The sequence below is a fragment of the Rhinolophus sinicus genome, linkage group LG07 (genome assembly GCF_036562045.2).
Source record: "Rhinolophus sinicus isolate RSC01 linkage group LG07, ASM3656204v1, whole genome shotgun sequence".
Lineage (NCBI taxonomy): Eukaryota > Metazoa > Chordata > Mammalia > Chiroptera > Rhinolophidae > Rhinolophus > Rhinolophus sinicus.
Genome location: NC_133757.1, coordinates 37,859,913 through 38,004,091, shown reverse-complemented (window position 1 = coordinate 38,004,091; position 144,179 = coordinate 37,859,913).

Here is a 144,179-nt window from a genome sequence, read left to right as displayed (position 1 = left end):
AACTTGAGATAAATTAAGATAGTAATTTTGATTTTACTCTAATCTCCAGGCAGCATCCCTGCCAGAGAAATTATATCAAATAAATTACCACTGAAGGGACTATATTTCTAACTTGCTATCCATAGTGTCTGGCATTAACAAGCACTTAATAAATCTTTGTTAATGGTGACAGGATTTATCTACCTATGTAAATAATAGCTGTTGGTGTCACAGGTATGTGTCAACCCTGACAGGATTTTTCTTGTTTATTTATGAGACTGAGAGTGTAAATTAAATATCCAGGTAAGAAACTCCTTTGAATGAAGTTAAGTAATCATACCTCCTCAAAGGAATATTTTCCTCCAGTAATTGACTCATCTTTTTATACAGTTTGTTTTAATTTTACTATTTAGATTGCAAAGGTGAAAAATCAAACTGAGAAAGTCACTGGACCAGACAGGCCTGGGCTGCCTGTCTTTGGTCACTTATCAATTACAGATAGTATTTTCTATGTCTCCTTTCATGGTTTCCTGCTGAACATATAACAGAAAGGACCAGAATGACAACTAAGCAAAATTACATAACATGTCCAAGGTATATGGTTTCATGTTATATATTCAGATATGAGGCCCTAAAATTCTAAAACCTAATTCCCATGACAAAGCTTGTAAAATGGAGGAGAAAAACAGAAAATCATAAATCTGGCCCTCTGCCACTAGACAGCAGGAAGAACCATACCAATTTAATCTGTTTGAGTTACAAAAAATTGAATGCGATATCTGACTCACAGTTTTATAATCAGAATTGAGTTTAGTCCGTTTAAATAAAGAATTTTACCAGGATGCTTTTTTCAGTGAAATTTGTAGGGACTGTATGTCATTATTTTAATAGTTGATGTTTTAAAAATAAACTCTGCATTTTAATATATTTTAAATATTTTTAAATATATTAAATTTGCCTATTTCCATAGGTGATTTATTATATAAACTACTGGCCATAGTCAACATTTTTAAGTTACCCCATTAATATCCTTTATAGCATTTCCCCTGGTCAAACATTACATTCAGCTGTCTTGATTCTTTAGTCTCTTTTAAACTTGGATGCTTCCTCAGTCCTTATTTGTCTTTTGTGACATTGGTATTTTTGAAGAGTCCAAGGCAATTTTTCTGTAGAATGCTCCTTTTGTTTACTGATGTTTCCTTCTGAATCAATTTTGATTATGCATTTTTGGCATTAATGTCACATAAGTAACACTGTTCTTTTTAGCAGATCACATTGGGAGGCATGTGTTATCTAATCAGATTTAGATGTTAAATATGCTCTCTTGAATTTGCTCATTCTAGAACTTCATATAAATAGAACCACGCAGTACATGTCTTTTGTGCCTGGCTTCTTTCATTCAACATAATGTTTATTAGATATATTTACATTTTCACATATTTCAATAACTTGTTATTTTTATTGCTGAGAAATTGGCCCCTCTAAATCTAAGGTCAGTATTTTTTTTTTTTTTTTTCTGTAAAAAGCCATATAGTAATTATCTTGGGCTTTGCTGCCCCCAATTGTTTTATACTCTAAAAATGTAAAGATGGTTTGTGCTTTCCAGCTACATAAGCACAAATCTCTGCCCACATTTGTCCAGTTGGCTATAATTTGCCAACCCTTAGTTTAAACAGATTAATGACTGTTTTTTTTAAATTTACTTTTTGATTGTAGTTTTGATTGTTTCTCACTTTGAGGCATTAGGAATAAAATTACCATGGAGATTTCTTTTCTTTTTTTTTTACATTTTTTTTTTTTTTAAGTTGGGGAATATTGGGGGACATTGTGTTTTTCCAGGTCCCATCAGCTCCAAGTCAAGTCGTTGTCCTTCAATCTAGGGGAGGGCACAGTTCACTGGCCCATGTGGGAATTGAACCGGTAACCCTGTTGTTTAGAGCTTGTGCTTTAACCAACTGAGCCATCCGGCTGCCCACCATGGACACTTCTGTAGAAGTCTTTCTATGGATGTTTTCTTATTGTGGTAAAATATACGTGACATAACATTTTCCATTTTAACCATTTTAATTGTACAATTCAGTTCAGTAGCATAAAGTATATTCACAAAGTTGTGTAACCATCACCACTATTTCTAAAACTTGTACATCATACTAAATAGAAACTGTGTATCATGAAACAATAACTCCCTCTTCCCCTCTGTGCTGTTTTCATTTCTCTTGCATACGTACCTAAGTGTGGAATTGCTGGGTCTGAGGGCAGGTGTGTGCTTAATTTTATAAGAAATTGCTAAGGAGCTTTTCCAAATGAGTCTACCATTATACCCTTCCATAAACAATGCATAAGAGTTGTAGTTACTCCACATTCTCACCAACACTGGATATTGTCAGTCTTTCCAAATTTTCACTCGTCTACTGGGTGTTCCATTAGTTATCCTAGGACAAGTTTTCTCATTCTCTTCCTTGACCATCCCTTAGTGTTCCCCCTGCATGCTGGTTCATCTCTGCTCTCTGGAGTGTGCAAAGGGGGAAGAGTACACGTGGGTCAAGCAGTTTCTTATTATAAGTATGTTATTCAGAAGATGCATCTGTCCTTTCCACTTCCAGTCCATTGAGCAGACTATGGTTGGTAGGCCACAAGTTGTAGTAATAGTAGCAGCAAAATGTGATTTTTATCTGAGCCACCACTTGTGGTTCTGTAATTCTGAAGTTATTTAATAAAGAACAAAAAGGGAGAAAAATGTATATCTAGAGATAATTGTCATACTCCGTTACACTTTCAAAACATGTTATAGGTAGGTTTATTTATCTTTCCTTTTCCAGTATTAACCTCAGATTCGTAGGTAGTGAACAAACTAATCTTGTCCTACTCATTTAAAAATCAAAAAGGAATGAATGATTTAATACATTTTGTACTTTTGTGTGATTCAGGATAATATAATTTCCTTACAAAAAAGAAAGGGGGGAGAGAGAGAGAGCGAGAGCGAGCGAGAGAGGGATGGAGAGAGAGAGAGAGAGAGAGAGAGAGAGAGGCAAAGAAAGAAAGAAAGAAAGGAAAGAAGGAAGGAAGAAAGGAAGGAAGGAAGGGAGGAAGGGAGGAAGGAAGGAAGGAAGAGGAAAAGAAAGAAACGAAGAAAGAAAGAAACAAAGAAAAAAGAAAAAGAGAAAGAAGAAATAAATTATCCCTCTCTATTTATTCTTGAACAATAAAATATTAGTGCTAGTGGGGAACTTCAGGGAGACCCAACAAAGTAATAGTTATCTTCTCCACAATGCTCTGTAATAAACAATTATATTATTATTTTTTAGACATTTTTAGGTATGTGGAACTGAAAATTTTAAGGCATTCATTCCAATTTCATGCAACTCCAACTGATAACCAGTGGATTTTTTTAAAAAATTGGGCCAATATTCACGATCATTTAATATTTATTATTATCAAATAAAAATTTTATCAAATTTTTTAGTTAGGGCCACTATCTCATTTGGCACTTCCCAAGTGATAGAATTTGGTGGGTTGTTTTGTACTTTGTAAAAGTTATCTTGATTAATATATTATTTTCAATTTATGTAAAATAATTGTCTTCGTTATTTTGGTTTAAATGACACTAGTGAATAAAAATATTTACTTTTGATAATGGTTTCCTAGATGCTAGTTTTTTCTATAATACATTCTAAAATATAAACTATTGTAATATACTCTAGTAAAGTTTAGTGAAAATTACAATGAAGTAAAAATTGTTGATCCGAAATTAAGTGCATAATCTTTTCCTTTAAAGTAAATCACCTTTGAATGCTGCATGAAACATTTCAGGTATCTAGGGTACTATTTGATCAATAAATGTATGATTGAAGGACTCCACAAAATACGTTGGAGGATTAAATGTGGCCTCCAAATTAGTTAATTTGCACATAGTATAAAGCGTAACCACTCCATTGAGGTCTTTGTTGGATTTGAGGATATATGTAAATTCCTGATGTCAATGAGAAGCTCTTTAATTGACTCCATAATATGCAACCTACTTTGGTGAACTACTTTAGAGGCATTAGGAAGGTGATTAAAGTAGAACACAGTTCATAGGTTTAGAAACTCCCTTCTAGAATTCCAGGATTTTTCTAGAAAACCATATGCAGTGTCCAAATGCTTTCTCTCATGAGTTTGTGTATATTTTAGCGACCAAAGTTAATTTCTGTAAACTAAAATGTTGATTCAATAACGTATAACACTATGAAAAGTAATTTCATTGTATATTTTATAGTATTTGGTAATTCCAATGATCATGAAGTTTCTATAAATAGTCTTCCCATATTCTCCATATAATGCAGTTGTGAGTAACCTGGGGACTTGCTACTTGCAATTGGCATCTGAAGCTCATGCGACTGAGCTCTTAACCTGTGGGATCTGTGTTAACTCTGGGTAGTATTAAAATGGAATTAAATTGTAGAACACCTAGATGGTGTTATAGAACTGATTGGTGTGTAAAAAACCCTACACATATGTTGTCAGAATGTTACCAGTCCAAAGTCCGTGTGCCTAGAGCTTGAAAAAAGCCAAATCTCAAAACATCAGAGTTTGGCATAGGAAAGGTTGATAGATCAAGAATGAGTCAAATTAAGAAGATGGGGGTTCCCACCCTCAAATCCATATTTAAAACACAGAATTCAGGCTTCTTTCAAGTTAAGGGAAAAGGTAATGGGAGGGGCTATTTTTCTAAAAACTCAAGCTCCAAGCAGAATTCCTCTAATGATTATCATGCCTAAAGCATTGGAAACAACCTGGGCCAAACAAGATGGAATCAGAGAGACCAAGCCTTTCACGCTGGTGTAAGACATCTTAACGAAAGTGGTAGTGGTATGAGCGTAAAGGAAAAATGCACATGAGAAGTGAGTTTTTTCTATACACCACCTTAGTCACTATATGCTTATGAATGATCAACTTTTCTATTGCTTACTTGTGTGTTTGTTTTTCTCTTATCAACTACCAACTCTTCTACATCATATTGTTTTGTTTTATCTGCTTAATTATATTAATAATCATCAGCTCCTTAATCAGTTCATTGCTTATTAACTCTTCTGCAAAATCACTCTGAAATATCCCAATGTCTATTAGAAGCTGGCCTATAGGATAAGAGTTCATTGTCAGAGTACCAGTGGTCTGAGAAGGCAGCAGGTACTGCCTTCAAAAACTGCCTTAACATTCTCAGCCTGGCTAGGGTATTTAAAGGAAAATCTGAGCATTCTTCCAGAGGCTATGTGAAGATTCTGGGGGTCTGCAGGGAGCCTTCCCTCTGACAATGTGACTCTCTGATGGCAGTGGTGTCCTTAACCCAGAAACAATGAAGGGAGCAGTCTAGAAAGAATGATTCTAGACCACTGAGATTGTGATTAATAAGCCTAAGGGTATTAAACAATGTTCAGGGTAATTTTCTAAAACAGGGAACTGGGACAGAGTCATTCCAGCTCAAGCCTCAAGGGGATGATCAATTGTTAGGTCAAGGAAAGGTAGAGGCTGGGATGTTCTGAGGTATCTACTACCCTACCGGGGACCAACAGGGCCCTGCTTCACTAACTTCTATGTCTATAGCTAGGACATTGAAAGTAAAACTGTATTGTATCTCAATTCACCTCTGTTGTCTTTTCTCTGGATAAAGTGATCAGTTATACATTGCATTTTACGATCTCAGTTTCAAAAGAATACTTTGCTAATTTAAAAATTTTCTGACTGTAAGCAGAATAATATCACATCATGCTTCTTTTATTTATGCAGAAAATCGCATTCAAACTCTTAATCATTTTATTAGTTTATTATGTTATAGCGAAGATGCTGGAGACAAAAATAATGTAGAAGGCAGCAAGTTTTAACCCTAGGGGGCACTTATCAAGTCAAACTGGAAAGTGCCTCTGCGTGTAATTTATCATCATTGTCAAGTAAATTCAGATAACTTGAGCAAAAGATAGCACAATTAAAGCGAACTTCTGTTGAGCTGATGAAATACTTCCTTGCATCTCCAGGATTCAGGTGCCCATTCTTTTGCTATTTGTTTTTTAGGGGTTGCCCTCAATACTAGAGCCTGTTCTTAGTCCTGTGCGACAATTTGCTTTCGGGACCAGCAGGAAATGTCACAGCCTTCCAATCTCTCCTTTCAAGAAGGGTCCAGTCCCTTTCATCTCAGGGTTCATTTTAGGTGAAACCCACTCTGTATAATCACACTTTGATTAACTTAACTGATTTGAAATTTTAATTATATCTGCACATAATTTCAGCTTTGTCATATAATGACACCTAATCACAGGGTTGAAATCCATTATGTTCACAGTTCTGCCCACATTTAAGAGAGAAGATTATACAGGACACTTACACCAGGGGGTGGGATTCTTGGGGAAGCCATCTCACAATTCTGCTTATTGTACATACCTTGCCTTACAATTGAATTCAGAGTCCATGAAACACCTCTAGCTTTTTATTTTCTTAGAGACTGAGAACCTTATTAAAGCTGATAGAGCCAAAGTCATTTAAATATATCTACCAATTTTACTCTTTTTCAAAAGAATTTTTAAAAGAAAAATGCTAGAAATATTTCATGGAACTCTCTATTGGAAACCTCTTTTTCAGAACAATTCAGAGCATCAAAAATCAATTATAAATTTAGTTTCTGTTAAATTTTCTATTAATATTTGTATGACTAAGGAGTACTTTTTCATCATATTTAATTATATTTTTATTTTTTAATCACAGTTGACATTAAATATTATATTAGTTTCAGGTGTAAAGCATAGTAGTTAGACACTTATATAACTAGTGAAGTGATCCCACTGATAAGTCTAATACCCACCTGACACCATGCATAGTTATTATAATTTTATTTAATGTATTTCCTGTACTGTACTTTACATCCTTATGACTATGTTGTAACTGCCAATTTGTACATCTTAAGCCCTTCACCTTTTTTCATCCATCTCCCCAACCTCCCTCATATCTGGTAACCATCAGTTCTCTGTACCTATGAGTTTGTTTCTGTTATGTTTGTTTATTTATTTTGTTTTTCAAATTCCATAGATAGGTGAAATCATATATTTGTCTTCCTCTGTCTGACTTATTCCTCAAAAAATTAGAAATAAAATTACCATATGACCCAGCAAGTCCATTTCTGGGTATTTATTTGAAGAAGTCCAAAACATTTATTTGAAATGATATATGTGTGTGCACCCCTATGATCATTGCAGCATTGTTTACAACAGCTAAGATATGGGAGCAACCTCAGCATCCATCAATAGACAATTGGATAATGAAGAAGAGGTACATATATACAATGGAATATTACTCAGACATAGAAAGAATGAAATCTTACCATTTGTGACAACATGGATGGACTGAGAGGGTAGTATGCTAAGTGAAATAAGTCAGACAGAGAAAGACAAATTGTTTTTGGTCATATAATTTAATTATAGTTTCTCATGAGTCAAACTTTTCTTCTGCCATTCAATTAACTGACTTGCATAAGGAAGTCTAGCTTACTTCTTACACCTAAAACAATAAACGTATTATAAAATAAAGCAAAAATGGATAAAGTATATTATCATACCCCCCAAAAATTAGTGATTTTTTAAAAATGAGAATATGGCACAGCAGGAATACATTAAGTTGGATTAAATGAGAATGAAACCTAGAGCATTATATAAGTATTAAATGAATAAAATATTACTGAAAGTATTATCTAAAATGATCAATACTACCATTTTAGTAATTTGTTATAATTTTATTCAAAGTACTTTATAAACCAGGAAATACTTCAGTTTGATATTTCATTATTGAGAAGACAAAGTAGTTTTGGGATATATGATAGTGTGTCTAGAAATAGGAAGAGGAAATATGAGGCGAGGTCAAAGCAATTATTATACATAAAGTCTTCCTTAATTATCATGATGAAGTAACTACAATGCCAGGATTTACCAAATAATTTTTTTATTCTCAATTAATTCTTCATATGACAATGCAATCTGATGTCATTCCTTCTTTCCATAATATTCTTGCTACAAAAGGAAAATGTCAACATTTTAATGTGTATTATATATAATATTTCACTTAATTACTGATGCTCAAGATTTATTTGGGTTTTTTTAATTAATTCCACAAACCTTTGTCTGGTACAGACGAGACACAGTGATAAATTCATAGCCCTGATGTCAATCTAGTTCTTAAATCCGTCTAATATATTGTTAGGGAGGACAGTAAAGCTGAGTTTTATAGTTATCATATAGTAGTCAAATTCCGCCCTCTTGTTCCTTGAAGAAATGTGTTATAGCAAGAGATAATAAAACCATGCGTGGGCAGTCCTGTATCAGTCTTTTATCTTAAATGCAAAGTTCATAACAATGAAATAAAGACCATTAATGAACATTAAACCCAAGATTGTGGCACATGGAGATATCAGAAACAAAAAAAGGTCAACTATATTCATTGACAGATTGGTCATTAAAAGGAAAAGGATTTAGAAAGCAATTACTTGGGAGCCTTAAAGACTTTGCATAGAGTTAAATGTTGGCTTTATTTTTGCATATTTTTAAGGCTCCATTAAAGAGAGCAATTTTAGATAAACAAAAGAGAAGAATAGTGATATATCTATCTCTATCTCTATCTCTATCTCTATCTCTAGCTCTAGCTCTAGCTCTAGCTCTATGTCTATGTCTATGTCTATGTCTATGTCTATATCTCCCTCCTTCCTTGAAAATTAGGAAGCTTTGGACTGGCAAATAAGACTCTAGTTTAATCTAGTTTTATTTTTAATCTAATTATGTCATCTATATCCTGCAACGGTAAGATGAGATCTGTCAAATGACTTACAAAGTTTAGTTTTATAATTTATATCAATAAATTTAAATAACTTAAACTGTAAAGAATATTTTCATATTGATAATAAAGGAAATGTGTATGCAGCTACATGAGGAAGACACTCAAACATATTATATTGTTCTAAAACCTACCATCATGGCTTCTTCATGTTGCAGATCTACTGTCCTTACAATTGTGATTTTAATTCATTGCTTAAGCAGCCAGGCAGAGAATTTTCATTCAGACATGAAAACATGTATGTTGTGAATTGCCATAATTGTCACATTACTTTAACTGCATTTGAACTGAATTTCTACATGTGTATTTTGATGCAGTTCATTTTGAAGATCTGTTTTTGACAAACTCAATATGAAGGCATCTGGCTAGGGATTTTAGAGTATTATTTTTCTCAATAAAAACATCAGTGGTATGTTGTTGGCAAGCATTTCTTCCAACACATGATCTATGTATTTCTGAGGAGATGTTAATGCAACTGATGGATAGGCAAGAAAAGTAGGAGACCATTTTTAATCTTCTAATTTAGTTTACAAGCACTTTCTCTGCTTTCCTTAAGATTCCTGTGATGTAACATGAGTATATTGCAACTGCTTCTGTGATGTCACTATACTAGCATACAACAATTGGAAGCACTAAAGTGAAAATATACAGGAGCCAAAGGACAGTTAGAGTTCGCATGATGACTTGGCAGTGGCCTTCTAGGTAGATATTCTTCCATAAGGAATAAAAGTGATATTATGCTGAGGATTGGGGATATCCATGTGGGAAGTTTAAATTTCAGTTGAAAACTATTTAGTTTAAATACAACACACCATCCAGGTCCAAACTGTAAGAACTAACTCATGAAACCCAACTTCACTCATCCATGCAGCAGCTATCAGAGCTAGTGGCAGAACTTTCCTTTGGTGATGCTCATTTCAGAACATCTCAAAACATTTTACTCTGCTATAGATTTTAAGGCATATTCTTTACAATAAAATATCCCAATAAGTTATATATACTCAGATAATACCATGTGTGTAGACTATGAATTGAAATCCTTGAATTCAATTACCATGTGCGTAGACAATTTACTTGAATTCCTGGATTGACTGCTCCGTAAGGAACTCAAATTTGCCATGAGCTAGGTACCTGTTATACAGTTTTTTTGGAATGGAAACAAATTTCATAATGAAAACAAGTTAGAAGAAACCTTTTAATTTGTAGGATAAGAAGAAAACAGATTAGAGATTGGTTAATGAACTTTAAAAAAGTTGAGTAAACAACATATGTAATTACTCTGCAAGGAAATGCTACTTAATTAAAACACAGACTCAGTTTATTAGCATATACACCTGCTGTTTATAGGACTCACTTCTTCCTAAAATAAGTTAATTCCTGAAAATTTTCTCCCTGTAGTTCATTTCCTTGAGGAATTTCCATCTCAATGTTCTGCTGTGTTGATACCACTCATGGTAATTATGATAGAATATTAGAGGGTGAGCAAGATTTTATAATGAAATGTCCCTGTGGACTTTATAGCCCTGTGTTTCACTTTGGAAGATAGGGAAATAAAAATATTTTCTTTTCAAAATATTCTAAATCCTGTCATAGCAGGCCAGAAATCACAGTATTATTTAAGAACTCAAAGCACATTCTCAATGTCATAGTCACAACCAGAGGAATGTCATTCACACAAGCTGATCCTTCTAGAACAATATTACCAAGGAATTTAATTCAAAGACTTTTTAAACTATATTCTGGAAACTTTTATAAAATAGGTTATTTTTATTAACTTCATATTTATTTACAGAAATTATTTTCTCCAAATATATCCAATAATCTGTCTATCCACTGTTAAACAAACATCGTAGAGGCTGAAAGTTTTCCTGAAAGAAAGGGTTTAGAGTCATGTAAGCCAGAAAAAGGAGCAGGTCCTGGGACATATATTCTAAACCACCAGCAGCAGGGCTAGGTGGAAAAGACAAACATGTCTGCTGTCCTCGAGCTGATGAGACTGTTTTATATAATGAGTGTGCAGAAGAAAAATGTAAATTGCTTTGAAATAATTTACATTGGCTTTAGATAATGGGGGCAGGAAAAGGTGAAGTGGGGCCAGCTCTAACATAGGTGCATAGTCCATAATGAAGACATTTTTACTACTTCTTAATTGGTTGTGGGTTATAGTCTGGAAAGTTCATACATAAGCAGGATGTAGCCTCTGGTGATCAGCAAATTTTTTTTTTTTTTTTTTTTTTTTGGACAGCAGCCTGGAAGTTGATTTAAAGTTTCAACATACATTTAGGAATGTGAGTAGTCTTTTGTAAGTTTTGGCCCATTGCTATTAACTTATTACTTCAGTTATCTCTATCTCCCGGCTCTTAGGCCTGCTGTATTTTAATTTAGGTGATCTCAGAACTTTCCTCATCACCTCTCCTATTCAAAAATAAGCAATTGTTCAATTAGGTAAGTTAAAAATAATGAAGATAGCAATAACAATAAATAATACAGAGAGAACATTTATTATATGCCAGATACTACAATGTTGTATATATTTAACTCTGATATGATTGCACTGTGTCTGTGTGTGTGGGGGGGAGGGTTGTTTATCTGTCAATATGATCCAAATTATTTTAAATTTCCACAGGAGTGTCAAAATCTCTCTTCCATTTTTGGCCAATTAAAGCTAACTCAAATAGCACTGCTATTAACAAATTCCTTCTGTTTATATATTTAAAAGGAATAGTTAATATTTTCATATAGTGAAAAATAAATAAACAAAAATGATATATAAGTTTATTAAATAGATATTGTTGGTGACTTGAGAAATAACAATAAATGTAAGTTATTAGATATGTGGAACATTTGTGTTTTTAGATGTGGTAGAACACGCCAACAGTGATAAGAAGTTCAAAGTAAAATAATGAGAGCATTCCGACATTTCATAACCCTGAAGTTACCATCATTAATAAGATTGTACGTGTATGATTCTGTCTTGAAAAAAGATATATGTCCATAAATATTAATTATTTGATATAGTCTTATGTTTTTTCAAATAGCAGATCTATGCCTATGCCACTCATTTAATACTAGACTGCATCATAGACATATACTATTACTTAAATAGTTTCCTATTAATGGGAAGTTTGGTTGTCATCTGCATTTTAACTATGACAAAAAATGCAGTGGTGTATTTGTGGTGGGGAAATTATGTCTGTTTCACGACATAAGAAAAATTTTGTTAATGTATTTTTAGGGTCACTTCATACTTAGCGAACTTAGTGTGTCAAACAGGAATGTAAAATTCAAATTTCATACATATTGCTTAATTTTATGCTCCAAAGAAACTGAACCAGTGTGCCTTTCCAACAACAGTGTATGAAAGGGGCTATTTTCTTGTATTTTTACCAGTACTAGGTATCATCTCACATATTACAATTTTTGTGTGCTTGTTCAAAAATGGCATTTTCCTTTGATTTAACAAGTATTTTTTTGGTACTTTTTAAAGTATCTTAAACGGTTACTTTTAAATGCTTATCATTTATACTTTTATTGACAGCTTCTAATAATTTTAGCTCACATATAATTGGTTGTTTATTATAATTCATGCATTGTACTAACCATGCTTTAAGTTCATTTAATCCTCAAAATCAATCTAAGAAACAAATATTACCCTTATTCCAATTTTACAGATGAAGCAATTAAGGCATAGAGATTGAGTGACTTGCTTACATTCACACAGCAAGTCATTAATACAGTCAGCATAAAAATTAGGCATCATGTCTCCAGAGACCATGCTCTTCACCTCTGTTCAATGGATTGCTTTTCCGAAGGCAAGAATGACTCTAAACTGGTACATTTATTTTCCAGTAAATAACTACGAGGTTAGCTCTGAAGATTGTCATAAAAATCTAGTTTTCTTTCTAAGTAAAATTACATGTAATAAGCATGTACCAATCATGGAATACATATCATGTATTCTTTGATTACTTAGAATAAAAAAGATTGATAAGACAGAATCAGACACACATCAAGAAATTCCTTTTTTTTAAAAGAAATTTCATAAATGTGGTAGATGCTATGATAAAAATATGTAAATGGAATGCAGAGGAGCATAATTTAATTCAGCTGTGAATTTCAGAGGAAACTTTCTGGGGGAGATGGTGCTTTTGAAAAATCTTCGTATGTGAGTGGATCATTAATGAAGCCATAAAGTAAAAAGAGTAAAGGAAATGGACATGAAATTTCATGGTGTACAGGTAGCATGGTACGTTTGGTGCCAATTAGGAATATGCTTCAAGATGAGAAATAAGGGGAGATAAACTTAGACAGGTCAGGAGTGAGTGCATGGATTGTATAGCAGGGAATGTTACTGCTCATGAGTATTCATGTGCTGCTTTACATCCCATCTCCTTCCAGGATGACCATGTGGGGCACGTGGCTCACAGTGAACTCAGCCGTTGTTCATGTTGCTATCGCCATGTTCTCTTTAAGTTCATGAATGTTCCAAGACTTTGTTTACTACGGACTACTCTATTCTGAGTTAGACTTTTAATCCTCTCCCCTAGTTTTCCATCTATCTGACTTACTTGATCAAATTGCTCCAGCTCAGAGGCCTTACCATGATAACTCTATCTAAAATGGCTTTTCTCTCTTACTGTCTATTTTTCCTCTTATTTCCTTCAAAGAAAATATTGCAATACAAAATATAGTTTTAATGTCTTTATTTGTTGCCACTAAAAACTGATTTCAATGAAGCACAAACATTATCTAGACCAGTCCTGATACAGATAAGTGAATCAATATTTGTTGAATGAATGAATACATTAAACTTCAAAACAACCCAATGCAGAAGGCATTGATACTACATGTTTAATGAGTAAAACCAAAGTTTAGAATGTTTACTTTTAAAACAGATTTATCGAAGTATAATTGATATACAAAAACTGAATATATTTATTCTGAAAATACACAATTTGATGAGTGTGGATATATGCATACACATGTGAAACCATCACCACAATTAAGGTAATAGATATATCCATCACTTTCAAAAGCATCTTTGTGTCCCTTTTTTTGTGTATGTAGTAAGAAAATTTGCAAGAGATCTAGCTTCACAAATTTTTAAGAACACAGTACATTATTGATAGCTATAGGCACTATGTGCTATAGCAATCTCCAGGACTTACTCATCTTGCATAACTGAAACTTTATACCAATTGAAAAACATCTCCTTATTTCCATCTCTCCCAGCCCATAGGAGCCACTCTTCTATTCTCTGCTTAGATAGATGATTGAATAAAGAAAATGTGATAGCTATTAGAAACAATCAACGAATACAGTAAAGTTGCCGGCTACAAAATCAACGCACAAAAGTCCATTGCCTTCCTATATACTAACAATGAAATCTCAGAAAAAGAAATACAAAAAACAATTCCTTTTGCAATTGCAGCAAAAAGAATAAAATACCTAGGAATAAACTTAACCAAGGATGTGAAAGACCTATATGCTGAAAACTATAAGACATTTTTGAAAGAAATTGAAGAAGACACAAAGAAATGGAAAGACATTCCGTGCTCATGGATTGGAAGAATCAACATAATTAAAATGGCCATATTACCCAAAGCAATATACAGATTCAATGCAATCCCCATCAAAATCCCAATGGCATATTTTAAAGAAATAGAACAAAAAATCATCAGATTTGTTTGGAACCACAAAAGACCCCGAATAGCCAAAGCAATCTTAAGAAAAAAGAACCATAATGGAGGTATCACACTTCCTGACTTTGGCTTGTACTACAGGGCTACAATAATCAAAACAGCATGGTATTGGCAGAAAAACAGACACATAGACCAATGGAATAGAATTGAGAACCCAGAAATAAAACCACATAAATATGGACAGATAATTTTTGACAAAGAAGCTAAAAACATACAATGGAGCAATGACAGCCTCTTCAATAAATGGTGCTGGGAGAATTGGATAGCTACGTGCAGAAGAATGAAACTGGACTGCTGTTTGTCACCATGTACCAAAGTTAATTCAAAATGGATCAAAGACTTAAGCATAAGACCTGACACAATAAACTGCATAGAAGAAAACATAGGTACTAAACTTATGGACCTTGGGTTCAAAGAGCATTTTATGAACTTGACTCCAAAGGCAATGGAAGTAAAAGCTAAAATAAACGAATGGGACTATATGAAACTTAAAAGCTTCTGCACAGCAAAAGAAACCATTGACAAAATAAAGAGGCCACCAACTGAATGGGAGAAGATTTTTGCAAACAGTGCCTCCGATAAGGGGCTAGTATCCAGAATATACAAGGAACTCATGCAACTCAACAACAAAAAACAAACAACCCAATTGAAAAATGGGCAGAGGACTTGAAGAGACATTTCTCCAAAGAGGACACACAAATGGCAAATAGACATATGAAAAAATGCTCAACATCACTAATCATCAGAGAAATGCAAATCAAAACCACAATGAGATATCACCTCACCCCAGTCAGAATGGCGATCATCAACCAGAGAAATAGTAACAAATGTTGGAGAGGCTGTGGAGAAAAAGGAACTCTCATACACTGTTGGTGGGAATGCAGACTGGTGCAGCCGTTATGGAAGGCAGTGTGGAGGTTCCTCAAAGAATTACGAATAGAATTGCCATATGACCCAGCAATCCCTCTCCTGGGTATCTACCCAAAAAATCTGAAAACATTTAGAGATAAAGGCACGTGTGCTCCAATGTTCATTGCAGCTTTGTTTACGGTGGCCAAGACATGGAAACAACCAAAATGTCCTTCGATAGATGAATGGATAAAGAAGTTGTGGTATATATACACAATGGAATACTATTCGTCGGTAAGAAAAGATGATATAGGAACATTTGTGACAACATGGATGGATCTTGAGAGAGTAATGCTGAGCGAAATAAGTCAGACAGAAAAAGCAGAGAACCATGTGATTTCACTGATATGTGGTATATAAACCAAAAACAACAAAAGAACAAGACAAACAAATGAGAAACAGAAACTCATAGACACAGATAATAGTTTAGTGGTTGCCAGAGGGTAAGGGGGGTGGGGGGTGGGAGATGAGGGTAAGGGGGATTGAATATATGGTGATGGAAGGAGAACTGACTCTGGGTGATGAACACACAATTGGATTTATAGATGATGTAATACAGAATTGTACACCTGAAATCTATGTAATTTTACTAACAATTGTCACCCCAATAAATTTAATAAAATAAAATTAAAAAAAAAAAAGAAAATGTGATAAATAAACAAATACAATGGAATATTACTCCGCCTTAAAAAAAATCCTGCCATTTGCAACAACATGGGTAAACCTGGAGGACGTTATGCTAAAGTGAAATAAGCTAGTCACAGAAGGACAAATATTACATGATTCCACTTAGGTAAGGTATCTAAAATGGTCAAACTAGGATATTTCTAGAACTTACTCAAGTTCATAAAGCTAGCGACTGGCTAAGATGTAATTCAAAAACAGACGTGTGACTTAAAATCCCAAGCATTAATCAGGACAGCCTCATGTATTGGATAAAATTAGCCTTCTCTAGGAACAAAGACTGAAATGTCATTTATCAGAAACTTGTGATGTGGGTTTACACCTAATCTGGAAATTGATTGTGGATGTAAGGACATTATGCCCACCTAGTTAAGTAAACTCATGAAATTCAGTACCTATTCTCTTGAGTGCCAATTTGAATTGAGAATGTACTTGTGATGACACCACCTGTCCTGTTGAGCAGTGAATTCTCAGTGACCAATTTATTTCCCAGGTCATTCATTATTAACCTGGGCCCCCTGAATCCGCAGGTAGCTCTCGTAGATATGGTTGTCACAATAATGAACCACCTTTTATAATGACATGGATTGGGAGAAAAAGTATTTTTCCACTGAAACTCTAGTGAATTTTTTTTTTTAGAACATTTAATAATATTATTTCAGGTTGTAAATCACATAATGCCATAAAATCTGACCAAATCTATTTAAATACTATAATAGTTTTGGTAGCTACAGAAACATATTTCCCCAACATATTAGGCAGAAGGAATTGCCAAATACACACCCAAAACAGTTTCCATTGGTCTGTATGTACCTAACTTATCAGATCATCAGGCAAATTTATGAATGTTAGATGAAATTATTCATTCTTTGTAAATCATCCATTTGATTATTTTTTTCTATTTGTTTCTTAAAATGTTTATTGGGTGTGTAGTAATTTGGTAAAAGTAAAAAAGAAATTAATAAGGGAAAATGAGTGAGAATAATTGATCTTAATATTTTTAAAGTCAAATAATACTGTTTCACAAAGGAGGTGTCCATAGAGGCAGTATTGCTAATGGATTACACACTAGGGTGAGTTAAGAGTCCTGAATTTTATTCTCAGCTCTAATGGTAATTATTATTATTTTTTTGTTCCTTTGTAAATGATATAGCATTTTTTTCCAGTTGAAACTCTTATAGTGGTTTCTTTATTTGGTACTTTGAAATTTCATGCTGAGATGTCTAAGAAATGGTCTTTTTTTTTTTTTAATTAAAGTTTATTGGGGTGACAATGGTTAGTAAAGTTACATAGGTTTCAGGTGTACAATTTTGTAATATATCATCTCTATATCACATTGTGTGTTCACCACCCAGAGTCAGTTCTCCTTCTATCACCATATATTTGATGCCGTTTACCCTCCTCTTCTACCCGCCTCCCTCCTTGCCCTCCGGTAACCACTAAACTATTGTCTGTGTCTATGAGTTTTTGTCTCTTTATTTGTTTGTCTTGTTCCATTCACTTTCTGGGCAGTTGGTGAGCCCTTCCTGGAAGTCTCCTGGAAGTCCATAGATTTGTAGCCCATGCATGTGCCACTCACTCACTGCACCCTCAGGACTAGGGCAGGCCCTCTGCCTTTGAGCGGGAGACTAGTCCTCAACCCCTGGCCAGGTCCTCAGGGTAGGCACTGCTGCACTGTGACTCTGAGTGGTGGGAGGGGAAGTTAAGGCATCCTGGAGCATTGGGGTTTGCCTGACAGGTGGTGTGAACCAGACGGTTTATGGAGGATCTGGTCAGGGGCCTCCAGCACCCTGAACACCCATAGGTTTCTCCTGGAATTATTTTCCTAATATTGGAGAATAAATGACCATTGTGTGTTCCAGATTCCTCGGTTATAAAATGAATGTATATAAACTTACTGACTCTTTTAGAGTAGAATCAGTATCATGTAATTTTTTCCAATGTTATTGATGACCACAGATTTCATGGGGTCTCCACTTAGGTGTCCCTGTACTTATACCCAGTGTAGATCTTGATATATTACATTCTGAATACTTATTTTCTCATCTGTGTTCTTTATTAGAAGCTATATTCCTTAAAAGCTGTGTCCTGTTCAGTAATTTTTTTATCTTAGTTTACTGTCTAATCTATGGTATTTGCAAACAAAATTAACAATTGTTTATTTCATATCATGCTGCAGTAATCTAATACAATTTTTATGTAAAAGATTAACAAAGTACAGGGGCACATGTTTTAGTTACAGAATCAAATAATTTGTTGTTTTTTCCTTCTAGTTAATAAAATAGGTAAAATGGTGCTTACTGACTGCTTCTAACTAACGATGATCATTGGCCCAGACATATGCCAGTCAATGATTCATAAAGTTTCTTCTAATCACCTCTCATCATCTCCTTTCTGCCTCCATTTATTCACCAAATACCAAAACAATTTTTTCAAAGCAAGTATCCAATGAATTATAGAAAACATTTTTTCTCATATGCTATCTTCCAAATGTTTGGAAGCACTTCCAGAAGAGCTTATCTACAAGTATGTATTTACAATCATATGGAGCCAATGAAACACACAGAATTGAGTTGTGAAAGTCTCAGATAACTCAATAGCAGAGGGTCTGTCTTAGTTTCCTGCAGCTGCTGCAACAAACTTAGTGGCATAAACCAACACACATTTATCATATTATAGTTATAGAGGTGAGAGGTCCAAAATAAGTCTTGCTGGGCTAAAACTCCTTTGCATTTTCAATGCCTGCAATCACTATTTCAATTTTCCTCCCTTAACATCTCTCTGACACTGAACTTTTCTCCCTCTTCTTCCACATTTAATGGCCCTTATGATTACATTGTACCCATCTAGATAATTCAGGATAAGTTTCCCTCTTTTAAAGTTAGATGATTGGTTGTCAGTTAATTTCTCTGCAGAGACTTTGCAGGCCAGAATGGATTGTCCCAAAATATTCAAAGTGATAAAAAGCAAGTAGTACAATCAAAATTACTCTACCCAGTAAAGCTATCATATAGTATCAAAGGACAGATAAAGAGCTTCCCAGACACCAAAGCCGTATTACAAGAAATATTTGAGGGACTTCTTGAAGAAGGAGAAGGGATCAAATATATAAATAATAAAATGGCAATAACTACATATCTATCAACAATTACTTTAAATGTAAATGGATTAACTGTTCCAATCAAAAGGTAGGGTGGCTGAATGGATAAGAAAACACCCATACATATGCTGCCTGCAAGAGACTCACTTCAGGTCAAAAGACACACAGACTGAAAGTAAAGGGATGAAAAAGATATTTTATGAAAATGGAAACAAACAAACAAATAATAATCTGGGGTAGCAATACTTACACCAGACAAAATAGGCTTTAAAACAAACACTATAACAAGAGACAAATGAAGGACCCAGTAATCCCACTTGTAGCTATTTTACTAAAGAAAGCCAAAACACTATTTCAAAGGAATACGTGCATCCATGTGTCCATTACAGCATTATTTACAATACCCAAGATATGGAGGCAACATGGGGGTCAATCACAGACGAATGGATAAAGAAGAGCTGATAAGTATGTACAATGCAATATTACTCAGCCATAAAAAAATGAAATCTTGCCATTTTCAATAACATTGATGGATGTGGAGGATATTATGCTGAGTGGAGTAAGTCAGAGAAAAACAAATGCCATGTGATTTCACGTATATGTGGAATCTAAAGAACAAAATAAACAAACAAAACAGAAACAAACTCACAGATACAGAGAACATTTTCATGGTTGCCAACTGGGAGAGGGATTTGGGGGTTGGGTGAGAAAGGGGAAGGGATTAAGAAGTACACATTGGTAGTTACAAAATAGTGATGGGGATGTAAAGTACAACATAAGGAATGTAGTCAGTAATATTGTGATATCTATGTATAGTGTCAAGTGGGTACTAGATATAGCAAGGTGATGACTTCGTTAAGTTATATAAATGTGTAATCACTATGTGGTACACCTGAAACTAATACAATATCATTGTCAACTGTAATTGAAAAATAAAACAATTATTTAAAAAAATAAAGTGAGATGATTAGCAACCTTCATTCTGTCTGCAACATTAATTTTCTTTTATCATGAAACATATATTCACAAATCCTGGGATTAGGATGCAGGTGTCTTCGGGAGGCCATTATTCTGCTTTCCAAAGAGTCACTTAGTTTTATTTTTACTAAGTATTTTGTCATCATTAAAATAAGTATTTTCTGGAATGCCATTTTTAGGGGTAAATCAGCATGACTAGTTCATTTAGTCGGTGGCACTTTTAGAAGAGTATATGTTTAGGTGAAAATCATCTTGGCAATTGACTTTAACGTCATCTTCCTATAAATATCAAATGTTGAAGACCTGGGTGTTTTAAAGGTAGTTAGCTCAAACATAAAAAGGTAGCTAAACTGTAGAAAACAGAAATGGGAAATTTAAACCGCATTCATATTAGGAAGGACCCTTTATATATAGTAGAAATACGTGACAGAAAGTTCAAGTGGTTAATTTACTATTGGGAAAAGGCACTAAAATCTGTATTTTGTTTTTTCACATCAAAGAGATAAAATATTAAAAAATAGCAAAATGTAGCATAATTAGCAGGCAACGTATACATCTAAATGACATTTCAAAATATTGCATATTTTTAAAAATATGTTTTTGATATGTTCATGTAAAGTGATGGGGATAACCAGATATTTTCCATCTTTGGGGAAGGGATATTAAACCTGTTATTTTTTCTTTTATTTCCCTTATCCAAGGAGATATGTAAAAAAATTTTACTAAGAACAATGTCAGAGAGTTTACTGTGGGTTGGGCGGGGGTTGTGGGGGGAAGTGTCAAAAAGGCAAAGGGATTAAAAAGTACAAATTGGTAGTTACAAAATACTCACCAGAATGTAAAGTACAACATAGAAAATATAGTCAATAATATTGTAATAACTATGCATAGTGCCAGGTGAGTACTAGACTAATGGGGGGGATCACTGCATAAATTATATAAATGACTAACTACTATGCATTACACATGAAATTAATATAAAATAATATTGAATGCCAAATGTAATTGAAAAATAATAATTAAAAAAACTAAATCGGGGCTATTACAAGCATAGTATGAGAAATCTCACCATATGAATGCTTGCTCTAGAATTCATGTTATTGATGATCTTCACCACACTCAAAAGTATGCTTCCGTTTGGGAGAAAAGAGAGCAAATGTATGTGATATAAGTCCCTTTCCTAGATAACATCATATTGCTGAAGATGCCATATATGAAAATTAAGGTGACTGGCATTCTGGCTGGTGCTGACATAACAGAAAAAGGAGTAGCAGTGAGACTGGCATCTGCATAACTGCTGACTAACTTGGTCCTTCAATAGTCAAAAAGATTACTGAGTTTTTCAGTGATGAGATCTTAAAGATTTTTCGAGATACCCAATTCAGCGGCACAAGATTCCATCATTTGAATCCCTGAAACATTTTCTATTTAAGACTAAAATTAGTTTATTACCTCATTTGGAGACCAGGAAATTAAATTCCAGAATGATCAAGAAGACAAAGTTACACAGAGGCAGAGGCCAGGATTCATACCAGAGTTGGTACAGAATCTCTGTCTCTTAATGCAAACTATACCAATGATGAAACCACTATCCCGATATGAGACCAAAGGAGGCCCAGGCAATCATAAGTCAGTAAAGGCTTGTAGGCAAGTCCCCAGCTGTCTTTCCCTTTGATCTACATTTATCCAATTCAAATTAATCACCCCATAGAGTTAAACAAACAAACAAGCAAATAAAGTATACTGATTAAAAAACATCAAGCTAACAAAACTATAATTTTCCACCCTGTAGAATGAACTCTGCAGTGTTTCATTGAGGATTTCTGCCATGAAGACAAATTTATCTAAATTCTACAAGCACAAAATCTGTTCCCACAATGTACATTTTTAATTAGCTCTGAGTACAACTGCAACTTGGGCCAACATACAGAAGATCTGGGGCATGCTGTTAATGGAGAAATTGTTTCTGACTAGCAGCACATCCAATATAGAAGCATTTATGTCTTTTCTGCAGAAAATTCTTGCATTCAGCTGCGCAGAATAGTTTTGTTAAAGAATGCCTAATGCTGGAAAAATATTCAATTGAATCTTTAATAGCAATATTTTAAATGAGTCAAAATTATAAAAATAATTTCTTCTGCTTAATTACTTTTCTAGAACTGTAAGGTACTTAGATATTTTCACTCTAAATGCAACTGTGTGCATTTACTTTCAGCATTTCTGTGAAGTCTTACTCCAATGTCATTTTCCAGTATTTTTAGGTGATGCAAGCAATTACATCATTCCATTGTCCATTTGAGTAAGTTTTGTATAATCTCTATAACATTCAAATACACAGATTCTTCTTTTGCTTTTTTGATCTAATATTTTCTTTTTTTTAATTTAAATTTATTTGTGTTGATTTTTAATGTTTAGAGAAATGAATAACATTTGGAAACTATTCTTCATGGATATTTCCTTTTTCTATGATTGTTTTCTTAATTACTGCTTATTTTTTCCTAAGCAATACATTTTTAATGTTTTGCTTATATAATTCATATTACATAACATATCAAGAATTCCCTCATGGTCTTTACACAGAAACACCACTTTTAAGTATTTTTCCTATTTGAGTTATTATACATATTGTTTAATAAACATTGAGAGAAACTTGCAGTCATTCCAGTCCTCTACCCATAAATACTTCAGGGCATATTTTCTAAGAAAGTTACTTTCTCATAAGAAATCACAGTACAATTAGCAAAATAAAAATACATTGTCGTGACTATTTTTTAAACCATAATCTATATCCAAATTCATCAATTTTTCCAATAATATTTTTCATTTTTATTTTCTATTCAAGATACAGGTCATTATCATACATTGCATTTATTTGTCCCCTTAATCTCTTTAATTTAGAGCAATTCCTTGGTATATTATTATCTTTCTAAGTTACTTTGTAGAATGGTCTCACTGTGGGTTTGTCTAAAAGCTCCTCCTGATGAAACTTAGTTAATGCATATTTAAGAGATTCTCTGTTGTATAGTTACCATTTTGCTCTTTGTGATTAATAAGTAATTTTTGAGGAGATGCTGTGTATTTATGCAAAATATTTTATTCATCAAACTTTAATTCTCTAATTTCAGCTTTATTGATGATTCTTGCCTGACTTAATTATTAATGTGATGTCAAATAGTGTTTTCTAAGTCAGTTATTTCTTCTACTTTTATTAGTTGGCATTTTACTAAAAGCAAGAATGTTCTCTTCTTTTTGAATTATTTATTTTAAATTATTTATTAGCATATCACTATAGATTCATGATTATAATTTTATTTAATGGGTTATAATCTATTAATATTATTATGGATTTTGATGCTCAATTTTTATTAAACTTAGATGGTGAGATACCTTTCAGCTTACTCCTGTGCTCCTCTCTCATGTCCCCACATTTCCCTTACCACTAGTTAAATTTATGGTGCAAGAAAATACTCCTTTCAGTGGGAAATGGTATTGGGAGCTAAGATCTAAGATCAGAATTATTAACATAGTTAAAATGTCCATACTACCCAAAACCATCTATAGATTCAATGCAGGCCTTATGAAAATTCCAGTGATGTTTTTCACAGATATAGAAAAACCAATCCTAAATTAAGTATGGAAAAACAAAAGACTCCATATAGCCAAAGCAATCTTATTGAAGATCAAACCTGGAGGCTTCACATTTCCTGATTTCACACTATATTACAAAGCTATAGCAAGCAAAACTCTCTGGTACTCACATAAAAACAGACCTATAGACCAATGGAACTGTAGGGGAGGAAAACTAATTTTCCTTCTGCCCTTCTAAGTTCTTCTGGCTGGTCTAATAATCAAATTGACATAAGAGAGATTAACAGAAGAAATCACCAAATTTATTATGCATGTACATATGGGGGTTCCATAAGATTATGGAGCCTGAGGACAAATTAGGCAGTTGACACTTATCTTCTATCTTGAGTTAAGGAGAAAGGGGAGTGGGAGTGGATAATGGTTTGAGACTTTAAAGGGCAGGAAGGCAATTCACAAGGAGATGGAAAAGCAAAGGTTTTGTAAATAAATGTTTGCTAGACCATCTTTAGCATCGGGACACAGAGAGGACTTTGATTAAACAGGCCTTGTTAGCTTCCTCCCTGTCTATCACATACAAGTTCATGTTAAATTATAGTTATCTATGATGATATCTCCCTTCCAGGAATAGCTCTTCTATCGAAATTCTTGTAGGCAGTTAAGGGAAAGGTCAAAAGTTTTTCCTGAGTCTTTCACTTCTGAACTTAACCAGCTTAAAAATAATCAATATCCCCCAAATCATACTATTTTTGGGTGGCAAATTCTCAGAATAGACTCCCCCTCAGAATAGACTTGAGGGCCCAGTGATAAATGCGTCTTTATAGGGTCATCTAATACTTGACAAGCAAGCCAAAATTAGTCAATAAGGAAAAGATAGTCTCTTCCCCAAATGGTGTTGGACAAATTGGATAAGCACATGCAAAAAAATGAAACTGGACCCTATTTTGTATGAACTAACAAAATTAACTAGAAATGGATTAAAAACAAACATAAGACCTGAAACCATAAAGCCCCATGACATTCATCTGGCATTGATTTTTTTGGATGTGACAACAAATGCATAAACCACAAAATAATGAACAAGTGGGACTACATCAAACTAAAAAGCTTCTGCACAGCAAAACAACAAAAACAAAACAATGATAATCAACAAAATGAAAAGGCAACCTGCAGAATGGGAAAATATTGCAAAATGTCTGTTTGATAAGAGGTTAATATCCAAAACAATAAAAGAACTCATTCAACTCAGCAGCAAGAAACTAAATAATCCAATTGAAAAATAGGTAAAAGATCTGAATAGACATTTTCCAAAGATAAACAAATGGCCAACAGGTACATGAAGAGGTGCTCGACCAATCATCAGGGAAATGCAAATCAAAACTACAATAAACTTTCACCTCACATCTGTTAGAGTGGCTGTTACCAAAAAGACAGGAGGTAACAAGAGCTAGAAGCAAGGATGTGGAGAAAAGGCAGCCTTTTTATTCTATTAATAGGTATGTAAATTAGTACAGCCACTTAGAAAAATTAAAAATATACCTACCATATGATCCAGCAATTCCACTTTGGTATATGTCTGAAGAAATGAAATCACTATCTTGAAGAGATATCTTCACTGCCATATTCATTACAACATTATTTACAATAGCCAACAAAGGGAAAGAATCTGTACCCATCAAAGGATGAATGAATAAAGAAAATGTGGTATATGTTTTAAATGGAATATTATTCAGCCATAAAAAGAAGGAAATCCTTCCATTTTCAAATGGCATCAATATGTTGAGGAACCTTGAGGATATTGTGCTTAGTGCCTAAGTCTGACATAGAAAGACAAATACTCTATGATCTAACTTATATGTGGAATCTAAAAAAAAAATGCACCCAGAAACAGAGTTGATTGATAGTTGTGAGGGGCAGGGATGGAGGGTGGGGGCAAAATGGGTAAAGGTGGTCAAAGGATACAAACATACAATTATAAGATTAATAAGTTCAGGGGACTCAATGTAGAACATGGTGACCATATTTACCAGTACTGTATTGTATATTTGAAAGTTGTTTAGAGAGTAAATCTTAAATGTTCTCTACAAATAAAGTAATCAGTTTGCAATATATACATATATCAAATCATCACGTTATATACCTTATATTTGCACAATGGGGCAAATGTATGTCAATTATATATCAGCCAAACTGGAAAAAACAAACAAACACAAAAAAACACCTGGCTCTTCTATTTTTTTCTCACAATAATGACTCACTTGAAATATATAGTATTTTTAGATTTGCTAATCTATACCTATTGTGAACATTTTATGTTTAAACTGAGGATATGTATATATTTATGTATATATAAGATCAACTTTTTAAATATAAAATCTATAACTACTAGTCAAACACAACTTTACCATATTAGGTATTACTTGACTAATTGAAGGTGACACCAGGAAAATAGATTATAAAGTAATTAAAAGAAAGGCTTTTTAAGAATGGAGACTCTTTCATCCTCTGATCAGCATTCTAATAGAGGCAAGAGACAACTTTATTAGTGACTAATCTGTCCATTTAAAGTTCAGTGAATCTGGTGAATAGTGTTTGCACAAGAATTAAGGTATCAATCCATAGGCTCTGCAGCTCTCTTACCTAACTGTAGGGATAAATAATTTTTTTTTTCGGTTATGAGCTTTAACGTCAATTGTTAATCTGTTGTTTCCCTCACTCTTTACAACAGGGCAGCTGTAGCTACCAGTGAGTTCTCTAGGCCACCTTTGGGGCCTTTTAATGCACTTCATAGATGACTTGTTGTTTTCACAAGAACTCTTATTTTCATATTCCAATTTGCAAGTATTGAGATCTAGAGGAAGTTCCATAGAGGCCTCATCAGTCACTCTGTGCTTGACAGTCTTCAGAGAGAAATTTTCGAATAGAAAACAGGTAGTGTCTGTCACACAATATTTCATCCTGCACTCTCAGTATCTTTCAATTTTTGTGGTTGGTTATATCAGTGGCATGCTGAGCTTAAGCTAATGTGTTTTCCATCCCAAATGGCACAGCTGCTTTTTTCCTCCTGCATTAAGCACTGAGCAGGTGGTGTTTTCTAATCATTTATGTTCATTCCGTCTGCGGTCGTGAGCAATATAGATCATAGATGTGCTCAGCGGCTCTTGTAGTTAAATGGTGATGAATAGAACAGTGAGAGTCTGTTTTGACCATGGAAGCATCTAATTTGAAAACCATGGCAACAGAGTGTGGAGGTGGGACTGGACTCTGTCTTCTGTTATCCAGAAATAAGTCAGTATCATCTAGCAGCCATTTGTCTTGGCTCTGTTTATTGTTGAGAAATGATGAATTGGAGTACAGAATTATAATAGTAATAGAAGTGACAGGATATTTTCTCTGGCTAAAAAAAAAAAGTTTTGTCAATAATAATTTAAAAACACTTTATTATTATTTTTTTACATTTATTTGAACTGTAAAACAGTGAAAATACACAGGCAAGAGAGCAAGCTCTCTGGTGTCTCTTTTTGTAACAACACTAATCCCATCATTGAGGGATCTGCCCTCATGACCTCATTTAACCCTAATTACCTCCCAAAGGCCTGATCTCCAAATGTCACCACATTGGGAGTTAGGACTTCAACATATGAATTTGGGGTGGGGACGGGGGTGGGGGTGGTGGTGGGGGTCACAAACACTCATTCCATAACAGTTAGCTTGTGAATGGGATGATCCAGTAGAGGTGATAACTGAATATAGTGTAGCCGAGGCCCTTGTGATTTTAATGCCCCTAGTATTTTGGCAGATAGAATTAAATAATTTAATTATTTTTTATTAAAGTTTATTGGGGTGACAATGGTTAGAAAATTTACATAGATTTCAAGTGTACAATACTGTAATACATCACCTATATATTACACTGTATGTTCACCACCCAAAGTCAGTTCTTCCAACACAATATATTTGATCCCATTTACCCTATTTACCACCCTTCTCCCTCCTCATCCTCTGGTAACCACAGGGAGATGGTGGCCACCTACAAGCCAAGAGAATAGTCCTCGAATTAAAGATACCTTACTGGCACCTTGATTTTGGACTTCCCAGCCTCCAGAATTGAGAGCAATAAATCTAAGCCACCCAATCTATGGCATTTTGTTATGGCAGCTGAAACACACTAAGACACCAACAGTCTGTAACTTTGCTCATTAAAAAAAGAAATAAATCTATCAAGCCCACATTAAAAAAAAAGTGAAAATAATGATGATAATACTTTCATGTTCACTATGTTAAGCAAAAGTGTCTCAATTTGTGGCCTGATTTATGCATAAGCAAGATATTGGCTTTCTCATCCAATCGTAATGGCTAAAATTTGCTTTTTTCCCCCTTATTACCATTTCAAAAACAAATTAGAAACGAAAAGACATCATACTTAATGAAAAGAGTATTGAGTTCCAGATATTATCAGCCTTTTAAAAATGTAATTAGGGTGAATATAAGCTTATTTCAGTTTGATTTTTGACTCTTTATTGTAGGCTGATGTCTATGTACAAAGAAAAATATGCATGAAAGTCACTCTGAATGAAATCAAGCTTGGGAAATAAATTTATAAAAATGCAAAAGCTTATCACCTTTTTGGTTTTCTTCATTTTCTGTCTTATACTCTGCCATACTTAATGAGCCATTTTAAAATAGTCTTTTTTTTCTATTGAAGGGGAGCAAACTATGCCATCCCCAAAATATGCCTGTTAGGCATATTGATTATTTTGACCTGGTTAATTTTAAGAAACAGCAGACATAAGTGAAGCTCTGAAAGCTGAGCAGAAGTCCTCCCATTTGTAAGAAATATTTACATTTATATAGGAACTCTTCATTTGTTAGCATGTCTCCCTCTCCATACCATGAAGAGAAGGATAATTTTAAATCTCTAGAAACTCCTATCAGTGGAGGAGGAGAGGACATACATACCTTGTTTGCTGTACATTTCCTGGTAAGTTCCCATAACTGACTCCTTCTTCATGCGCCACATCTTTTTTCTTTAGCTGGAAATGTTACTTAAGGTGGTGGCTTCGGCCGCTTGGGAGAGCTACTCAGATTTCCTGGGTATGTCCCATGTGTATAGGAGGTATCATGCTATCCAACTTCTGTTTTTCTCCTGTTAATCTGTCTTTTATTACAGTGGGGTCTCAGCCAAGAACCTAGAAGCATAGGGGTAAAAATATTTTTCCTCCTCTAAGCTGTCAAAGCTTTGCTGAAGGTGAACTATTATAGGTAACACCTTCTAGGAGACTGTCTGGTCCAGGGATTCTGAGGACAGCATAATCTGAATAAGAGTTCAATGATGGGCCAGGTAAGAGGAAAAAGTATAAGCTATAGAAGTCGTATGGAAATAAAGGAATGGGTAAGTCCAAAAAAGGAAAGGTGAGTGGGAAAATGTAAGGGCGTACCTTACAAGAGGAGAGAGGTAAAGGACTTTAGAGAGCCGGATGTGTGGCACTGCCTAGAGAAAGTTCTAAGAGAATAAAGGAACTAAAAGGATCAGGGAGCAGTGAATCTTTGTGATAGTCGGGTTTCATTTATTCTTTCATCATTCATTCTGTAAAAGGATAAATTTTTTAATGTTTCAAAGTCCTAAATTTACATACGGTAATTGTAACTCTATTGATAACTAGTATTAAAATGGAATTGGGATGAATTCTACTAAAGAGGAAAGGCTTTTAAGTTTACATCTTTATCTATTTTTTAATACTTACCAGGAATCCACACTGAGTTACATTTTCCTGAAGGCTGTGGAGTCAATCTTATCTATATAATCATCCATTTCAACTTTCCTATTTAAATGCTTTTTATTGGTAGAGGGCCTTAATCTTACAGCCACAGGACAGAGAAGGAACAAGTTAAGAGTGAATGTATCTCATGTCTCATAAATCATAGCCAGTTTAAGATTTTCAAAGAAAGTTCATGCTATGAAGCCTCGTTTTTAACAGCTTGATCTCAAAACTGAGTCACTTACAGGCTGGTTAATATTAGACAAGTCAGAACTCAAATTTTTCATCTCTACAAATGGTCTAATAATACCACATGCTTCATAGAATTATTGTAAAGGAAGAATGATTTCCTAGTAGAGCTTATAATGTGGTGCCTGAACCACTGTACTTTTTAAACACCAATTAGGTATTAGCATTACATTATTATTCTGGACACTGGAAATTGAAGGACATTTAGGAAATTAACATATTATTAACAATGGAGATGTGAAGGGGTTGGACAAGTAACAGTTTTTATATTCTAAACTGGTATCATCTCACATCCTTTTGAGTTAAAATAATAAAACGAGCACAGACCAACCTGTATAATTCATTTATTTGCAAATTATACACTAATATCATTGTACTAGTATATTTTTGTATATTAAAAGAATGATTTAAAAGGATGAGACACAAATAATTATGTTAAGTACTTATGAATAAAATCATTATGGAAATTTCCTTCTAGAAGGCAGATTGATGCCCATGACACTTTGTTTGATTCAGAGTGAGATTACTTCTCTTGGTTTCCTCAGAGCTACTGTTTTCAAGGAGAATACTGACAGCCGTGTATGTTGGGTAAATATTTTTTGAGCAAAAGTCCATAAAATCTTTGACTTTTGGAATTAAGAGAACCTATTAAAGGGAACAGAAACTCATAAGTGTAGCTTGGGGAATTTTCCTTCTAATTGAGAAATGTTTCCTCAGCTTCATGATGAGACTTTGTTCTTCTTTTAATCATGTTCTCATCATTATTATAGCACATGTTTCCATTCATTTGCCTCCCTTCTAGACTATAAGCTCCTTGAAGGATAAATCATTTCCTTTGTTTCCTCAGTACCTGGCACAGCATTTGGAAAATAGTAGTCAAAAAATATGTGCTGTTGAATATAATATATATGAACACAAAGAGACAGTTACTACACTGTTGTGATTTACTGAGGAATGTCAAACCTCTCAAAACCTTTGAATGTAATATCCCCATTCATTTCAATTATTTTTAATGTCTACCTTTATTGGAGGAGGTGGGTAAATAAAACCCTCTAACATAGCTGTAATTTCATATTCATTAATTCAACAAGGTAAAGCTGATGATATAAGCTCTAAACATACAAGTTGTGATTAACTTATTTCGAGAGCTGAGTGATAGGTAAAAAAGAAAGATTTTTATTTGGGAGTGTAGGTTCTTTATCCTCCACTGCTCTTATAAATACTTTTGCTGTAACATTGACCATGTTCAGAATAAATCTGATTAGAGGCATGCAAAGGTATTAACAATGAGAATGAGATGTTAGGGGAATTAGGTATCAACTGGAAAGCCATTCAGGCTTCATCAAGGGGACAATTTATATAAAAGAAGCTTCCTGAAATGTAAATGATGTTTTCTAGCAACCTGAAGGACATATGAGATCCAATATAAGCAATTCACTAAACCAGGTTTAATTTACTTTAATTTCTGACAGGATGTCCATTTATTTGTAGAGTATGAATTGATGGGTGATAGAGAAAATAGACCTGAAAATTATGGAAGCAAAGTTCATCTTGCAGTTAGTTCTGAGATGAGCTCTGGAACATAAACCACCATATTATTAGGACAAAGAGCCTCTTTGTGGTTTCTAATCCTAACTATAAAATCAAATATATAACATTTCTGTGTACTTTTCAACGTTCAATTATTTTTTTTTGCCCCATTGCTAGAGAAAGACAATTAGAAATGCTAATGAAAAAGACACCATTTTCAAAAGGCAATTGTGATATCAATAAAGAAAATCTAAACATTGTAGATAGCATTTTCATGCATGCAATGCAAAGGCATCTCATATGAGAAATTACTAAGTTCCCATCATATGTTTTTATGCACTTACCATCTTTAAGAGATGCTTAAAAGGATAGAAGAATGTAAATAAATGAGTTTGTTCTTTCAATGATAGAAAATGTAACTGAAGAAGCCAAAAAGAGTATAAATACACACAGTTCAAATGTTGACAGGAGCTGGGTCAGAGGGAGAGAATTGGGAAAGGCTTTCTTGAAAAGGGGATTATTTTAAAAGAGTAATAAGAGCACATCACAGGGTGGAGGAGAAAAGGGGATTTGAGAATAAATTTAAAGGCATGTATAAAAGCAAGAGAACACATGAGTCAATTTTATTTAGAGGTCAATGAGTTTCAGTGGCTGGCATGAGCCACTTGAAGATGTGAAAACTTGACATAAGTGGAACCATTTTAAAATAGAGCCAGAGTAGTCATTCCAGAGGAACTGCCTTGTATGACTTATTCCTTGAAACTTTGGAATGTTTGAACTGGGCAAACTAACTTTTGGACTGGGCCAAACCAACACTGTCTTACAAACAATTGTTTGTAAAGCTAACAGAAAAGCATATATCCCGACCACAAGGATGGATGATTATGGACATTCTTTAGAATCATAACCAGTATGTATAACTAAAGAGCTTGCTAACACCAGTGGAAATTCCTTCTGTTCGTGTAATTATTTCCCTTCCTTTTTCTGGTAAATACTCCTTGTCTTCACCCTGAAATGGGACATAATTTGGGTTTCTGCTTGAAATCAGTGCTCCTGGTTTCAATTATTTGATCTTAAATAAATGCTTGTCGCCTCTCACTTTGGCTTTTTATTTTCAGGTTAACACAGCACTAAGTTAAATTGATAATAATGGAATATAACTCCTGAAGAGGGTTGGATTGAACTTTGAGCTGTATATTTTAGGTAGATTATTAAAATAAAGAAGGAAATTTTCTGAGATAATATTAATAGCTAACTTTTATTGCATGCATGCTATATTAACTGTATGTATCTATCATTTCATTGAATCCTCACAACAAACATATAAGATACATGCTATGATTATTTCCATTTTGTGTAAGAGGAAACGGAAGCAAGAGGGGTTGAATGTCTTGCTCAGATAGTTATAGAGTTAGGATCTGTATTGGTTCCAGGACACATTCTCATAACAATTAAGCTATTTGGCCTCTCAAAAGAATTATTTCAGTACTCTGTTTGATTTTACAGGGAATAGGTCATATCCCAATAAAGTTAAATCAACTTACAAAGCTAAAAGCAAGACATTGTCAGTGGAAACAGCCTCTGGCAGTAAGAAATGCTATCTTCACTCAGATCACCACTGCTAAATTGCTCTGACTCTTGGCATAATAGTAGAATATTCACTCATATTCAGAGCTAATGAATTGAAAATAAGCCTTGGTTTAGTTCAAGTAAGACAAAAAGTGAAGTCTTTATCTCACCCAGAAATTTTCTTCCAAGTAGTATTATTCTCTCCTAATACTCAGACATGTATAATAAACTTAGAAGTGGTGATAAACTACAACCCATAAAAGGATAATTCTCTAAAAGAAAGCCTGGATTTATACAAAAGAATGAGAATATGAGGTTCTAAGTGGAGGAGAGTTCAGGAAGGAGAAGCTTTTGTTTTCCCGTGCCATAAAATATAAACTATTAAACAAGTAAGAGCCCCCTGATATCTACTTTAAGATATACAAAGTAATCAGAAGAAAAAGACTTCCATTCCTGTGTGAATTCTGACTTTACTGGACCCAATGGAGCTTTGTAGGTTCACGCGGTCATTTGGAGATGTCAAGAAATGTTAAGCTCTATTACTTAAAGGCTTGTGCCAAAAGAGTTTGGAGTCTTTTCAGAGCCAACAACATCTCCCATACACCCACTGAATGACACTTTTTATAAAAGACTATCTCATTTAATCATCATAACCGTAATATTTCCATTGCATGGGTAAAAACAGTGAGATTTATCCATTTTTTCATAGTAGGCAAATGATGTAGACAGAGCTGAAATCCAGGGACTATTATACTATGTCGAAAATACTTTCTCTTATACCATTCCACTGCTCCATAAAAACTGATTTACTTTACCTTTTATATAATCTTTATATAACCTCAAATTTTAGTCTTCATTGCTATATCAGCTTTGCTCATTTTTTGGAAAGGGAATTTTACACTGTATGTATTCATTGAACAAATGTTTGTTGTAAGTCTATTATGTGACAGGCATTTTTCTACTTTCTGAGCATATGGCTGTAAAAAAACAAAAAAAAAGAAAGAAATCCTCCTTATGAAGGATATTACATTCAGGTACAGAAGGTAGATTACATGCAAATAAATGAATATACAAAAATGAGTTTATATTTATTTATTGATTTTTTTATTTACATGTATACTATATATTATTTATTATATAAATATATATGTTTTTATAATGTGTGATGTAGACGTGTGTGTGTGAGAGAGAGAGAGATACAGAGTCAGAGAGAGAAAAGTTCTATAGAAAAAAATAAAGCAAAATAGAGTCACAGGAGTACCACTTTAGATAGAAATTCCTCTCTGAGGATGTGATAATTGAGTATAAACCTGAATGGTATCAAGGAAATGTACCCGGGGGAAGAGCTCTCCAGGTGTAGGAAATAGAAATTGAAAATGGCCTGAGATGAATGACAGCTTTCCTTTTTTTTGAGCCAGTCTTCTCAAAGTGGGGTCCTTGAATTAGCAGCATCACCATCGTCTAAGAACCTGTTAGGCAGTCACAATTTTGGCCTCTACCTCAAACCTGCTAAATCAGAAACTCTGGAATGGGGGCCCAGCAATCTGTGGTCTAGGTGATGCTGATGTTACTTAATGTGTGAGGAGTGCTGTGTTTGAAGAACAACAGAAAACTAGTGGGTTGAAGCACAATGGGTGAGGGGAAAGTTTTAAGAAATGAAGCCTAACTAAACAATGGAGGACATTGCAAGGCTCTTGTAAGGACTTTGGATTTTATAAATCACTTTTCAATCATGCTACAATAGTGTATCCATTATATAAAGATAACATAAACACATTCATAAATGGCTACACACACACACACACACACACACACACACACACAGAAACATTATAACTATTTGCATAATTTGCAAGTAAGTTATGACTGCTGAGTTTATGATAAATGCTGATGATAAAAATTCAATATAACAGGGTTTATTCTAAGGAAAATATTGGCGCTGTTCCTTGATTAAAATTTTTTTAGATTCCACATATGAGTGAAATCATACAGTGATTTGTCTTTCTCCATCTTATTTATTCACTTAGTATAGCACTCTCAAGGTTCATCCATGTTGTTGCAAATCGCAAGATTTCATTCTTTTTTATAGCTTAATATTGTCTATTAATACTACACCTTCTTTATCCATTCTCGCATCCATCGATGGACATTTAGGTTATTTCCACATTTTGGCTATGGTCAATATGCTACAATGAACATAGAGGTGCATATATGTTTTCAAATTAGTGTTTTCATATTTGTTGGATAAGTGAAATAGCTGGATCATGTGGTAGTTCTAGTCTTAATTTTTGAGGAATCTCCATGCTGTTTTCCATAATGGCTGCACCAATTTACACTCCCCCCAACAGTGTAGGAGGGGGTTCCCTTTTCTCCACTTCCTCTCCAACACGTGTCTCTTGTCTTTTGATAATAGCCATTCTAACAAATGTGGGGTAATATTTGTAGCTTCGATTTTCATTACCCTAATAATTAATGATGTTGAATATCTTTTTATGTGCCCGATGGCCATCTGTATGTCTTTTTTAGGAAAATGCCTATTTATATCCTCTGCCCATTTTTTAGTTGGATGTTTGGTTTTCTTTTTGTTATTGAGTTGTATGAGTTCTTTATATATTTTTGCATATTAACCTCTTGTCAGATATATGAGTTGCAAGTATCAGTAGGTTGCCTTTTTGTATTGGTGATGGTTTCCTTTGCTGTATAGTACTCTATAATTTTATACAGCAGGTTCATTTCCTAAAGTATGTCAACAATGAGAATTTCCAGGCAGAAAGTAAAAGAGCACTGGAGCCACCTGATGGTATTATTGAGAAATGATTGAACCAAGTTCTATGACAGTCAAGTGATTTTTCAGTTTTGTTGGTTTTGAACCAAGTGCTAAAATGGTAATATAGCTGCTCTTCAAATCATGTCTCAGTGTCCATCCTCTCATATCATTTATTCCTGCAAGCATATAGATGTCCTATTCTGTCAAAGGAAGTCATGTCCATTAACAACTTATGATCCTCTTTGGACCAACCTAAACTGCGTCTTTTCAAATGGTTTTCCCCAAACAACCTCAATTGTCTTTTCTACCATTAGTTGATTTGTATTTATATAATTAATATATTATATATATTATTAATATATACTATGCACACACACACTGGCTTGATCAAAAATTATTTTGTAAAAAAAATCTACTATAGAGATGTTTACAAGGAAAACTAATGCAAATAGTCAATATTTTAGAATATCAATCACCCTATCTTTCTATTAACAAAGTAATACTAATTTAACAGCTATAGGAAGACTTAGTAACTCACTTTCAATAATAGCTGAAAAATAAAAAAAGAAGACAAACAAAAACACTTCTTCCAATGAATGGAAAGGGACCAGAAACCAATTTTCATGGATGGACTAGCACTAGATACTATTTTTTAAATTTGTATAGAACACATTACATTCTGTATCAGTTCTGATTTACATATGTTCCTTAAGAAATAGTTACTTTGCATTTTATTTTCCAAATAAACAGTTCCTAATACACTAATATAACTTTTTTACTGTGCAAATGCATCTCTTAAAGGGGATCCTCAATCAACCAGAATTTCTTTTAAAGGAAAAAGAAGAATGAAATGGAAGGAGGAAGTACATGTAGCAACAGAGGAGCTACAGTAATACCTACAGTGAAACAAAGCATAAAAAATATAAAAAAAAGCTAAATAAGGAAGGAAGAGTTGTAATAAGGGAGGACAAGGAAATCAATGAAATGAGAACAATTAATAGATCAATACAAATTCCAATAAGCCAGAAAAAAAATCTCCATTGCCCACCTCTTGCCAAAATTTCAAGTTACAGCCATTGCTCTGGCGCTTATTTTTATATAAGTTGTACCGGTGCTGAGTAGATACAGCCTGATTGTTCCTTGTCTATGCCTCTTCCCTCAGGCTCTGGTGCTTCCTGATGCCTCCCCATGGGACACCCATAGGAACGAACTTAGCACTGACATATAAGCAACCTGAAAATACGGGAACTCGAGGTCCAATGGAGAAATTATTGGTCAATAAAGACAACAAGAAACTCACTTTAAATATAAAGATACATACAAAGTCTGCCAATTAAGTTCACGAACTTATTGCAAAGGTATTGCTAACATTTTTTGATATCAGAGGGATCATTCATTATCAATTGGTACCAACTGGACAAACAGTTAACCATGTTTACTATTTGGAAGTGCTGAAAAGGCTGCACTGTGAAAAAGTTAGCCAACCTGAACTTTTCACCAACAATTCATGGCTCTTGCATCACGACAATTCACCAGCTCACATGGCACTGTCTGTGAGGGAGGTTTTAGCCAGTAAACAAATAAATGTATTGAAACACCCTCCCTACTCACCTGATCTGGCCCCCAATGACTTCTTTCTTTATCCCAAAATAAAGGAAAGATTGAAAGAAAGACATTTGGATGACATTCAGCACATCAAGGGTAATACAATAACAGCTCTGATGGCCATTCCAGAAAAAGAGTTCCAAAATTGCTTTGAAGGGTGGTCTAGGTGCTGTTGTCAGTACATAGCTTCCCAAGGGGAGTACTTCGAAGGTGACCATAATAATGATATTCAGCCATGAGATATGTAGCACTTTGTCCAGGATGAGTTCGCGAACTTAATTGTCCTACCTTGTATAGATGAAAAGTTAATGTATGGAGAAAAATATGCCACGCTAACACTAATAAAAAAACTAGGAGTAACTGTATTAATTTCAGACAGAGTAGACCTCAAAGCAAAAAAAAAAAAAAAAAAGTTATACGGATAAATAAGTGCATTTACATACTAATAAGGGGGTCAGTTCTCCAAGAAGACAATTCTTACTCTGTATGCACCTCACATCAGAGCATCAAACTACACGAGGCAGAATCTTATAGAAATACAAGAAGAGAGATGTGAATCCATTATCATGAATAGAGACTTTGGTACCACTCTCAGAAGTGGACATGTCCAGCAGGCAGAAGATCACTGAGGACATAGTTGAACTCAACACTACCATCAAACAACTGGGTATAATTGACGTCTATAGACTCTCCAACAACAGTAGAATACACATTCTTCTCAAGCTGCCATGTAACACTCACCATGATACACCATGTTTTGGGTCATAGAACATGCCTTAATGAAATTTAAAAAAATAGAAATCACACAATATCTGATCTCTGACCACCATGGAATTAAACTAGAAATAAATAACAGAAAGATAACTGGAAAAATCCCCAAATACATGGATTTTAAACAACACTCTTCTAAATGACACACGGGACAAAGAAGAAATCTCGAGAAAGGAAAATATATTTTGAACCTGATAAAAATGAAAACTAACTTATTACATTTCCTGGGACACAGTCAAAATAATGCTTAAAGGAAATTGTTTTAACTCAATGTTTTTTTTTAAAATAAATTATTTATCACATTTTCTTTAAAGTTATTTTTCATGGTTAAAATTTAACGCACCCATATCATATTTGAGTTTAATATTCCCCTTGTGAATAGCAAGTCTAATTATTTGTTATTTGCATTTAAAATAATTATTTTAATATGTGCTCTTGCCTAAGCACTTTGAAAACAAAATCCTCTAAAGACTTCTGTTTTACATAAGTTTCTCTCCTGTGTTTTGGATAAATATTATTATATAGTTTTATGAATTAAAGCGAAAATACGCAATTAGCCCACATGACTTATTAAAAACTGGCACTATAAGATACATTTTATTCCTATGCCAATTGGATGGGGGATAGAGACTTGAAATGAACCAACACTTTCACTTTCCATATTTTTCCTCAAGGTAATAGGGATGATTCAGATTTTTCAGATATTGACATTTATTAAGGTATCTTTTATTAATGCATAGAGTTGTGCCTTGATGACATAAAACTTTGTTCCTGACTCCTCTTTGCTCTGTTGTTCTGACTCATCAGACTCTCTTCTTGTTTCTGTCATCAGGGAAGAATACATTATAGTGTGAAGGTTCTTTCTCTCGCTCTCTTTCTCATTCTCCCCCTCTACTGTCTCTCCTCTGCTTATAAGCAAAAGGTTGAGTTAGCTTCTAGTGTAAATTATGCCCCAATTCAAGATGAAAGAGTAAAAGATTCTGTTTTGACTCCACAAATCTGACCCATGTCCTCCAACGCAGTCTTTACCAGAAAAAAAAATCTCATTTAAATTTATAGTTTTTTATAAACCAAATATTCATTTTCTCATTTGCTTTCGGTTCTTTGTGCATATGATTTCATTTGTAACAATCTCAATGGGAATATGAGAAAATCCTAAATCTTTAACAAAGTATGGTAAATCAAGTATAATCCTTAATATGGACAAATGATTGACCTACTTAATTAAGGAGAAAAGTGAAATTTTTTGCTGTGCCTTACACTATGCTGTCTATCGGATATACAAAGTCTGACAATTAAGATTGTGAACTCATTGCAACAATGTTGCTAACCTTTTTTGATATCAGAGGGATTATTCATTATGAATTTGTACCAACTGGACAAACAGTTAACCAAGTTTACTATTTGAAAGTACTGAAAAGGCTGCATGAAAAAGATAACCTAAACTTTTCTCCAAGTCATGGCCCTTGCATCACGAAAATGTACCAGCTGACACAGCACTGTCTGTGAGGGAATTTTTAGCCAGTAAACAAAGAACTGTATTGGAACACCCTCCCTACTCACCTGATCTGGCTCCCAATTACTTCTTTCTTTATCTGAAGTAAAGGAGATATTGAAAGGAAGACATTTTGATGACATTCAGGACATCAAGGGTAATACGATGACAGTTCTGATGACCATTCCAGAAAAAGAGTTCCAAAATTGCTTTGAAGGGTGGACTAGGTGCTCGTGTTGGTGCATAGCTTCCCAAAGGGAGTACTTCGAAGGTGACCATAGTGATATTCAGCAATGAGACATGTAGCATGTTTCCTAGGATGAGTTCGCTAACTTAATTGTCTGAAATTGTATGCTGGATTTTATTTCATCAGCTTTGTTATGCTGATAAATATGTCTTTTTACAGAATCCTCTTCTCAGTATTGTTCCAGGTAAGAGCTAGCCAAAAAAGGGATTTGTACACGATTTTAAAGAGATAATTAAGCAGCACTTAATCATTATGTGAGGGCCTTCATGGTCAGACAGTGGAGGACTGACGTAAGCGTGCTAGCAGGTTCCAGCTTACTCTAGCTTTCTTTCTGACACCCACCTCTTCTTTCTGATGGCTTGCCCTGCAGGTCTACCACCCAGCTACCTGACTGACGATGCTCAGAGATGCAGATGGAATTGCCACATAAAAGCAATAGCTTCCAATAAATCTCTTCACAACCTCCCCATTCAGGATCCCACCTCTGCAGCCAGAAGTGCATGGCTGTCAGATTTTCCTGCAAACATTAACTTGTGTCCACCCAAACCAATGGTTTAATGCTGATTTGTCTCCTCTGATCTTCCAATTCCCGCTTTCTAGACCTTTACTTGTCTAGCTTCTTTCACAGTTCCTTAAAATCTAAGCCCTATAACAAAATCTCTTATCTCATATCCCAGGTATCAGTTACTGCATATAGATACTAAGACTCAGTATTTTGACACAGCAACAATGATTTCTTTGCTTAAAATTTTGATTTCATTGGGACAACTCATCATTGTGCCACAAAAACTACCTGGGCCCTCAATCAGAATAAGTCAGATATCTTATAAAGGCCCTGGAATAGTTGGGGACTGGGCAGGCTTCTCTCTCCTGTAATCTTAGATCTCTCCAGGTATCTTCAACTACTAGTTGAGTCTCCAAGAGTGAGTTTTTCAAGTAAGAGGAAATGGATGCCTTCAGTCTCTTAAGGCCTGGACCCCCAAACTAGAACAACATCACTCCTGCCATGTTCTAGCGATCAAAGCCATTCAAAGCAGATCCACATTCAGGAGGAGAGACATAAATCCAAACTCTCCAAAGAGACATGTCTAACAATTTGTGGCCAGTTTTAACCTGTCCCATCTCACAACGATAGCTCTATTTAAGTAGAGTTGACAGGAGAATTAATAAAACAGTCAAAATTCAAACCATCTCTGCCCAGAATCAGGAACCCACTTTGAGAAACATGCAAAATGTGTGCCAGCAACATGCTGTGTATGTTTACATATGTTCTCATTTTATGCATGTCATTGAAATCTACACATAAATATTTTCAGAAATGAAAATATTAAGGGTCAAAAACAACTTGCTCATAGTCATACAATTAATCAATAGAAAAGCTAGACTCAAATCCAGCCCCATCAGCCAACAAAACTCTTGTGCATTCAGTCATTCAGCGCTGACTTTCCCATCTGCAGTATCTACTGCTTGGCAGACATCATTTCCTGAATAATCAGAAAGCTTTATCCTTTACAGAACAGGAGGATATTTTATGTTTGTAGGATAACCCCTGAAAAAAAATGTCTGTCTGTGGCTTCCCCAGGAGAAGATTAGGCAGAGGTCATTTCTCTCAGTTTCAGCCAAAGATTTTTCCATGCCCTTGGGACGGGTAGATGCCTTTGGGAAGTCTATACTGCCTTAACTTCTCCCAAGTCCTGTGGTGCCAGCTGCCTCCCCACTCCCTTTCCATCCACATGCCAGAATTGGCTTCCCACAGGAGGAAACTGAGGGTTTGTGCAAGAGGTAGGACAGTCAATTCAAAACATGAAGTTCAATGGATTTGGTACCTGCCTTTATCATTTAGTAGAAAAGAACTATATTAATCTTTTACGTTTCACTTAGTAAGAGAAAGATCATGAAAGAACTCACTCGATAGCATTGCTGTAGTATTCATTTATATCAGTTAAGATTCTTATCTACTACTTTGAATGTAAGGGCAGAGAGATGGATTCCCTGACCTTTTCTTAACAATCGCTGGTAAGGGGGGAATAGATTACCATGATTGACTTTCTCTAAACTCTGGAATGGATATAAGGAAAGACATTTACAGTGACAACTCTACCTGCCGCTGCTTCAGTGTACTAAGCTGAATGCAAGGTACCAGTACATTGAAGGGTCTTTGATTAAAGTCTGAAATGTTATTAAGCAGTAGGCATTGTAAAAATGCATCATATTGATGGAATAGAGCTCAAGAGAATACAATTCATTCTTTTTAAAGAATGGATACATTGAGTAGGATGGAACTCATTGTTTGTTTTTTAATTAAAGTTTGTTGGGGTGAAAATTGTTGGTAAAGTTACATAGACTTCAGGTGTACAATTCTGTAATACATCATCTATATATATCACATTGTGTGTTCATCACCCAGAGTCAGTTCTCTTTCTATCACCATATATTTGATCCGCTTTACCCTCATCTACCCCCCCTCTCACCCCTTACCCTCTGGTAACCACTAAACTATTGTCTGTGTCTATGAATTTTTATCTCTTCAGTTGTTTGTCTTGTTCTTTTGTTGTTTTCAGTTTTATATACCACATGTCAGTGAAATCATATGGTTCTCGACTTTTTCTGTCTGACTTATTTTGCTCAGCATAACAATCACTATGGAAGGCAAATGTGGAGCTTCCTCAAAAAATTATGAATGGAATTACCATATGACCCAGCAATCCCTCTCCTGGGTATCTACCCAAAAAAATCTGAAAACATTTATCTGTAAAGATATATGTGCTCCAGTGTTCATTGCAGCTTTATTTATGGTGGCCAAGACATGGAAACAACCAAAGTGTCCTTCGATAGATGATTGAATAAAAAAGTTGTGGTATATATACACAATGGAATACTATTCTGCCATAAGAAAAGATGAAATAGTACCATTTGCAACAACATGGATGGATCTTGATATTATTATGCTGAGCGAAATAAGTCAGACAGAAAAAGTTGAGAACCATATGATTTCACTGATATGTGGTATATAAACTTTTTATTTTCATTAAATAATTTTACTATTCTGGCTAGAGATCTTTTCTAGTCTGTAGATAGGAAATGTTTAGTTATTTATGTTTGTCATGCAAAGAGAATGTTGAATTTTTTTGATTGTTTATTTTTCTTACATGTATCTATAAAGTGTTAAAATACCATCCTGTCTTTTTTGTTTGTTTGTTTTAAACTTCCTTTTTATCTATTTCTGGTTTGCCAAATAGCATTTTAATTCAAAGCAAACAGCTATTGAAGAGAAAAAAAAATGCTATGTTTTTCTTGAATTCTTCATTGAATAAATTATAATTGGGGCTAATTTTCAAGAGCATGGTGCTTGCCCTTGAACAGGCAGAAGCTGAAACATTAAATCATGTGTAAAACAGCTTACTACAAATGAGTACAAAGGGATTTGTGCCAAATGATTCATTTTGAATTGGAATCTTTGAAGCCTTCCTGCTGGTGTTGGAGTTATTCTTACAGGAAGATACTGTCTGACCTTGGTCTACCTTTTCCATGTCCTGGAATTAGTTCTGTGAAACAATGACATTTGCAGCAAGAATTGCTAAAATTGAGAGTAAACCCTGAATACTCTATGCCAAGGTAATTTCACATAATTTGTAATTGCAGTATAGCGAAGGAAGATTTTCCTTCATAGTTTTTTTCTTCTTAATTTTTTCAGCATAAAACAACCATGTGCTTCCATTATCACTAACTGGCAAATACTGAGTATGGACTTTGTTTTGTTTTGTTTTGTTTTTATTTCCGGTGTACAAAACAATGTAATAGACATGTATACACCTCACAAAGTGATAAACCCCTCCTCCAGAGTATAGACATTTTAAGGCAGGTTGATTTTAGTTTATTATTAATGAGACCAAAGAGCCACCTATATTTTTATACTTTTAGTGAGTTTGCTTCACTTGGTGAAATTGAGGTTTATATAACTTTGTACCTAAGCTTGACCAGTTCTTTCATTGGCTATAAGGGAGCTCAGAGAATATTAATTGATTTACACACACATTATCTTGGTCCTATAATAACATCTGAATGCATAAGGGCAAACAATATACAGATCAATGTCAGTTTCACTAATTTTTGTATTTGCATGGGCTTCCCCCCAGGTGATATTTAGAAACATAACAGCATATCATAATTCTTAGTTATTTAGATCATGTACTCCAGAATCAGAAATTGATACTTAAATTCCTCCTATTTACTCTTACATTTAAAATTTTGCAATGATTATGTTCAAAGCTGTCAAAAGTACTTTTGTTTATGTTTCTTTAAATATGCTATCAAGCTTTTGTACAAGGAGATAATAAATCAGAATAGACACCTGAAGAGAAGGTAAAATGTCTTTTTTTCTCTCTCTTTAATAGCAGTTAGTAGAAAAAGACAAAACAAAAGAATGATGCTAGTAATTTACAACTTAAGTAAAACATATGTGAAATAACACTCTTCCCCAAACACAGGTTTTGTGATTGAAGTAATTCTTTTAAGTTAAAGGATATATTTTAGATGTAACTATAGATGTTTAATGATGAAGACTTTATGTTTTGCACTGGAAGTTTTTTGCAACTGTAGAAAAAAGCCACTGAAGAAATGTACCATATCTAGAAGTGTTGCGGAAAAGCGGGGAGGACCGAGAGACCCAAGCGGCACGCAGAGATCAGGGAGAACACAGCTTTATTACGCCAGCGGGCCCAGTGGGATTGTTCCCAAAGAACTGAGCATTGACTGGGGTCAGGCGCTTTGTTTTATATGTTTAGGCCTCAGGGTTGTGGGGGAAATCTGGCTGGGGTGGCAGGGAGATCCGTCCCTAGCAGCTGTGATCCCTAAACTTTGTTTTGACAGGGAGGCCTCTAACTATGGTGCCTGCAGGAGACATCTGCTATAAGGAGGGAGGAGGAGGGGGATTGAGCTCTTAGGGGGGACCTGCAGGAAAAACCGTCCCAACAGAAGAATCAAATTAGTTTTGTCTATTCTCAGTCTATCAGTCTATTCTGATTAGTTAGCAGGTAGGTTCATTGTTTAACAACCTGAGTCATAAATGTTAGGTGTCACTAACTTATCAACAGAGAGAAGTGCTTTATAAAACATAGTCTGAACAACGATGTATTTTAGATACTAGTGACTTGTTTTATATTTTCATTAATTAATACTGAATCTCTGCTTAAAGGGAGAGTCATGATTCCGATTTTATGTTATCTTTCCTTGAACAAAGAGAGAAGTTGTACACTTTTGTTTTCTATTTTCTATAGAGAAAGAAAGACATTTTTAAAAATCTACAACCCTTTTCTAGCTGCATAGGAAAAATCCTTAATCACTTTGAATCTCATGATGAATAACTATAAATTGAGGATAATAACAGCATATTCCTCTAGGGTTTATTGGCTAAATAAGATGAAATATGTCCAGAGAGAAAGTTTAGAACAGTTTCTGGAACAATGGAAACAACAAATAATGGTTAATTAACAATTATTATTTTTATTACGTTATACATTATATTCTTATTTGAAAATTTAAGGAGAATTTCCACTGGTTTTAGTACCATATACAGAAAATGTTCTCCTGAGCAATCTGTGGCTTTTATCACAAAGCCCTTGAATTTTGTACTAATGACATTTGCCTGACTACCAGAAATTTGAGTTGGATTGATGCCCTTATCCCCCAAACATATGAGTACTTGTACAAATCAAAATAGGTAAGGCTATTTTACGATAGCAAAACATCATTTTAGTTATTTAATGAGACAATAATTTATCTCTTATTCCTGCAATGAACACTGCAGGTTCATACTTTGTCTCCAGCCAATTGTTAGCATCTCTTCCCAACTTTAAGTTCAGTGGCATAATGTTGGTAGCTTGGAATCAGGAGTCTTTCACACTTTGGAAATCTAGGGCTTTTCTTCCTCGTTTCAGATAGCCAGTTGCTAAACATTTACCAGAATTTTTCATTAATAAACACCATCATGAGCATCCTTCCAAAATAAGAAAATGGACATTCTCACGCTGGCTTTTAAGTACTTCCAACTAGAATTTAAGTAATTCAAAGTAAGTAGAGATAGTTATGGATGTACTGCTTTAGATAAGGTGAATAGGAAGGCCTCTCTGAAAGGGATTTATTTAAATAAAATAAGGAAGCAAGCCATGTAGCCAAAGGGAAAAGAGCAAATGCAAGGGCTCTGAGCAATGCCTGAGAAATAGCAACGAGGCAGCATGATTAGACTGGAGAGAACTGGAGAATGGTATGAGAGGATGTGAGCGAAGTAGCCAGGAGCTAGTTCATGTAGAGCTTTGTATATCCAAGTAAGAAATCTGGACCTCATTCTAAGTGAAATGAAGATTTGTTTGACAGTGTTGAGAAGGTGAATGACACTACATGACTTCAAACTTTGGCAGAGTCATTTATAGCTGTCCTTTCAAAGAATGATATCTGTATTTCTGGATGGAGCAGGAGGAGGATAAATATAATTTCCTGAGTAACAAACACTGGAGGAAGATCAGGGTTTGGAGGGCAGAAGTGTAGGAAATTCACAAGCCCAGTTCTTTGTAACTGGCAGACTAGGATCTGACTATTGTGCAGACGTAGGAAACTAGACATGTTGATATATTTTATTCATATATATTGGCCTACTTTGATTTCAGCAATATACTGTGATGAAAATAGAAGCTAGAAAGATGTTGAACATTTGTGCAAGGGGAAGATTTGTATGCAGTATATTTAAGACAATTTCCTACAATGACCTTCACAAAAAAGGAAAAAATTGAAACCAGTAAGCTGGGAAACTCAGTGACTCTGAGGCCATTCAATCAGGAAAACAGACTATTTCAAATATGTCCCTGAATAAGTATGCAGAATGAGTAACCATGTTAAAGGATGCATCCATGCCTGAAATCCAGTTTGGGCTCTGACTAGTATGCTTTCAATGATCCTCCACAAAGAACTTCTTTCAATTTTTTATTTCTTCCAGGTGCCATGAAATATTCTCTTCATTCATCTGAATTTGATTTATGAAAGTCTTTTAAAACATTGGCTACAGGTCATTTTATTATTTCAGTGTATTAATGGGCAAAATATTACCTACAGTCCTTGTGCATGCCAAAATAATATACTATATTCTCTTTCCCCAAATAACTAAACATGTTTGATGTTTGGTAGTCAAACAACTTACTTGACTGTTATAAATTGTTAGCTTATTTGCCCAGACACTACTGGAGATATTCTCAGGCTTTGTTTTAGTTTGTTATATTTGGTTATGATAGACAGATCCAAGACTATTATCTACGGTTATGCACCTTAATCAAATACAATTTGGAATAATTATTTCAGTCATCATTCTCTTTGTGGAAGGAAGATAACACACCGTCTCTCTTTCATGTAGCCCAGCCTCTCTCTCTGCGTGCAGATGGAATCCAAGCTGGCTGGCTATATTTCTGTAGAGGTCACAGCCCTCATTGTCATTTTCCAGAGTAGGGAAACTTGTGAGTGTGAGGGTCATTTGGATGTTGTTAGAGGCTTATCTTAGTTTTTCTGTTTTGCGCTTCATCCTTTCTATTTGATTTAAATACTATCTCTCTTCTCTCTATGATTCTTTGTTTTGCAGCATATGTTAACAGGAAAAATGAATATTGGAGTTTCTTTTTTTATTAGTAAATGCGAACATAATCAAAGAGATAATAATATAAGCTAACATTAATTAATATAACTGCCTTTAATGCTATATTATTCTTGAAATCAACCCTATGAAGTGGTTAGTGTTGATATTACCATATTATAAATAATACAATACAGGCATAAAATTAAACTTATTACAGATCACACAGGTAGTATGTGGGAGAGTCCTAATTTGAACCCAGGAATATGACACTCATTTTTTAAACATTTCTTAAAACTCATTTCTTAAACATTAGTATGTAGTGGTTTACATCAGAGACAAATAGTAAATTAGTTAAGTATCATATCTTATGAAAATATCTAGCAACATAAAAAAAAGACAAGTAAGTCATGTTTTCTCAAGTTTCTAAATCCACAAACTGCCACCCAAGCATTCTGATGGCAGAGTATATTCCCTGATATCAAAATCAGTAAAATAGCTGATTATTCTAAACTCTCTTCGCTTTTCTTGACTTTCAATAAACTTAGCAAGCATACTCATTTCTATACCTCTGTCCATGGTGAACTTTACTCACTTCCTAAAATTCACGTTGTCCTTTTATATGCTTGTTATCTTTCCTTAGTTTGAGAAACAGAACAGCAACCCTGATAGCCTGAAAATATCTTGGTACTATCAGTTATATCTTGTGGTTGCCAGAGCTGGTCTCACAGCTAGGCCTTGCTATTCCGTTGAACATAGCAATTTCACAGAACACCAACTCAGAGAAGACCACTCCATGACTATGATGGATCAAGAAAATATAAACATACTCTCTAATCATAAAATTAAGAACATTTCCCAAAGCATAAAAATAAGCAAACATTTCTATATAATGGCTCCTTCACCTATTTCAACTTTAGCCTAGTTGTAGTCCACCAATCAATTTAGTTCAGATGTATTCAAGATCCAGTCATAATCCCCACATCCAGACAGCATCCAATCCAAATCAAAGACACACTGCCTTAACCCGTTTCCTAAAAATTACCTAATTCCAAATCATAAAATAAGTACTTTCTAATATTCTCTTAACGATGCACCCCTGGGCTCCCTATATTGTATATCCTCCATAATTGCAATGAGTCAATAAACTCAACTATGGTCAGTTACAGGTGTACTACTGGTGATCTTCAACTTGTGGGCATTAATGAGCTTCTAGTATGCTTGTAATTTTGCTAGTTTATCTAGAGCAGCATCTGGAATACTTAAATCTTCTTGAAATCTACAATGTCCATACAGGACATACAACCGTGCAGTATAAGTTACCACCCATTCATATAAATGCGTGCACACAGTCCTTGCACTCATTCCTTAGTACAGTTATCCAGTTTCTACCAAAGCCATTTCTGAACTCAACTGGTGATTTACCTCGTTTCTCTTTTCAATGTTAAGCCTGATTTGAACTTCCCCAACATCCTTTTCCCTCTCTGTTTAGCGCAAGCCTTCAGTAATATATGAAAAATCTGTTAACAGTAACTTCCCACTAAGTCAAGCTCCACTGCATTTTATCCATTTCTTATAGCTTTACTTTTTTTCCTGTCAGGACATTTACTTCAAGTCTTATTACTCCCTTCTTTAAGCACAAGGCCCGAAGATGAATCAAACTAAAATCCACTTATGTGAGCGACCTCTGCTATCTGTGGTGCACATTGACCAACAAAATAGTAGAATGCGTTTGAAAAAAACCCTTTTTTTTGGTTACTGGTTTGCCAACAGCCAGAAGAATTCTGCTGAAACCATCACTATTATCCTATATTCAAATTCTTATTAAATGTGTTACCATTAATTCATTATTTTTATGATAAAACAAAGAAAAAATAGCAAGGTTAATCATCATTAAAATTGTAAGACATTATGCATGTTATTACATTTAACAATATCTCTTTTGTAACATTTTAGTGCAATTTGGTCAGCCATTACAGCTTACATAGTAATTGCATCCAGCTATATGGCTGTATTAATAACACCATCACCAAATTTAACACTGATTCCTATGGGATTGACTGTTGAACACTGGGAATATATATGTAGATGTCTAAGAAATAAACCTTAAATTTCTTTAAATCACGTATTACAGAATATTAAGCTTAAAAAGAGAAAAAAAATTAGAGTAAAATCTTATATCTTTATCATTAAAATATAAGTATCTTTTCTCCCTAATGACATAACTTCAAAGCAAACTTGTAAATCTTATATTAATTAAACAGCATGACATCACACAATATATTTATTGTTCATGGCAAATTCCAGCTGGGTAGAATGTTAGAAATTGTCAGGCATGCTAGCAATGTATATGATTGCTTAGTTTTCAGTACAGCAGACCTGTCAGTTTATGCATACTCTATTTTACATATTTCTGAAAACTTGTTCTAAAAAAACTCTCCTATTAATTTTTACTTTGTTTCAAAATATAGATAATTATTTTTTGGTCATGCAAGTATTCTAAGAAAAAGAATCAGGAAAACTTATTTTACTAAATCTCATCAAATTTGGATAATATTAGGTGTGGAATTTCAGATGTCTAATTTGGATATAAAATTTTTACATTTATAAAATAGAGCCTTTTGTTTTTATTATTTAATTAGTGAGAATTATTTTGAATATTAATAAATTATATTGTAATTTTCTATGTATATTTTTTGAGAGCTTTATACTTTGAAACATTTTTTTTCCCAAAGAGGTTCAATATAATTCTGACACTAACTACCCAAGGTTAGTGTAGACTTCACAGGGCACAATTCACATAAGCCTGCCCTTTCAGATACCAGTTGTTAAGACTCAGCTATGGCAGTACCTGTGCCTGAACACCAGGAGTAGGGAGGGCTCAACAAAGAAGCAATAGTGTCTGCCAGCTCCTCTATCTGGGAGAAAATTCCCCTCCAGCCCTTGCCTTGAAGCCAGACAAGTCAGTTCCACCCTGTATGTCCCTGGTGCTTTTCAAGCTGCTACCCCACTGCTGGAGCTCAGATCAAGTGAGTCCATCTTTGAGTAAGTCCATGTGCGGGCCCTTTAAGAGGATTGCTTGGGACTGCAGCCACCCTCTGTCTCATTCAGCCACAATCTCTGCTTGTTTTCACAGCCAGAAGTTGTGGGGACTTCTTTTCTTGCACTGGAACCCTGGGCTGGGGAGCCTGGTATGGGACTGCGACCCCTTGTTTCTCAGGGGCAAACTCCACAGCTAAGATATCCCTCCCAATTTTTAGCTGACACAGGAGTGCGGGACAAGCCCATTCCACATTTTCCCTCCTATCAGTTTCAAGGTAGCTTCTTCTGTATGTCTTTAATTGTAGGACTTCTGTTCAGCTATACTTCAGGCAATTTTTGATGAAGGTTGTTTTGTAGTTTAGTTGCGTTGGGAAGAATTCATAAAAGCCGTCTATGTCTCATAAAGTTTATTCTATTCTCTACATACGAAACATACTTCTGGTGTCCTTGTGGTATTTTAAGATTCTCAGTGGACTCTGAATATAACTGAAATATTTATAGCAATTGTCTATAATAGTTATATATTCTAACTGCATTATTTATCTACAAGGTGCCAGGCATTGTGTTAAAGCTTTCATATGTAATTCATATATTTCTTGTAAGAAAAACTTATCAGGTAAGTCATATTAGACTTTATTAACAGATAATTAAGTTGAAGCTAAAAAAAATTCTGTGCAAAATGAAAACACACAGTTTCTTATTACAAAGCAAATCTTTTTTGGAATCTGCATAGAAAAGAAAAGTGCTAAATATACAAAACCATTTCAAGAAAAAGTGTAAAAGTAAAAATATTTCCCACATTAAAGATGTTCTCATTTCATTGCTTTTACTTTATTTTACCTTTTCTTCTGCAGCTGTAATTTGAATGAGAGTAGAAAGTAGGACAGCAGTATAAGAAAGGGAAGAGGCAGTTAAAATAACACTTTCTCGATACTTTAGGCGACACAAATTCTCTGAATTTTAAACCAGTTTCAGGCTAGTCATTAAGCATATCCTTTTAACTACTCACCTCTCAGCTAATTAAATGTACAAATATTTTCATAAATGAAGTGCCCTGGATGTAGAAACAGATGTACTCTGTCATTGTATAGTTCACCTATGTTACTGGAGTCCATGATGGGAGTCAAGCATGCCATTGATATGTCAGCCACGGCCAGCTGTCACAGGATGGGGAAACAGATTTTGCTAGATCAGTGCCCTTCTTACTCAGTACTTGAATTATTCAAGAATATTTAAACCGAATAGTACCTATGATCCAACATTTAATTAAAATGTTTTTACCCATCTCATTGTCTTGGTTCTTCAACCATATTCAGTATCACTGATGCCACAGCCTAATCCAGGGGTAGGAAGCAGAGTTCATGCTTAGATGAGCTGAACCTTGTCTATGCTCACAGCTTCGGAGCTTCAGAAATAGCTGATATAACCTCAATTCTATTCTCAGCTTTGGTTTAATCTTTCACCTAAGTGGTTCTGATATGGAGTTTGATCCTAGCACATTAATCACAGGTTTATTTCACTACAGGTGATGGCAGTAGATCTGTAAGAATATCCAGAGAGGGAAATCCCCAATGATTTAACTGTTCTGTTTTTTAAAATCTCCTGGGCAACATAGTTAATGGCCTTGATCTAGAGCACATTTCTCTTGTTTTATCTTTTCTGAGACCTTCGGATGAAAGTAATAGAAATCCTCTCAAATTAATTTATGTAAAGGTATCATTTATTATTTGGATGGAGATGACTTGAAATGCAAGAACAAGAAATGCAATTGGATCTGAGAAATGGGAATCTGTCAAGGAAAATGGAAGGCACTTTATGCATTTCTCCTACATTAGGACAGTGTTTTTCTCTCATATCTGCTTTATTTATCTTCTTTTTTTCAGTGTGCATTTTCTGCTGATATTAGCCCAATAATGTCACTAGCCCTAAAACAAAATAATTTTATATATGTAGCTTATTATTTGCTTCCTTTTGAGTTAGATATCCATTTTGGTCCAGTCGTTTGTGGCTAAGAGGTGTTAAATCACATAGTACAGACATACTTCACAGAAGGTGATTGTGAGTGAGTTCTCTGCCTTCCAAAGCATCTTTAAAAGTTTAATACTATAAAATAGCAGTGCCTTCCATGGAGAATTAGTGACACTATGGAGATTAGTTCAGGCCCAAGTGGGAATACCAAGTAGTATAAAGCAATTTTGCTTCCAAATGTTCAACTTTATTTCAATCAAAGAAATCTATCACTTTTATTTGTTTTATAAGATTTTCTCATGATATTTTATTTGAAAGATGGTTTTAGCTATAAAACAGTAAAATCACTACTCTAAGGCAAGGTGATATGTCTTTCCCCTTATCTCATTCTATTTTGTGCAATATATAAACCATGTTGATAGATTAAAGTACACTTGAAAATAATATATTCATAAAAATCTTTTAATTCAGAATTATAAAGTGAAGCCTTAATCACTCAAGTACAAAAGTCAATGTACTTGCTGATGAAATTTTCCTGGAAAGACAAATACATTTCCCATTATAAGTGGTGAACGCAACAGGACCATTTTTTATATCCAGTACTATAAAAGCACATGTTAAATTTAGGGGAATGCAGAAAAGCATACACTTGGCTATCTGCATACAGGACCATTAAGTTAGCGAACTCATCCGAGAAAAAGTGCTACCTACCTACCTCATTGCTGAATATCACTATGGTCCCTTCGAAGTACTCCCCTTGGGAAGCTATGCACCGACACCAGCGTCTAGTCCATCCTTCAAAGCAATTTTGGAACTCTTTTTCTGGAATGGCCATCAGAGCTGTTGTCCTACTACCTTTGATGTCCTGAATGTCATCAATGATATTTCCTTTATTTTGGGGTAAAGAAAGAAGTCATTGGGGGCCAAATCAAGTGAGTAGGGAGGGTGTTCCAATACAGTTATTTGTTTACTGGCTAAAAACTCCCTCACAGACAGTGCCGTGTGAACTGGTGCATCTTTGTGATGCAAGATCCATGATTTGTTGGCAGAAAGTTCAGGTCATCTGAATTTTTACGCAGTCTTTTCAGCAATTCTAAATAGTAAGCTTTGTTAACTCTTTGTCCAGTTGGTACTAATTCACAATGAATAATCCCTCTGATACCAAAAATGGTTAGCAACAAGTTCGCAAACTTAATTGTCAGAGCTTGTATACATGATTTATTAGCAAATGGTCATGTTATTCTTTTATATTACTATAAATTTTATCCAAATATTGCCAAAGTCAAATCCGATTAAATGTAAACCTAATAAGCCCCATGCTATTTCAGTGTAAACAATCTGATTCACATAAAATCAGGAGAAATAAATTCAAGAAAGCAGAGAAAAGCAGATGAAATACAGGCATGGTTACCTTGAAAACAATTTCACTGCTTTATTCCTTTCATTACCTGGAGTATTATTGGGCACATAGGAAAATGGCAGAGGCCAACTTACAGACAAAACTAATGTATACATCAGAGAGAAAATGTGTGATAGTTTTTCCGATTGACCACAGAACCCAGAATAATGCTGTATAGATGATAATCACATAAGAATTAGGTGTTGAAAGAATGAATAAATATTAAAATATATATAAAGATGAATTTTAGGAATGTATGTATACTTCTTAAATATGTGTTATTACATGATTTAATAAGCTTCAAGAAATTAATCTGCATTTCATTATATGGCTTTTCATGGTACACTCAAAAAAACAAGATAGGTGATAGACACATACATAGATACAGAGGTTTGTTAGATAATAATTTGCTTTTACATGTATATGCTTACAAATAGATGTGTAAAAATCCTTTAAACTCCTTCAACCCTTCAATGTATGTATATGTATTACACATCACATATATTTTTCATGTATTATATATACTAAAAGACATACACAAAAATGTTCCTAATAGCACTATTCATAATAGTCCCAACTTAGAAGCAGGCCTAAGGTTTGTAACAGTGGTATATTCAGAAAATACAATACTTTACAGAAATGAGAATGAACTGCAATACTAGTAATGCAATAACATGAATGATTCTTAGATATGCAATATAGCACAAGAAAGAAAACATAAAAAGAAGATGTACTATGTATTTCCCTTTTTGCAATGGTCAATAACAGGCAATGCTGATTGATGGCGATAGAAGTCAGCTTCAAGAATATCTTGGGTGCAATAACTGAGGGGCAAGAGGGTGAATTCTCAGGGGTCAGAAATGTTCTCTTTCTTGATTTTTGTTGTAGTTCCCTGGTTTGAGAAATGCATACAGTAGTGTTCTTATGCTTTGTTGCATACTTTTCTGTATGGATGTTATGTTTCTAAAATTATTAAAGTAGTTTAAATTTGTATTTACCTAAATAGCTAATGCTGTCAAACATCTTTTTACGTGATTATTTAACATGCATATACCTTCTTTGGTGAACTATCTCTTTATATCTTTTCCCCATATTCAATTTGGATTGTTTACTTGTATATTATTTAGTTTTGAGAGCACTTCATTATATTTTCTAAGTCCTAGACATTCCCCAGATATGTGGTTGAAAGTCTTTTCTTATATCCAGTAGTTTGTCTTTTTCTCTTCTTAATGGTGTCTTTCAGAGAGCAAAAATTATTAATTTTGATAAAGTCCAATTTTCAAGTTTTTCTTTTATGGATTGTGCTTTTGGTGTCAAGTCTAAAGATTTTCTCCTATTCTTTTATTTTCTGAAAGTTTTCTAGTTTTCACCTTTCCCATTTAAGTCTGTGATTCATTTTGAATCAAGTTGTGAGACTTGTTTGCCTATGGATGTCCAATAGCTCCAGTATAATTTGTTGAAAAGACTATCTTTCCTTCATTGCACATTTGTCAAAAATCAATTGGGAATATTTGTATGGGTCTATTTCTGGGTTCTCTGTTCCATTGATTTTTGGGTTTATCCTCTGCCAAAACCCACAGTCTTGATTAATACGACCATTATGACCAGTCTTAAAATTTGGTAGACTAATTTTTCCTTCTTATTCCCCTTTTCCAAAATTGTTTTATCAATTCTAGTTCCTTTGTATTTCAATGTAAATTTTAGAATTATGTTGTCTATACATACAAAAATATTGCTGTGTTTTTTATAAGAATTACATTTAATGTGTATATCCATTTAGAGAGTTGGCATCTTTCCTATGTTGAGTCTTCTAATCAATAAGCACTGTACATCTCTCTATTTATTTAGATATTTGATTTTTTTTCCATCAGTATTCTGTAGTTTTCAACATTCAACTCCTGTTCATGTTTCGTTAGATTTACATCTAAGTATTTCACTATACACCAATTGTATCACTAAAAATAAAAACCATAAAAATACCTTATGCTGGCAAGAATGCAGAGAAACTGAATCACTCATAAATTGTTGGGAGGGTAGAATTTTATAGCCCCTCTGGAAAAATCACTTGCCAATTTCTTAAGAAAACTAACACTCAATAACCATTACAACCTAGCAATTGTATTTCTGAGCATTTATTCCTGAGAAAAATGACATATGTACCCACAAAAAACTGTATATGAATAGTTATAGCATATTTATTTATAATAATCAAAATGTAGAATCAACCTAGTTATCCTTCAATAGTAAACAAACAGCAGTGGATTACAACTGAGCAATTAAACATAAACAAACAACAAAAATGAACTATTAATGCACCCAGCAAACTAGAAGAATTTTCTGAGAATTACACTGAATGAAAAAGCCAATCATAAAGGATAATATAGTGCATTTTCCCATTTATATAACATTTTTGAAATAACCAAATTATAGAAATGGAGAAGAGATTATTTTTTGCTAGCAGTTAAGGTAAGTTTGTGGGTGATAGAAGTCAGTGTGACTATAAAAGAAAAACATGAGGGATGCCTGTGGTGATAAAAACATTTATATCTTGACTGTATCAATATCAACAACCTGGTTGTGATATTTTACTGCAGTATTGCAAGGTACTATTACTATTGGGAGAAAATGGGTAAATGGTACATGAAACGTCTCTTTTCTTTTTCTTAAAATGGCATGTGAATCTACAGTTTCTTTAAATAAAAGATTTAATTAAATAAAATATGCCAAACAAACGAGAGAGAGATAGAGAGAGGGAGAGACAGAGAGAGAGAGAGAGAGAGAGAGAGAGAGAGAGAGAGAGAGAGAGAATGTAGAATGTGAATAGATAATGAATATGAGTATATTACAAGATTCAAAAGAAGAGTTTCAAGAAGTATGGGGACACCAGTTGTGCCAGGCTGCATTGTATTTACTATTTTATTACTAGTTGTAGCCCAATAATCAACACCAAGTATACCCTGTAGAAATATTACTTTTAATCATTTCATTGCTAGTCATTTCTTCCTTCCTTAATTGTGGCAAAATCATTTATCTTACTTAATTCTACATTAAAGATCACAATATACTTTTTAGATGATCATTATATTTCTATGACCCTTCAGCTTTGACTCCATCCCAGGACTGGACCCATGAAGGCAAGGTTGAGAGTTTCCTGAAGTGATATATATGTACCATATACAGTGGTAAAAAAACCTAGTATTGTTTCCTTCCTGGCTATCAAGCATGCCCTTTTGTGAGACAACTATGACATTTCCCTACATACTTTCAACTGTGGGCTGTAGTCTTGTAATCCCTTTAATATAATAATATGATATCCTAACATATTATCCTTAACTAATTCCTAACATCAAAACCTTCCTAATTTGCCAGCCTCTGACCTACTATTTACCTCTTATGGAAGAAGTTCTCTTGAGTATATAAAGAATAATTCATCCTCAGATGCAAAGTTAAAGTTATTTCTCATAAAAAGTGAAATGTAAACTAATGAAGTTGATAATGAAATTTGGAACTACCAAGGGTTTATACTTTTCATAATTTGAATTAAATGACTTTGATGATACTAATGTGATTTAGGCATATTTATTCTAAACGTGACTTATAGTCTGCATGATTAGTTTGTCTTACCAACTAAGCAATTATATTGGAATTTTATTTATTTTGATTATTATAATTTGTTAAAATGCTCTGAAAAATAACAGAAAACAGATTTATTTCTAAAACTAAAATGCATCAATATAACAATATGTCTAAGTCTCTTCATTGTTTTCTTATGTTTCTTTGTCTATTTACTTAAGAGGTTACATTATGCATTATTATTATTTTTTTTGATGTTTCTATTTCCTCATTTATACTGTGAGCTACTTGATGGCAGCTTTGCGTATTGTTCTTTTTTGACTTTCCAGATTTTTTTCTCAGACTGAGACTAAGTTGGGTGCTCCTTACGCATTTTCTCAATGAATACACAAGTAAATTAATGAATAGAATAGAAAATGTACATCTTGCTGCAGTCTCTCTGTTCTCTGCCTCACTCATTGTCCTGGGTGTCAAAAAAGACACAATAGTCACCTGTTGTTAATCAGTAATGCAATCTAATTTTTAAGAATAAAATAACAGGCTGATGTAGAAATCAAAGCATCATAGGATGTATCCTGTTATCACTAATTACTGATAAATAATAAGATAATTTTAATGAATTCTCCAATATGTAATCCTAGATTTTGAAAGAACAGAAACTGGTTTGTTTTATCTACAAGTATAGGCTGCAGTCTATAAGAAATAATTTATTTATTAACTTAATGCAATTATGAAATCTTGGAAAGAGTAACAGCAGAATAGTTCAGACATTTGTTTGTTTGTTTTGTTTTTGGTTATAATGTGACTGGGATTACATTGTCCATTAATAACATTGGTTTGATATTGTTTGATCTACACTTGGCATTGTGGTGAGTAGTGTGAGGAGAAGGACTCAAGGGAACTTAGACTTCCTTTATTTTAAGATTTAGAAACAAGGTCATGAGAGATCAAATGGTTTTATGAAGATCAGAGTCTTTTAGTAAAAGAGACATTACACAAGCCCAGTCCTATTTCTTATTTTCTTTCTTCCATGCCATTCTTCACTATTTTATCACCAAATTTCTCCAAAGTTATGGTTAAAAAAATATTTTTAAACTTCTTTTGATGTATAAACTATACAGTGTAGTGTACTAATCTTAAGCATATGACACAATTTTTACACACACACACACACACACACACACACACACACACACACACATATATATATATATATATATATATATATATATATATATATGTAACCAACACATACCAAGCTATTGAATGATTCTAGCACTTACACGTCTTCAAACAAATAAAATACAACCCTGACATAATGTGGTATGTGGAACCAAAATTCCAACAGTGCAAAATGAAAGGTTTAGTTATTTTTAGAGTTAACGAAATGATGGATGGCCCTGCATTTATCGCTAACTGGCCCGGAGTTTAGGGATGCACTTGCAGAACCAAATTCTGCCTGGGACATATTGCAAATTGGCACTGCTTACTGATGATCATCTAGGGCCCCTTAAATATTAATGAGCATAATTCTTGGTCTGGTGACTAGTTGGCATTTCCAGAAGAGTGGCTGAGATTTCAAGAGCTTTCTAATTAGTTGGTGCCCATGGGACTATTCTGAGAGACTGAACCAGAAGAACAAGGGTCTGTGAAGATCCATCCCCAAACTCTTTGTTTTCAGTGTTGGAGTTGCTTGCCATTGCATTCTATTTCCCTTACGCCCTCCCCTATTTTCACATCCTTCAACCTCACCTCACACAACAAGCCCTTATTTGAGAAAATAAAAGGGCTGGGCAGAGGCTGGCATCCCCATTCCTAATCACATTATAAATTTACTGGGCATCAAGCAGGTAATGTCATTGTAAGGTTTCCTATTTTCTACCTTAGTATGCACAAAAACGGGAGAGATTCTGATTTTATCACCAGTCAACTTTAATGAGAATATTTGCTTTTGAGTTTTTTCCCCAAAAATATTTTTTTCCAGACTGCAAGGATTATTATTCACACACACACACACACACACACACACAGGATTATTATTCACACACACACACACTCACACACAGTACTCACGCTTTGTCTCTTTTTCTCTCAATTTATAAATCTATATTTATCTATCAATTTATATATATACACACACACACATATATATATATATATATATATATATCCATATGTATACATATGTACATATATAGATATAAATATACATATAGGTAAAATATCATATATATAATATTAATTGCTAGAGTGATAAAGGAATTTAATTGTGTCTGGTTAGTAACAGCAGGGACTGGAAATCAGTTCTTGGCTACTAATATCTTTGTCCCTGCCACTGATGTTACTCCCTTTAGCTTATAGATGTTGGTATCTAATACTAATGCAGGTTGTCCTGTGATACCAGTCATTAGGTCAGCCTAATTTAGGCTTTACAAGTTCTCATCTCCATGGCATATGGTATGACCTTGGTGCAACCTTCCTTTTATGGTTAGTTTGGCTTTCAACCCATAGTTTTGTATCTATAGTAAGTATGCATGTTCATAGGTTTACAAATATAATAAATATGGTAATATAAGTTCACAGCTCTAGTGGCCCATGCGGGAATCAAACAGGCAACCTTGGTGTTATTAGCACGATGCTCTAACCAACTGAGTTAACTGGCCACCTCTGGTAATACAAGTTTTGACACATGGGAAGTAATGATAGGCTGTCTTCTGCCCAAATCTCTTATCTGTTCTGGGAGTAAGGCGGTGGATAACAGGAGCCGTTAGCAAATGACTGGCACCCAAAAACTTATGAAATTCTATTTCATTGTATGGCTTGTTGATTATCTTCAACTTTGTGCTTTTCAGTGACGGGGTATTCTGCTAGCAGATCCTTGGTTTTGCTAAGCTTATGCTATTGTGACCTTGAAACAATGGCAGTGTTTTTCAAAATCTACTTATTGGGATACATTTTCCAAGTGGACAAAGACTTCAAGCAAAGCTGATCTTACCTGTTGTAGCTCTCGCAATCTAATCATCCACTGAAGGAGGAAAGGATTAGACTAATCTAAACAAGGTGCAAAGTCCATAAGTATCATGACCATGTAGCCACATGGCTGGGGGCAATATGTACGTGCCAGGAAAATATGAAAGCCTGACAGGGAGGACCGCGGATACCTGTGAGATGGCAGTAGGTAAGGAGAACAGAAGAGTACTTGAGGGAAAGAAGTCCTGCTACAAAGTGCATATTTTCCAGAATTTTTAAGTTCTAATATTGAAGACATAGTTTTCTGTACTAGTGCGATTCATTGAGAATGCATCACAAACATATTTATATCCTTACATCTATTGACTTCATGTTCTAAAATGTGTTGTTATTTTCTGTGTTTACCTACATATCACTTTAATTTAAACACATATTTAAAGAATCCCTGGAGTAATGAAAGTATAAACAATCATCCTCACTCAAGCAGGGGATTTTAGTGGCTGGATTTTTATTCTTTGTTTACTTCTTTAGCATTTAAAATCATGTGAAAAAATGCGAATAAATCAACAACACCGCAGTTATTCTAAATGTCAAATTGACTGCTGTTATTGAAATCTGAAGCTGGTTTTGTATTGCCCTTTCCAGTAATTTGTGATTTTCACTCAGGAACGCACTCATGCATATGTACTACCAGAGAAGTAGAGGCTGCAAACCAATCTGTCTATTACTCTCCAAATCACAACACAGTAAAAGGAAGTGATGAATGCAACCATAGTCCATTCAAAGTATTGACAAATGCCTTACAGATATAACTGTCTAAAATAGGGACAGTTACAAATTCAGTGATTATATTTTCTATACATCTGATTGGTAGCTTTTGACACCCTTTTTAGCCCAAATGAATTCTTCTCAAAATTCCTGCATCCGTTTCAGTCCCATTATTTGAAAAATATTTAAGAATATGCAATGTCTTAAACAAATATGGGTAGAAAAGAGATTCTGCAGTCTATTTGCTTATTATTGGGATAAGGTACTAAAGATTGAAATCTCAAACCAGTCTTTCCATCTCAGCTGTTAACTCACTAGTACATAGGCATATATTATGACCAAGTAAAGCCGCAGAATAAAATGGAAGAGTTAGATAACAGAACCTCATATTTAAGCCTTCAAAATACGTGGCTATATTACATGCATTTGAGTTCCTAAATAAACCTAAGATATGGGAGGGATTGGTTTTATTCTTATTTTGTCAAAGGAATTTCAGTTCTACTCTCTTTTCTCAAAATGATAAGGCACCTAACATAAGAGACAAGGGTTTGAATATTTGACACTCAGAGTCTTAATTTCTTTCTGATATCATTCAAATTACTAGGCTTATCTGCCTATTTCCATACAAATCTAACATAATGCTCAAGGATTCCAAGTCAAAAACCTTGAAGTAGGAGTTTCAATCCCTTATATGAGGAAAAACTGGATATAGGAGAAATAGCCTAGAGCAATTCAGTGAACCACAAATGAAAATACAATGCTTTTATGTAAGCACAGAGTTGTCTACTTGTGAAATAGAATATTCAGTCTTAGGAAAAATAGAAAGGAATTTTTTTTCAAAATATGTGTACCCTTTAGCTGCCAGTTGATTTTAGTTCTGATCAAGTATCTTCTAGAAGTTTCTTTAAAATGGTTTCTACCTCCCCAATTCTTTCCCCCTATCATTTAACAAGTCATGACAATGCTTCTTTAGTAAATGCTCTATATAATCAACCATGGTCAAGAATTTGTCACATCACTCTTAGGTTTTGGTAATGGTCCCCAAATTCAGCTTTTTGCTATTGCTTGCTCCTTTTTGAAGTGTATTTTGCTTCCACTGCTAGATTAATCTTCCTAATATATGACCTTCAGAGTATTACTGCTCATTCAAAGAAATTACCTTGATTATTTAGAAGATAAAAGAAAACATGTTTATTCTAAAATCTTCTATAGTCTGACACCTTAACTTTCCAAATTAACTTTCCTTATTTATTGCTAGATATTCCCCCAAACATCTCTTTTACTTTGGCAGTTTAGTGCACTACATTTCTTTGTAATTAGTATAGGCTGTTTTGTGCCTTTACAAGATGCCTTCTTCTCTTATTCTGGTAAATGAAACCATCTTCCCATAAACAACACACTTCATAAAATTCAGGTGGGATCTTCTTCCATCACCACTTGAGAGATGGGTCTATAACCCAGTCTCAACCATAATATTTTATTACTCAGATCACATTAATTAGCTCAGTGATAGTGAGGTGATAGAATCAATCAAATTTTCCAAGTGATTAATACTATATGAATGTTGTATACATGTTTATATCTGGGTTTTCTCCTGGTACTTAGGCAGAGCATATCTAAAAATGAAGCCGGTGAAGGGAAGGAATTTCGTAGCACAGATGGAAAGAGAGACAGAGACTAACCGTATTTTGAATGCCCCTGGATTCACAGATACCTTAACAGTCATAGTTATGGGAGCCAATAAATTTCTTTTTTGATTAAGTTAGTTTAGGTTGGGTGTTGGTCATTTGTAACCAAAATGTTTTAGTTTAATGTTTCTTGCAAACTCACCTTGAGCATTCATGTGTTTCACCTTTACTCATACTCTTCCCTTTTGCTAGGAAATCGTCCTCCATTCTTTCCACTAAAAAAATCACAAGTTATCCTGGAAGACTCGGACAATCCCTTTGCATTGCATAAAGATTTCCCTGACCATCTCTAGCCCAAAGAAACATCTGTATCCTTTGATCTATCAGTTTAAATTCACTTATTCTTGAAATACTTTACATGTTAAATAGCTTTATTTTACAATGTATAGTTTATATTTACAACTGTATTTCAATCTTTTTGATGGAACAAATAGTGTCATACACACACACACACACACACACACACATGCGAGGTCTGACAATTAAGTTTGTGAACTTGTTGCAATGATGTTGCTAAACTTTTTCGACATCAGGGGGATTATTCATTATGAATTTGTACCAACTGGACAAACAGTGAACCAAGTTTACTATTTGGAAGTGCTGCAAAGGCTGAGTGAAAAGTTAGACGACCTGAACTTTTCGCTAACAATTCATGGCTCTTGCATCATGACAGTGCACCAGCTCACACAGCACTGTCTGTGAGGGAGTTTTTAGCCAGTAAACAAATAACTGTATTGGAACACCCTCCCCACTCTGATCTGGCCCTCAATGACTTCTTTCTTTACCAGAAGATAAAAGAAATATTGAAAGGAAGACATTTTGATGACATTCAGGACATCAAGGGTAATACGGCGACAGCTCTGATGGCCATTCCAGAAAAAGAGTTCCAAAATTGCTTTGAAGGATGGACTAGACACTAGCATCAGTGCATAGCTTCCCAAGGGGAGTACTTCGAAGGGACCATAGTGATATTCAGCAATGAGGTATGTAGCACTTTTTCTTGGATGAGTTCATGAACTTAATTGTCTGACCTTGTATATGTATTTCAATACAGTGTCTAAAAGTGTACCTCGAAACAATATCTATCATTCTTTGAGAGACTAATGTCTAACTACCCATTACAAAAGAAGAATGGTTTTATTTGATGTGTTATTTTTGAACATTATCATTACTCTATTAAAATATGACCACTTATTTCTATAATCTTAAGCTTTCATAGTCATGAAAGCCTATTGGCTACAGATAATATGTTTAACATTGGAAATGTGTAACTTCCATACAATTATTTTATAGAATATCATTATAGTTATACAGTTTTCATTATTCATTTCTCTCAAGGTCATTCTAATTAATGGCTAGGAAGATTTAGTTGGATATGAGTACATTAAAAACAAAACGTTGTGATAATTGTAATTATTAATTACATTGTGATATTTGTGATAAATCTAATTACATTGAAAAATGAAACCTTATCTTAGTGGTTGCACTAACTTGTTTACTTGTATACTCTCTATTATGAAGCAAACACTTTCTCCAAATTATAGTGATGCATGTGATAAGTAAATAAAAGCGACATTGGCAATATTTAATTCAATACTTAATATTGTGATTGTTAAACACCACATTTAAAATATAGTAGAAAATAATTATGCTTAAAAGTTCAAAAGAATAAAATGGCTTGCTAAAACCATAGAGCTTGAGAAAATTATTAGGGCCCTAGAATGAGCATGTGAGCGTATAAATGACAGTGTGTCAACATTATTGACAACCTGAATAAATACAAGGGTAGAGAGCCTTGGAGACTTAACCAACTCCCTCTTCTAATCGTATCAGACTCCTCATTCATCATTTCATTCCAAATAGTGATGGAATCTAATAAAACAATGGAATTACACTATATAATGCTTTAAGTAAAGTCTCCTAGCTCCCCTTCTAACCACACTGCCACTTCTAAACTCTTCCTGTACTGAACTTGCTGCATTGCCAATAATTAATTGCTTGCTAGATATTTGTGGAATTCCATGCTAATAAGAGCATACCGGAATTAAGGAAGGAATGATGGAAGGAAAAAGGATGACAGCAGGAGTATATTGCAAAGAAAATATAAAACTAACAGAATCAAATGTGGGGAAATGCCTAATTTTTTGTAACGTTTGTATTTCATTTTGTGACAGATTGTTCATCAAACCTCATTTCCTCTTACTTCTTGGAATACTGAAAGACTGCATTTCTCAGCATTCTTTGATGTTAGATGTTACCATGTGACTGATTTATAGACAGTTAAATGTGAGTAGAAATAATATGTGCTTCTTCGAGGTTTGGCCTAGTAAAATAAAAAATAACAACAACAACAACAAAAACAACTCCTAATCATAATTCATCACTTTTTCCTCCATTTTGTCTGCATAACGCAGAAGAGTATGGTACACATGAAAGCTACAGGACAAAAGAAAATTGAAAATAAAATAATTTCTTTGATTCTATGATTGTCTTTTAGTATTCTAGGCCAAATTAAAGTCTCCTTTATTTAAGTTAGTATAAAACTGATCAGGAAATAACATGTTAACATATTGTAAAAAGAAAATATCTTAGATTCTTCTGAGATCATAGAAAACAAACTAGCAATCAGCAAGACTCATTATTCCTTCTACCTTCTTGCTTTCTTAGTGAAAAACTAGTTCCCTGAAATGTTCATTTGAAACTGCAGGAATATCCTGAGTTGAATAGACAGAATCTTTCTCTGACATCTTTAACTGAATATATTATAGTACATTATATTACATTATATTACATTATATTATATTATATTATATTATATTATATTATATTATGTTATGTTATGTTATGTTATGTTATGTTATGTTATGTTATATTATACACATGTATGTATATTTACTTTCAAAGCCAAGTGACATATTATATATTATTTTATACACATATGTATATTTACTTTCTCACTAAGTTAACATAGTGGATGTGATATCAGAGTTTCAGTTGTACCTGTGAGGACTTATAACAGAGCCCCTGTGTAATGAGAGAAATCTGAATCTTACTTTGGAGTTTATACCTACTTTTATCATCAGAAAAAAAATGCATGAATTTAGTGAAGACTTCTTTGAATTTGTTTATTCATTTAGGAAATATTCATTGCACACAATCTGTATGATAGACCATCTTTGAAGTGCTGGAGATACAGCAGTGAACTAAAGTATGGCATGATCCTATTCTCATAGACTTTATATTTTGGTTTAGGATGTGGCAAGTTGTAAATAGCCATGCCTGAAAATGAAGTGTGAGCTTTCAGGCAGCTATGAACATTACATTGCTACTTGAAAGTCATTACGGATTCTCTCCTAAAGGGACTTTTGTTATTTTTTCCTCCAAATAGCCAGTTCTCTTCAAGGCAGTGTTAGGATGGAGAGATAGACTTTGTAATTGAAGTAGATTATGTTTTATCGAGTTTGAATCTGTGTGCAGTAGAAGCCCCAGTTTATGACAAAAGCTGTGCTGGAAATGTTTCATTTCGTGGAGCAATAGTATTGTCAGGTTTCTGGAGAGAAGCTTTCAGTTGCAAGTCTTCAGTTAGTTAAGAGAGTTGTTCAGCACATTTTTCAGAAATAATCATGAGTACTGGGTTATCAGATGGGTCAGTGAAGTGGAAGTCATTTAAGATAGCTTATACCAGATGTCTCTATTTCATGCCATACTTTGAGCTATGATGAAGATAAAATATAGTGCATCAGAAACTACATGGTGTTTGTAATCAGAAATACAATACCAAGTCTGGGTACCAAACCGCAAGGATCTGTGTGATCTTGAGACCTGTGTGGGAACCATTTGCCCTGACTTACGTATCATCACAACATTGTGCTTAGAGTTTGTAAATCACATCAACATCCAATTTCCTCTCTCAAGATACAAGCAATTCAGTGTTATTGCTCAGCACATGACAATGCCTGGTGAGCTCCTTGGTACTATCTCCTACCAGTTGAACTGTTCTAAACAAATGGCTTACAACTTCTAAGTGTCATTTTCCTCATCATAAAAGGAAGTATGAATCTAGTTTCCTTTAAAAAGATTTATAAGGATCAAATTAAATAAACAAGAAAGCAGCATGTTTCAAGTGCTCAAAAATATGTGCTATGATAATTATTCATTTTTGGGGTTGTTAGCAGGGAATTAATGAACATGTATGGAAAAATACACTTCAAAATTGCAGTCACTTTATAAATGCCATGTATTATTATGTAATTTGGTATAGAAAACCAAAGTGCAAAAGTATTGTCACATTTGATTTTCTTAGGCACACCTATATTACTTAAAGTGGTTTTTGAATTGGAATTCTTTAGTCCCTAGAAATTCTTTTATTCTCTAGTATCTGGGTTCATAAAACTTCCCTTAATGATTTATTTATGAATGGGACTCCAGCATTTTTCAAGTTATTTATTATTTCTCTTTAGATTTACAGGTAGCATTAGAGTAGTTTGCTGATTAGAGAAAGTAATGAATTTCAGTTTGCTTCAAATGAATCTTGAAAGCTCAGTGATTACAACTGTCTGACTATAATTGCTTTTATTTCAGAGGATAAGGTAGATGATTAAAGATCAAACTTGCCCAAACTCCTTAACAACAACCTAGTGATTTACAGTGGGCTGGGGAACTAAATATGCAGTCCTTTAGTATTCTTTATATTCAGTGTCCCTTGGAATTGTAGAACTGTAGCTATGGAAAGACCTTAAGGGAACTGTTTAGAAGCCTACATTTTAGCTTATGGGCCAGAAAGCCAGGAGAGGCTGTGTGAGTTGATCTGGGCCACAAAAATAGTATGAAAAAAGCTGAGGTGAGAACCAAGATGAGACATCTTATCACTGAATTATGCAAAAGAAGAAATTAAATCAGAGAGAGGAACTAGGGTCACTGAGACAAACATAACTGAATTTCAGAAAATGGAGGCTATGAAAGAAAAAATAGAGGAAGAAAACCAGTAATTTTACAAACGGTACAAATAATAGAAATTGAATCACTGAGTTAATATTTATTAATAGTAAATATATTACATTTTATTTTTTATCTATTTTATAATTTGTTGTCTTATCAAATGTTTTACAACTCATTACCAAAAGTCCATTAGTGAAAACCAAATTAGAGATGTATGATATAACAGTATTACCACCGTAGTGAAAAAGGAAGTTACCAAGTCCAAATGGATAGAAATAAGAAAATTCATCCAGAGTGAGATAATGTCTTTTCCCAGAAGTGTGATATACTCATAAAGGACAGTAGCATAATACTTATCAATAAGACTTCTTAAGAACTTATGCATGAGTTCTTTGTGAGCAGAAGTGATTTGTGTCACTTCCTGGATGAAATGTTTATGAAGGTAATGTACATTCCCCACTTCCTCTCTGTTTAAAAAGGTCTCTGAGGACCTATAAAAGGGTGGAATCCACCTATAAAAGAATGTGGGTCCCTGATTGGTTAATGAAATAAATAAACATTCATTTTTGTAATCTATTTAGAATTTGTGGATAACCTATTTAAAAAGCTAGAATGAACTTAAGTAATATAGTTTTAAATCTAATTATCCCATAATCTAATATCAAGCATTAGTTTTTGATAATGTCATTCCCCAGTTAGCTAGAATATTATATTACGCATTTGGGCTTAAACCTGCTTAATTCCTAAGTCTATTTCTTGTTCATTTTCTTTCCCTTATTTACAATTTTCAAAATATTTTCCATCATATATAGAATCACATTCTTGGGATTGCAGGATTATACATATGCAAAGCAATTCACAATCAAGAAGAAAATAGTTAAGAATACTATTGATTTACAAATTTTGTTTGCTTCTTTGAGCCCTGCATCCTTTTAGGTACCAGTTAACTTTCACTGTCAGAAACCTTATAACTTTATGAACCCATGAGAGCCAGTCTTCATCTAAGACGACCAGTAGAGAGCCTCAGGAACCAGAGACGTCAGGTTATGAAATGCAGGGCTTAAAACAAGAGGGTTAAATAGAATAATACATTCACCAGTGAATCCCCTCCGCCAGCCTCTATTTGTTATCCTGTGCTTACATTGTCAAAAGCCAATCATGTGCCTCTGCTCAGAAGAACAGAATATCCATCCCTGAAGAAAGTGAATAGCTCCAGAGGAAAGATCTCCAGATGCTGACATGGGAGTGTCTGAGAATGAAATATTCATTACCTACCAAATCATTCTACCAGCTTAAACCATATAAAACAATTACAAATCAACATTTTAGTGCCTCATTCTTAAAAATGATTGAGCAGTGAACTATCCTATAGGAATCAGATGATACAATGATAATAAAGGGAATGAACATAACTTCAAAATATACCTATTATTATAACCTCCTGGGAGATAATCAAAGAAGTTGCATGTTTATCATGAGAAAATGATGCTAGGAAAGGAACAATTAGAAAACAAAAAAAATTGGAAATTAAAAAAAAACACTATACCAGTTAAATGTAAAATAATAATAATAATAATAATAACAATAATAATAACAGTAATAATATAAGGTAGAAATCTTCCAAAAGGAGAAGAAAAGTAGAGGTAAAAAGTAAAAGGAGAATAAGAATAGAGATACCCAACATCTGATGAATAAGAATTTACAGAAACGTGAAAAGAGAAAGCAGAGAGGATAAAATCAGCAAAGACATATCACAAGAAAATGCCGCAGAACTAAAGCATAATAGAATGAATTTGACAGTACCCTGCATGATTAATGACACAAACAAACAAACAAACAAACTAGATTGAAGGATATAAACGAGCAATATATTTACATAATCGCAAGAGTAATGCATTAGAGATTAATTATAATGGGAATTACACTTTTAAAATGGAGAAATCTGATGGTTAGCAACGTAAACAAAATTAGCATTACTAACAGTGAGGTCACTTGATATTGCATGCTTTCTGATATGGTAAAATATGAAGTTTACAGATTACCTATTTAATATTCTTGTGAAAATTATTTAACCCAAATAAGAAAGCATTCAGGAACATTCTGCAGGGCATCCTTCAAAACAATCAAACAAACAAACAAGCCAATTATATGAAAACACACACACACACACACACACACAGAACTGTGTTAGGTTTAAGAGAGACAGAGAGAGAGAGAGAGAGAGAGAGAGAGAGAGAGAGAGAGAGAGAGAACAAAAAAAAAATATAATGGCCAAATGCAGTGCAGTATTTCATTTTGTACTGGAAACAAACAACAGCAACAAAAATAAATAAATTATGTACACTTTCGGGACAATTAGGGAAGTCTGGAAATGGACTCTATATTAGGAAATACCATGAAATCTTTTTTGATTATATTAAATGTGAAAGTGGTGTGATTATGGAGGACAATGCCCTGATTCTTAGGGGATACTGGAAAAATACCTGGAGGAAAGTGTCATGATGTCTGCAACTTACTTTTAAATGGTTTACATAAAAAAAAAAAAAAAAAGAGTTTCTATACACAACGAAGTCACCTATGCACAAAGTAAAAAGGACCATTGGTTAGTTACACCAACAAATAAAAACTAAGGTTATGTTCAAATGAAGTGCCAAAATGTTTATTACATATTTTTAGATTTTCCTGGTCAGGCAATAGTACTGGGAGATGAATGTAAAAACCCTGATAAATCCCAGCCTCTACTATCCTCAAATATACTACCACTCCGTATAGTTCATCTGTAATATCGTACATATTCAGAAATGGTTTTTATGTTATGCTTTTCTTTTTCATTTTTTTAAACTTCAGTTAATAGAGGAAATTTGCTGTAGAGAGATAAACTGTTAGATTAACTGGATTAATTTCCTAGGACTACCATAAATAACAAAGTTATTCTCTCACAGTTGTGGTGGCTGGAAGTCTGAAATTAAGTTGTTGCCAAAGTCGCATCCTCCTGGGGGCTCTGAGGGAGAATCTGTTCCAAGCTTCTTTTCTAGTTTCTGGTGACGGGCATCAGTCCTTGGCATTCCTTGGCTTGTAAGTATCATCCCAATCACTGTCTCCATCTTTAAGTAGAGTTCTCTCTCTTTCTCTGTCTTCACAATGCCATCTTCTTATAAGGACACCAGTCATATTGTATTAGGACCCTACCCTACTAAGATAGGGCCTCATCTTAACTAATCAAACCTACAACTATCCTATTTCCAAATAAGGGCCCATTCTGAGATACTGGAGGTTAGGACTTCAACATATGTTTTCTTGAGAGACACAATTCAACCCATAATAGTAACAAATGTAATTTTTCTGAGTAGGCTGACCGTAATATTATATGCATACTTCTCTACCTTCTGCCTTACAATTCTAAATGTTGAAATTATAAATGTTTTCACAATTGAAAAACATTCATGAGCACATGTGGACTTTTGTGCCTGGCAATGAATGTAGTTATAGAATATATATAGAAAAAAAAATAATAATTAAAAAAAAAAAAAAATATATATATATATATATATGGATGTAGATAGATACAGACACAGGTATTCAGTAAGAAAAAATACCATTGAAAACCTAGCTCATAATAAGTAAAAATTGCAAATTAGTGGTATATTTCATCATGATTCAGAAATTAAAAGATTATATTCTAGTGACTTTCTCAGTAATAAGTCTGTTACCTTTGTGACTTACATAGTTATTTTCAGTGAGAACTGGCAGCTTAGTGAAGACTGATAAAATAGAAAACAAATTTGATCTCCCATGGCCAAGATGGGAATGAAAATCAAGATATATGACCTAAAATTTCCCTTTGTACCTTATCCACCACAGAGCTAATATGGCTTCTCTGAAATCTTGTATTACCTAAAATAGATAAAATTCTTCCAATTAACTTTGATAATTCATATCAGGATATTATTGGATCTAAGTTTTGCAATTCCTCCTCAGAGAGGGATCCTAATGTCTTAGGAAATATGAATCAATCCAGGAAATGATAATGAAAGAGTGAAGTCTGATACATGAGAAAAGTAAAACAGTATGCTTTCATGAGCCCTAGGATATTTGACCCCCTTTCTTTAAATTTTCTATCCCTGCCCCTAAAAATAAGATTATATGAGTAAGAGTAAGATCTGTACTTCTATCTTTTCCTTTTTTTTAGATTTTTTACATGTTAACATAAATATTTTAATTAAAATTAGCATAAAAGTACCTTGCTTTTTATTTTAGCTAATGTAAAACACTCCTGTTTGCTTTATCATCCAATGTGTTGTGCTATCACATTATAGCTTCTGGAAACTTTATTGTACACTTGAGAGAATATGAGAAAAAAGAGCATATGACATTTCAGTAGTATTATAAAAAATTGTTTTTACCTGAAAGCCCTGCAGAAAGGGTCCTAAGTTGTTTAGAACTCATTAGTACTGTTAACCTTGGCTTGTCTGTCTGTTTGTTTGTTTGTTTGAGTGTTTCTAGGACATCGATTCCCTCTTCCTGTCCCATCCCTGCACTAGGAAAAAGAAAATATTGCAGGGAAACCAAGAACACTGAAAATTTTCTAGCTAATTTAAATTTAAATTTTAATGATTTAGAGCTTTACTGGTCTAATTATTAGTGGTTTTTTTTTTTTTTTCAAAACAAAATTTCCTAAGTTTTCAATAAGTGTATAGATAATGTCATAGGTGGTTGTTCCAATTTAACCAAATAATACATTTGTTTCCTACAGTTTCTATAATGTGTTGCTATTATTGTTTTGTTTTTCAAGTTTGTTGTCTAGATAATGAATATGTTTAACATACTTGTGAAAGAGAGCTAGGTAGTTGCTTCAATCTAAAACTTTAACTCATAAATTATTCTTGTTTCTGTAAAAGTATTATTAGCTTTTCCAGATCTATGGGTGCTACCAAGGAGCCTGATTTATTATCTCACTCTGTCTGAGACCACATGAAGACAGACATTGTGACTAACAGTATTTATCCTAGAACTATCAGAGAGCTATCATATAGCTGGTGGCAGGCAATGTTTTGGTATGCAGGACATTTTATTTGTCAGATTATCTTCTATCCCTTCTGAGTGAGTTGAAAAGACAATAAGCTACCTTAAAGGATTTTTGAAAGCATATTACTTTACAATCTCATCTGGTTCTGCACAGAACCGTAAATGAGGTTCCACAGAAGAAGCATTTAGTGTTATAATGATCATTAATGTAGAGTTATATTTGTGTTCTCTTTTGATTTAGTGCAGAGAGATAGCTAATTGCATATAAAGTGTCAATATTGAAAAGAAGATTTCCTTCAAATTAGAATATTTTGGCAACAGTTTAGAAATAATGAGCCGATTAAGGATAAGGGTGGGGTGAAATGGTAGTGGAGTGGAGGGGTAGAGGCAGTGTTTGAAAGGTCAACCTGAGGGATGCATGTGATTATGGAATGGTCTGTATCTTTATTTTTAAAGATAACAAATTTAATATTCTATGCTATTTGTTTATCCATGTTAATGAAAAAATGCAAAATGGGGCCTAAACACATCCATGTGTCATAATTTCTTTTGTAGTTTTGTTACAGACTACAGAAATACAGTAACTCAAGCAATTATAGCTTCTAAGAATTTAAGAGTCTTCACATTTTAAGTTTTCTAAAACAAACACTACAGATTCTAAAATGATTTTGACATTTTTCATTGTTTTTTTAAGTGGTTACTGTATTTTATTTTAGCTACCTGGAGAGTTTCTAAACCTTGAGAAATGCTTAATTTGTAGACAACACATTTAATTATTGCTTTTTATAAAATTGAAATCTTTCTTTGAACTACACTCATAAAAGTTCACAAAGCCCTAGAGACTGGGGTTGTTGATACTGTAAGCTCTTCATTTATTTCTAGCCAATATAACTGTATAGGAATGTTTCTTAGAATAGACTACAAAGATTTTGGCCTAGCTTCAGTTTTTATTAACGCTCAGGGACAGGGATATTTAGCTAGTTATCTCATGAGATCACAGATTAGTCTAAATGTGAAATCAAGCTTACAATCCCATTGCAAGTTATTTTATATATAATTCTTTGTCTCAGGCCAGCATGTTGGTCACCATTATTAGAGTTACTGAGTTCAATACAAGTTCCTATTAGAATGTTAACACTATATAATATACAATATTGTATTCCCCAAGACACTATTCTTGGGTCCCTCAAGTACAAACTTGAGAAAATGCTCAGAAATATATGAAGGAGGGTTCAAAATCAAAGTCCTGTTCATGAAATAATAATTCTCTATGGATCCAGCAACACATTATTAGTACCTTTAAAAATGGTCAAACAAAATAAAACACAATTTAAAAAGAAAAAGAGGTTTTTGGTGAATTAAGGGTTTTGTTTATATTGTTTGTTTCTTTTATCCTGGTACAGCTGAATGTTGAGAAGACATTAATCACCTGCATCATCTATATGGGCTGTGAGGAAATTGTATAACACCAGGGTAACATTTAAGCTTTGAAGCCCTTAATACAAAATAACAGGCTACTTTTAGATGTTTAAATTGTCTTCTGGGGGAGTGCCTCTTAATAACTTTGTTATTTGAGGTCTACCGGAAGAAATCATGCTAAAACTTACAGCATTCCCATATATTGCTTTGCTATCCCCTCATACATTTATCCCTTTGTTTCTTATTTCCTGCAACCCAGATTGGCTATAGAGACAAGGTGTTTCATATTTTACCCTATCATCAATTGATAAGTAAGGTTAGAAACTACATCTGCCCATTCCTGTAGCAGGGTGCTTTTCAAAGCATTTTTTAATCTAAAACTATTCCCTCCCTTGAATTTTTGATGCCTGGCGTTACAATAGAAATAAGTGGAACATTTCATTATATATTATGATGTCATATGTAATACTAACACATATAATTGTGTAGATTCTTTCATAATGGGGACAATTTCTATTTGATCCCTGTCCATTTCTTTAATTTACAAATGTATGCTGATCACATACATGGCATAAATGTACTTTTGTATAAATATTAAGTGTGATTAAAATTCAATACTTTAATAATTACATTTCGTTTGACTTTCCGAAATAAACCCTTTTTTCCTTCTCTTCAAAGTCAACCAAGTACATTAGTGTTTATGCTTCAATTTATTATTTATACTTATTAAATACTATTTATGAAGCTATTCTACATTTCTTTGCATATAGGTAAGAATTTGTTTAAGCCATCTAGTTTGTGGTACTATGTTACAGCAGCCGTAACAAACTAATATACTGGGAAAGCACACTAATGTTTTACCCCTTAACTCCTGCTGCATTGTATTGGCCTAAACTGTCACAAGACTTCTTCCTTCAAGGTATATTGGATACATTGTCATGCAGTATTTAGCTACTTAAGTCATTGTCGAGTTTTTGTGGATACAATGATTTCATGATAAGCACACAAATAAATATGATAAGAAATATTTCTAAATGTCTATTATTATTCTCTTTGCATAATTTGTTAGAGTAGAATCAAATTGCTTGATTAAAAGCCATGCACACTACAGCCTTTATATATACATTTTGTGAAATAGTCCTCTAAAACCATTACATAGATTTAAACTCTCATTGGAAGTTGGAAGAGAATCAGTCTTTCTCTGTTCTTTCCTCTGCATGGGCTATCTCATTAAAAATACAACAAATGTTTTTACCACCATGTGAGCAAAAGTAAAATCTCATTGTTTGAATCTATGTTAACTTTTTGCACATTTACTTCTTTTGTGAATTGTGGTGAATGTTCTTGTTCTGTTTATAAATCAAGGCAATTGTCTTTCATTTAATGATTTGTCTGACATCAATTTATAAAATTTCCTGCTAATAATTTGTCTTTAGTTTTGTGTGCATATATATGTATTCCTTTTATCTTTAGTCTTTTGTTCATTTGTCTTCCTTATTTTGTAAATTGTTCACTGTCTTTAAATAGTTTCTATAATGTGTTATAAAATCTCCTTGTATATTAAGGATGTTAATCTGTTTCTACTCTTTTTAGTATTTGGGATGCTATTGATATTAACATAGTCCATATTAATGTAGATTTCCTGTTTAATGGTAATTCGGTTTCTAATGGTTTTTCCATTAATTATTACAGATTTTTTTATGTTTAATATATCATTTTTAAATAGTAATAATTAAAATTTCTGTTTTTCTAATATTTATATCTCTTAATTCGTTTTTTTTTTTTTTTTTTTTTTACTTAGCTCCTGGCCTATAACATCTTGAACCATATTATGAAATAGTGATAGTAGCCACTCCTTAACGTGTTATGTTATAATTAAGAATACTGATGACTTTAGGTTTCTGATAATATTTTTATAATGCTAATTTTTGCCATGTTATTTCCCAGACAATTTTGGTAATAATAATGATTGTAAATTTTAACCTTTATTGATAAGTTTCTATGTGGCAGGTAATACTAAAAGATATAAATTCAAATATGTTATTACAATTCCTGTCAATATTTTAAGAGAGACCAACAGAGAAATACCAATCCAAGTATTATAATAATTTGATTTCTAGAAAAACAGGGAAGAAAATATGGAGTAGAAACAATATTTGGAGATATATGACAGGGAATTTTTGAAACCTGATGAGCTATATCAGCAATCAGAAATTCATGATCAGCAAGCTCTGAGCGGGACATATACAAAGAAAATGAGGCGAAGCATATGTTAGCTGAACAGCTGAAAATAAAAGTAAAAAATTTTGAAATACCCAGAGAGGAAGACACATTGCCTTTAATAAAACACTACAATAAAACTTATAGCTGTCGTCATAATAATAGAAGTGAAGACTGAACAAAATGTAATGACTTCTTTAAAGGACTAAGGAAAATAATCGACCATCTAGAATTATATACCCAATGAAAATAGCATTCAAAAATAACGGTGAAATGAAGATGGTTTCTTAGAAATGAAATTTAAAGAGCTTTATCACCATCAAGCTTCAAAAAGGACATATTAAAATGGGGTCTATAGGCAGAAGGAAAATATTTCCAGATAGAAATAGGGAAATGCAGGAGGGAGCAAACCACCAGAAAGGCTGAATATGTGGATTTAATATTGACGGAAAAAAAAAATACTGAGAGTCTTGTGGAATTTACAATGTAGAGAAAACTAAAATCCCTGAAGAAAATATTAATTAGACTTAGGGAGAAGGGAGCCATAAGCGTCCTGTAAGAGTGTCTTATTTCCTGCCCTGGGTCTTGGGTATGTGAGTGTTTTCAGTTTGTGAAAATTTATCAGATTGCACACATGTCAATTATGTACTTTATGCATATATGTTTTATGCATATTAGAGATCATTTTTTTACATAAAACTCAATATTACTCTAACATCAAATCAACTCACCTTCTCCAATTCAGGTTGACTTTAGTATGGGAACTCTAAGGCTACAAAAGTAGAAAATTCACTTTCTTTACTGCTTCATCACTTGATTTTCTACTCCTCTTTTTCCACTCGTTATGTTGCTTACAGCATTTCCAAGGAAGGTGGGAGTAGAAGAGGTGAAGTACAGTAGTTTCACTTGATTGGTGCAGTTGTAACTGTGTTGTTATTCTCTTGTTGCATGTTCAAACAGCTTCACTAGCCAGATGTTTTTCTGGGTTCTTCAGAGACTTGCAATTTCCTGGGCTGTCCAAAAATTCCTCTGTCATACTTAACTCTCCAATCTTCTACCGACGGTTTCTCACTGACTCCTGTCACTTCAGGTTGTACTCTTGGATAAGTTTTTATTTTGTTTTGAATTGTGTGTATTTTTACCAAGATCAACCAAGCCCAGGACCCTTCCTTGGAATATCTATCTTTTGAAAGGGAAATGTGCAACTGCCCCAACAAACTCTGGAAACAGTTCCTTCCAAGTGCAGCCTTATCTCTTTCTTTGCCTCCAGAAGCCTCCTTACCAGCCTCCATCTTTTAGAATTTTTCAAGTATGAATCTGATGAACACTCCCATTTCCCTTAAATTCCAGAGTACACCTGCCAAATTCTTTAAGGGTTTCTGTAGTCCCTTTCACTTGGATAGAGGTAGGGAATGAGGAAACACCAATGTGTTTCAGAGATAGCATATTAGTAATGTGTACTTCGGGAGAAGGGAGATCCTCTCAAGCATTAGCTTGTGCTTTTGAATATGTTTACAGAGCGTGGAAAGCAACAGAGGGAAAACATGCAAGGGCTAAAGACTGCTGGTTTTACAGTCTGGTTTAAATTCACCCGCTCACCCTTCCTACTCTTCTGGGAATAAGGAACACAGAAATCTGTTATAATTACATAGCCCACTGTTTGAGAGTGAGGGGAAAGGAATAAAGGACAGAATTATCAAAGCCTCCCAGTCTGTTGGCCCCTGTGTCCATTTCCAATCCTAGCTAATCCTAAGTGTTGTCTAAGTATGTCTCCTTTCAGTTCATTATATGTGGGCACTTCTGCTTTTATGGTCCAAGGTCGTGTTGAGGAAATCACTCAGAAGAGAGTATAATTGAGAAAACAACACACATAGAAAGTTCTGTGACAACTGGCTCTCTCCTTTTATTGTCTGCCATTTGCCTCCAACACCAGGATCCAAACCACCATGTGTGGCCTCAAGGTTTTCTCACTTTTTCACTTCTGTAACTTGTTCAGCATGGTCAAAGTAGTGGTCATTACCATCTTGTCCTGATTACATTTGAATTAATTTTGACTCAATTCATTCAGTACATATATTTTCAAATTAAAGGGGAAAAATAACATAGTCCAATAAATATAGTCAGTTTAGACTTGGCATATTTTCCAAATAATTTATTCAGATTTTACAACGTTGGGCAGTGTGTTCATTGACGATTATGAAAAAGAATGTAGCAATTGTCATTGCAAACTTTTCTATGAATTACAAGTGGTTAGAAAAAATTGTGTGGACAAACTTATATTACAGATGACTGATAAAAAATACTGGTCTACTAGACTCTTCAAAAGGAAATAAGGCAAATAATTTTTAGAGAGTTATTCTTTTAATTTAGACTATGAAAAGTATTGCTGCCTCATGCAACAGTGAATTTGTGTATATTCACTGACTGTCAGAATAGAAATAATGATGCCATATATGTACAAAACATCTTAAAGCATTTACACATATTTTTTCAGTTTGATGTTTATAACAATATGTTAAGTAGGTAAGATCGGTATTTTTAAGTTCTTTTTTCTGCTGAGGAAACCAAACTGCAAAATAATTAAGTTACTTGCCTATAAGCTCAATAGTGACCACATAGAATTTAAACTCAGTTTTTTGACCACTATCCATTTTTCTTCTACCACATGTCCTCTCTTAGAGAGCATTATGATCATAAATGAAGTGTTTTCACTCTCCTTTTCCCATCTCTAACACATAACATATCATTTTAATACTAAATGGTATCTTTGAGAAGCCTTCTGTATCACTAGCAATCCTAGAGTTGCATTTTTCTGAGGATGTTTTTACAAGGTTTAACTATCCTCCTCTTTTCAGATGAAGGATTGCAAATAATATGTTATTGACTAAATATTGACATAAATTAAAATCATCCTAATGTGTACATCTCTTATCTGATTTTTAAAACTAAGCATTCTATCACAGAAATTTCTGGAGCCCATGTGTTTGGTTTCCTGTTGTGAGTTCAAAATTTTATATAAAATGTTTGTGCTTTAGACAGCTTAGTTGTTATTAAAATGCAAGATGATATTTTGAGTTTATGGAGATCAGTGCCGTGTGGGAAAAGTGACGCATATTTTGTTGAATTTCTGGCACATACCATGTTTCCCTGAAAATAAGACCTAAGCAGAAAATAAGCCCTAGCATGATTTTTCATTTGACATCCCCTGAACTTAAGCCCTAGTGAGTCTTTTGGAACAAAAAATAATATAAGAGCTGGTCTTATTTTCGGGGAAGCATGGTAATAGGATAAAAATATGTTTAATCTGTCAGAGTTGTTTGCTCAGTTTTGGTAGAGCCATAAATATGTCTTGGTCAGGTAACAACTTGTGAAATTACAAAGTAATGAACAGGCATCACAAAAGCAAATTTTCCAATAAGGTAATTACTTCTAGGCTAATATGTATCAAGTATGCCTATATTTATTTGGTATGAAATTTTATGGACCAGTTTTCTCCTTTTATCTGTAAAGGAAATATCCAATTATGTGTAATATTTGTCTATAGATAAAAGGAGGTGTTTTCAATGTACGGATTTCCTATCAGAAGTAGCCCACACCCTGTCAAGTAAATCTGTTTGTCCGCTAAAAAACGGGCTGAAGAGCATGTACCTTAATTGCAGGAACATGAAAATGATCAGATAGGAGATTAAACAAAAAGTCCAAAAGCAAAAGACTGAAACAATAAGATTAGTTGATTTCAAAATTCACTTTGCTTTGTGAGATAAGAGTTTTGAGGCAAAAATATTTACTAGAATACGGTAATAATTCAAAGGGGAATATTTAAAATATTGATAGCTTTTTAGTTAATAATTTATTTTATTCAAAAATTGTTTGTTGAACAACTATTATGTTTAAGCAAAACCTGGCTTAAGGTATATAGGAGGAAATAAAAAAAAATGACACAGGTAAAGAATGATGTGCAGTTGATTATAATTGTTCAACTATTAAATATAATCCTAGGTAGAATGTCCTTTGGGTATCACATTTTAGTTCAACTCACTAATTGTGTGATTTTGATGAACAGATTTAGCTCTTATTGAGTTGTAATTAACATACAAAATTACATATATTTAAAGCATACAATTTAATATGTTTTGACATATGTGCATACCCATGAAACCATCATTACAATAAATATAAAAATAAAATACTATCACCCAAAATGTTTTCTCATACTGCTTGGTAATCCCTTTCTCTCAACCCTCCTTCTCCCCTCACCACCCACGTTGTGCCCTAGCAAGAATATCTGCTTTCTTTCATGATAGATAAGTTTGCGTTTTCTAGAATTTTATATAAACAAAATCATATGGACTTTTTTTCCTGACTTTTTTCACTCAGTGTAATTTTTTGAGATTCATCTACACTGTTGCCTGTATCATTAGCTCATCCCCTTTACTTGTATGTATATTATTTTATTATATGTATATTTTTCTGTGTTTCTTTGTGTGTGACCAAATTGCCTGGCTCATGCTAGCAATATATAAATATCTTTTTTTTCCCCTCTTTTCCCACACAAAGTTTCGATTTCTAAATCATCTCCAAGAAGAGTTAAGCAGTAGACTAATGTTTAAAATTTGTGAAAACTCCATTTCATGTCTATAATATTTCACGGATATAATAATTCTCTTACGTTTAATTGAATCCTTTATACAGAATCTGATTTCTTCCCGGTGTATTTACAGTAGTCAAAATGAGAAGCATTCAGTAATTCTATAAGGCTCTATATAAACCTTTCAGTTTATTTATTTATTAATTATTTAAATTGGTTAGTCTTTTTCAGTGGTTGTTTGAACCACTGCATGGTTCTTGTGGTCAAGAAGCAACATAAATGAGAGAAGCAAGTTAGGAAGCCCACCAATCGAACCTGTAGGGAATTGCCATGCAAAAATGAAGGCCGATGTTATTTCAAGAGAAACTGTATTTCAGGTTTCCATGTGGAAACTTCAGATCATGCTAGCAAGAAATTTAATCACCTAATAGTCGTGTGTGTGTATGTGTGTGTGTGTGTGTTGCAGTTTTGTAATTGAACTATATATATAGAGATAATATATGAAATATATGTAGTAAAAATATATATTCCCCAGTATAGCTGTTTTATCTGACCTACTCATTGGCCAATGAATCACATTCAGATCATGAGATGTGACAATGCTTGTATGAGCCATAAAACTCATTAATGTTTATTCAACTCTTAAACAAATTTGTATTAATTGTATTCATGTAAGTAATAGCCTTTGAATGATTTTTGTCTTATGAAAAATACCAATAATTTATGAGTTTATTTATCTTTTACTTATTCTAAACCCAAACATAATATGTGAGGTTTGTGTTAGTATGCAGATATTAGATGGTAGCAAGTTATTAATGGGGAAGAACATCATGGGCTCACTCATTGGGATAGTTAAACTTGGAATGGCAAATATACATAATGTTAAATTTATCCATGAACTTTATCTGTTATCAAAAGTGAATACTTAAATGTCACAATTAATTTGCAAGGCTTGTATAATATCTTAAATTTAGAACTTAAGCTGAGTTATAGTACATCTTCTTTAAATGTTAATTTTCTTACTTCCCTGAATCCATAGTCTTAGAGTTATTCTCACTAAAGAAAATTGTTAATATTCTATCATTAGGGGATAAAAAAATGAGCTACTATGAATTATTTATCATAAAGATAAGAATCGCTAATTTACTGATTAGATGACAGTACAGAGCTAGTGCGTTCAGCAACTCTACCTGCAAGAGTAGGTTTCATTCTACATAGAACACAATTTGACCTAGTGAATAAATTGCTTCCTATGCAACTCAAAGTGTTTTTATTAAAGTAATTAATTAGCACACTGAATACCTTCCATTTGCCCTTACAGCTCCATTTTCTACCTTCGTCCACCCTGTTAGAGGCTGACCTGCAATGGATAACATCTCTAGCCTTCCACTTTCCTATTGGATTGTTCCAGTGAAAGAAATACATCAGGAAATCTGGGTAGGCAAATCACTGGAAAAAACAAAAAATGAACTATAAGTGAACAGTTTATACAATTTTAAATTGTAATCCAAGATTGTGTATAATTATATATACGTATATAATTAATAACACAGTAACGGTGATTTGCAGTTATTTGTTAATATAAAGATTGGAAAAGTCATTCAATCCATAGTTAGTGTCCATTATATGGATAATACATGAACATAATTTACATAATTTGAAATAGCTGGGTCATGCTGAGTCCTAAAATACTGTATCATGGTGAGAAATGTATTTTTACCTATATTCTTAATATTACAATATAAAATTAAGATATCCAATATGCATGATATCCAATATACAGTTGTAAATGACTAGATATAAGAAAAGGCAATGTGACCTATAATCAAGAAAAAAATAAGTTAAAATAAATACATTTTAATATGACTAAAATATTGGGATTAGTAGAGAGGACTTTAGTATAGTTACTATAACGTTTATGTTTAACCTTAAAATAAATTATTCTTAATGAGTGAAATGAAAACCACAAAAAGTATTAAATAGAATTATGGCAATTTATAGTACAATATCTGCCATAAAAAATTGGCTGGTAATCTGAGCAGCAAATTGGAGATGAAGGAGAAAGGGACAGTGAATGGGAAGGCAGATACACAGAAAATATCCGATTTGAAGAATAAATAACAATAACAAAAAAATTAAGTGTACAGACTTGTTGACTTTAGGATACTATCAAGTGACCAAACTAATTGAAGTTCTGGAATGAGATGTATGTTAAATGTAAATTACAAATAAGTTGAAAGTACTAGGATAGAAAAAGATATATTTTCAAAATATATGAATAAAAAATTGCTTGGCAATATTGATATTAGAAAAAGTAGAACTCAAGAAAAAGGCAATCACCAAAGGTACAAGGGGACATTAGTAATAATAAAAGGGTTAATTTAACAGTAAAACATAATATATAATTACAGAGCTTCAATATATATGGTGCAAAAACTGAGAGTACTAAAGCAAGAAAAACACAACAATCTTAGTTGAAAAATTTAATGCCTCTGTATCAGAAATTGAAAGAAAAGGTAGAAAAATATGTAAGGAAATAGACAATCTAAACAAATTATCAATCAACATCTACCGAATGCAACATTCAGCAACTGCAAAATATACTTTGCTTTCAGGTGTTCATTGTACATTTCCCAAAATAGACCTTAAGTTGGGCCACAATATAACTGTCATTAAAAGTCAAAAGACTGAAATTTTATAGATTAGCATTTCTCCATATAGCAGTATTAAATTAGAAACTAATGACATGCTTTTTAGAAAATTTCAAAATGTTCTATAAACAAGCTAATAAAACTCAATAAAAATTTAAAAGGAAAATTAGAAATAATTTTAGTCACTAATAATAAACATATCAATAGATATTTCTGTGCAGGTAAGGCAAAATTGAGGGAAATCTAAATGTTTACATTAGAATAAAGTTATAAAATCAGTGTTCAAAGTTTTCAATGAAAGAAGCTAGAAAAACATGGCAAATTAAACCTCTAGTTACTAGGAGTGATAAAGGTAAGGCCACGGGGAAATAGAAAACAGAAAACCAGTAGTGAAAATTATTCAGCTAAAATTGCTTCTTTGAAAAGATTAAGTTGAGAAATACCTATTGAGACTGATCATAAAAAGTGAGAGAAAACACAATCATATACATCAAAAATAAAAAAAGGGCTACAACTAGAGATCTTACAGAATAAAGGGATCATGAGGGAATATTATAAACAACCTTTACTATTAAGTCTAAAAACCTAGATGAAATAGACACATCCCATGAAAAACAAGAAGAAACAGAAAGTCTGAATAAATTTTAAGGAAGGTGAATTTAGTTAAAAATATTACAACACAGAACACTTTATTTAGTCCCTAATGGTTTCTCTTTCAGACATATAACAAATAAATAAAACTAGACTTATACAAACTCCTTTGAAAACTATAAAAGAGAAAGTAAATAGAACCGCATCTGTCTTGGGCTACATCTATGGTTTGTGCAGAGATATAAGCCCATGGAGCTTGTATGGTCGACCAAAATGAGGAGTTTTATGGAGAAGAAGAAAGAGGAGAGTATGTGTTGATTTGGAAAGTAAAATGCCAGCTATGTCATCTAATTCATTACTTCATTAACAATAATACTGGTTTAGTAAGGATTATAGTACAACCCTCTCTCACACAGAAAGTGTAAGGGGAGGATTCCAGGAATGTTTAATGTATTTTTCCAATATTTTATTTTTGTTTGTTTATTAGATTATATTTTTCATTTTGCATTATTCAACCCCACAGACAGCCAAAGACAGGTTACAGGTGTTCAACATAAGAATTGAACGTGGTAAGTTAAAACATTTGAAACTTTTAATTCTTTCTGGGACAGCATAGTCTCGTGCTTCTCTGGCTCTGAAAATTTAGTCCAATGTTCTGCATTTCTTTATGGTCAAATTTCCTGTATATGTTAGTTTACATTGGGCAAGAATGATGAGCAGTTCTGAATCCATTGACTCTTGTAGTTCAAATATCTCTATCGGTCTGATTCCATCGCAGTGAATTATAATTTTAATTTTTTTAAAAATGAGTGGATTTTATATTGATGTGTTTCTCTCATTTCATCCTGCTCCAACTAACACTGTTGATGGTTGAGGATGGAGTAAATACACAGCAGGAGAGGGTCTGTGTAAGAGATTTCATTTCTATAAAACTGTAGTGGTGGGAAATAATGGTTAGCAACACATGCACATCGAGTCAGTGGGAAAGTGTTGACTTCAAAGCAAATCAATCATAAACATCACATTAAGTTTATTAAAAAGGATAACTGTGCTGTCATTTAAAATAATGAGGTAATTCATTCAATTACTTCTAGAAAGGTTATCTGGATGTAGTATTAAGTAGTTCAACAAAATAAAAAAAATAGCATGCATCAAATTATCATCTTTATTTAAATTTTTAAATACAATAAAAAATGAAGTTATCTGGAATGATATACACCAAATTTTAATAATATTGTTCCTGATGTGGCAGAGGCAATGTATGTGTTCATCATAACAGTTTCTCTTCCTGGACACACATTTCTCAGACACATTTCATGGACTCCATTTCTCAGAATCTCTTTAGGTTATATTGGGGCCTTATAACTCAGTTCTGACCAGTGGGATAGGGCAGAAATGATAGAAGAAAAGTTTGGCCCTATGCATCTATGCAGAAATAATTTGAGATTATGTATTCTGATAGCATAACTATAAGATGGAGAAGAACTTTCCATCACCATATATTTGATCACTTTTACCCTCCTCTACCACCCCCCGCCCCCTTACCCTCTGGTAACCACTAAACTATTGTGTGTGTCTATGAGTTTTGTTTCTTCATTTGTTTGTCTTGTTCTTTTGTTGTTTTCAGTTTTATATACCACATATCAGTGAAATCATATGGTTCTCAACTTTTTCTGTCTGACTTGTTTTGCTTAGCATAATAATCTCAAGATCCATCCTTGTTGTCGCAAATGGTACTATTTCATCTTTTTTTTTTTTTTTTTTTTTGGCAAAATAGTATTCCATTGTGTATATATACCGCAACTTCTTTATCCATTCATCTGTCGAAGTACACTTTGGTTGTTTCCATGTCTTGGCCACTGTAAATAAATCTTCTTATAAAGTGATAGAAAGAGAACTGACTCTGCATGGTGAACACACAATGTGATTTATAGATGATGTAATACAGAATTGTACACCTGAAATCTATGTAACTTTACTAACAATTGTCACCCCAAGAAACTTTAATTTAAAAAAAAATGGAGAAGGGCTGCCTAGTTAGTATAAGGCCTTATTCAAACAAAAAGTAGTTTTCTATGACACTGAAGCACAGCATATACTTTCCTGATTAATATTTGAGAGACGGGAGGTGGTGGAGGAGGAGGATATCCACTTATTAATTTAAATGTTACTAAATTTCATGTAGTAAAAAGTAGTAGGTACACATTCTGGAATGTGTATATTTAATTCATCTGGACACCGGTATGTTCAAGTTCGCTGATATAATATATACATAATTGAACATCCTTCTCTTTAAGCATATTCTTATAGCCTTATTCCTTATCTTTATATCAGAACCTACACTTAAAGCAGAAGTTCCAGGCCATCATTTAATTCTCCAACCTATGAAACTTCCATAAAGCACTTAAAAAATATCTAGATTCGACCTCTATCATTTTCAGGTAAAGGTTCAGGTAAAATGATCAATAAATCATTTCACCTGAACCTTTTTTTCCCTTTGCCTTATTTGCCACTTTTTTTTTTTTTTTAGATCCTAATAGTCTATTTCCTGGACTTGTGGAATAAGCATTATAACTAGCCTCCTTGCTCCCTAAGCAAATAAGACATCCATGATTGACCCAAAAGAACTCATGGTACAATGAAAATGTTGTTACATCATGTACTTTCTTAGGAAAGTTAATTGATACTTGATATTTTATACCATGTGCAAAAAGACCTTTATAATCCAATCCCAATCTATATTTCTATCATTATGTTAACTCCACCACACTTTCTTAGTAATGTACCAATAAGAAAAGACAATCTCATTCTAATAGTATATAAGACAAGCTGAATCACAGTAGTTATCATATTGTTTGTAATTATTTGCCTGACTGCCTCTCACTAAGCAGAAGCAGCACTAGCTACAGTCTGAGGAATGCATGACTTGTTAGGCACTTAATAATTGTGTGTTGAATTAATTAATGAATTATTCATTCACTCTTAGATGCTGCTTGAAGCTCTTGAAATATATGAAAGAAATTCCAAGTATTTCTCAACCTAGTAATATTATAAATAAGCATTAACATTATGATAGCTATGTCATATTATTTACCTGGTTTGATTAAATCATTTAATTAGATGTCTCTCATTTATTGAAGCAAGTATACTGGATACTTCAACGGTACTGTTCAAGGACATTCATCATTGACAATATGTCTTCAAGAATTATATAATTAAAATAATAAATCTGATTGTATTTTCTTAGCAAACAACAATCCTGAACTGTACTACCCAATACAGTAGGCCCTGGCTACCTATGGCTATTTACATTGAATTAATTAAAATTAAATGAAATTAAAAATTAGTTCCTCAGTCACACTCACTACTGTGTTTCCTTGAAAATAAGACCTAGCCAGACAATCAGCTTTAATGCATCTGTTGGAGTAAAAATTAATATAAGAACCGGTCTTATTTTACTATCCTATTAGACTGGGTCTTATATAATACAATATAATGTAATATAATGTAATATAATACCCTGTCTTATATTAATTTTTGCTCCAAAAGACGCATTAGAGCTGATTGTCTGGCTAGGTCTTATTTTCGGGGAAACAGGGTAGCAGCATTTCAAGTGCTCATTAGTTCCATAAGGCTAGTGGCTACTATATTGGGCAGTGCAGATATAGAAACTTCTTATTACAAAAAGTTCTATAGTGCAGAAGTGATCTAGAAAGGAAAAAATACACAAGTATAATGTAAAACTGGTATAGTAAGCTTGAGAAATTAAGATACTGCATTTCCTATAAGCAATGAAATAAATTTATCGCATTTTTACCAGTCATTCCTTCACCTTGCAACTTTTTATTTCACAACCTCTTTATGCCATTTACCTGCCTGTACTTTCTACACTTGTCTTTATAATCATAACTGTGGTAAAGATTAAAGTGTCTTTCTACATAAAGCTAAAATTTCTGCTTTCTTGTTCTATGTAATCTCATGGTAAAGGCCAATTTAAGTTATCACTTCCATGCTGATGATTGTTACATCAAGATCTATCAGAGCACAGAAGGAAAACTTTCTTTTGTAAAGGTCACAATGATTTTATATGTCATTCAGAACATTCTTTTCAGATTTTAAAATAAGAGAACTATTCTATTGCAGTGAAAGCAAAATTTAATAACTTTGAAGATTGGCTGTATCTTGAGCCACTGGGGTGATAGTTTGACTGTCTAACTATTATGGAAATTTGAGGAGCATCTCTTTCTTTGAAATTAAACACATCACAAGGAAATCTCATTATAGTCACTCTTACTTTATGCTTTTAGTTTTCATTAACTAAGAAAATTTTATTAACTTTTAAAATGAGCACTTCTATTGTATATTTAGGTAAAAATATTACATACACATTAAAAAAATGTTCTAGAAGATATATTTTAGAATTACACAAGAAAAATCTATCAGCTCTTTTTTTTAATTTAAAGTTATATTAGAAACAAAAATGAATAATAAATGAATGTGGACATGTGACATAAAAAAAGGTGGAAATTGTCTCTAACTAGAAAATAAAGGTTGATAACAAAAACAGTTGATATCAGATGATGGTAATTTGGAGAAAAATTCAGTCAACAATTTTATATTTGCCTAAAATCTTTGTTATTGATTAAAGAATCTTTGTCTATTTCTGCAAAAAGTAAGTTTAGCATGAGACCAAAAAATTGGTATAACTCCTAATGATATTCAGTAGTAATATATTTTATATATTCAATAAATCAAATATATAATGAAGCCTCTCACATATATAGATGAAAACTGAAAATGAAATACTTGACAATTGTTATATACCATCTCCATATTCTAAACTTCACCATACTGCATGTTTAAAATCCAGTTGTATTTCTTCTACATATCCAAATTATTGGGACAGAAACTTTATTCAGTACAACTGCAGAAAATTAAGATTTTCATGGTTATGTTTTCTCAATTATATTCACAAGTCTATCCTGTTTGCGCCACTGCCCCCCTTCGATCAGCCACGTATATCTATTTTTCTGTGATTCATCTTTTGTTAAGTCAGAACTGGTTTCCTTCCAGTTTCTAATGCTGCTGGTGAAATTTCTAATTGTTTAGGGAGTATAATTCTATTCCTGGTGATCATAACTGATTGTTTCTTTCGGTCCTTAATTATGCAGTCCATTGGATATTATGCTTGGCCCAATACCTTCTACAAATGTGTTTATTAAAACCTACATAACTGGACTCAATTTGAAAGCCCTTTGCCAGGCTCCAGAGCTGGCTCCAGGAGTCCCACCAGGTGTCAGGAACCAACTTCTTACAATCAGGAATAATCGGGAAATTTCTTGCATCAGGAACAGATCCAAATGATCCTCTGGCTCCTGAAAACTAAGTTCTTTCTGAAGGAACAAGGACTTGGTGCTTTCTTTATTAAATGCAGTGCCAGCAAGGTCTGCCAAAGTGGTCACTCCTTCCAGGACCAAAGAAGGCTCAAAATGATGCTTCTTCAATTCTGAGCTTTTAATACTTTATTGCATGTTTATCATCCTGTAAAAACAAATACAGAACACATAATTAAGGCACCTTGATAGTGAAGGGATGTTTCAAGGAGATACATCAAATAAGGCTACTTTGAAGTAATGTTTTTGTATCAGTGATATAGGCACATTCACAAACTTTTTGAAACATCTGGTCATGTATACTTCTACCATTATCACTCCCCAGCCCCATCCTGTGCATAGCATGGTGACACTTGGGTGCATATCATTCACTTCTTCTGCAGATTGTTTTCTTCTACTGCCTTGGAACTGGTTCTCATTTCCAAGTTTTAACATTCTCTCTCAGTCTAGTTTTCTAGCTTCTTTTTCTCTGATCCTTTCTTAAATGTAGGTGTGGCAAAATTTTTAATATTAACTCTCTCCTATTTTCACTTTGGAAATTTTCTCTTAGTGTCATTATCTTCTCCCACAGCCCCATGTGAGTAACTTCCATTATTTATGTCTTTATATTTGAATATCCACAGGAGTACCATACTTCTAATTTAAGTTGACTTATAGAGCTTTATGTCTCAGATACTTCAAATTCATTGTGTCTTAAACTAATACACTTTCGTGTCTTCTTCTACCATATATTCATGTGGTGGTAATTTGGTTAATACGCTACCATAAATTTTGTAGCAAATGATTTACAATTCAGAATTACTCAATGTATGCTCTTTTCCCTTATCCTCTGTATTAAAATGATTATAAAATTCTGCCAATTTTAAGTTCTAAAAATTCTTATATTAAATGTCCTCTTTACATCAATATACCTCAATTATAGCTGCTTGTGTTTTAAATTAATACTGAGATATTATAATTTACTTTAGTTATTATAGTAAAAATGATACAGCACTTACAAAACTTAAAAAATAGAACATTAGGATTAATAGGAAACTCCTAATAGATATAATTGAATAGGAAAACTAAGCATTTGAGAAAGATGCTATTTCAATTAAACAGAAAAAGGAATTCTGAAAAACATGGTATTGTCAAAATTAGCTAGGTTATTTTCTCGTAAACCACAACATATGCATACATTAAAGACTTGAAACATTAATGTAATATAGTATATACATTAAAGACTTGAATCAAATTCTAGTATTCTAAAATATTAGAATAAATATTATGAATATCTGTATAATATTAAATATATCATAAATTAAAAAAAACAAATTGTTGCTTGAACAAATATTTATAAAATAAAATAATTTAAAAAAGGATGAGTATCCTTAACATGAAGGGAAATGAAAACCAAAATAAAATGGGCAAAACATAAAATCAGAAATTTAGGGACCAATACTTAATGAACTATATTCTACATACCTAGGGTGCCAAAAAAATGTATGGACATTTTAAGAAAGGAAAATCAATTAAAATTGTAATACTCAATATACACCAGTAACAAAAGATGAATACAAGTCACGTTTGACTTCTGCATTTACAAGAGGTGCTCAAAGTGGTTATGATCACTGTCTAGACATTTCTGATTACAACGAACTACTGCGTGAGCAATGTTGACCAAAATGTCCACTTGTATACATTTTTTGCCCCCACCCCGATACATTACTCAGTACAACTTTTCAAGGTACTCATAATCTTTTTAATTAATTTTGGTTTAGACAGCTATAGTATTTTTAATTTCAGTATCGATATTTTGCACAGCCAAGAATTCAACTATACGTATGTATCTGCCATCATTTCATTTCTATGTTTTATAATTATTTGATTTTTTATTAATAATTGATAATTTTGAGGAACTTATAATGATTTTTTTAAATTAGTGACTATTATAAAATTTTCCAGTTCTATGTTTAAATTTAATTTCATCAGAGTTAATTAATATTGACTTCTTCTTTTGTGAAGTGTCTTTCATCAGAATTTGGGTTTACAGACTCCTGTTTCGTGCATTGGCTTTTGTTTTCTTCCTCCCCCTGGGTTTAGCTTTCTATATCTAAGGATTTTTTAAAGTGTTTTCACCCATCCTAGTCTAGGACAAGCCCACTGCTTGGTATATGCAGATGTCTCAGATGATTCTTGACAGTAGTTCTGTTGTAAGTACTTACAAAACTTAAAAAATAGAGCATTTTTATGAGCAGCTTCTACATTCTATTGCTGATCCTCCTTCTGATTTCTTATTTTAAGTGAAACACTTTTGTTCTGTGTTAACCCATAGTGGCTGCATTTCTGACTGTGACCACCCATCCTAATTCACTATTTTGTATTTCTCTGCTGTTTCTATTTCATCGGAATATTTATCATTATTTTGAAGGTCTTCCATGTCTTTGTGATTTTTCTTCTTCTGGTTTCTCTAGTATTGCTATTGATTTAATCATGGGTTATATATGAGATAATTTTGCTGCACAAAATTCCCTGGAACTCTTTTTCCATATAGTTTAAAATAGTTTGAAAAATGTATAACAACCATAAAGGAAAAAAAAAATGTGATCAATAAATAAAATAAATAATTCATTAGAAAAAGAAGTAAAGGCAAGTTTATCCTATGGTAAACTGGTTGTTAACTCAAACAATGCTCTGGCTATTTTTTCAATATAAATTATGATTCTACTGTGAAATCATCTATTAGAGCTGTAAATCTCTACTAGTTTTAGGGTTTTTATCATATGTTAATAATAAAAGCAATCCATTATAGCTGGCTTGTTTTTCTGTTCTGTGCATGAAATGTTTTCATTCAATGTTTGGATTTATTAAGTTGTGGAAATATGCTTGTGAATATAAGTGCCTAGTTTGACTGAAATGATAGCAGCTCTGAATCTAGCATGCTTATTCCCAAACACAGATTATATTTTTTGAATGTTTCTAATTGCACCATGACTTTGAAAGGCAGGTTGTTTTAATCCTGACTGTTCTCTTCAAGACAAAACATAATTCTCATCTCCATGTATAACACTCTTCCAAATATACACACACACACATTAAATATTAAATATTTCTACTCAATTCAAGCTAAAACATTATATTTAAACTCTAACTTTTTAAGCTTACTCTTTCAGCAACACTGCTTTCATCCATTCCACTTCATTTTTCACAATGTGGCTTTTAATTCAGGCAACAATTTTGTTTGTGTTTAAAAACTAGTTTATAAAATGACAAAATATTTTTTGTAATTTATGAAGTTGAAACACTACTGGAACAATTTTTCAAAGTTTTATGCATAAGAGTAAGTAGCTTGATACTGTTGAAAAAGGCACTAAATAGGAAAAAAATAATTGTTAGTACACAAACTAATAAATCTTGTATCCTTGAGCAAATTCCTCTTCATTTATAAATTTAAGGAATTAACCAAGGGTTTTATATTTATTGGTGGTTCATAATCTTTTTTGATAACCTAACCATAATGCTGCTCATCTTTTAGGAAAATACACTTTATTTTTAACCAAAAGTTATAACATTTTGTATTAAATTTAAGGGATTTTAGAGATCAAGTGGAACGCTTATCCATGGATCTTGTTTGAAATCTTAGGACTCCAGGTTAACAACTTTTGGTATGGTTGTTATTTCATGCCCCTTTCTTCCTCAGTATTTACGTTTACTTTTTGAGGTATGTTTTACATAGAATAAAATGCATAGATTTTCAAGCACACAGTATGTGCAATTTTGGCAAATGTACAAACTGGGGTAACCACCCTGCCAAAGAAGACAAAAAACATTTCCCTAAGTCCAGAAAGTTCCCAGGTTCTAGTTTCAAATGTGTCTCCTCCTCCCCACAGGCAATGACTGTTACTTTCTTTTTCTACTACCATAAACTAGTTACGGGATCATACAATATATACTATTCTATGTTGGGCTCCTTGCATTAACATAATGTTATTGAAATCCACTCATGTTGTTGCACTATCAGTAGTTTGTCCCTTATTATTGCTGTGAAGTAATCAGTATGTTTGGTAAGAAGGATCAAGGATAATGATTCATGGGATAAAGTAATTTTGAGACATAAATAGTGAAACCAGGAGGTTAAGTAGTAATTCTGGAGCAATGTATGTTTTTAGAACAGTACATAGTTTTACCATAAAAATAAGTAAAGTTGTGCATTTACCAGCACATGAAAATTAGTAGTTTAAGTTTTCAAAAATGTTTATTTATTATTTAATATTTTATTAAGAGCTAAACACACACACACACACACACACACACACACACACACTACTGGTTTGGTGTTTACTCCCATGTTTCTTAACTTTTGGCATTTTAATTATGATGTGTCTTGGTGTGGGCCTCTTTGGGCTCATCTTGTTTGGGACTCTCTGGGCTTGTGTATCTATTTCCTTAACGAGGTTAGGAAAGTTTTTCATCATTATTTCTTCAAATAGGTTTTCAATTAATTGTTCTCTCTCTTCTCCTTCTGGTACCCTATGATGCAAATATTGGTACACTCTTTGTTGTCCCAGAGGCCCCTTAAACTCTTTTTTTTTGTTTTTGTACTTGGATATTTTTTTTCTGTTCTGATTGAGTGTTCTACTTCTCATTGCTGATTTGATCCTGTGCTTCATCTTATCTACTGTTGATTCCCTGTAATGTATTCTTCATTTCCGTTATTGTATTCTTTATCTCTGACTGTTTCTTTTTTATGTTTTCTATCTCCATTTTTTATGTTTCCTATCTCTTTGTTGAAGTTCTCCCTGAGATCACTGTGCCATCCTTATAACCAGTGTTTGGAACTCTGCATCTGGTAGATTGCTTGTCTCCATTTTGTTTAGTTCATTTTCTGGAGCTTTGTTCTGTTCCTTTTTGGGGACATGTTTCTTTGTCTCCCCATTTTAGCTGTCACCCTATGGTGTTTTTTTTGTTTTGTTTTGTTTTGTTTTGTTTTTTTATGTATTATGCATGGCTATTATGTCTCCTGGTCTTAGTAAAGTGGCCTTATATATTAGGTGTCCTGCAGGGCCGAGTGGCTCAGTCTCTCTGGTCACCTAAGCTGGGTGCTCCAGGTGTGTCCATTGTGTGGATTGTGTGTGCCTCCTTTGCAGTTGAATCTTGGTTGCTGTTCTCACATCGGTGAGAGGGATTGACCCTCAGACTCATTAGCTGTGAGGACTAGCTATGACTACTACAGTGTTGGAGTTGTGGTGCAGGGGCTAACTCTACAGAGCAGGATCTGCTTGAGCAGTGCTCTGGAGCCTACCCAATCCACCCCTTGGGTGTGTCATCCTTGGAGGCAGCTCCGTCATGCTCCAGTGCATTTCAAAGCTGGCCACAGGGCATGCTAGTCCCAGGGTCACCTGGGAGGGTCAAGTTCCGTCTCAGCCTGTGCCCCTTCCGGGGCCACCTGGCAGGAGCCACAAAGCAATCTGCAAATGGCCACCACCTGCACCATGCTAGAAAATGCCTGGAGAGGCCAAGCTGCAAATCAAGACCAGCTGCTGCTAGTGCTGGGCTTAATAAGGCCGCTCATCCAGTGGTACGGGTTACACTGAAGTCTGATGCTGCTTGTCTGGGTTTTGTGAAGCTTTGAGAGACCCTAGGAAATTCTGCAGCATTAGCCAAGGCAGGCAGTTTGTATGAAAAAACGACTGGAAGTGGCTTAGATGTGCCCAAAAGTTGGGTGGAACAGAGTCTCAGAATCACCAGGGTGTGGCGAATAAACAGCTTCATGGAGACTCAGATATGGCGGACGCCTGCATCTGCACACAGGAGGAGGGAGGGCTCAATAAAGAAATGATGGCTTCTGCCAGCTCCTTTGTCCAGGAGAAAGCTGCCCTTCTTGACCTTGGCCTGAACCAGACAACTCAGTTCTCCACTGAATGTCCCTGTTGCCTCTCCAACTGCTGCCCCAGAGCTGGAGCTCAGAACCAGTGATTTCGTTACTGAGTAAGTACATGGGGCCTCATAAGAGGCGTGCCTGGGACCCCAGCCACCCTCCCTCTCACTCAGCCACAATCTCTGCTAGTTTTCACAGCCAAAAGCTATGGGGACTTCTTTCCCCGGCACTGGGACCCTGTGTTCCTTTGGGAGGACCTCTGCAGCTGAGATCTCTCTCCTGGATTTTAATGGTCACACTGTGTGTGGGACCAGCCTGTTCTGCTTCTCTGCCTCGCCTACCAGTCTCAAAGTGACTTTCATATGTCCTCAGTTTGGGGGCTTTGATTCAGCAATATTTCATGTGATGCTCAATGATGGTTGTTTTATAGTTTAGTTTTAATTTTGATGCGGGTGTGAGAGAAGGTAAACACAGTGTTTACCTACTCTACTATCTTGACTGGAACTCTCAACTCTTACTTAGGAGTTTCTGTCCCTGGATTATTCTTTATACCACGCTCTTTAATATTTGGTCTTATTTGTGGAACATGGCTCTCTGTTACCTTGAGTTTCTAGATTTTCACTGCATCTTAGATAATGATATTTTTTTCATGTTATTGAGATTGTTCTTCTTGTAAGTGTAATATCGCATAGTAATATGGACTTTGGATCACTTTAGATCCTTACTCTATGGTTGTCTCTAAAGTGTACAGGTAATGATACATGTTAATGTCCAGACATCTTATTTAAACTTTTCTTTTTGGATGCATTAATTGTATATGATGGGGTGGTCTACTCACTCATAAAAAATGATCATTACTTTGTACACCATGCTACATATTTTCATTGGTGGTATATGTATTTCTAAAGGCTTTGCAAATTATTACTGTCATTTAGATTAAGGTGCAACTGAATATTTGAAGTAAATGACCTTATGGCCATCAGTAAATAATTAAGTGCTTTGCAGAATATCCAGTGACCATTCTGCACTATTTAGCAGAGACTGTGACCTCTTCATTTCTGATACCTTTTTTATCACTATCCATATATAACAACAACAACTAGGGTTGGCCACATTTTCTGGTCACTTTACCTCTTCCTGTTTCAAAAGACCTCACAGACCTCAGGATTATGTAAATAATTATAGTAACTGTAGATCTCTGTAAAGGATTTAGCCACCTTCCACCTTCTGACTAGAAAAAGCATAAAGCCTCTCCTTCTTAGCAAACCTCCAAGTGGAATACTTACTGCACCCCAATAGCAACATTGACTGAATTTTACAGCTCATCTATTGAACAATGGATATGAGAAGTGGATGCATAATTTTAAGCACTGAACTTTTCCCATTTAACTTCTCAGCTTCAGGATTTTTTTTTTTTTTAACAAATTAGCTTAATAGTGTTCTAAGTTTATAAATATGATTCTTTTAAAGTTTCTTTCAGATTGTTCACTATTTAAAACTATTTTATTGTTTGCTTGATGACAAGATTGTTACAAATGTTATTGATTAATAGGGATTCAATTCCATTATGATTTAATAAATAATTACTATATTAAAATTTTTTTCCTAGACTTGCCTTTAAGTCTTTGTCTTCGATAAAGTTATTGAAATTTGTATTCCAAAAGAATATAAATTATTATACTAACTTTACTAAAGTGTAGTAAAGTAAAGTAAGTTTAGTATTTCACTAAAGTAAAGTAAGACTAAAATAACTACCAGGGATATGTTTGTTCAACTACTTTTATATTTGTTTAGTGCTTATTTCATATCCCCTTGCTTATAACCAGATAGATACAGTGTGTCGAACACTGCTAGTTTCTTTTTAAAGGCCTATGTTTTATATATGTATATTTTACATATATTATGCATATTTTAATCTCCCTTAGTTCATTTTAATACATGTAGGAAACACAATATTTTGAAGATGTAATTAAGCCCAAATTACTGAGACAATTTTGCTTTTAATTCTTTGTTCTTTAGTGTTGTCACTCTCAATCCCATGCTTAATGAAGAGAATGATTCTGTCTTTTAATTCTGTTTGTAGTGATTGATATTTAGTTATCAGGTATAAATGCCCAAATCTATTTTATGATGACATTAACTATATCCAAAAAAAGATAAAATTTTGCTATTTTATTAATTGCTTCAGATAGTAATTTTTCTCTGCTACCTACAAACCCTCCTCTTGTGAATTAATTACCTAGAAGTTTCCCTCATTTATTCATAATATAACTGATTAAATAATCATACTAATGATAATATTCCATTAAATTCACATACAGTTATTATGTACACAGAGGAAAAATATAGGAAGCTTAAACTGGAAAAAAACAACCAATGTGTTTTTTTCACAGTATTATTTCACCAGTCAGTATTTCTGTTCCCTGTATCTTTGACTTTGTCTTAATACATCTATAGGTCTAGGTCAGTCCATATAGTTTAATTCCCATTTCTCCAGGCAGCATATGGAGAGAGTGATTACTTTGGTATGTTTGATATGTGGAAGCTTATTTTGAATTATTTACCTTCACGAATACCAAATTTGGTATCTTTGTTTTTGAGACCAAGTTATTTCTTCCCAAATTTGGTGAAATCTTGCTTTATTTATTTAATAACTGACTAGGGGTAACTTTATTTGAAATATTTGGCAAGAGCAATAATTAGTTTGACCCCATCTTCACTCAGTTGTGCCCCTTTCTTTGCTTGCTATATCGGCAGGTACAGGACCCTGCATCTGCAGTTTAAAGCTGCCCAGTTCTTTCTAGTACTAGGGGGGACGGACAAGTGACGGGTATCCTATAGGGAACTATCAGTGACTGAATTAGCTGGAGATTTTCCTCTCACTGAAGGAAACCTCTAATTTACCAAGTGCAAATATATGAGACAACCACAAGCTCCAGCGGTTCTTTCGGCACAGCAATCTGACCAGAGCACTTGACCTTTTTACTTGGCAGGTGATTCACTGGAAAAGCAGGTTACCCTGAAACCTCTACTACCCTGAGCCTCTCCCAAGGCACCCGCAGAGCTAAGTCTGGCTTCCCCGAGAGAGGCAAATTCCTTTCCTAAACCTGGATTCTTAGACCTGCCCAAGACAAAAATGCTCTGAATCTACACCTTTCATTCTAAACCTTCAAGGTCTCATCTCAGGTGCATATTTATTCTCTAACAATGAGAATCATTTAGTGGTTGGGTTGCAGCAGAAATTTGAGAAAAGAAGGATCCTTTACTCAAGCTGTTATATTCTCAGAATCTACGTTATTTTTTCCTGTTTGGCTGGGGTCAGGCTGTAGTCACCAAAAGACATACTGTACAATATTTATAGCAATACAATTCCAAATTGTACTGGAATTGTATTGCTATAAATATTGCACAGTATGTCTTTTGGTGACTACATATGCATTTTGGTGTATAAACTTTGAAATTGAATTGGTCTATCATAATAGTAAAATGAAATAATTTTCCAAAGTGGTTGTACCAATGTTGACTCTCATGAGCAACGTATGAGAATTTTTAGCACTTGGTGTTTTCCTTCTTTTCCCTATAGCCATTTTAATGGTAGGGGGTATAGTGGTATTGCATTATTGTTTTAAGTTTTATTTTCCTAAGTCTTATTTTTAATAGAAATACCCACAAGCCCTTCACTTAATCAACCAATGATCCACTTTAAAAAACTCCCTAGATGGTGTGTATGTGTGTGTATGTGTGTGTGTGTGTGTGTGTGTGTGAGAGAGAGAGAGAGAATCCGCACATGCATATCAAAAAGAACAACAAATTATTGTTCATCACCTAAAATATAGTTATATTATTACAATATCTTTGAAAATTATTAAACAGTATTTTGTTTTGTTTTTATAATTTTATTTACCATGAAGTAAACCAAAATTGAAAAGTCACCAGAGTTGTGTATTTCAGAAAGAATCCTTTTGAATTGACTGGCAGACATTTTTGAAAGACTTTTGGAGATACATGCTACCACTTAATGACCTTTAGCTATTTTATCCAGGGATATCTGACCTCAACTGTTTTCATTATGAATTTGACTCTAGTTGAATCAGTATTATGGATCAAGTTCCTGTCTTTCTGGATTTTGAAGCAGGAATCTTCGAGTTCACATTTTATCAGAACTAACATTCTAATCTTGAAAGATACAGCTAATCCTTAAACTATGTGAGCTGACTCTTCTACTAAAATTTCCATTTTGTGAATCATTGCCTTACTGATGTTTCACAAAAGATTAAGGCAAAAGCCTCTAAGTTTTGGCTTGAACTCAGGGGGAGAAACGGTTAGGTCCCAAAATTATCCCTTATATAATATTTGTTCTATGAATTTTAATTTTTCTCTATACCAAGAGTTGGAATGATAGTCAAATAAATAATTTTTAATAACTCATATTAAATACACTGTTAACTACATAGTAGATATTTGTGAATTGGTATTTGGCTATCAAGTTCATGTTTCATCAGGATTTGCAAACTATCATGGAAAGCTCACTCAGACTTTAAAACTCATGAATCAGCTCTCTTATTGAGTTATCTATTTCTGAATCTCTCATGAGACAAGTACTCTCAGTTCAAATAATTTTGACTAGTATTTAATAAATGTTAATTAAATGAAAGAATAAATGAATACATGAAGGTAATACAATACTCTGCATCTTGAATTACTTATCTTCAGACTAGTACTATTGAATTTAAGAAGACAGATGCAGATGCATGTAGTTTGAAATAACTGGGTAAATTTTTTTTTTTAAGTTACCTGAATTGGGCTCTGAGTAAAAGGAAATATTTGAAAATAGAAGAATTCAGGCCATATTCCTAGTCCTATAAAATGCACTATGGAGAACTCCTCAGATGGAGAAGGAGAAGAGGGAAAAGCAATTCATATCTAGACTTTGATTTATGCCTCACCACACAGGGATCTTCTGTTCTTGTTTCCACCATTATTTCTGCTACCTTTTATTGAACTGCATTGAAGTCTATAGAAATCAGATTACTCACAACTTGAAATAATTCCCTTTCTTGAATACTTAGTGAATAACTGAAAATATAATAATGAATTCTGAGATAGTTTATACAATGGCAAACAGTGAACTCATTTTTGAATCTTAATCTCTAGGAAGAGTCAAATCCTAATATATCAATTTTACTGATATTTTGGGGGAATTAAAGTCACATAAAAAGTTTACTTAAAAAAAATTACCAAAGTAAGTGGTTTGTCATAATGACAAAATAATATATATATATATATATATATATATATATATATATATATATGCAAAAAACAAATTTGAGTATTTTTTCTAATACAATTAATTGCACTTAAACTGTTATATCTGAGTTGATTCAAAATAATTATTATGAGAAATTAAAAAAAATAAAAGCTACATAATTTAGACATTCCTTGAGTCTCTAACTTATTCCTTGTCTCCCTTTTGTATGAGACAGAAATGTTTAGCAGATGAATTACCCGAAAGTAATACAGTGATAACAAGGAAACTGTTTTTTTCCCCTAACTTTTACATATCATCCTTTGTATTTGTTAGTTAAAGTTACTGAAATCATGTGTTAGTTTTCCCCAAAGAAAAAGTTTTAGAAATATTCTTTTAATTTACATTGAAGATCTTTCCATGTCCGCTTTCCCCTTCCTCAATTCGTAAATCATATAAGAATATGGGCTAGATAGTCATTATCACCCATCAATTACTGAGATTTTTTTCTGTTTTAAGAAGAAAATAAGAGATTGAAAGTAGAATGAATAATATAAGGAGATTGTTGTTTTGGCGTACATAGCAGTGAAGGCTATTAGAGGAAAGCAATTCTTCTGGTTATCTCCTTGATAATAAAAGGGCCCAAAATGAATAAAATGTTTGATTCTTTCAATTTAGATATAACGGTATTATATAACTGCCTGCAGTGTGAAAACAAATGAACAAATGGAAAACCATCTTGTCAGTCAATTATATCTTTCTTAATGTTAAAAAAAGAGAAAATATTATACCCTTACTTATATATGATCTGACTTTTCTCTCAATACTTAAAACCTGGGAATAGAACTATTTCAATGTAAAACTAGGATAGCAGTTGCTTTTTTTGTTTGTTTTGGACAGGTAAAAAGCATAACTGATATACGTAATGCAATGGAATAGAAATCATAAAGATTTCTTAATGCAGATTTTCCACAGCTGGAGATAAACAGGATTCCTGCTGCATTTCTTTCCTTTGTATTATCCATTGCAGAGGATGTTGGGGGAACCACTAATGCAAGCTAGTAGTTACATACAGGCAGACTCTCCTTGACCATTGATAGTCTGATATGGTGCATAATTCATACTTTAGTGTCTCATCTATGCCTGCCTTTTGTTGTTGTTGTTGTTGTTTGTTTGTTTGTTTTTCTTCCTGACTTGGCTTTATTGTATAGAGGGATGACTCTTCTTAACTAATCATGTTTTCCTAAGTTAAGTTGCTTTCCGGAAAAGTTCGAGTCAAATTTGTGGCCAACTCCTCATAAAACCATGCAGTCTTTATGGCATGCCTTCACCCTTAGAAGAATTGTGCATGATACAATGAAACATTTTCAAATAGATGGTACTTTTTAGTAGTAACACTGATCAGTTTTGAAGAAGATACCTAAAGAGTAGAGGGCTTCAAAGCAACAATTATTACTTGCAGCCAACACAGTACAAATGATCTTTGTCTTGCCTCGTCAGAATGAATGAATGAGTGAATGAACGAACAAATGAATGAATAAGGGATTTTGAAAGGCTGCTTTTTGATCATAGAGCACAATCACAGTAAGTTGAATCTTTTGGAGGTATTCAGGGGTAAGTTGTGTTTTGTTTTGTTTTTTCACTCTTTTGGAAAAGTAATCCCACAGACCTTGGATGTATGGAGACCACACGCCCACTACGACTATTCTGACTATTCCAGTGCGGGTCTGGTTGTGCTACTTTCTTTAGGGTCTCCAGTTACCCAGGGCACGGGTACAGGTGACTGCAGGTAGGAATAGATCATAAAACTAAGCAGAAACCCTAGAGCTGGTTCTGATGCGGAGTGTAGGTCTACAGGGAGGAAATGGGGGCAGGGAGGACCTTGGACTTCTAGTGTACTTGCCCCTTTTGCTCCCCACTCTGGATCTCTCCACCGGCTCCAGGGTGAGCCGCAGGCCCTACAAAAGAGTAGGGAGGCAGCCCTGGCGGCAGCGGTCCAGGGACGGAGGTGTAGTGTCCGCGCACCCGGCAATGCGGGGGTTGCCCTCCTCCAGCGCTTGGCCTCCCCTCCCACCTTGCTCGCTGGTCTCGCTCTTTGGGGGCAAACCAGAGTCTCCCAACGCCGTCTGATTGGGTCTGCTTGAGAAGCTGTGAGCATTTGCTTCCTGATGCCCAAGCCTGCAGCCCGGGTCCCCGCCGGCTCCAGCCGCGCGCAGGCACAGTGTGCATGAGGCTGGGGGCTCTGAGGCTCCGTCCCCGCAGCTGCGGGCATTTGGCTTCTCCCGGGCGAGTTGTAATGGGCCGCCGAGGGGATGCCCTTTCCGCGTCGTTTTGAATCAGAGCCACTGTAGGAGTGTGGGGTAGAGGGCAACAATACTGGCTAGAAAATCTTCCACCAGCGTTGTGGCTTTTGCAAATGTCGTTCCTCCTTTGGGAAAGTGGCTCAACGGCTTAGCGGGGAACCGGGTTTCCTACCCAGAGGCTGGACGTGCGGTGGGCGCGGAGCTGACACTGTGGGTAAAGGGGGGCGTCTGCTCCACTAACAGGGCCCTTCTCTGCCCACCTTGCAAAGGGCAGCACTGGGGTTTGTTTTTGGGGTTTATGTGGATCCATCCCTAAGGGACCAAGGTACTGCTTTCCTCGGGATGGCCGAATAATCCCGATGACCATACGACCGACCAGTCTCCTGAGTCCCACCTGGCACTCTGAGGCATCTGACCTGAAGCAGGTTTAGCCACAAGCTTTCCCTGGATGTTGTGTTCCCGCTGGAGGCATAGGTACTCCCATGTCACCACGCTGGGTCTTGTACCTGGATTCTGAGTCATTGATTTTTGTTCCGGAAAGGCACCCACACCAAGAAAGGAAGAAAAAAGGCATGCAGATGGGAGAAAGCTGGGAGGCCTTCAGGGACAGTGACCCTCAGGCATCGACCTTCACTGCTCTTGCTGTTGAGTAGTGCTGGAGGCATAAACGACCCCTCCCAGGAGATAACCTAAGGATAGACTGTGTAGGGCTAGGAGAAGGGTGAGGTGAGGAAGGCGATTGCCTCAGGCCCAAATATTAAAGGCAAAAAAAAAAAAAAAAAAGTGGTCGTAATTAAGATTCATAATATTGTAATGCATTATTCAAAGTCAAAATTAATGCAGAAAATCATGATGCACAAAATACCAAAATTGTATGTAAAGACTTGATAGGCATCATTGGTTTTTCCATTTGCCTTAGGCTCCAATATGGCAGGGCACCGTTACTGACCCAGGCAAAGCGGTGCTTTGTATGTAGAAAACAAAGGCAAACTGTTCTGTTCTTTGCCTTCTTTCCACTCTTTCATGGAAATGTGTTTATTCAAAGAAATGGTAAATATGTATGCTGTTGACGCTTTTTAATCCAGAGCCCTTCAATGCTCTGCTTTCCACCCCCATCTGCCCTAGTCTTTCTTTGGGTGGTAAGGCAGCATATATGTGTGTACACCATGAAGAGGGAAAAAGTTTCACTGTTGCCAAATTTTACATCCTGACACAAAGTTTATGACACCTTTACTACAATTGCCTCTCATCAAGTTTAGTCAGACTCCATATATTGCTTCTGTCTATTGCTGTACAAATTACCTCCAAAACTCAGCTGCTTAAAACAACAAACCTTTATTATCTCGGGGTTTATGTTTCGAGATCCCAGGTGCCGTTTAATTGAGTGCCTCTGGCTCAGGTTCTCTCACAAGGCTGCAATCAAGGTGGCCGCCCAGATCTGCAGTCGTTTCAAGACTACACTTGGAAGAGGATCTCCTTCCAAGCTTACTCATGAGACTTCTGGCCCCAGAGGTCACTTCCTGGCCTGGGCCTTTCACAGGGTACATCCCAGCCTGACAGCTGGCTTTCCTCAGAGTGAGCAAGCAAAGGAGCCAAAGAACGAGCCTAAGAAGGAAGTCAGAGATAGCCTACTCATTACCTAATCTTGGAGGTGGAATTTCATCCCTTCTCCTATATTCTGTTAATTAGAAGAGAATCAATAATTCCGACCCACACTCAAGGGAAGAAGATAACACATGGGTGTGAATATCAGAAGACAGGGATCAGTGTGTGTGTATGTGGCGGGATGGAGATTACAGACAATGCTTAACCATACTTACCCATCTCAGGGCCAAGGATGGAGAAATAAGAAATTCTAAACAGATTTTCTAATATTACAGTAAAGGAACTTTTTCTTCAAATTCAAGTTTTTATTTAAAAACTGCAATAAATATAAATTACTAGAATAAATAAAAAAATATGCAAAATACAAGCCCATTTTAAATATAGATTAAACAAATATGGAATATGTTTCAGTAAATATAAGCAAAACGATCAATTAGAAAAAAAGAAAATAATTCCAAATTAATGCACACTGTTCATTGAAAGTGTGTATCAGTGATTAATATAGAAAATTACTATTTTTCAATGGCTTATGAATTAGTACATTTTTAAATTTTTAAATGGTTGGAAGGTATCAAAAATATTTTGTGACATGAAATTTATATTAAATTAGAATTTCAAGGTCCATAAATAAAGATTTATTGGAACACAGCCATACTCATTGATTTATGTGTTGTCTCTGGTTGCTTTCATACTGCAACAGCAGAGCTGAGAGATGCAACAGAGACTGTGCATGGCCCTTGAAGACTAGAATATTTACTGTCTGGCTCTTTACAGAAAAAGCTTTCTGTCCCTGTGCCAGACTATGGAATCATGAAAGACCATTTCCTTGGTTTTGGTTCTGTTTTTCACTGCCGCCTGGACTAAATTATCTTGGCCTCCTGATTTTTATTTCTTAATGATAGAATGGGGGCATCATTTCCTTAATTTCATTCTTAAGTTGTCATGTTAACTGCTTGTTACTATTTGTTATATGATTGGAAGATGTAAAATGATGAAATCCCAAGGCTAAGAAGTTATAGCATTACATTCTCAGAAGATTGCCTCTGATGAATCTTCAAAGATATATTTCTGATGTGCCTGGAGCATCTAGCTGGCACAATTTCATTCTTATTATTATTTAGCATTATCATAGTGTAAAGAAGCATCAGCATTTCCCTAATTCAGTAGTGTTATCACGAGCTTGTTTGATTTTAGATTTCCATAGCTTTCCAGAAAGACAAAAAAACAAACCGATTATTTTCTTACTGTGTCTGCATAGCACTTATCATGTATTATATTTATTTACTGCCATGTGTTTGGTGAAGATTTCTTCTTGCTCCCAAATCCCAGCCTTCCTTTTTTCCATAATGATATAACCCCCAAGTTTTAGCTGGACAGAATAAAGACTACATATCTCAGTCTCTTACAGCTAGATGTGGCCTGTGACTCAGTTAAGGCCAATAAGATGCAACTGGAAGTTATATATGCAGCGTCCAAAAGACACCTATAAAAGGGGGGAGCTTCTACAAGTTCATAGTTCCCACTGCCTGTTAGATAGAATGTGGTGTGATGTCTGTAGTTCTAGTAGTTAATTATCTTGGATCATGTTAAACTCTTGGGAATAAAACCCATGTTTCAGCAACAGGAGGCATGAGCCTAGTTGTCTTATACCATGGTGTATCTTATCACTTGGGGGCTGATTACATCTAAGATTTGACTGAGAGAGAGAAATAAACTCGTGTTATTTTGAGTTATTCTTATTGCCACTTTTTAACGTAATCTTAACTAATGCATCCTATAGTGTTTTTTTTAAATTGCTCAGCATACATTTTGTATTCTTCAGAAAATGCTACTTTAATTATACTATTTTTAATCTAAATGTTTTATGTAAGGCTGACTCTAGTCCCTAAATTCTAGGATGAGCCCGTGACCTTGGGCCGATCAGTGAGAACATTCCTTCCTTTAGGCGAGTGATAGCTTCATGGATGGTTACACTATCTAATTAAGAGTAATGGTTCAGATTCCTGGAGCTTTCGCAGAACTTTTTGGGAAACAATGGCTCTCTTCATAATTGTTCAACAAGGAGAATGTGAATCTGGATCTAGCTAATGGTTAATAGCACAGCAAAAGGGGATCACAATGATAATAAAGTCAACACAAAAGAAACCCAGGTAAAACAGAGATAGCACAGAGAGAAACAGGTAAAGCCTCTGGATTGGATCTAGCTAGGACTAAAACAATACTCCTTGACTTCAATTCCTTGAAAGAAGGAATTGTGTTTTCCTGTTCTGCCCCCTCTCACCTTTAAGCTAGTGGATTATAATAACCCCATGAATTTGTGTGTGTGTGTGGGGGAGGTGTCAATCTTACTAAATTTTGCAGTCCCTATTCAGCTCAGCACTTTATTCTGATGACAGCAGTTGCTTAACAAATGTTTACAGAATTAAATTGAAGTAAAATACCAGACATGATTGACTATTATCTGATATAGCATTAATTTAATGCAAACAAGCCAAAATTCATATAATATAATGCCTGTTGTCTTCATAATTTTTAAATAAATAATGCTTCCATTGCTCAATATATTTGAGAGCTGCTGTTTTGAAATTATCTTCAGAATCAGTGCCATTTTGGTATTATACTTTTAACTGATACGTTTTGCTCTATGAAACATGATGTAATTTTTGCAAATAGCCAAAATGCATTTGGAGTTAGGCCTATTAATTAATGAAAGAGGTTAAAAGTTATTGGGTAGCAATTGTGCAAGAGAGAGAATAACATTTTTGTTTTGTTGTGTTTTTAAGTGCTTACTATGCACTATGTCTTTTGCTAAACACTGCATATATACCTACTAATATTAGTTGAGTACATACTTGAGCCCAGTCATGGTGCTAACTTCTTTACATGAATTTCTTTATTTAATTCTTATATGAACTTGCATGAACACATTGTTATTGCAATTTATATCTGAGAAATTAATAAATTGCTTGAGGCATGTCAGTCAATAAGGCATGTAAAATAAGGGTCAAGTCAAATGGCTAAGCATACCTCAATGTTTATCAGAGAAGACTTCCAAGCAGAGAGTCAGCGGAATGCACCCATTCATTCAGCCCACTGTTAAACTCAACTCACTGCTTCACACATCTCCATTTCCTATACAAAAACATTATTTCTGCCCTTTGATACCCACTGCTTCTAGGGCTCTTACTGTCCAGTAAAGATAGGTGCTTAAGTATAACTGAATGTACCATGGAATGTTCTCCCAGAGAGGTACTTCACTCCGGTGCTACTTGACATATTTATTAAGGGTATGGAAGGAGCTCAAAACATGTGGCTAAGCCTATGGCAACAGAAGCTTTCTGCATATAAAAAATAACCTTTCTGGGAAAATGGAGTTTTCAAAGCCCATACGTCAATAACTTAGGGAGTTTCTCTACCAGCATTAGTATGGGCTGGAGAATTTGTAGCGCTTCAGCTCCTGCCTGCTGACCTAACTCATTGCTGGACAATGTAATGGGTGAGGGTGAGAGATGTGTAGGGTCATTCAGCAAATAAGCATAAGTGATTTGACCCTTTTCTCAATAAATATATAGCTTCCTGAAGTGACTACATTATTTGCATAAATGTGTTTTTCTTCATTGACTCATTCTTTCACAGTTTTACCTTTTCTATTACCTCACTATTTATAGAACATTCTTAAGTGTGCCCCCCCAAAGGTAACAGATGCAGCTTTCTTTTTAAGGTAGCCTTCATAAGAGTGCCTTAAACATATACTCTTCCAGGACTCTCAATTTCCTGGATATTCCAGAGAAAGTCTCCCATGAATTTCAACTAAGAAAATGAGCAAGTATCTCCTTGTTATCTTGAGCATCAATGGTGATAATCAGTAGCCAGAACATCCCATTGTAACAAAAAGACACAGGGTTCTCTGATAGCAGCATCACATTTTCTTTATTTACTTCTCTGACTAATCCAGAGACTTGAACAGAGGCCATGAGTCAGGTGTCCTGAGGGATGCAGATGCCGTTCTCTGCAAAAGGAGGTTGATGTTGTTGTTTAAAAGGGCAGCTAACACTTTTGGCAGGAGGCTTTCATTTTACCTGCTTCTTCTCTATCACTCGATGAAATTGGTCTCCCAGTGGTGCACTCCCAGTGGTTGCACTCTGTCTATAGACAGCACCCCTGTCACATCTGTAACTCTGTGTGTCTGCCTGTTCAGGAAGTGGCTAGAAATTTTAAGTGATTGCAGCATCATTAGCTTGTAAACGACAGTTCTGCTGTGGGGCTGTAGAGATGGGCTAAGCTGCTTCTAGATTTTAATGTGGACCCCGTAAGGCAATACCAGGGGCACAGTGAGGGGAGGGGTCTAGGAGCAGATAATTGGAACATAAAAGGAGGTCAGTCAGGATATGCTAATGGGCATTACTACTGTTGATCTTTGATGAGGTGTCTAATCTCCCGCTTCATGTCTTCGTTTGTAAACTTGGAATATAATAATACTAATATCGTAAAATTGTTGGGAGGATTAAGTGATTTGAATGAGTATCTCTGTAGTGTCTCTGTGTGCATTCACAATGTAATCAATCAACATATTAGCTTTTATGATGATGATGATGGTGATGGTGAAGATTATGATTAAGTGCAACCATGGGAGGGTGTGGGTATTTTGAAAGCAAATTACCTGACAGAAATTGATCATATTCCTCTTCAATTCTCATTTAAAATGGAACAACTATAAAAATACTATTTTATTCACTTTTCTGTCTGTGAAGCTGTCAGTCATGCATTATCCCATGTGCAGTTGAGGAACATGAATCTTGCAGAAGAAAATATGACTTCCATTGCTCACAAAATTTGTTAGTGGAGGAGTCAGAATGTTCATCTCAGATCATGTGAGTATGAGCGCTATTTACAGAGGTCCCAAGACAATGTGAAAGAGGGACTTATTTTTTCACTGTGGAGGGTGGTCTTGGAGTGACATGGGGAAATGCAGTATTTCCCAGGAAAGGAAAGCTAGGATGAGGCACTGAAACAGGCATGTCCTTTGGAGTGTGGGAAATGCAGGGACTGGACACCTGAGGGTGAGAAGGCAGTCGCCTGGCTAATTCTTGCTTATCCTTCAAGCTTCAGCAGCTGACGTGTCAGTTCTTATGATAAGTCTTTCTGATCCTTCAGACCAAGTTTTGGCCACCTTCTTTTCACAGCAGCCCGTGCTTCTCCTTGCAGCATTTCCTTGCGTATTTTTGGTCTTTCCAATGGATTTTCAACTCTAAGAAAGCCAATGTTTTCATAACTGTACCCCAGGCTGAGCCCTGTTCCAAGCTCACAGCAGGGGTTCAATTGCTGAATGAATAAACAAGAGGGAGTCAAGGGCTGCCAAAAAGTGAGGTTGTGCCCCATCATCTCTCAGGTCCTGTCCTTCTCTGGTCTTTGGTGAGGCCTCCAGATTGAAAGAATGAGCTTGATTGTAGAACGAGGTGTCCAGATGAGGTATTCAGTCCCCAAACACACTGGGATTGTCATGGGTGGCCAGAAGGTGAGGGGGAAGTGGCAGATTTCTTATATCACCTAGACACTGTCATTGGGGACTTCAGAATTCAGGCCAGGAGATGGATAACAATGGTTGGTAGTTTGGAAATAACAAGGTAACCCCAATTTCTCACAAGTTGAGATGCAGGAAATGTTTAGAAGAGCTCACCCTGCAGATCACAGAGCAGAACCAGAATAAATTATTTCAGGGAAAGCTTCAGGGCTGAGCAAGTCGAGAAGCATCACATGCCAGGCAGATAGTTCTGCAGTCAGGATAGACCCTTCCCTGGACAGAAGCAAGTCCTTTCAAGGCTCCTGTTCTGAGTCATCACACAGAAGCGCTGAGTAGCCTGTCCTGTTTGCCCCTCAGATCCAAATGGAAGTTTGTAGGTTTATTTTATTTTTCACTGGACAACAAAGTTCAGATTTGGAGAACTTATATTCTTTATGAAGCTTTCCCAAAACCACACTACCCACAATTCACCCCATTTTTCTCCTTTACTACATCTTGCTCTCATCCCCTCCATATAATACTGCATTTTCTTAATCTGACATCTTGTTAATATCCAGTAATTCAATTAATACAAGTTTTTTTTGTGTATGTGTTTTTTTATGTTTGCACTGTCGTGTAACTTGTTCTTATGCCTTTGAAATGACCCATTTGGTATTTTTACTACTTGAAGTTATACTTCAAGTTCCTTATGGGTCATTTTAATTTTGCTTCTGCTCCCCCGTTTCTTCAGAACTCCTTTAAATTTGAATGTGATATTTGTGCATAATCAACATTCTATAAACACATATTAAATAAGGAATTTGATGCATTTATCACCCATGTCAATTACCTCCTGTCTCTTTCTCAAAAGAGCTGACTTAGAGAATGATATAAATGCAAATGAATATAGTAAATGAAAGAGGCTCCTTGCACCTGGAGATTATTGGCCTGAGGTTCTTGGTGCATTGGCTCCATTTAGTTGCCCCGAGTGCTCAGGTTATAAATATTTTAAACATATATCTGACTCATGGCTAGGATCCTCCATGCCTCTGCACATGGTGGGGAAGCTCTGATTTATGGGAACTGTCAAAGAAAAATTGCACTGGACAGAGCTGAATAAGGAAAGAAGACTTTTTTCAAGACTATTTCAATAGGAGAGAGATATTGACCTTGACTCCACTGAAACAAAAGGTGGGAAAGTTTCTAAGCACATCGTGATCAAGTGAAAAGTACTGAAAAACAGAGGGGAGGTTAGTCGATGTAATTAGGCCATCTATGTTTGCTAATCTGTGCTTATCAAAGTTAGGATTTTACCCTCCCACATATCAAAGGGATGGCTCCCTAAATACTTGAGAAAGACATTTCTGGGTTTTAAAGCAGAAAGAGATTGGGAGAAGAATTACATCTGAAAAGGGGCAGAGAAAGAATCTACAATTTCAAGTTTTCTGAAGTAAATGATCTAAGAAAAGGAAGATCATAGGGCTATACTCAGGAAAAACTGGTCTAAACTTGATTAATCAAGTTGACGGGAGGGTCATTCAGGTCAAAACCCAGTGAAGCAGACAGAGTTCTGATGGGCAGAATGTGTTCTTGCCCTGTGCTCACCTTGAAGCAGGACCCAGCATGATACAAACCTCAAATGGATCCAAATTACTCTGACGTTAACAAGAATCAAATAATTTACTAATGATATATGGACAAGGATTTATGGATGCTCCTCAATTTATCATGGGATTAAATCCTGATAAACGCATTAAAAGTTGAAAATACTGTGAGCCGAAATTCATTTAATGCTATACTGTAAAGTATCGGTTGTTTACCCCCGTGATCCAGTGGCTGAAGGGGAACTGCAGTCTCTTGCCTCTGCCCACCATCTTGGGAGTATCATACAGTGTATCGGCAGCCCAGGAAAAGATCAAAATTCAACATCCAAAGTACGGTTTCTGCTGAATATCACTTTTATACTATTGGAAAGTTGAAAAATTGTAAGTCAAACCAAACCATCGTAAGTCAGATCCTATGTGTATGTACATAATAGAAACACAACATCCACTCAATGAAATACAGCATTTTAATCTCTGTCTTTGTCCTGTTCTTTGTGCTCCAACGTTCTTTTTCCCCTATCCCTTTATAGGCCATCAGAAGCTGCTGTGTTGTCTGGGACAATTCACTTTTTCTTCACTACATGAATAACCCCTTCAACAACACAGAAATCCTTCTAGTTAGCCTGTCAGTCACCATCTATTACCATACAAACGATGACTTTCCTCATCCCAGGTCATCTACAGATGGACCTCCTGGCTTTCTTCTATTCTTAGTGCCATGTTTCTAAGGTTGACTTAGCTAAGACTCTATATGTTATTATCTTCTTTGTCCCTGTACATATCAATAATGTTAGGTGGTATGTGCCTTCTGTTTGTGTTAGCTGGCTGACATAAGAGTAATTTTAATATTTGACTAGGTTGAAAGTCAGAATACTTATACTATTACTATTTTGTGATTTAAAGCAAGCCACTTATCCTCTGTGATGGTCAGTTTTATGTGTCAATTTGGCTAGGCTGTAGTCCCCAGGAATTCAATTAAACATTAATCTAGGTATTGCTGGGGAAGTATTTTATAGATGTGATTAATGTTCATAATCATTTGACTTTGAGTAAAGTTTATCCTAGATAATCTCCATGGGCCTAATTCATTCAGTTAAAAGGCTTTAAAAACAGAACTGAGATTTCCTGGAGTAAGAAGAAATTCTCCCTGTGGGCTACAGCCTTAGCTTATACCCAAGAGTTCCCAGCTGTTCTTTCTGATGGCCTACACTGTGTTTGTTTTCTAGGGCTGCTGTGAAGAAAAAAAAAAAAAAAAAAATTGCAAATTCACTGATTTGAAACAACAGAAATTAAGCTCTGATAATTCTGGGGACCATAAATCTGAAGTAAAGATGATTGTGGAAGGGAAATCCAAGGGCTGGGAAAGAGTCCTTCCTGGACTCTTTTAGCTTCTGATGACTCTAAGTATTTCTTGGCATGGGGCTGCATGACTCTACTCTGTGCCTCCATCATCATATGTCCTTTTCTTCTTTTTCCTGTGTGTCTCTTATGTGGACATTTGTCATTGGATTTAGGGTATACCTGGATTAGCCAGGATGATCTCATTTCCAGATTCTTAAATTAATTACATCTACAAAGATCTTCCAAATAAGGTCTCATTCACAGGTGCTAGGGGTTAGGAATTCATCTTTTGGGGAGGTTCACAATTCAATCCATAAGGCCCCTTAGTATGCTTATCTTCCTCATTGTGTTTTCCCGGCTGAACCCTGACTGACACTCCCTGGACATTGTTTCCTCAGCTGTATAATAATGGAATCAGTGGACCAAAAAGGTCATCTTTAAGGTTCATCTGAAGTAAATAATTTTAAAAATTACTTTGTATTAAAGACAGCACAGGTTTCTCAATTCTTTAATTGTTGCTTTAAAAAAGAATCCTGAAAGAAGTGCAAAATGGAAGCTCATTAGTGATAGGAAGGATGCTGATCGTATTTCTTTCACTCATTAACAAAGTAGAGTGTCTCTGCACATGATACTACAGCATTAGTCACAATCAAGTTTCTAGAATTTACCTTGCATGCTTTTCTACCAAAATCATGCAGAGAAAATATAAACAGAAAATAAGTTTTCCTTGTCACTGTAGTCAGAATTGGCATTCCCCCTAGGAAGAGAGATTTAACAAAGATCAGAACTTATTCAGAAAATTCCCCTTCCAAACACTTTCATAAGAATATAACAAATTAGTCAAATTCCCTGCCTCCTGATGTGACTGAATATTCCTGGTGGAATGCAGTCCATTTTTTATTACAAGGATATTGAAGTAAGCACATTTCCTGCTGTCTCATAAAGGCATCTAGCAATAAATTATTTGTGCCAAAATGGAAAACACTCAGAAAAATCAATTTTTGATGCAAGAAAAGAATAATTTTGCATCTTGGTGAAAGAATATGAGTTTCAAATGTTTGAAATTATACTAGAAAACTGACCCAAGGGGGAAAACTAGAGATTCCTGCGACTAAACAACAGTAGTGATGTCCCATCCATATGGTCAAATCAATATTCTTGCAGGTGACAATGCATTTTCTTTTCCAGTTACTGTTTGTTTCTCATCACCTATATGTAAAATGAATATTTCCAGATGCACATTAAGTCATTCCTTAATTGAAACATGCCTTGCCAAGAATATCGATATTTTAAAAGGAAGGTATATGGGAAAATGGCAGGATCACATATTTTTTATGATGCTAAATAGATATCATTCATATTTACATACACATGTGTGTTTTTTTGAGTATTTTAGACTAAAATTTAAAATACTAGGGGTGAAGAATATATAATCATTCTTAGTAAAAAGAAATGTGGAAGAACCCATTCATAATATGTCTCCTTATTGCAAAGCATTTTCTAGAGAGTCAGCGAATACCATGATGCAAAATTCAAATCCATTTCCTCATGTCACTAATTAAGATTAATGGAAACAATACAAATTAGAAGAAAATCTTGAGTAAGAGAATATTTGAGGAAAAATTGGATTTTTATAAATTTATCTCTCATGCATACAAACCTTCCTCTAAGGCTTCTATTAATGAATACATAGAAATAGTTGATAACCTGTACATGAAAACACAAGTCTAAGAATGCTGTTGTCATATTACTTATGAGTAAACAGACATTTTAAGAAGTGAAAGTAGACAGATTTTACAACTGTGTGCTAATCTTCACCAGTCCCAGACAATGTCCATACCATCAGTTGATTTTCTCTGTTGTCAGAGTCATACATCCTTTCAGATGAGCCCTGCCCCTCAGCCATTCAGAGAGAATAGGAATGAAAGAGAGCACATCCACCATGGCTGTAGAAAGTATTTTGATGCTGTGTCTGTATGGTCCTCATTTTCTATTAAAGCAAACAAAATACAAAATGAGACAGTCACGTTTGTTTCTTAAATGAAGATCATTCTTCACAAAAAATTCCAAAAAATGATTGAGCACTTCTTAAAAATACAAAAATCAGCAACAAAGAAACCTCCCCTACAACACGTGGGAATGCTCTCGATTTTCTCAATAAACTTTTGTTTTCTCTCGCCAAGAAAAAGTAAAGCAACTACTTTTATCAGTTTCAATTTGGCTTCTATGCTTTGGTATCACTGTTTTCCTGTGTGAAATTCTTCTTTCTTCTTCTCTCATTGCTACTCCAGGAATATACTCTGAAACTCTCCATGGGGAAGGAGATATTAAAAGACGCAGACTGACCAGTTTTGAAAGGTGCATTTACTTCTTCGTTACTACTTTACCTTGTTCTATTTAAAAAGTGATTCTCTTTAAACAGAAAAAAACCTGAGAAGTTTTAAAAAGTGAAAACAGAACTATCTTTCCATTTCTACCTGCAGTGTAAATGGAGTTAACATAAAGAAGACTGACGTGAAACAGGAGTTTGAACGTTCCTTAACCATCATTGTGAAAAAGCTTGGCATTGATTTTTTGTATAATAATCCCATACAAAAGCCACACTGAGGCACATTGGGTAAAGCAGTATGTGTAGATCATGTGTCTTTGCAGGATAAAGGTAACTAGCCACAAAGTTGTTTTTTAAAAGTTTGGATATAGGAGCACTCAACAATGGAAGCAATTGAAAGGGTGGAGGAAGACAAAGAAGGGAACGCGTATGAGAGTTAGGAGACCTAGCCCTAAAGTCCTAGCACACAGGTAGAAATTACAATGCAGAATTTACTTTGTTGCAAATGAAGCCAGGTTGGGCTGTGCAACTGGGTCTGTAGAGCAGATGCTTTCCCACCCAGACATTTGAAGGATCCCGCTTTGTTCATTTAGTGGTATGAGAATAGTCCTTCATTTCTGTTACAAGTTCAAATATAAGCCTAAAGTTTAAACTTTAAGGCTTTTGTTGGTATTGTTCCTATTGGGCTGAAAATATCAAACAGACTATGGGGGCAGGCCATCAAGTTGTGAGAGACAACACAGTGACCCCTGGGCATCCTTAGACAGGTCCTCTCTCATTTATTTCTGTTTTGTTTCCTTCAGCTGAGGAATGAAAATATTATCTCACATTGTAGTGAGTATTAAATGAATCATATATATTAAAAGTTTAAAAGTCTTTCACACAGTAATTGATAAATATGTATTGACAGGTTATGCTCATTTTTAAGAGACCAGGAGTTTATGAAGTGTCTGGTTCACTGTGTTTAGAATACAGTTTGTTTTACAAATTTGTGTTACTTTGATGGTTAAGTGATTGCAATTATTGATGTAGTTCTTGATAACTAGTGAAGCTGAACCGAATTACTCTGAAGATAAGAAGTGTGCTTATACATTTTGTATCTCCAGTGCCTGGCAAAGTGCTTAGTCCATAGTATGCCCCAAATATTTGTTGAATGAGTGAGCTGTTGAAACTTGAGGATGGATAGTATTCTTGGCTTATCAGGCCCAATAGGGTCAGAGGCAATATGGCAGTCTGGCCATTGTAACCTGTTTCCTTGAATCATGATGTTTGACTATGATGTATACTATGGACTGAATTGTGTATCCTCAAATTCACAGGTTGAGGCCCTACCCCCCAATATGATTGTATTTGGGAATCTGGCTTTTAGGAGGGAATTAAGGTTAAATAAAATCATAACAAGGGGGTCCCAATCCAATAGGATTGGCTTTATAAGAAGAGAAAGATCTCTCTCTCTCTCTCTCTCTCTCTCTCTCTCTCTCTCTCTCTCTCTCTCTCTCTCTCTCTCCCTCTCCCCATACGCTGAAGAAAGGACATGAGAGGAAATGGTGAGAAGGCAGCCACCTGCAAGTTAGAAAGAGGGGTCTCACCAGGAACCAAATCAACTAATACCTGGATTTTGGACTTTCCAGCCTCCAGAAATGTGAGAAATACATTTCTGTTGCTTAGGACACCCAGTCTATGATTTTTTTTTTTTTTCCATGGCAGCCCAAGCTGAATAATACAATGTACTTGGAAGCCAGATCAAACTGTGAGTGGAGCCTTAGGGTTTGAATTGGATTTTTATCTGTAGGTGAATTTTCCACCCTAGAATCCTGGATCTGGTCTCAGCATTACCACTTCCTGGCTGTGAGACATTGGACGAGTAAGCTCATGTCTCTGGCCTTCATCTAGAGAACCAGAGCTTTGATTAAGTTTCCTTCTATGAAAAATAAATGTATGGAATCTAAACTTAATAAAGGGAAACTTAGTGTTGACGAAGCAGTTAAAACATATTCTGATTTAGTGTCTGAATATGTATTGGGTATGTATGCAATCTTAAATCTCAATAAACATACATGAGAATTAATTGGCATTTATGTATTTAACAGTTATTAGTGTATACAGTTCATCTCAATAATATGTAAATCAGGAATTATCGGTAGCACTTCAAAACATGATCCTAAAACTGCTTCACTTGATTTTATGAATAATAGTTGCCAAAATCAAAACTTTTTTAATGTGTTCCCTTATTTATCTTATTTATTTATTCAAAATTGTTAAAACTTTTTAAAGAAACACATTTAGAGTATTGCATATTTTCTCATTGGTCTTTTGATTGCTTCAAGCATTGTTGAATGGACCATTGCTATAGAAAATAAAAACTTAATTCTGCCTCAGCAAGAGTAACTACTTCTCTCTCAAGAATGACAAATTTTTGTATCAGCTTTGAACAGTGGATGGCAGAGTGCTGTTGTTAAGATTCGGTAGGTGGCCAGGAAAGTAACTTTGCCCTGACAGAAATAATGTGTTCTTAATTCAATAATCATACACACACACAAAGACCAGACAGCATATTGTCATCAAAAATGATATCAAATCTACATCCACAGAGAACTTTCTTTTACATTATTGATGGCTTAGACCTGGTGCTTTCTTGAAAACTGTCACTTCATGTCAGTAATGGAGTAGAGCCTCCACAGGGTTTCAATCACCAAGTCACCAATGATGAGTGTTAGAAGAAAAGTAAAATCTGGATTTAAAAACTTGACAGCATTTCTGGTGTTGAAATTCATGTTTTGTTTGTTTGTTTGTTTTAATTTTTATTAAATTTATTGAGATGACTGTTAATAGAATTATATAGGTCTCAAGTGTACAATTCTGTAATACATCATCTATATATCACATTGTGTGTTCACCACCAAGAGTCAGTTCTTCTTCCATCACCATATATTTGACCCCCTTTATCCTCTTCTACCAGCCCCTCCCTGTTTTACACTCCGCTAACCACTAAACTGTTGTCTGTATCTTAGAGTTGTTGTTTGTTTGTCTTATTAGTTTGTTGTTTTCAGTTTTATATCCCACATATGAGTGAAGATATGGTTCTTGACTTTTTCTGTCTTAGTTATGTCACTTAGTGTGATAATCTCAAGATCCATCCACATTGTCACAAACGGCGGTATTTCATCTTTCCATGTAACTCTGATGATTTTTTTGTTCTTTAAAAAATGCCATTGGGATTTTGATGAGGATTGCATTAAACATGTATATTGCTTTGGGTGATATGGCCATTTTAACTATTTTGATTCTTGCAATCCATGAACATGAGATGTTTTTCCATTTCTTGTGTCTTCTTCAATTTCTTTTGATAATGTCTGATAGTTTTCAATGTATAAGTCCTTCACATCCTTTGTTAAGTTTATGCCTAGGTATTTAATTCTCTTTGTTGCAATTGCAGAAGGAATTGTTTCTTTCATTTCTTTTCCTGAAATTTTATTGCAATTTTTTATAAGTTCTCAGTCCCAAAACGAGTGATGCAGAGTGACGTAGTTTTTTCTCACAGTTGTGTGCGCTCCAACCAACTGAGCCATCCAGGAAGCAGCTCAACTCAAGGTGCCATGTTCAATCTTAGTTGCAGGAGGCAGAGCCCACCATCCCTTACAGGACTCGAGGAATTGAACTGGCAACCTTGTGGTTGAGAGCCCACTGGCCCAGGTGGGAATTGAACTGGCAGCCTTCGGAGTTAGGAGCATGGCGCTCTAAACACCTGAGCCACTGGGGCGGCCCCTGTTTTACAATAATTTTATTGAGATATAACTAACACACCATAAAATTCACCCCTTTAATGTACAGCAGTCAATGGTTTTTAGTATGTGCAATATAGAAATATGTGTAAACATCCCACAGTCAATTTTGGGATATTTTCATCACCTCAAAAAGAAACTCGGTGCCATTTAATTGTCACCAACCTATTCCCCATTTCCTGTTCCCCTCCGTCCCTAGAAACTACTAATCTACTGTCCATCTTTGTAAATTTGACTATTCTAGACATTTCATATAAATGGAATCAAATAATATGTGGTCTTTTGTGACTGGCTTCTTTTATTTACATAATCTTATTGAGGTTCCAGGTAATCATCTATAGACCAGAATCTAGTCATATGGCATTCAACCTTGGCTGTGCCTCAGACTTACTTGTGTGACTTCCAAGAAATAAAGGTTCCTGGATCTAGCACAGATATACTGTGTTTCCCCCAAAATAAGCCCTAACTGGAAAATGAGACCTAGCATGATTTTTCAGGATGACATCTCCTGAACATAAGCCCTAATGTGTCTCTTGGAGCAAAAATTAATATAAAGCCCAGTCTTATTTTCGGGGAAACATGGTAGTGAGTCAGAATCCCTGGAGGTGGTTAGTAGCCATGAACCTCTCAAATTTGTAAAATTGCAGCATTCTGTCCTTGGAGTGACAGTTGTAACTTCTTAAGCATAAAGTAAGTGATGTCTTCATGATTAGCTTACATGTGCAAACACTTTACGACCTGCCATTGTAGGAATACTGCAAGCCACTGTTGCCAAATCGTTTGCCCCCTTCACCTTAAGGGGTGTTCTGAGAGTCTCCTCACCCACTATTCTGTGCCAAAGTCTCCTAAGCTTTGCAACAGTTGCATGGAATGTAATTTATTAGCAGCCTTTAGCTTTTATGATCCTCAAGCAGTTTACCACATTATGAAAAGCCATCAGTAAAGCACTAGGATTGAAGCTGAGGAGATCTTGAAAAGTTAAGAATTCTTGGGAGACATAGGTTTGAGTTGGTGTGCACAGAAGTTGACAGGTTATCCAGAGAATGTTGGGAGATTGTGAGAATGGTAGAAATTTTATCAAGAAGCAAAAAATCCTTTGATTAGGGGATTTGGAGCATCCCCAAAGCAGACTTAATTTTATTATTTTGCCTCGGGCTGGCCAAGCTCACTGCTTAGTATGGAGGAGGCAAATGTAATAATATTAATTCCCCAAAGGCCAAAATGGAAAGGTTAAAATTTAATGATGGAGAATGAGGTCGTGTGGTTTCCTATGTAGGTTTAAGATTTGACAGAATTGCTGCTGAGCTGAGGTTGTTTATGTCTAACACAGAAATTGTGGGTTACAAGGTGGAACGTTTTATCAATCAGTTAAATTTGTGTGAACCCAATCTGCTTTTTTATTATTTTGTTTCCCTCTGGGTTGATCTGTTATTTTAGTATTATATAGGCATAGGTTAAATTACCATTCAGTTTAAGACAATTGTGTCTAGCAATTAGTTCAATGAAAAAAGTCTATTGAACTTGTCATTCGGTGATGGGAAGCATCAAAACCTTCCAGTTAAATGTAACTTAAGTACATGCATTATGATTTCATAGCCCGCCAGCACTTGTTGGCCGCAACTACCGAAAAATACCCAGAGACAGCATTTTTTTCCATTTTGAGTAAAACTCTTTTCTATTAGCTTTAAATTAGCTACCTACACCTCTCTGCTTTTTCATTAAACTTTACCAGAACCTTTGTCTGTAAAAGTCTCTCTAGTAGATGCATTCTTTATTATGTACCCTAGGGAAGCACTAACCAAAATCATTTCTGTGCTACACTTGTTATTCTCTGCTTGTCCATCTGGTTCATCAATCTCAAAAAACATCACTTGGAGGAGTGGCTGGTTGGCTCAGTTGGTTAGAGCGTGGTGCAAATAGCATTAGGCTTGCTGGTTGGATGCCCGCATGGGTAACTGTGACCTGCGCCCTCCTTAAAAAACAAACAAAAAACCCAGAAAGGTTTCTCTAACTTGTGTCTTGGATCTGGATTTTGAAGGAAGGGCATTCCAAGTAGAGGGGACTGCACATGCAAAAGGCCTGACTCAGGAAGTGCTTCTTCAGAGGTCAGAGGCACCTTGCACTTGGCAGTTTGGGGGCATGTGCTCACTTAGGGCTGTAGGACCTGGGTCCTGAGACAGACCTCATGCGTCTCATGGCAGCCAAAGCTTCTGGAATCTTTATTTCGTGGGTTTTGAAGAAACTGAGGCTCTGTTATTAAGTAAAAACGAGGATCCAGAGCCTCTGCGCCGCACTGCCTCTCAGCCAATAAGAACACTGAGGGCAGATGCTGGGCAGACGCTGGGGGAGTGGGGTGGGGGCGTGAGCCAGAAGGGAGTAGTGGAGTTGCCTGCAGAGGCCTCTGCGAACCCAGAACCCTCCACCTGGGATCCCGGGAGCAGCAGCGGACAATCATGGCCTAGGCCCAAGCAGGCACCGGGGAAGCGCGGGCAGGCGGAGGGAGCTAGGGACAAGACACCGCAGAAAAACAAACAAACAAACAAACAAACAAACAAACAACTCACAAAAAAACACATCACTTGGAAAAACAGCCGCGTTTGACTTTCCAGTGTTTACCATACCTCCAACTTGTTTCTAATGAATGATAACATTTTAGCATTACCTTCAATATAAAAGTAAGATTTGTGGGTAACGTCTTCATCTAAGACAGATCAACACGGTGTTGAGGGTTGTCAGAATCTTTGCCTGGCATTCTTCTCAGGGTACATGTCTGAAGAGAGAAACTCTTAGAGCTCTTCCATTGCTGATTGATATTCTGTCATTTGAGAGTTATGTGAAATCAGAAAAACAAAACAAATAAAAACAACTTATATTTCCCAACCTGACTTTTTCGTACAGATATTTATGGAGAGTGCAATTACTTTTCAGGGCAAAATGTCATAAATATTCCATGAGGCCAAAATATTTTCTGGAGGCTTAACTCAGAGATAAGAATTTTGACAACATAATTTTTTTTGTTTGCATTTTACGTTGAATGCTTTTATTTCTTACACTCACAAGGAACAAGACTCAAGATTCCTACTATTCTCTATGGAAAGAGAATATCATTCAAACGTTCACTGGGTGGCACAGGAATCACAAAATGTGCTGATTTGAAAGACTGGCCTCTTTTAATTTCAACAGTCTCAGTTCCGTGCTCATTGGTGGAACATAATAAATAAAATTCTAAAACCATCACAGGGCTAGCAGTCATTGGTTAATGAAGTAATATGCTATATATATATATATATATATATATATATATATATATATATATATATAAATTTAAAATCAAACCATTAGATTACTTAAGAAAAAAGTCAGATTTCTCTTGTTTTCAGTGACTACTCAGTTATAATAATATGGGAATTACTTAATAATTGATTGGATAAAGAGTTTTGCTTTGCTTGGAGCTTTCACAGTCAGACTCCTCTGATAACTGAAAGGTTCTTTCAAAGATTAGCTGAAATGCTACAGTTGATGTTAGAAAAAAAAAAGAAAAAAGAAAAAAAAAAAAGAAAGAAAGCCGTAGAGGTATTTGCATATTGCCTGTATGGTTCTGACTGCTAAGTATGAACAGTCTTTATCTGGTTTACCAATACATTTATTTGCCTACTTTGAAATGAATATGTCAATAGAGTTTCCTGATATCCAGTTGCATCTATTGTTTATCTTTTTTGAGCTGTAGGGATCAGTCCAACTGACACTTTGGGAAAAAGAAAATCACTAATATTTTGACTAGCAACTAGAAAAGTTGATGACAGGTAATGAATAGATCACTTTCTCTTCATTCTCCATTAAGTCATCAGGTAAATATGTTTTGAGAATCTGTGATTCATTTTTGAAATGAAACAAGGGTGTATGTTTCTGATCATTTTAATTATCTTGTTTCATAATTACATTTAGAGTTTGTAAATTGGAGTTCCCTGTGTCAAAACCCCTTATAAATGTAATCTGTCCAACTCTGTTGTCCCTCTCAATATGTCTCTTTTTAATTACTATTCATTCCTAATACTTAAAAAGTTTGAGTATTTCTTACAAAATTTCATATTTCTGGCTTCTCTTAAAAAAAACAAATGGAAGGTTTGGGAAACTGGCCCTGCTTGTCTCCACAACAAAAGTTGATGGAAGCTCAGTAGCAGCTGCCAGATTCAGACATAGAATTGTTTCCTCAGTTTCCAATAATTTCTTCCATTCCCCTTCACTAGACCCCTTGAACTAAGGGAATCATTTCCATTCATTTTTCTGCAGCCAAAGAGAAACAAAAACCAGAATATTTATGGACATGTTCTTTAACTCCTTTGAACAAATGCAAATTCAAGGACTGCAGTGCAATCCATAGTGAACTCCTCCTTTTTGATGGTGGGGTGAGAAAGTGAGGTCAGGAACACATCAGAGATGTGACCCCACTGACCCCACTTTCATGAGGTGACTGACTGGCTTAACTGCTGTCTCTGCCCTTGAGCCTTTAGGGATGGGCAGTTTCACCCAATCTGGCTTCTGTGAATGCTTCTGATGTTGTCCCTGAAGTCATTTTGAGGCTAAACTCAAGGCCATATTACACAGTAAAGCAGAAATGAATCCTTTTGTATTTTTTGACTTGAATTGTGTTCAACTATGTTTTATTTTGAAGAACTATAGTATATCACTTAAGATTCTGTGGTTAGATTGACTAGTTTGAGTAGCCTAGATTTACTAGTATTTACCTCAGTTGACCTTGAAAGTGATACTTAATCTTTTTGGACCTCAGCTTCCTTCTCTGTAAAATAATAGTGTCTACAATAGGGTATGAAGAGGACTATGTCACACAATCAGGATGATAGTGCTCAGTACAGAGTGTGTTACAGAGTAAGAACTCAGTCATTTCTAGAGTTTCTTTACTCCCCAATACCATCTGCAAACCAACTTGCCAAATTACACTGTGCTATTTACACCAGAAAAGAGCAAAGCCTAAATATTAATCACAACTAAAATGGTAGATAGCCTTTCTTGATCACTTACTACTATGTTCCAGCCACTTTATATGCATTATTTTATTAAATACTCCCAGTAACATTATGTATTAGTCAGGGTTTTCCAGGGAGAGAAAGAGAGAGAGAGAATGAGAAAGATTTCTTTTAAGCAATTGGTTTACAGGATTGTGGGGTCTTGGCAAATTCTTAATTGACATGGTCCTAGTCAGCCATGGCTAGTTGAATATCTGATTTTCTTCTTCACTAGCTGTAGCCTGAGCTGTTGTCCCATGAGTTGAAGTTGTTCCTTTTGTGCCATCAAACACCTCTCAAACTGGATTCATTCAATTCTAACATGTATTCTGTCCTCTTTTTTTCCAGAGAATAAACAGGGGACATATGCCTTGAAGCACCAATTATTCTGCTGCAGCAACCACCAATCTCAGTACCAATTTCCTAACAGAGTAGTGTTTTTCCAACAAAAGCATTGGTCTCAAAATATGACAAGCATTTTAATCTTGAGCAGCATTATTGCTAAGAACCATAGATCAGAACAGAGATTTATCTGGGAGAAGAAAATTAAATATAAAGGAAATAAGGCAGAGCAAAAACGAAGAACTAATCTGGTTTGTCAAGGTTTGGTTCAATCTATGCCAGTTTTCCAAAATGTAGGACCTGTCTCCTTAAATTCACATGATGTTAATCTCTTATCGTGAGTTTAGTTTAAAAAAAAACCAAAAAACAAAAAAACGAAAAAACCTTCATATCCTGGAAGGGGAGAATCCATATCTAATACAATTTGTCTCCTTTTTGTAAGTGGCAAATAAAACATACTCTGCTTTTGAAAAATAATAAGGTTTTTCTATAGAAGCTCTGCCAATCCTTAGACTTTCCTGAGGACTTTGTGTCTCTTTAAATTACCTGTTCTTATTGTACGTAAAACCTCCATTCTTTCTCTTTGCTCTACATTCCTGACACTTCAGTGTTGAATTAATTGGGGACTGTGTCTGGGAATACTACTTTTTTTTTTGGTAGTAAAATGCTCTACATTTGTAGTTGGCATTGTTCCAAAATAAATTCATGGCCATGTCTGAAATTTTATGTCCCAGTAGGATTGTAAGCCTTTCTTGATACTGACTTCTCTAGAAATACTTAAATCTGTTAATTATTTCTTCCAGTAAAAGAGCCCATCGACTAATTTATGCTAAGTAATCTCCTTTATTTTCCTATTTCTTCTAATATTGTTCTTAGTACTTCCTTGGATTTAAGATCTGCCTTAAGTCTAATAATCTTGGAGTAGGAGTCCACGCACCTGTCTCCTCTGAGGCTCTGAGTTAAAAAAAGAGAAAAAGAAAAAAGAAAAAAAAAAATCTGCCACAAGGGAGAAACTTCAGAGTTGTTCTCATTTCATTGGCTTTTAGGAAGAAAGTATATTTGAAGACAGACTCTACCCATATCGCTTTTTTAACTTAATCATAAAAAAAAAAAATAAAAAAAAAATAAAAAAATCCACCTACTGAGACTATTGTCTAGTTACCCAACCAATTCATAGGAAACTTCTTCAATTTTTGCAGTACAGTGGGAGGTAAGGAGGAACACAAATAGAAGCCTCAGACTTTCTAATTCCTCCACTGGATAATATAGTTGTTGAGTCCATAAATCCCTGCAACTCCAGTGCCATTCCTTGAGGAAAATCCTGGACTTTTTCATTTGCCATGGGGGTGCTCAGTCATTACCTTACTCCCACCCATAAAAGTTTATTTCCCTGACTTTGAGCTTTTTCGTCACCACATTTCAGAAAACAATCTCTTTTCTCTAAAAGTAAGATGAATTGTATCACTGCTAATATCTTTGACTTACATAATGGAGGGAAGTTTTTTGTTGGCGAGGTTGTGTAGACTTAAGTGTGTATGTTCTAGATTCAGATTCTGGCACTGCCAGTTATGAGCTGTGGCACCCGTGAGATATGCAGCACTTGGGTCTCCCTCAGGAGAACCAGCTGAGACGAATAACATTTATTAAAGCTATTTAATATTCACCTTAGTGGACCAACTCAAGGCTTTTTCTAAAAACAAAACAAAACAAAACAAAACAAAAAAAACACAGGGAACAGATTGAGAATTATTGATGGATTTATAAATATTGTTTTTGAAATTTTTATTTATTCCATTTTACAGGAGATAAGCAATAATAGCCTTGAGGCAGCTAAAGTCACTTTCTTGAGACTTCTAATAAAATGAATTATCTTTTTCCTTTTTTTGTCATATTTTGTGTGGGGCCAGGGGAAATCTTTTATCCTGGCTAACATAGAATAGCAGAGGTGGCAGAGAACTATTCATTGTCTGAATGTTAATTTTTATATTCACTCTTAAAATAATTGTTCTGCTGAAACTCCTTGGGAAAAGCTTTCAAAGAGGAAACATGTTTAGCCTTCACCAAACAATTCCATCTTTATGATAATTCCCTGACTCTACGCATCAATTGGAGATGGAAAAACTACTTGAGTGAGATTGGCTATTGAAAACTGGGTGGTAAATTTCAAGAAGCATTTCTTTGGTAGAAAACAGAATGAGCATGACAATAAACTTGACTTCCTGCGCTTTCAGTTTGAAATGTATTAACGGATGGTAATTTTTCACACTATGACTGGAAAAATAAATTAGCTTTATTCTAACTTTTCTTATGAAAGTCCTCAGCTTAAACCTTCCTCAGAGAGGCCATCCTTTACCCTTTTATCAACACTATAATACCCTTTTTCTGCATATAGCCTAATTACCTATACATTTATTTCTGCTGGCAGGAGCTGGTGGTGACAGTAATAAACCTGTGAGGAAGATATTAACTAGCTGGTAGACTCTAGCTCCTGAAGGGTGTGGAGAAAAAAAATAAGTGAGGAGGTATGTACATGAGAAAGAATAGATCATCTTCCTTATTAATTGCTGAAGTTGTTTTATTACAAAGACTGTCAGTGTGGAAAAATGAATGAGTGAAAGTAAAAGACTGTGTCTGGAGCTGAAGAGTCTCATAGCAGTTAAATGATTTTTTTTTCCAGATGATGATTTATTGTCTAGTAGACTGTTAGATTGCTTTAAAAATAAAGAAATAACAATAAAAACAAAACTTGAAAACTCCCTTTTAGGTAAGTATCTTTGACTTAGACATTTAACTTGTTTATTTATTTATTTATTTATTTTTGGAAAAAAGCTTTAATGAAAGTCAATTTTTCATTGGTGCTAGGAATAGTATCTGATAAATGAGGGACTTGGCTGAGGTATTTCTTCTGCTTGATCAAAATTTAACTTATGTTTTGTTAAAAATAACAATTTACTATATTTATGTATATTTTCTGTGAATGTTCAGAAAATAAAGATCATAGTTTTTAGGGTTGTGTGAGCCTTCCATGTTTAATTCATGCAAAACTCTCTGGGATTTTATATGTATGTGTATATATATATAATTTATATTTATATATTAATATATATTATGTATATTTAAATATATAACAGTTTTTATTATATTTAGGAAACATCAAAAGTAATGTAAAGCTCAATAAAATTTCTTATTGTTCCAATATTGCTTAAATGTAGTAAACCTATAAGTAAATTTTGAGTTTGCCTGTTAGAAGTAGAAATAAAAGCACAATGGAAACTAGAACACAACATTTATGAGTCAAGTGTCTGAGAATATTGATGCCTCTGAGAATTGCTTTCCCTAACTTCAGAGAGCAAGAGCAACCCTCTCAACATTATAATTCCTCCCTTAGAGCTGTGAAAGAATACTGTGAATGAAGGCTTGACATGCAGTTCATTTTATTGGGTTTCATTTGAGAACTTGTGTATTATCTAGGCTACTATCTATCTCAAGTTAAATGAGGTAATTGTTTATTCCTCCAAATCATAGTTCTGTTAACCTTTGAATTGCAAATTTAGGCTTGTATGTGAAGGACAAAATAAATGTGTTTACCTAGAAAAATATTTATCTTGAAGCATGTATTTATTTAGAAGATATTTCTTCTCCTCCAAACTACTATAATAGCTTTTTTCATGTGGTAACATTTATTAGGGATAACTTAAGGTTGAATATAACTTTTAATTAGCCAGAAAGAAATTATGAATTTAGATGTGTTAGTGAAATTTAAAATATTTTCTGTTATGTGTCTCTGTGTGCAATTTGAACAGACATTTGATAATTTCTAAAGAGTTTTCTACTGCCTTAAAAATAACACATTAAAATTTTGGTAAGTTGATTGCGTGTTTACCAAGTACAGAGAACTTTTTCAATAATTTGCAGCACAATTCTGTGAGTTACATTATGTTATTATTCCCAGCTTACAAATGAGGACACTGACAACATTTCCACTGTCCTACTGTAAATATGACACCAAAAAAAACCCCACAAAAAAAACTGTTGAATTAATAAATGAATTCATTAAAGTTGCAGGATTCAAAATTAATATGCAGAATGCCTCTGTGTTTGTTGCAGCAGAAATCTGTTGTGTTTCTATACACTAATACAAACTATCAGAAAGAGGAATTAAGAAAACAACCCCATTTATAATTACATCAGAAAGAATAAAATATCTAAGAATAAATTTAACCAAGGAGTTCGAAGACCTCTATACTGAAAACTATAAAACACTGACGCAGGAAATTTAAAGACACACACAAAAAAAGGAAAGATATTCCATGCTCATGGATTAGGAGAACTTGTATTTTTTAAATTTCTATACTCCCCAAAGTAATCTACAGATGCAATCCAAATCAGAACTACAGTGGTGTTTTTCACAGAACTAGAACAAATAATTCTAAATTTGCATGGAACTACAAAAGATCCTGAACAGCGACAGCAATCTTGAGAAAGAAGAACAAAGATGGAAGAATCATGCTCCCTGATGTCAAAGTATACTACAAAGCAATAGTAATCAATAGTATCAATATTATTAAGTCATTTTGAGTAATTATAATCTATGAATGAAGTTAACTCTAAGTCCGTCAAAAACAGCTATGATTTTAAGTTACATGATGAATATATGAAATTGTATACTCTTTTATATGCAAATATGCATATGCGCAGGTACAAACATTTCAGAGTGTAAAAGTTAAACCCCATGATAATGTGAATATTGGTAAAGTTTATCCTTAGTTTCTCCTCTAATCTCCTTTCTCTGATCTTTTGCCTAAAGTTATCATTCTTTCTGAGATATCTCTTCTGCCCACTCAGGTCCTTCTGAAAACAGTGGTGATAATGTGTAAGAATTACAATAATAATGATGCCCTCTGACCAAAGCCTTTTTGGGTGCAAAAAATAGAAGCCCATTGTGGCTGGCCCCAGCGAAGAGAAATGGGTTTGATGTAAGAAGATGACGATATCACTGACAAAGGATATGTTGGTAGATTTCATATACAAATTATAGCTGACACTTGTTAAACTATTGGTTACCAAGTCAGATAGCCTTCCTGTGTTTCACTCTTTCTAAAACTCTAGTCTCTTCTCCATTTTCTTTATGTAAAGATTGGATTTTTCTACTTAGTTGTCTAGTGGTACCAGATTCGTGGTGATCTCAGTTGGAATATACCTAGCCTTTTGGCTCTAGCACCTTCCAATCACTGAGTACAATTGAGTTATACCAAATATCTTTCATTAAAAAAGGTATTTTCATTTGTTGCTGGGTAGACAATGGTTTGCCTGGTTTTGTGTCATGTACTATTGGATCAATCAGCCATGTCTAATATACGAGATCCTATGCTTATGTTACACTGCCCCTTTCAGTCTCATGTAACAAGACCACGTAGAAGTATTAGGACTGGCAAGGAGGTTAAATGCTTTTAAGAAGATAAGTGTTTTGATAGCCCTTAAATTGCACATATTATTTTATATATATAAAGTCAGTGTGTATCCTTAGATAACTATTAATAATATCTTCCATGTTTTTACCTGCTTTCCTCCTACTTTTAAGCCAGCTCAATCCATTTCCTGAACTCAGTTCCTTTTATTTTCATCAAAATTGATTGCCTATGACCCTCCTTGCTTTGCTCCCAACCCTATTCCTGTTCTATTTTTACCTTCTTTCTGTCTCCTGGTCCTTATGTTTGTCATATCAATATCACTGCCGTTGGCCAGCAGGTTAACGTTAGTTTCCTTGTCTGGATTCTCAGAACCTACTCCCTTTCTAGGTGCCTCAGGTAGAGTAACTAGTCTTAGCTCAGTCCTGCAACCCAAATTCTAGAACTAGTTATTTGGTGAGAATCTTGGCTTGTTCAGTGTTGTTTGGATATTTAACTGTCTTGTGTGATGCTCCAATTTATTTCTAAGAAGAGTTAATGAAAGCTTCTTCCTGGCAGAAATAGAAGTTTCTTATAACTTTGTTGATGATGTCTATAAGGTAGGAAATACTGTTTTCAGATTTATTTTCTGGCATATGTGAATGAAAACGAAATCAGCATTTAGACAGCTAGAAAGCAAATGGGTCCATTAAGGTGAAAAATCTAGGTCAGGAAAACCATCTGGTTGGAAGGTCATCTTTAGTAGAAGGACATATTTTCAGGTAATGACATCACTTGTACGTATAAATTCCTCATGTTCATATTTTTGATATTTTATCTTGGTTATCTTTGACACCTATGTGAAACTCTTGTTTGAAATGAGGAGAAATCACTCACTCAAGAATGCTTGCAGGCTTCTTGATAAATTCACTGCTGGTCTTTCTATCCAAGGAAAGCTTAATACTAAATCTGTGTCTCTTAACGGCAATATCAAAGCGCTGATGCTCTTCCTCTCCTGCCCAAGATCTATGCCCTGACACAGGATATTGTGTCACATCCTAGTCTCAGCACACTGAGCAATTATTCAGTTTGTACAGCAGGCTGAATGAATCACATTATCAGCCTTCACAGTCAGAGTTCTGAGCAAAATAGCTTAGGGAAGTTTCAGTCCTCAGCCATCCTGCATAAAATGACTTAAACTGAATTTAAAGGGCAACATTTTGGTTCTGATGTGAGAGGTGGAGAGCCATGTGTCTTATATTTTCCCCATTCCCCAGAGGTTCACATGAAACTTTGCTGAATGTGTCAGATATGACCAGTAACAGTCTGCTGTGCTGTGATTGGTTGTGAGGTGTCTTAAGTATATTATTACAAATGAGAGTTAAAATAGTGAAATTAGGGAATTATATATTTTTCTGATAAAGTGAATCAAAATCTAACATTTTAATAATTTTACTTGTATTTCTTGCAGTCAGATATGCCTTCTTGAGTAAAAGAGAAAGAAAGGCTGGGGATGAGAATTAATGGCCGAGAAATTAAGTCTGGCCCTGTGTACCTTTCTCTGTGGAATGGAGTTATGCATCCATTATATATGTGTCTTAGATGAACAGTAAAAGTACTGTACTAGCCAATTCTCTCAAGCACCAAAATGCCAGGTTGCTAAGAAGACATCTACAATTTTTCTGTATTTTGATAACCTGAATAGTCTTCACTTAAGGGCTACTAAACACAAATAAACAACAATACATTGTTTTAAGCCCCTGTGGAAAATGAGAAACACATGTAAGTCTGTAAAGCAAACCTATCCATAATCCAGTTCTATGCTTTCCTTTGGGGGGTGGATGGGAAGATCTTTTCATACAAAGATAACTAAGAGAATTAGTTAATTAATTAACATGAAAGACAATTGAGAATGCCCTGTTTTGTTTTGGCCCCTTACCTGGTGTTTTCTCACTGGCTGTTTGACGTTGCTGGAATGAAATCTCTCATTTATAAAACAAGGTAGGTAAATTAGATCCTATCTAAAATGTCAATCATTTATCATGTTTTCATTCAAAATTCCAGTACCATTATATTATCAATATGCCTGATTTTTTTGTCATACTGGTGAATTTAAAAATGATATTATTGTTTTCTGGATCTCTAACTGTATTTATACATATGCTAATTCTCATTAGGGAAAAATGATTATTATTATATAAAGTGAACAAGAACTTTAAAAATATCGTCAAGATGGTCAAAACAAGGTTACAGCCATGATAGTTACCTCAAATACTAGGTGGTTCTAACAAACACTAACAAAATGGTGGATATTAATGACTTTCACTGTCCCCCCACTGAATTGGGTAAAAGCACTACTTTATATTATATAACTAAAAAGCCTATTTTTTAATTAAAGCTTATTGGGGTGACAATTGTTAGTAAAGTTACATTGATTTCAGGTGTACAATTTGGTAATACATCATCTATATATCACATTGTGTGTTCACCAGCCCGAGTCATTTCTCTTTCCATTATCATGTATTTGATACCCTTTACCCTCATTTACCACCCCCCTCATAATAATGTCAGAAATTGCTCCTTTAAAACTGTGAAACATGCAGACATTAAACTCTTAAAATCACAGGTCAAATTTGACACCTTATCTGGGTAGAAAAAGAATGCAGAAAATTGGTAGGTTTTGTGTAAGTTTAAGTTTTCTTCTTAAAAAAATATTTTTACTAAAGTATAGCTGATAAACAGTGTTATATTAGCTTCAGGTATACAACATAGCGATTCAACGTTTATATACCTTACAGTGTGATCACCATGATAAATCTAGCAACCACCTGTCATGTGTAAAGTTATACAGTATTACCAACTATATGTACACTACAGCTCTAAGGCTCATTTATTTTATACCTGGAAGTATATACCTCTTATTCTCCTTCACCTTTTTCACCCATCCCACTGCCCCTCTCCTCTGACAACCATCAGTTTGCTCTCTATAGCTATGAGTTTGTTTCTGTTTTGTTTGTTCACTCATTTTGCTTATTTAGATTACACATATAAATGAAATCATACTGTATTTGTCTTTCTCTGAGTTATTTCACTTAGCATAATATTCTCTAGGTGCATTCATGTGGTCACTAGTGGCAAGACTTTTTTATGGGTGATAAATCAATTTCATACAATGTTTCATTGTGTGTGTTTGTGTGTGTGTGTGTGTGTGTGTGTGTGTGTGTGTGTGTGTGATATGTTTTTTATCCATTCACCTACTGGTAGACACCCAAGGTTACTTCCTTATCTTTGGTATTATAAATAATGTTGCAATTTCTTCTTTTTTTTTTTTTTTTTCACAAAGGCCCTAATGACTGTGAGTAATGAACCTTAAATACAAATTAAAACATCATCAATGAATAGGAGGTTCTCAAGAAAATTAGAGATTAGCTAGTGTGAATAATTGCATTTCTCTCAGAAATTTAGTAAAATCCAGGTGGTTGGGACATTAATACACTAAACATAAATGTGATTATTTGGGAGTACTTTGAAGTCTAGCACTCATAAAAATATTTGAGTGATAACACAAATGAATACATGGTGTTGGCATCACCCTTGCTTAAATATTTCCTGAAAGGAAAAACTCTTTCTTTAAATAATGACATCTTATACATTTTACATTTACCGTAATCTCTGATGTAGTATGTTTTCTACTTTCTTCTTTCTATGATCAGAGGACATGGGGAACAGTTGGTTTCATTTCAGTTACAAAGGTAAATCATCATGCATGATCCATGATTTTCAGGTCTGGTTTTCCCCAATACTCCTTAGTATTTTCAAGCACCTTAAGTTATTTGGAAAAATTACCTATTTTTAAATTGCTTCTACTTTTAAAATGCTCACCAAAGTGAAATGTGTGCCAGTACTTCTTTTGCAACTGATTAATTCTCATTATTTATCATTAAAACAAAACAAATGAAAACTACATTGGAAGCAACCCAAGTGGAATCATCAAATTAGATGTGATGATCAAATATTTCAATCTTTCTTGGCTTGAGTTAATATATACTTAAAAACCACAGGGACCTAATAGATGGAAACTAACTACATCCTTAAAACACACACACACACAACTGAAACAAACAATTCATGGAGATATATTTACACATATTATGTGATGCTTTCTTTTGTATTTCATTAAAAATGCTTTTTATAACCCACTAAATTAATTTAACTACACATTGATGGTTGCAACCTTCAATCTGAAAAAACTTGGACTAGAAATGGAGGCAGAAGTGGGCATGGATATTTACTAAGTAATGTTGTATTGACTAAGAAAGAAGTGTACAAAAAGTGCAAGAAGGGACAGAGGGAAGTATTTTTATTTAGGATGGAAGTATCAGTAATATCTGTCAGAAAAAGTGGCATGTGCTGAGCAACAGTGGTGATAATGTGGGAAGGTGAAGAAAGGGAAAGAACAAGTCTGACTATACTTATAGAGTGAAGAGTATGCTTGAACAGCATCTTGAAGACTGAACGAAAACCCTTCCAAAATCCAATGGCTCTAAATTATAAAACGTCTCGTGAGTCATTCTGAGGAGCATGACCTTCATTCTCTAACAAAGGAAAGATGTAGGATATACATGCTGGTTATGACTGTGGGCTTTGGGATCAGATTGCCCAGGTTGAAATCCTGGCTTTACTACCTAATAGCTGTGTGACCTTGATCAAGTTACTCTTTTTTTTCTGTACCTCAGGTTTCATTATTATTTTATTGTTTTCTTTGTTAATTTATTTTTATATTCCACATATAAATGAGATCATATGGTATTTGGCTTTCTCAGTCTGTTTCACTTAGCTTGATACCCTCTGTGTTGCCGCAAATGGTACTATTTCATTCCATTGTGTGTATGCCACATCTTCTCTATCCAACTGTATTAATGGGCACTTGGGTTGCTTCCAAATCTTGGCTATTGTAAACAATGCTGCAATGAACATCAAGGTGCTTGTATCTTTTTGAATTAGTGTTTTGGATTTATTTGGGTAAATACCCAAAAGTGGAATTGCTGGGTCATAAGGTAGTCCCGTTTTTAATTTTTGAAGAAACTCCAGACTGTCGTCCACAGTGGCTGCACCAATTTGCATTCCGACCAACAGTGTATGATGGTTCCCTTTTCTCCCCAACACTTGTTTATTGATTGACTAATGATAGCCATCCTGACAGGTGTGAGATGATATCTCATTGTGGTTTTAATTCACATTTCTCTGATGATTAGTAACATTGAACATCTTTTCATGTCTGTTGGCAATGTGTATGTCCTCTTTGGAGAAATGTCTCTTCAGGTCCTCTGCCCATTTTTTAATTTTTTTTTTTTTTAGGTGTTGAGTTATATGAGTTTATAAATTATGGATATTAACTCATTATCAGATGTATCACTGGAAAATATTTTCTCCCATTCAGTAGGCTGTCTTTTCATTTTGTTGATGGTTTCCTTTGCTGTGCAGTAGAAACTGTATGTGGCCAAGACAGCCTAAAATAATTACTATCCAACCCTCTACAATACGTTTGCCAACCCCTATCACAGATGAATCTACATGTAACCAAAGTTACTGGTTGAAAGTGCAAATAATTACACAAATTACATACAAACATTTCCAAAAATCCCAACCCCTCATTTTTTTTTCTTCTTTTCCCTGACTTAGAGATGTAATAGATATTGTGCTTTACTATCCTAATTCCCATTCCGGACAAGAATTGCCTTCCCTAGCAACAGGAAGAATTGACTGCAATTGGCTTATAGTTGGATTCCTCTCTGAGAATTGCCTTCAGCAAAAGGTAGCAGCCTCACCCAAGGTGAAGCGTGTTCTCAGGAATAGTCAGAATACAAGGAAAAGTTAAATATGGGAACAAAGCTTGGTACCCCATCCCAATTGGGGCAACTCTAAAGGGTGGTCAGAGTTCTAGAGTTCCCCTTGAGAACTTTATTGCCACTATATCACATTTTGACTTCTCTCTTGGCTCAATATGTTTCCCTCACATCCCTCACGTTGCTGAGAGCCCTACCCCAAAATAGTCCTACATGGAAATCCCACATGTATCCTGGGAAACTCAGCTAAGTCTGTGGATGTCAGTAGTAGGTCAAGGAAGTAGACTCTAAAATGGGATGTTGTAACCCCCCTGTTGTCTGTGAGGATAATACCAATGATAGTAGGTATAATGCTGATAGCCTCGGTTTGCTGTCGGGGTATAACTGGCAAACATTTCCTGGGGTTGAACTTTTCCTGGGGTGGAATAGCTATGTAAGGGAATACACTGGTTGATGCAATATCATAGATGTTTGAAAGGGTTGGGAAAATCAAGGTCATAGATGGACACAGGAACATAGATGTTTATCACCAAGGCTAAATCTCTTCCTGCACCTGCTGAATGTCCAACTGACAGTGACAAAAACAAAGTTTCAGTACGGTGTCTCTTTTCGGGAGGCCAGTCAGTTACTTGGAGGCAAGTTAATTACATCAGACATTTTCTACCCTGGAGAGGGTAGCCATTTAACTTGACTGGGATTGACACACATTCTGAGTATAAGTTTTCCTTTTGTCTTCAGACTCTCAGTTATTTCCATTATCTTAGAATGTTTTTACTCAGAATAGTCTTTACTCAACACATGACTCCATATCAAAACAGGGCAATGGACCCATTTGAAAGAAAAGGAAATACAGCTGGGTGCACTGTTAGATACCATACCTCTCTGAAGCTAGTTACTAGATATAGTAATGGGATGGCTTTATAAAGGTTTAGCCAAGGTGACAGTTTGGAAATGACTCCATCCAGGGATGGCATTCTCTGAGACTCAACATACATCCTCAAAGACTGAAAACATGATATTGTACTCTAGCAGTTAGAAAACATGGCCATGAAACTAAGGGTGAAAGTAGCCATAACCTCACTGACCATTGCTTCTAGAGATCACTGAGGAATTAGAGCCTCCCATATTTGCAACTCTGGACTGTGCCTGTCTAGTGATTCTAGTTCCCAGAGTGGGAATTCTTCCACAAAGAGACATAGTGAGTGTTTCATTAAAGTTTAAGCTCAGGCTGTCTCCCAGTCCGTTTAAACTATCTCTACCAAGAGACCAGCAAACACAGAAATGAGTCATGATCCTGCCAGGGGTTATTGGCCATGTTCATTTTCTGTGCTTCATACAATAAGGACAGGGAAAAACATGTGTGGCATACAGGGGATTTACTAGAATGCATCTTGTTACTTTCTTGCCCAATTTTGATGATAAATGGACAAGTTTAGCAGCCAGTTTGAGAATATTGTGGTGACAAGGCGCTTGGATTTCTCAGGGGTGGTATGGTAGGTAGAATTATGATCCCCAAGATGATTACATGCACTAATCCTTGTGAATGTGGTGAAAATGATGAAAGACCATCATCTTGAATAGATTGTCTTACAGGGTGATGGGAACCTGTGATGTAATTAGGGTTATTAATGGGTTCCATTTACGATAGTGATTTTATTCTGGACTACCTAGGAGGGTCCACTGTAATCACAGGACCCATTAAAAATAGAAAGGAAAGGGGCAGCGGGTTGGCTCAATTGGTTAGAGTGCGATGCTCATAACACCAGGGGTGCCGGTTCTATCCCCACTTGGGCCAGTGTGAGCGGCTCCCTCCACATCTAGATTGAAACAGCTACTTGACTTGGACCTGATGGGTCCTGGAAAAACACCCTTAAAGTAAATAAAAGTTTTATTAAAAAAAGAAAAGAAAAAAGAAAAGAAAAGAAAGGAAGAGGATAAGAATTTGGAACCCCAGGTGGTACAGCTGAGAGAATATGCATTTGAATACAAATGCTGCCAGTTCCTACCTCTGAGACCTTGAGCATGTCACTAAAACACTCTGAGCATGTTTTCTTGTCTGCAAAATACAAAATATAACATAAGCTAAAAGGTTTCTATGAGAAATAAACTAAACACAATAATTCATGAAAGGGTGCATACATAAGGTACTTAACAAACATTAATTAATTTAGTTCTCTAATTTATGGAGTGCTAGTATGTGCAAAAAACAGATAGACAATATAGGGGATATATAAAATGTATAAATTTCTACCTTTTAAGGAACGTAAAATCTAATTAGGGATAGGTGATATATATTGTAGATATCCTATATATACATATAACTATGACAGAATAGCCATCTAGGCTTTCACAAATTTTATCTCTGTTTGAAATTAATATTGGAAGTACATCCAATATTAAAACCTTATACTAATTCTTTTTTATTAACATTCCTTTGCTTCCTGTGTTTGGTTTCCTTAGCACCAAAGTTTTAAGAATTCAGAAACTGCGTGCCCTCTCTCCTCAGTGTTGCATTCATAGCCTCTACTGCAGGCACATTGTGTATAATGAATAGGTTGAAGTAGGAAGGTTTTTCTTTCCAGAGTGCTGTTCTCTCTCTGCACCTGCTTCTGTATCATCACTTCACTCCCAAACAGATAATTTCCCCCAATGGGCACTGTTTTCAGAATGAGCCAAACACAGAGCCAGCTAAATGAACCCACTTGAGATGAATAGAAAATCAAATGGATTGGAAAGGGAGCCATCCCAGGAACCCTGGGTCAGTCCAACTGGGATCAGAGACCTGTGAGCTGACAAAAGGAGTGATCTCACAGAGTTTCCAGCGTATGTCCTGGCACCAGGGCCCTCGGGTGCCTGGAAACTCTGGGTCGTCCTAACACTGAGTAATTATGCAGCCTCTGGGCTGCTAGCTGTTGACCTCTCCCTGTGAATGTGGCGGCACTCAGTTAAGCCACTCTAAGCTTTCATTTCTTTAGTCTCCTAGGGCATCTGAGCCAAACATTAACGCAGCAACAGAGACTCTACACACAATTTTGATTTCTACTTGCTACAGGCAGCCTTGTAGATCACGGTAGTGAGGGCCGCCTGCAAATTTTTTGCTTGACTTTGGCTCTGAAATAGTTTCAATGTTCAGGCACAGAAACTGAAGTCAGAAAACAAAACAGGCGTCATGAGGATTTTGTAGACATCTAGCTGAGCAGGAAGAAAGTGTCTCAACATCTAATGACTAGAAACAGACCAGAGTAAGGGCTGTCTGTAGCCCAGCAAGGAGAGGTATTTTCATTTTAGCAGTCGATTTCTGTAGCCAACAACTATTACAGGCTTAAGTGGTTAGTGATTTTTGACACTGGGAAATTAGCTCTTCCACGAATGTGTAAGTTTTCTAAGCAGTGTGATAAGTTCCGTAAAATACCACATTGAGATCTTGACTAGAATTGCATACATTTTGTAGATTCATTTCGGGATCAATTACATCTTTAAGGTATTGAGTCTCATGATACATAAACATGTGTCTCTTTCCATTTATATAGGTTTTCTTAGTCATTCACTAATGTTTTAAACTTTTCTCCATAAATTTCTGGCAAATATTTTGCTATGTTTCTAATTACTTTGCTGTGTCTTCCTTCCATCTTTCCTCCCTCCCTCCTCAGTCCCTCCCTCTGTCCGTTCCTCCCTTTTTTTCTTCTTTCCTTCCTTTTTTTCACCTTTTCTATTTTAAATGGTACATTTTACTCTGTTTTTAGTGATGCTATTGATTTTAAGAATTAACTTTGGGTCCAGCAACCTTTCAGAACTCTCTTTTTATTTCTAAATGCACAATTGCTTGGCTTTTCTATATAGATAGTCATATTATCTTTAAAATCTCTTTCTCCCCAATTCTTACAACTTTTCTTTCATTCTTTGTCTTGTCTTGATTCACTGAGATGTCCAGTCCAAAGTTGAGTAGAGTCAGTGTTAATTTCTTCCTATTGAACCCTAAAGGAAATGACGTCAATATCTCACTAGTCAAGTGTGTTATTTCTGGTGTGTTTTCTGATATATCTTTTATTAGGTTAAGATTTCCACTCTGTTTATATTTACTTGAGAGTTTTACTATCGATAAATTAATAATTAATGTTGAATCATTACATCTGAATTTCATTTTAATGAAATATTCCGCATCTTTGCCTTTATTCTAGATTAAGTCAAATGTGGCTTTTACTATCTGTCAATTATTTTTAGATCTGGCCTTTACAGTACCCTGTGGTTAATTTCCTGAAAATATTTCCAGTTGCATATGGCACTTTAATGTTTTTTGCTTTCTAAAATGTGATATCTGAATGAGTTTATGACCACAGATTATTTCTTTCCTAAAGCTGATACATTTTTGTGTTTTATGCTTGTTAATCTATATATTTGGGTACAACACCTGCAAGTTTTAGCTGATTATATTGCTTACTAGAGAGGATAATTCGAAAGTCAGAATTTTAAGTTAGGTTGTAAAGCTCTACTAATTTCAGATTCATGATAATTTGATCAATTTGAGCTGAGATCTTTAAAAATTCAGAAGACCATTTTTGCTAAGATGGGATGAGGCAATGGAGAACAAGCTAGATTAAGGGAAGCAGCCAATTATTTCTTTTCTTTTGGCTCTATTTATAAATCCCTCTCAGCTGCTGCATCACTGGGGTTATAAATTAATTGCAGTTATTCCCAGATGTGCACATCCTTTTGTTGCATTTTGCTTGTCAGGAGCAGAATCTGAGTTTGCCTTTTGTGGATATTCACTTGTTAGATAACTTATCTCTGTCACCAAGTTTTCTTAATTAGCCAGATGACTGTTGAAGCTCTTTAGAAAAACAAAACAAAGCAGAAAACAAAGAGTTGAGGAATTGAGAGGGAATTTATTTTTTATTCAAAAAAAGAAAAAAAGAGAGAGAAACAATTAAATTTAAGTTAAATCAGGACTCTAACTTTTAGGTACTTTCTCATTAGAGTTCAGATCCAGATATTTTGGTGTGAAGGACAGAACCTTTGCAGCCTCTTATTTCCTGGCTGGTTTACCAGTCCAGCAAGATCATGTGGCTGATAATCTATCACTGTCATTTTTACTGAGAACAGATTCTATGCATGTACATAAATTATTCACTATGGGCATTGAATCTTAAAAATTGCCTGAGTAGTAGAAAATATCTATCTAAAATGTAGTCAAATTTTCATTGACCTACTTCCTAAGTTTCATGTAAAATTGATGAACGTAGTACAATATAAGATGAAAGCTTCTGGCCACGTCAGTAGAAGATTGGTCCTTATTGAATTTCTTGGAAAAAGGCAAATAACCACTTATTTACCACTTTTTCTTTTTATAGAAGCTTCAAAATAATCATTAATGGAAATGGAACAGCCTGGATTCTGTCATGATTTAATGAAATCTTTGCCACCCCTATCCCTGCCATCAACTTAGGAATTATATCCCTTATGATTACCAGACTGATGACTAATTAACTCACCAGAGATATCAGTTTGTCTTCTAAATTATATTAGTTTGTAAGTGAACAGTTATTTGAGTATAGTGGAAGAACAGAGTATATATCCTTGCTCAGTAGAGAGTGCTTTCAGGTTATTTTTCTATGCAGGATCTCACCTAAAATGTGCTTATTCTAGGCTACTTAGACAATGGCTGGTGACACTAAGCAAGTAGGGTATTGCCAAATCTATAAACCTCAAATATGCTATACCATTTTCTATTTTTCTTTGGAGTTTCCATTTCGATTCCCAAACAGTTTATTCTGTCAATCCACTTACTACAGTTTACAAGAATGTTTGTAACATTCTTGATCATGGAACCTAACATCAGTATGGGTACCTTCTCATTTCTCATTGGGAGAAAGCAAAGTCACCACCCCGGTGACCATAAATACTATTTTTTTTTTCCTTTAGTTTTTCAGCCTATTAGAATGTCTGCAAATACTTATCACATTGGTTGAAATTATTCATTTGGTTCTATATCTGTATTGGGCTCTAAACTCTAGGGAGCATGCATTTCTTTGTATTCATCTTTCTATCTCCCATTCCAATCATATAGGTAGCGTTCAGTGAATCTGTTTATACCTCAATTGAAGTACTCATTGCAGTATAGAACAATAACCTCTTTATTTTTGGTTTGCACAGTATAGTTATAGTTTAGCCCAGTATCCTAGTGCGATTATTAACAGTGATATCTTTCTTACTCAAAAGTATCCCAATTTAGATGCTAAATTTATGGTCACACCAATTATGTGTCTTTTTCTATCACTTAATAAAGTTACTTCATGGCAAAGTCGATGTCTTATCCATCTTTGTATCCTCATGATTTAGCTCATGTCAAACATAGTGGACACTCAATTATGGAACTGATTTGGTTAAACAAACAAACACACAGGAAATATCATAAATAATTTTCTACACAAGTGAAATCTATGACAAAGAAGAAGAGAGATGTGTTTTTATCATTTGTGGAGCTGGCAAGAAACAGAGCACACATTCAAATTGGGTAATTCAAGGAGATTTTAATACATGAATTCTGTACAAAGATGTGGCAAGGAAAAGTATGGAAAAGACTGAAAGTTAGAGAAGTAGCATGGCGATTAACTTGGGAGGAGAAAGGCATGATCACCTCTCGACTGATGGTGGGAGGGGTGAAAACAGTTAAATACTGGGAAAAGGGAGCTGCATGAAGAAGGCTTCATAGTAAGAGCTATGGTCTTTAGGTAGGGATGCAGCCAGCCCACGTTTATGCTGCTGACAGGGAGCAAGGAAATCACATAACCATTCTTACTCTTCTGTCTTTAGCAGATGTTCTCCATTGGCTAAACCCAAGGAGAAACCAGAGGCCAAGGAAGCCTGTTGATATTCATTCATGCCAGCTTCTTGGAATAGAGAGCGTGGGAGAAAAGGCTGCAAGTTGATATTTTGGAATAAATAGATATATAGCCCAGTGATACTAGGAGAGGGAAATTAGAGGCCATTAGAAATTTGGCACAGGAGTGAAATATCTTAAAATAACCTCTAAAGTTAAGATATGTGACAGTGCCAAGGATTATAGCATACAGTGCCCAGAATTGCTGGAGGCAATGTCTATACCTAGCACTTGTAATTGTTAATAAGTCCGCACCAGGGTATAGTGCTTCAGAACAGATACCACAAGCACGTAGCATATATCTGGAAACAGAGTGGGCTCTTAGTAATTAATGATTGAATGGATAAATGGAAGAATTTCAGATAAATTAAGACTTTTGTGCTACATCAGAGAATATGCAACCAAATTAGGAAGATTCCCACAACATAGGTTACTGTGATCTATGCCTTTGAAAGGTTGAGTTTGTCATAGACTCAGAAAGTAGCAGTGCTTATCCAGTGATTGCCCAGAGGAAAGAGAATCTGAATTCTGCTAATCCAAATCTTTAATTGTAAACAAATATACAGTGGGAAAAGGAAAGTTCTCTTGGGCACATCATAGCATGATATGAACTGTCCCTTAAGACAACCTGCCTTTGCTTGTTCTATTTCCATAATATGCAAAAAAAAAAGTTCTGGTTACTAATTCACTTCAAACATAAATTGAAACTTGGAAAGGGTATGTTAGGTGAGGAAATGGAACCAAAAATTGCCCCCATCATGGGTTAGCAAAGGGACAAAAGAATGATGTTGCTGTATTTCAGGTTCATTTACCAATTCAATATGTGATAATTGTCAATTTCTGTTATTTTAATTTCTCATCTAGAGGATGGTTAAGGCATGGCTACCCTTTAGTTGGTATGGTCTCGAATGACTTACAGGAATGGCAAGGATTGGGAGTAGGGATGGGTTGATGTCACAGACTATTCCATTAAAAGCAACATTACAGGAAACTAATTGCCTGAGGAGCACCGTTAAGGTGTACTGATGTTGGTGCTTCACTGTATTTAGTCTTCCTGAGCACCAGTCTCCCCATAATAGGGACAAGTGTGGATTGGAACAATAGGAAAAATTAAACAATCAGGGACCAACAACTCTAATGCACTTAGTAGATATTTTCTGACCTTTGATTGGATGAGTCAATGGCATTTTATTTTTAACTGGTGTTCTATTGTCATGTAATCATGGGTTATGTGGATATTTTTCCTGTGATCTTTTAGAAGCAGTTTGGTGGAAAGGAGAAGCACATGGATTAAAATCAAACTGCCTGTTTTCAAATTCCAGCTCGATTGTTTACTAACTGTGAAACTTTGGGGAAATTGTTTATTCTATCTGTGCATCAATTTCCTCATCAGTAAAATAAAAATTAATCCAAGTACTTCTTCAAAAGGTTTTGTGAGAACTAAATGAATTGATATGTGCAAAGCACCAAGTAAGAGCTATATGAACGTCAGTCTTTATTAATATTATTTTTAAACCAA